This window comes from Ixodes scapularis, unplaced genomic scaffold (assembly GCF_016920785.2).
Source record: "Ixodes scapularis isolate PalLabHiFi unplaced genomic scaffold, ASM1692078v2 PGA_scaffold4__175_contigs__length_147842914, whole genome shotgun sequence".
Classification (NCBI taxonomy): Eukaryota; Metazoa; Arthropoda; class Arachnida; order Ixodida; family Ixodidae; genus Ixodes; species Ixodes scapularis.
This window is the reverse complement of record NW_024609879.1, coordinates 142185033-142326945: the sequence shown is the minus strand read 5'-3', so window position 1 is coordinate 142326945 and position 141913 is coordinate 142185033. Positions and strand designations below refer to the sequence as shown.

At 47.3% G+C, this 141913-nt stretch overlaps 7 protein-coding genes and 1 long non-coding RNA gene across 9 annotated transcripts in view; 5 read left to right on the top strand and 3 right to left on the bottom strand.

Annotated features, from left to right (window-relative positions):
• Positions 1–1372, top strand: part of LOC8027419 (atlastin-2) — a 17342-nt gene extending 15970 nt beyond the window's left edge. Inside the window, exon 10 of the mRNA XM_040207678.3 lies at positions 1031–1372. Coding sequence (XP_040063612.1) covers positions 1031–1144 — 114 coding nt within the window. The 3' untranslated portion in view covers positions 1145–1372. The remainder of the gene's footprint in view (positions 1–1030) is intronic.
• Positions 1373–6803: 5431 nt separating this feature from the next.
• LOC121046143 lies at positions 6804–17507 on the top strand. Its single transcript, XR_005798008.2, has 3 exons — positions 6804–7227; positions 14356–14508; positions 16792–17507. It is a non-coding gene; the product is annotated as an uncharacterized LOC121046143 (long non-coding RNA).
• A 3331-nt stretch (positions 17508–20838) lies between these two features.
• On the bottom strand, positions 20839–48129 carry LOC115313832 (F-box only protein 11). The gene is made up of 12 exons (XM_029972840.4): positions 47879–48129; positions 47139–47174; positions 43121–43345; positions 39313–39460; positions 37355–37517; positions 34200–34484; positions 31342–31560; positions 28999–29744; positions 24759–25198; positions 23987–24095; positions 23825–23923; positions 20839–21719 (listed from the first exon to the last, which is right to left on the bottom strand). The coding sequence occupies exons 1-12, from the start codon at positions 47976–47978 to the stop codon at positions 21590–21592; spliced, it is 2700 nt and encodes an 899-aa protein (XP_029828700.2). The 5' UTR covers positions 47979–48129; the 3' UTR covers positions 20839–21589.
• Positions 48130–48343: 214 nt separating this feature from the next.
• On the top strand, positions 48344–51496 carry LOC115313831 (BLOC-1-related complex subunit 8). 2 transcript variants are annotated; one of them, XM_040207677.2, is made up of 3 exons: positions 48378–48743; positions 48824–48892; positions 51252–51496. In XM_040207677.2, the coding sequence occupies exons 1-3, from the start codon at positions 48521–48523 to the stop codon at positions 51470–51472; spliced, it is 513 nt and encodes a 170-aa protein (XP_040063611.1). In that variant the 5' UTR covers positions 48378–48520; the 3' UTR covers positions 51473–51496. The 2 variants fall into 2 exon arrangements, with proteins under 2 accessions (XP_029828699.2, XP_040063611.1); XM_029972839.4 differs by having other exon boundaries at positions 48344–48892.
• Positions 51497–52681: 1185 nt separating this feature from the next.
• Positions 52682–70874, bottom strand: LOC8027415 (serine/threonine-protein phosphatase 2A 56 kDa regulatory subunit gamma isoform). Its single transcript, XM_029972838.3, has 11 exons — positions 70753–70874; positions 70505–70573; positions 68075–68356; positions 64161–64322; positions 63219–63533; positions 61606–61881; positions 60345–60482; positions 57784–58013; positions 55339–55411; positions 55050–55178; positions 52682–53765 (listed from the first exon to the last, which is right to left on the bottom strand). The coding sequence occupies exons 1-11, from the start codon at positions 70777–70779 to the stop codon at positions 53607–53609; spliced, it is 1860 nt and encodes a 619-aa protein (XP_029828698.1). The 5' UTR covers positions 70780–70874; the 3' UTR covers positions 52682–53606.
• A 432-nt stretch (positions 70875–71306) lies between these two features.
• LOC8027414 (transport and Golgi organization protein 1) lies at positions 71307–104498 on the bottom strand. The gene is given in 25 exon segments (XM_029978366.4): positions 71307–71593; positions 73723–73859; positions 74310–74455; positions 74457–74560; positions 77413–77447; positions 78348–78415; positions 80040–80136; positions 80300–80401; positions 83329–83467; positions 83854–83944; positions 87578–87615; positions 87738–87810; positions 88923–89013; positions 90152–90288; positions 91078–91137; positions 91213–91323; positions 93158–93235; positions 94180–94268; positions 94330–94357; positions 95168–95305; positions 95531–97779; positions 98357–98414; positions 98476–98556; positions 103757–103878; positions 104344–104498. Coding segments are annotated over 25 exon segments (4485 nt in total). The 5' UTR covers positions 104465–104498; the 3' UTR covers positions 71307–71501.
• Positions 104499–104656: 158 nt separating this feature from the next.
• Positions 104657–112840, top strand: LOC115321898 (NADH-ubiquinone oxidoreductase 75 kDa subunit, mitochondrial). Its single transcript, XM_029982183.3, has 4 exons — positions 104657–105450; positions 107059–108048; positions 111054–111299; positions 112456–112840. Exons 1-4 carry the CDS (start codon positions 104794–104796, stop codon positions 112750–112752), a joined length of 2190 nt encoding a protein of 729 aa, XP_029838043.1. The 5' UTR covers positions 104657–104793; the 3' UTR covers positions 112753–112840.
• A 281-nt stretch (positions 112841–113121) lies between these two features.
• LOC115321899 (DDB1- and CUL4-associated factor 5) lies at positions 113122–124563 on the top strand. The gene is made up of 9 exons (XM_040207675.2): positions 113122–113515; positions 113942–114085; positions 115062–115098; positions 115163–115302; positions 116282–116411; positions 116699–116912; positions 118758–118979; positions 120310–120516; positions 121175–124563. Exons 1-9 carry the CDS (start codon positions 113329–113331, stop codon positions 121706–121708), a joined length of 1815 nt encoding a protein of 604 aa, XP_040063609.1. The 5' UTR covers positions 113122–113328; the 3' UTR covers positions 121709–124563.
• Positions 124564–141913: the final 17350 nt, after the last annotated feature.

Sequence of the window (141913 nt, the reverse complement as noted above, 5' to 3'; positions counted from 1 at the left end):
GCCAAGAAAGGAAGGATAATGTGCGAGAGAAATAAAAAATATGCCGGACCGCCAAGTTTACACTGCTACCCACTAGATGGCACCAGTGTGTCCTCTCGTTTTAAGGAACCCAGTTTTAAGAAGTCGCAAGAGTGTGAACGGGCCTTTACAATACGGGCGCATGCGTGGTATTTTACGACAAGCAGATCGTGCACATCTCGACGCATAGGGGCACTTAAAAAAAATATGTAGGGCGTGGGTTCTGAAACTTTTTGGTCTCGAAGAACAGATGCCTGCTTTGATTGGCAGCTGAGGGGCTCTTGCCCTTCTCGGCATTGTTGCTTGTGAAACAGTTCTGAAGCCTTGAGACTTCAATAATAATAGTAATAAAAATACTGGGGAGTATCTGACTCATAGTCACACACTGATACGTGGCTCAGAGAAGCTAAAGCAATGCTTATATGGGCAGAGTAACGAATTTATTGTTGCAAAATCTACGCTTTACTTTTGTTTCGATGATCTTAGCACAAGTCAGAAAAGAAAAATGTCGCTTTGCCACGGAATATTGCTATTCCGTCGTGTACGGTAATCGCAAAGCATGAAAACAGACTGTTTCCCATCCTTCAGCTTCGTACGGCGGTCACGGGAACTATAACAGGACTTTATTTCTCTGCATATAAGCAACCAGCAGTGTAAGATGTGGCATAATCAGTAAAAAAAATGTTCCCTACTGAACATAATAAAAGGCGCATTTTGACAGATTTATTCGTGCTTACATATGACAAGATTTATACAACTTCTGAGGAGACAGTTTTAGAGTTACTAGTTCACCACAGCACACCCCACGAAGATGTTGCGCCGTAGTTCCCGTGGCCGCTGTATGTGGCTGCATGTTGGGAAATAGTCTTTATTTCTGCTTTGCGATTACACATGGTTATATTGTGATGTTTTGCGAAAAAGCAGTGTGATTCCTTCATTTGTGCCAAGGTGACTTTATGCTTTTGCCCGGCGTCTCATATCTTGACCCGTCTTGTTTGTCCCCTCCTTGCAGCTGCTCAAGCCCCTGTACAAACGGGTGATGCAGGACCGGGTGCTGCCCCCCCACCTGACGGGGGGCGCGGGGGAGGGCACCCGTGCCTCCAACGGGAGGCTCAAGGCCAACTAGGGGTGTCCCCACTCCGTCACCCAAGTGCCTCGGGCCGCGGAGATGCGCCCGGCGGAGGGGAGCCCTTCCCGCCGAGCGCGCCGCGGCGTGTACAGGAGAGGAGTGTACAGAAGGCTGCGTGTACATACCCGTCAGGGATGGCCCCCTTTGTTTTGCTCACTCCCCCTTCTTCCCCTCCTCCGGATTGTTTGTACCCTCTGGAGAATAAACGCTGCTCCTCTTTTTGCACCCGGCGGCTTCACTGGACACTACATGGCGAGCAAATGTCCCAAAATGCGTCTTTGGTGCGTCGGAACGTAAGGAGTGCCTCGCCGATCAAATGGCAACGCAGAGAGTGCGCGATGACGAGTCGAGTGCGCACCTCACTGGTTGAAAAGGGGGGGGGGGGGAAGCAAATGGATGCATTTGGTGCAGAAGAGGCAGGCCACTCATCACATCGAGAAAAAAAGGTTTTGTGGACCGTTTCATGCTGTGTGAAGTTGTGCCTTCAAGATTTGGTGGTTGAGAGAGGAAACAATGCTTTTGGCGTTTGAACTGCGAATGTTTCGATAAACCAAAGTATAGCCATCTAAAATGCACTGCATTTCACCTTGAGTCTGGCCACAAGGGATGCTACAAGCCATTAGAGCCGATCCAAGTTTGCGAGAGTGTTACGTGACCTTGGAAAGGGGCGCAGTGATGCACAGAGCGTATCGCTTACTGCATTCACGGAGCTGGATTGGCAAGGGTGGCACATGGTGTCCGCCACGATGGGACACGAGGTGAAACGGAGTGTAGTAACGCTTTACAAGCAGACTGGCTCTTTTTTTACTATGGTTCTTGAGGTGAATACGAGTATAGAGCCACTAAAGAAGCTTTGCTCAAAAGCATTGATGCTCCTTTTTCCAGTTATCTCGTGGGCACCGTCTTTTTGTTGCCTAATGCAGAGTGGGTGCAATAGACCTTTCTTCTAAATCACCAGTTTAGAAATAACTGTCACCACCTGGTGGAAAACTGTTACAGGATTTCCAGGATGAAACAATACAGTCTAAGCTCATTACAACAGACCTGGTCGCAACAGACATTTGGGTATAACATACTGATTTATGTAGTTTGGTTAGTTTTCCTCTATGTACCATTGACTCAACTTCATATCTGCATACAACATACTCCTTTTACAACAGACCAAAATTTTGGTCAAAATCAAGGTCTCTTATAACAAGGTTAGACTGTACAACTTCTCTTTTTACTTGGGTATTTTTTTGAAACAAATGCACCAGTTAGTCATACATTTGTGGTAAAGAACTGGGGATTGGAAAATCAGAAAGTTAGTTTAGGGCAGGGCTGGGCAGGGATACTCTAAAAAGTATTTGGGAATACAAATACTGAGATACATGTGTTTTATGGCCTAAAATGCAGATACTGAGATACCTTTGTCTTTTATGCAATGGGATATCCCTGAGATACTTCTGCAAAAACGGAGAAAAAGTATTCCGGAAAACAGATACAGATACTTACAGAAATACATTTGTTCGCGAACGGTACAATGTGGAGAGGGCCTGGCGAATGTAAATGGTAATTTAGGCGTGCGCTCCTCTTTTTGTCATTTTATGCACTTGCCCTTACCTCAAACTATTTATTGATCAAAAATGCCGCAAAAAAAGCGTGGCCCCCCCCACATGAACCACATAGTTACTGAACGGTAAAGACTGCGTACCATGCTTGACGAAAGGCGTCTGCTTGAAACGAACCCTGTTTTGCCGAGAGGGCGCACCTCAAACTGTTGTCTGGTATGCTTCTGAGTCGCCCATAGTATGGGGACATTGGACAACAGATGGGGGGGACCGGTGGCCGAGTGAGCTAGTGCACACTAAAGTCGCTGGATCCTGGAAAAGTAGCACCATTGTCTTCCCTACCTGCTAGCCAGACACAAACGGATACTAACGTACAGACGACCAAAACCTTGGAAGGAAATTGGCTAATCTGTCTACGTTGCCATGAAAATCGCTGTCTCTGTCCATTCAAATCCTCGAAACTTCCAGAGGGTCGTTCTAAACCAGTCGCGCCAAGATCATCATGGAGCATCATCGTACTGGAAGTGTTCCTCGCCAATGTAAGTGTCTTTGGCATTGTGTATGCAATCAGTTCTTATCAATCATGCCCATCTCTACGGATCTCTTGCAATTATATTGTTGTTCTTGCGTATTTCAAAACAGGCAAATTATTTTTCAGTGCATCCAAGCACCGACGCAGCATGTGGTGGTGGTATGAAGATGTACTCTTGTTTTGCCAGTGTGTGGATGGCAAAATGTCGATATACAAGAAACGTCCCCATAAAGCTACCCGTCACCAGCGAATTTAGATCAGCTCGCCAAGAACGTAGGGGTCTGGGAGAAATTGCTCATTTCACGGACCAAGAGGGCGACCATCGGTGTCACTTTCCCAGGATCCAGCAACTTTAGCGCACATCAGCTCGGAGCACGTGGCGCAAAAGCTCGCGCTGTGGAACCCAGGGATCCTGGGTTCAATCCCCACCCCTGCCCATTTCAATGTGGATGAGCAGGTACCGGTGTGCGGTCGTGTCTCATTACTGCGTGATGCACAATAAAGACCCCAGGCTAGCGGTTGTACTGCACTGGCTAAATTTCTCGTGTACAGCTGGGAGACAAGTCGCCCAATGAGGCAGGCTAAGTTCTAGGCTGTACAAACATACACACTCCCCAATTTTACAGCGTAGCTGTTAAGGACTAGTTTCCCCAGGATTGTGTCCATCTGCACAGAAATGTCGATTCAACACACTGGTTGGCACGCTGTCGCTCATAGATGGTGGCAGCTGTTCAGAGCGTTCTGTTTGCCGGTTGTCTGTTTGCCGCTGTCGCTCATAGATGGCGGCAACCTTTCCAGCCTTTCCACTCTGGCTTGCCGACTTTCGAATGGCCATCACTTCATTCCCACCATAGTACAGCTTCACTGGTCTTCCTTCTTCACCAAAGTGGAAAGGCTAGAAGTTTTTTACAGCAAAGCTGTTATGCACTAGGATCTGGGAAAAGAAGTGGAAAAGAACGAGCGGCTTGCATGCGAAAGCATGCAAGCCGCTCGTCCGCTTCCTTTTTCGTCTGCTGCGTACATTCGTCGCCTGTCGGCGCGTGTGCTCCCCTGGTGACCTTGGACGCTCCACGCTGATGGACGCGCAGCGCCATGGGGTGAGCAGTCGTGGAAACTGACAAGCGCAGCGGCCGACATGAGAGCCCCGTCGACGCGCCAGCCAGTGGAACCGAAGGAAACTGCCGTTTTCGCGCTTCAGACTAATGACGTCGGCTCGCTCCACGAGACAGTTAATACTTTCGCATTAAAAATAAAAAGAAAAAAAAGTGAAAGCCGTTTACAACTCCCTGTAACGCCGAATTTGAGCGCAGCTCTTGAGGAGGAGGAAGGAGGGGTACTGGGGGGGTGGGTCACGTGAAGATGCCGATGACGTCATCAGCGACGATAACGATGCGGATACCGATGACGTCATCAGTGATGACGATGACGATGCCGGTGACGTCACTGATGACGTCATCAGCGATGATGACGATGATGATGCGGATGCCGGTGACGTCATCAGTGATGATGACGATGCTTATGACGGTGACGTCATCAGTGACGATGACGTCATTGGGGGGTCACGTGACCTCGGGGGAGGGGGTCATGTGACCTCAGAGTGGTCACGTGACCTCGGGGGGGTCACGTGACCTCGAGGGGGGTCACATGACCGCGGGGGGTCACGTGACTTTGGGTGTCACGTGATCTTGGGGGTCACGTGGCCTTGGGGTGACCTTGGTTACGCCGACGCCGCTCAAGCCGGGAACGGGCCCCTAAGAGCTGCGCTCTAAAACAGTGTGAGTCAGCCTTCCTTGGCGTTATTAGATCGAGGTCGTCCAAGGCGTCGTCCGAGAGACCGTCCTAGGCGTTGTCCTAGAAGTCATCCTTGAGGTCGTCCTAGAAGCCGTCCTTGGAGTCATCCTCTAGGCGTCGCTCTTGAAGACGTCCTTGAGGTCGTCCTTTGCGTCCTCTAAGCGTCGTCCTCGAGGTCATCCTAGAAGTCGTCCTTGAGGTCATCCTCGAGGTCGTCCTAGACGCCGTCCTCTAGGCATCGTCCTATAGACATTGTAAAAATAACAGCTTCGCTGGTCCTCCATTTTCACGTGAAGTGGAAGGGCTCTACAATTTTTTAATTTTTTTTGGTCAACAGAGCCCCATACATTTTCCAACCAAGCCCTGCTAAATTGGAAAGAGTAAAGGGCTTTATGGGAGGAGTTTATTCTGTTATTCTTGCAAGTAACCTCCCTTAAACCAGTTCTTTTTTTTTCCCTCTCTTTTTTTTTTTTTTTTGAACGTTGGTGACTGGATTATAAGGCGGAACGTTCATATGGTATAAGTGGACCTTTTGGCGAATATGTGCTGCCACCTAGACACGCGACTGGGTCGACTGGGTTCGAGACTAAGTGGCCAGAAAAGAACGCCTCTCTCACTCGTTCGACACCCAAAACGTCAGCCACATCCTGTTCGCCCGTTGCGCCGCTGTGACCTAGCTAGATGAGTCCTAACCGAGCCGCTCTGGCCGTGCCTAGATACGGCTCCCCCAAACTTGCCTTTGTCCCCATCGTGGGTTGTCTTCTGCCTTGAAGTCGACAGAAAGGAACCATTTTTCCTCTCTGCTCGGCCAGAAGGAGGAGAGGACTCTCGAACCATCGATGTTTCTGCAAAAGGTCCATTCTGAAGCTTGCACCAAGCAGATGCTTCTACCTTTTAAATTGATTGTAAAAACGGCAAGAAATATAACAATATACTTAAGTCTGGCAAAGTATGCGATACCAGCGAAACACTGTAAATACATTGCATTTCACCACTGAGACAGATACATTTTTCAAATGTATCTTGATACATATAGGGAGTATTCACTGGCGGCCATATTTGTGTGCGCGGCTGCTGAGCGTGTGCTGACGGCGATCTTCCGCAGTCCTTTTGGAGCGTACATTTAGCACCATCAAGGTTGCCGGTCTTAGCAGGCTATTAATGTGAGCTCGTTCTGGACATGCGCTCTAAACATCGCCCTCAAATATGGCGTCCAGTGAATAAGGAGTATTCACTGGGCGCCATATTTGTGGGTGCTGTTTAGAGCGCATGCTCAGAATGAGCCCACATTAATAGGTTGCTAAGACCGGCAATCTTGAGGGTGCGAAATGCACGTTACAAAAGAACCCTGGAAGCTCGCCATCAGCACGCGCTCAGCAGTCGCGCACACAACTATGGCCGCCAGTGAATACTTCCTATACTCAAAAGTATTTCTAAGATATAATCGCGATGTATTTGAATCGTGACACTGCCCTGCCCAGCCTTGTTTGGGGTCCCATATCTTTGGGATTAAAAAAATAATAAAAACTAAAACGGTGCAAGTGAGTTGTAGCGGAAGTTACGATGTCAAATAACCATTTTGCCTCTCCTCTCCACTTTTTTTTACTTTTCTGGTTTTTTAATTTCGGGTTATTCAGAATCATGGCAAACATGCCTCTACACAACTCTTTAATTTGTAAAAAAAAGCTGAGCTTTTAAGAACAAAAAGGTAAAGACAAAAAAAAAATTTAAACTCCCGCGCATGTCGATGACGTTTTCTCTTGTAAATGCTGAATGGCTGAATTATTGGCAACGTTGATGATAGGTGAACTTTTTGCACGTTTTGAACCCAAAATCCCAGCTCGATCCGATCCAATCCACTGGCCCTGTTGATGCTTGATGGTGGATTCCGTGGATTTAGTCATGGGGTTTGTGCACGGTGTAAGTGGGTTTGGGCGTGGTTTAGGTCCATGCGTGATGTGCCTGATGTGCGGTGTATGAGTGCTCCTTGCTTTTCCGTGTTGTAGCACAAATGCCACCCGTGCGTTATCATGCACGGGTGTCGTTAAGCTGGTCAAGCCACCAATCGCATCACATGTGGTGCACGACCCTTTGTTCTATCGAAGTTCTATCCAGTTACAAGACCTCTTACTTAGAACAGACAGAAAATTAAATGTAGAAGTTTTCTCAACGAGTGCCAAAGGCTTTCGGAAGCAACAGCAACTAGGGTGAGCTTCATATTTGATTAGTTTTCAGTGCCTGTGTGTACTGTCGGGGCTTTTAGAGACGTGGAGACCGCCAAATTCGTATTGTCGAAAATTCTGAGTTTATTAGAGTTTATATTTGTTTAATTCCCGATCTTCAGAAATTCAGAGTTTAATTTCTTAGTGTTTTATATTAAAAATAAATAACCGGGTGTAAACCAGGGGCTTCCCATCAAAAAATGAAATTTGGGGGCGGGGAGGGAGGGAGGGGGAGGGGTGGCATTGAGGATAGGGGAGTTGTTGCGAATTAAATAGTGGGTGCCTTCAGAAAAACAGGAGGGGGTGTATAGGGAAATCAATGGTGTAAACGTATGGTAGATAAAAAAATAAAACACACTTGTATCAGTTAACATTTCTTCAGCTGGATTTGGCATTGGTGCCATTGCCATTTGCAGTACTAATTTGTCCCACGACATAAGTTTCACACAAGTGCTGCTTCGATAAATGTCAATACGTAATTAAAATCAATAAACTCATCGCCAGGAAGCTACCCCGCAGCCGCACAAGATGGGGGTGGTAAAGGATGTAATAGAGAAGTTTCAACTGCCCCTCTTCCCCATTTTATACAATCTTTATGATCCACAGCTTTCAATGTTACAGAAACAGAACCTTTCCTTCCTCTAAAGCACAAATACCGGGTGAAACAAGGAGACGGTAGGCTCTTTAAATCGACCGGAAAATTCGGTTTCTTAACCTATCGCGCTACGACTTTGTGCAGCGTCGCCCACAGATGGTGCATTTTTTTTTGTAAAATTTGCAAAGAGTGAACTTACCTGAGGAAAAAGTAAAGAAAGAAAAAGGCTTAGCTCCTATGGAAACGCAGCGACGCCACCGGTCTGCAATCAACACGGCGCCGTTTTGCACGGTAGACAAGAGATGGCGCAACGAACGCCGCCAACGAATGAGCATACGGCGCCGAGAGCCAGCGTTTTTAGCAGACGATCTTTTCGAATCGCGTTCCGCAAACGGCGACAGTTGCAGAAACAAAAACAGGCGCGGTAACAACAAGCAACTGCAGTTCCTTGTCTGCTAAAAACGCCGGTTCTCGGCGTCGTCTGCTCGTTCGTTGGCGGCAGTTGGCGTCGCGACCGCTTGCGCCATCTCTTGTCTACCGTGCGAAACGGCGCCGTGTTGTCTGCAGACCGGTGGCGTCGCTGCGTTTCCATAGGAGCTAAGCCTTTTTCTTTCTTTACTTTTTCCCCAGGTAAGTTCGCTCTTTGCAAATTTTAAGAAAAAAATGCACCATCTGTGGGCAACGCTGCACAAAGTCGTAGCGCGATAGGTTAAGAAACCGAATTTTCCGGTCAATTTAAAGAGCCTACCGTCTCCTTGTTTCACCCGGTAGTATGGCCCAAACTGGAAACCAAAACAGTGGCCTTTGTCAGGACCCGAAAGTAGTCAGTCTTGTACACGTTACTAAGAAAACGTAATTGATTACAATTACTATTACTCTTGGCTAAAAAGTATTCGATTAGATTACTTGATTACTCGACGGCAAAAGTAATTGGACATTACTTAAAGAAGTGTTCGTTACTTTTCCGATTACTTTATTGTGTGAAGACACATCTTTAGCACTTATAACAATGAAGTACTTCCAACCTATATTTCACATTTGCACAAGTATTGAAGAAGAAAAACTGGCTCCCTCTTTGTGGTCGTTGCACCTTCACAATGCGGACACAAGCATAGAATTTGTTTGAAGACGTTTAATGATTTGGGCGTTCGCCAGTGTGTGTGTGTGTCTGGGGGGGGAGCGGAGAGTGTTCTAGATCTTGTTAAGTTAGAGCAAGGGTTGTCGCTCAAAGTTTGCGTCGCTCATTTTATTATTCACATGTGGATGAGCTCGCATGTTATACAAAAGAGCAGCAGCTCCAGGATTTGAAACGGATCATGTGTAGTATCCTTTAGCGGAAAATATCGCCCCGACCACTTCTCAACTCGAAACATTGCTTGTCACAAAGACAATGTAGGGGAAATGAGGAAATATTTCAACTGTCTTTGTTATATTTTGCATTCGCTTTAGGCATTCTTCGGTTCTGGTTCTCCTACGGGCTGCGAGTAGGTACCCTAAGCAGGATTTTTTTATTTTTTTATTTCTGTGTGTGTGTGCGTGAGGGGGCTAGTTTGGACGAAGGACTCACAAAGCTACATTCTGCTTCCTCAAACTTCGCCCTGAATGGCCTTTGTCACGCACTGTGGCCTCCCTGGGGCTTCCCACTCCCAATCCCAGCTCAAAAAAAAAAAACAAAAAAAAAACGGACATTTTACAGAAACTGTACATAGAAAGAGATTGACCTCGTTTCCCACAGCTCCGCAAAAATCTTTTTTCCGTTCGGGAAAAAAGAAGCAAATATCATTTTTGTCATTTCATAAAAAAAAGGCGTGTGCGGGGGGGGGGGGGGGGGGGGGGGGTGTCCCGTGGACAAATAGAAACGGTTACAAGTAATTTTATTACTTCAAAAAGTAATCAGATTACTCTTGTGATTACTGCTTAATAAAAGTAATCAACTGATTACAAAATTACTCCAAAAAGTAATCGATTAGAAGTAATTTGATTACATGTAATGCGTACGGTACAAGTCTGAGTACAGTGGCCTGGGCCGGCTTCCTAGAAAATGCGTCTTAGCCTAGACTGGGCGAAAGAAATCCTGCCAAGCCTGGGGCGCACGAGTGCTTGAGCCTTGAGTTCAGATGCCACTCTGCTTGTGCGCTAGTTTTGGCAGTGCTTTCTTTCACCCTGTCTTAGCTAGGAGACGCTGCTTCCAGCCCCAGCCCAGTTGTCCTGAATGAACCTTAATGAGATAAGCGGTAAGACTTCTTTCGACAATGGTCCGAGATTTGAAAGATAACTGTGCTGGCATCTTCCCAGCTGAATGGACCCTGTGCGTTGATCGAACATAATTGAAAAATATTGTCCTTTTTTTTTTTTTTTGGAGGAGGGGGGGCGGGGTCAATGGCACGTAAGCATTGGGAGTTTACCGGCTAAATCTAAATCTACCAAAATTTTTACCGGCGGGAGTTTTTCTAAGTTTTTCGGATTTATTCAAAAACATGGAATGGTACTTATAGGTAGGGTTCCGCGTTTTCTGTTTCTATTTGATCGAAATTCGGCATACTTTTTTCGGTGTTTATTTTAAAAATCAATTTTCGTTTTTTTTTTCGGCGTATATCTATGCCTACAAAACTTTATCGGCTTTTTTCGGGGAATATAAAATAAACACCAACGGACACTGGATCCGATGATCCTTCTAGCTCTGATATTTGTGATCACTCAAAGAATAACAGCACAGATACACTGAAAAATAAATAGACACTTTATTTGGCAAATGTGTGCAACTGTAAAAGAAACAAGAAAAAAAAAACAACAGAAGTACTAACAAGTCAGATACGAAGCCTATGCCGAAAAAACGTGGAACTTCACCTTCTGTACGTCAGGATTACGTGATCTTATTATAGTGCACACACATGTACTTTCCCAGGTTCTCCTCATTAATCCGCCCTCTTTCTTTCCTGTTAATATGACCCTGAGCTTCGAGAATGTCCACTCAACGCTAACACTGGACACTGGCAGGCTGAGGACATGAAGCACTGCCTGAGCCAAAATCGGCCTATCAACCAATTGTGACTGCCAAAAGAGACACGGTGCGACATTTTGAAGCACAACACAACATGCAGAGCTTGCATCAAGTCAGTCTTCCTTACAACGAGTTTGAAAACACGCTCGTACATGGCGAAGTCATGGGGCATTTCGGACTTCATGTTCCGATCGATGATCGCATCAAACCAAAACGTCGTGATGGCATCCGTGTATCCCATACATTCGGACATGTTTCGATAGACACTGTCTTTCCACTTTTTCGCCACGGCTCTGCGGTACGACTGGAAGGTCAAAGTGACCTTTTCCGGTTAAAACTGAATTTTAGAAAATGGATTCGACGTACTTTTATCGGTTTAAACCGAAAATGCTGAACCTAAAAACTGACCTTTTTCGGTTAAAACCGAATTTACGAAAATGCATTCGGCGTACTTTTAACGGTTTAAACCGAAAACTCCGAACCCTACTTATAGGGCTCTCCTCTCAACCCTCCCCACCCCTTCCCTTTCCAAAAAAAAATATTCCTAGCTGTTCCACTGTCGGCATGAAGTCATGTAAACACAGCTGCGTGGAGCATGTTGAAGACTCCAGGTTAGCATTCTCTTGCCAGATTGGATTAATTTCCCCCTCCCAACACTTGAACCTTTGTCGCCATAGGGAGATTGACCTCTCGCTGTATAAACGTTTACAGGACTCAGTTTTATTTGCTTTGCCCAGTGAAGGGCGAAGAACAACACTTTTGTATGTATACGCCGTGTTCATAACAACAGACTCTTGAAAAGTCCGTCAAGCAACATTGGCGGTTGCCATTACTCGGGCACGAAGCGTGTGTTCGGATCCAAGCCCTTGCCGAACGCCGAAGCATCAGATAAAGGTGGTTGTGGACGGAGTAGCCGTTTTCAATACGAGCCGAGCTAGGTTCACGCCAAACACTAACGGAGCCCCCATGTCCTATACATCGGAGTAGGTGTCCAAGCAATGGCGGACCCAGAAAATGCTACTAGATGGCAAGCACTTTCGAAAAATTGCAGGGGTGTCCAGGCCGTCGTATGCAAAGAGCCATAAAAAATAACCATTTTAACTTGACAGCCGAGGCCACTAGGCCACCATCTCGGTTGGTGGCCTCGTGAATTTCATTCATAAGGCGGTTGCTCATTATGTCACAGACCACAATCTCATTTATTTGGTTGGTCCAATTGCATGGTGGCAGAAGGCCACCAAAAAGCAAGCTATTTTTCTATTATCCATCCTGATCCAAGCAGAGAGTAAAAAAGTGAAAGCCGTTTACAACTCCCTGTAACACCGAATTAGAGCGCAGCTCTTGAGGAGGAGGTGGAAAGGGTACTGGGGGGTGAAGTGACCTGGGGGGGGGGGGTCACGTGACCTTGGGGAGTCACGCGACCATGCCGATGATGTCATCAGTGACGTCACTGATGACGTCATCAGTGACGATGCGGACTCCGATGACGTCATCAGCGATGATGACGATGCAGATGTCGGTGATGTCACTGATGACGTCATCTGTGATGATGACGATGACAATGCGGATGCCCCCCCCGAAGTCACGTGACCCCCGCCGAGGTCACGTGACCTCCCCGATGACGTCATCGTCACTGATGACGTCACCGGCATCCGCATCGTCATCATCACTGATGACGTCATCAGTGACGTCACTGATGACCTCACCGGCATCCGCATCGTGATCGTCACTGATGACGTCACCGGCATCCGCATCGTCATCATCACTGATGACGTCATCAGTGACGTCACCGGCATCCGCATCGTCATCATCACTGATGACGTCATCAGTGATGATGCGGATGCCGGTGACGTCATCGGGGAGGTCACGGGACCTCGGGGGGGGGGGGGGGGGGGGGGGGGCGTGACCCTGGGGGGGGTCACGTGACCTCGGGGAAGTCACGTGACCTCGGGGGGTCACATGACCTTGGGATGACCTTGGGGGCCACGTGACCTTGGGATGACCTTGGTGACGCCGCTCAAGCCGGGAACGGGCCCCTAAGAGCTGCGCTCTAAAAAGAGGGGGGGGGGTATGCTTACGCACCGAGCTGCACTCTCGCAAAAAGCCGGCTTGTGTGCAGTAGTTTGGCCACCCGTGATCTTTGGCAATGTCCCGCCACTGTTGATGGACGCCTGAAGCGGAGAGGGCCAGTGATCATATTCCTTGCCGCTGCTCTGCGCCAGGGTGCAAGCACGGCTGTGTAACATATAAAGGCCGAAGGGGGGATAGTATTTTTTTGCTCTATCACAAAGGACAAAGATATCCTCGAACAACGATTTGAACAGCAGGTCATACTGTATAAGCATTTTAACAAAATTTTTATTTAGTGGGGGTATATACATGTTATTGGTGGAGCCACCATAAGGTTCCATGAGGGCGTCCTTTATTAAGAAGCGTGCCACCATGTCCCCATGTCCAACTGCTTAATTTGCATATTTATTCTATATGTGTTACGAGTCTCGTTAGGACCCAAGCAGCAATTGGGGCACGACATGCTTAAACGTCAGAATCCTTGCTTTAACATTTCAGCAGCGTGTCCTGCCCTTATTTTGTGGCAAATCAATTAATTTTTTTCATCTGACTGACAAGTAGTGAGGTTACCAATGAGAAAAAGCTTGACATAATTTAAAAAAAAAAAATGTGCTAGTTCCATGAGCCAGAAAATGCATGCCATGTTTATTAATATATGTTCATTGTGTCACCTTCACAGTGTATGAAGTTCAAAATCAAGGCAGCCTGAAGCCATGTAATAACCATGTCATTTGTATTTTGTGCAGTAGGTGAATGGTGTGTTGCCAATTCTCAACTGATCGATTTGTGTGACGAGGAACTTATTTCTCCAAGCTCTCTGCTTCACAGCGTGAGCTCAAAACTGACACATGTGAAATAAATCTTGTAGGACAGCTGTGAGTGCACAAAAGTACCTGCAGGCTCACAGAAGTTTAGTGCTGTGCTTTGGACATGCAGTCCACGAGAGAGAAATACAGATAACATTAGTAGTCATGAGAAAATGGCGGCCAACGAAGGCCACAGATGCGTGGAGATTAATGGAATCTGCCAGCAGGAAAGGACCCCCTTTTCCAGTGCTGAGTGCAAGTCGTCTGCCTCTTGCGCTGGAGTTACAGTGACGTCAGAACGATGCTGAGCTCTGATCGGCTTTGATTGAAAGTAGACCTCAATGCTAGATGCCTTGAGGTGTACCCACTATTTCTTTCAATCAGCCAATAGGAGCTCGGCGTTCAAAACCCCAAAGGCTAGCGCTACATTTTGTCAAAGTCGTAAACGTTCAATGAAGTAGAGTTTAATTTTACGGTCAGAAAAACTTTTGCCTTTTCTGAAACACCCGGTACTTTGTTCTGCTAGAGTTGGCCTTCACTGTGAGCTCTGGTCTGTGTCATAATGCTGCACTGCAAGCTTTCACTAGATTGTTTGCAGGAATCACCATTTTTGTTCATTCACTCTCTTCTAAACCTTGCAGGCCACATTCGGAGGGCAATGTCTCAGATGTGATTGACAACTCGTTACTGCTTTGGACAGGAGGTCACCCATCAGCCCAGTCAACTTTTGGCAGCTTGAGTGCTCTGCAGTGTCTCTGTCAACAGTGTGGTAGCAGCGGATCGGATTTGGCTTGGTCTGATTTCGCGCAATTTCTTGCAATCAAATATACCAGTTTGCCCATCCGTTCCGTTATATCTTGAGAGACTTCTCACCTCCAAAAGATAACCCACCCCTGTTTTTGCCATGATTCCTGTGTTTCGACAGATAATATTTTCATCCCAAATATTATTGACTGTATGTTAATTTGCTTGACTAGTGTGGTGTTGCGATTTCTCATTAGCAGGTAGTGACTGACCATTGTACTATCAATAGACACACATTACTGACCTGTAGAGAACCTCTCGACTGCTCTTTCTGTACTGGCTGATTGGTTGCATGTGGTGTACTGGTGTAAGCTGTTGTGGAGACACTAATTTACTTTCTTAATCTCATTTATGTGTTTTTATGTTTTGGAAGGGATATATGACGACACTAGCAGGTCCATATGTTGCGATGCCAGTTTTTGGAGAACTGCGTAGAGACTTAATCAATAGAGTACTCTTAAAGGGCCCCTGAAAAGAAAAAGAATTGTTTTTTTTTTAAAGTCTGGTTGGGACACGCATGCCAAAAGGATAACTTTACGCAAAAAAACTTATAGTGCAATATTGTTAGCACAAAATTTATTTTAAATTCCGCGACAAAGCTTATGACGTCACGGAATGGTCATGCACTCTCTCCACCTCTCCTCCACGCGCCCGAAATGCCTAGAGAAAAGTTGAAAGGAGGTGACTACCAACTAAATGGCATCTTGCGCCAACAAAAAATTTGCGCTAAAAATTTTTTTTTTCCATAAAATAATTTTTAACATGCATGTCTTACCCAGATTTAAAACAAACAAACATTTTTTTTCTTTTTAGGGGTCTTTTAATTTTTTTTTGGCCCTAATGCAATCTAGTCATGCAGATGCACGTGTGACAATTTACCAAAAATATTGAGAGAAGACTGTGGGCCTCTGCACGGGTCATTGGCCCTCTTGCTGCCCCAATACCTAGTGGTACCTTAGGCATTAGGCTTCTTATGCCGAGAGGTTTTACTGACGGCCTAATTGCTCTTTATATTTGTTATTTTCACTTCGCTTCGCAACAAAATGCTCTGTAGGTTCTGTTCTGTTTTCAACGTTCTGCAAGGTGCGAGTCCATGCAATAGACCAGGAGTGGCCAGGCTGACCCGGCAATCTATCTTGAGTCAAAAGCAGTCTAACTGTACGTAAGGTAGCACTAGCAGAAGACTACCAAACCACAACCTGTCTTTGATTTAAAACGCGTTGCATGTTTCTTTTTGGGGAAGTGCTCGTGTGACCGTGAGTGAGGTGGGGGAGTGGAGTGGGGGGGTTAGGGGAGTGTGCCGCGAGCCGCACTTTAACACGCAAAGAGCCGCAGCTTGGCCTCCCCTGCAATAGACCTTTGTTCAAGCCTGCCCGGCGCCCAAAAAACTTTCCGTACAGACCCGGCCCCTAAACTTCCCCACAAAATTGTGTGCTACTGAGCAGACGTAACTAAACCTGAGACCGGCAGAAGAAAAAGGAGAACACGAAAGAGAGGACGACACTCATGACGTCTCGAACACAGCTGAAGGTTTATTCTAAAACCGCACCCTTTTATAGGGGTACGCCCGCAGTCACCGCCAAGAACGTTAACACCAAGTCACTCGGCAAAGGCAATCAAAAAAACTGCCCTTGACACTTCCACGCTTGCCAAGCTGTGGAAGTGTAAAAGTATTACCAACAAGTAATAAAAAAAATAATTGCAAAAGGTTTGTCTATTATTATCGACGGGACACTTACTGTAAAATACTGGGCAAGCGCCCACTCAATCTTTGGAGAAAAAATGGGGGATGGGCGCTTGTCCGGTCATCAATTTTACCTATAAATGTACTGTGGCGTATTTTCTCATATCTTACAAATTTGGTAACGGGCGCTTAATGTGAAATGGGCGGGTGTGCGGTATTCTACGGTACACATTTCCAGTAGTACCACACTTGCCAAGGTCAACCAACTGGCTAACACACAAAAAATGAAAAAGATTACATTTGTAAAAAAGTTTGTGTCCGCTTGTCAATCACCACCGACGAAACACGGGACACTACTGAGCCCAGGCTTTTGGGTATAAGCCCGAGACTGTAGTACTGTACAAGCCTCAAAAATATCCTTAGTCACGCAAAGCAGCAGTATAGGCTGTGTGTGACCAGTTTGTTGCAGGTCAACTGGGGTACCATTGATGTGTGGGCAGTTACACTGCCCATACATTAATGGTGCACATTGTGCTTTAGTGGTTGGTGTTCCTGTCTTGAGCTTTGTTTTTACATGTTTTCCTGGCAGGACTGACGACTGCTTCCAATGATAGAGGGGGCGGCGCTGGCCACGAAGACAGCCAGAACTGGTTCTCTTCCTCAGGGATGCAGCCTGGCTGGGATGCACACCAGTGCCGCTTTTGCCCCTACTCCTCTTACAACAAGGGTGACATCGCCCATCACGAGAAGACTCACACAAAGGATCAACCCTTCAGCTGCTCACTCTGCCCAAAAGCGTTCACGCAGAAGAAAAATCTGCAGCGTCACGAAAGAGCTCACACCGGCGAAAAGCCGTTTCAGTGCCGGATTTGCAAGAGGGTGTTTGCACGGATGGCTCACTTGTCGGGTCACCTGAAGGTCCACCTGAAGGTCCACACGGGAGAAGGGGTGTTCAGCTGCGGCGTCTGTGGGATGACGTTTAAGTACCGTTGCAACCTGTTGTGCCACGAAAGAACCCACGCGGAAGAACGGCCTTTCAAGTGAGACGTCTGCGGGATGGCGTTTGTTCGTGTAAGCTCCTTAGCATTGGATCAGCCACTCACGGGAGAATACCGAAATCCTGTAAGCGACCGCTTCAAAAAAAGAATTGTTCAGTTTTGGGCAAGTTACTCGCAGTAAGTAAGTTGGTACAGTTACTTTCAGAGCTGGGGAGATTGGTGGCCAAGTGGGCTAGTGCACACCAGCTCGGAGCATGTGGAGTGAAAGCTCGCGCTGCAGAACCCAGGGATCCTGGGTTCAATCCCCACCCCTGCCCGTTTCGATCTGGATGAGCATCGTACCGGCGTGCGGTCGTGTATCGCTACTGCGTGGTGCACGTTAAAGGCCCCAGGCTAGCGGTTGTACTGCACTGGCAAAATTGCTCATCTACAGCAGGTGACTCGTCGAAACTTTAAAATGGCTGACCAACGACTCCCTGTATAAATATCCATACTACCCCAATTATTATTTCTTCTTAAAAGTAGTGACGTTAGTTACCACAACAAAAAAGTTAATACAGTTACAGTTCCTTTTAAAGAATAACATTACTTTTAAGTTACTTTTCCACAAAACTACAAAATAAAATAAAAAAAATGTAGAAAATGCCTCCCCACCTTCCAATGTTTAATAGAGGAAGTGCAAGTTGGTGCAGGGCAAACATGACACTCAAAATGTCAGGAAACATCTGAAAATTGTGCAAAGAATGACTAGATCGTGCTCAGTGAAAAGTAATGTCCAAAGTAATGTTATTACTTCAAGAAACATAATAGAACTAAAGTTACTTTTTATCAAAAAAGAAACTAAGGAGATGTGCGTTACTACCCAAGACTGGTCATTAAGAACTTTGTCATGGGTTCCACGCCAAGAGCCTACAGATTGTCCCTCCCCCTCCCCCCCCCCCTTTTTTTTTTATAATTGCAACGCTCAGTCTTTGCCAAATATAGTGCTAGCCAAAGGCGCTAGCGGTCGAAACAAGATGCCGAAGTCTTGGCACATACCGTTAACTGATTAAAAAGTTGGGAGCGATTTTCGGAAATTTTCAGTGGGAAAATGGTGGCCGACAAAGTCCACAAATCCATGGGGCTGAATGGTGCAAACCACTGGGTATGGGCCCCATTTTCCCATTGAAAGATTCCGAAATTTTTTTTCCCAACTTTTTAGGATAACGGTTAACTCCGAAACTTTGACATCTGGTCCGGGCTGCTGGCGGTGAAAGACAAAGATGCCATAAACTTCCTTCAGGGGTGCCATACATTTGTTGGCACTGCTTGGGAATAAGGATTAGGCGAATCTTGTTATTAGGCACCAAATTTTCAATTCAGCATAACTGTTCATTGCAGTGATTTTTGGGTACAAATCTTGCCCAGAATATGAAAAGGTGTATAGATGAATAAAACCTGGTTTTTGTTCAAACCTGCTTGGAGGTTTGTCTTGTCTAAAACTCGTTTGTAGATGCTTGTAACCGGTGAAAAAAAAGCTAGTCCGATATCTGTTCGCAGGAAAAATACAGCACTAATATTTTAGAGATGCATCCAGTTCCACTCAGATATATAACTTCTGTATGAATAAATCGAGCGAAATTGGTTTCTCTGGAGAAAACCGTGTAAAAATCTATTGCTTCATGTCATTTATTTGGCAGGAAATGCTAGATCAATGTGTAGGCCAATTAACTGTCGTAGTGCACTATCAAACAAAAAAAAAATTAATGAAGATTATTGCACCTTGAGTCACGGTATATTGTCTAAACAAGCCAAAAAATTGTGCATGTCAACACAGATTAGCGGCGATATACACAACCGGAGAAGGAGCGTCTCTCACTCCATCACAGCCACCAGCAGAAGTAATGACATACTTTCATACAAGTTGCAACGTCGTAAACTTGTTAGGTATAAAATTGTTCTATTTTAAATGAATCCTCTCAAAATGGCCTAAAAAAGAGACGTTGACTTTGTGGTGCGGTGGGTGATGAAATTTGTCATCGCACAAGAGCAGACATCAATGTCGAGACACGCTACACTTCAACGCTAATAGCTTTGGCCTCAAGTGTGAGCAAATCATTGCTGTAAGCACGAACATGTTGCCCAAAATCCTTTCACTGCACGAGTGCATGCTCCAAGCATGGCCCTAGCTCTTGTAGCTTTGCTTGGCTGGCACCCAACATAAAAAGGGCGTAAGGATAACTAGTGCTTGTAGCAAGCTGGGCTAGTCAAATTTTAGGGAGCAGGAGGAAGTCTCGCAGCACACCTAATCGTCGGGGAAGCAGGGGTCTTGTTCGGGTTCCTTCCTCTTCAAGCAAAAGAGAAGTCGACTGGAGAATTCAGAGGGGACAGTGTTTACAAAGCCTAGTGTGTGAAGCGCAATACGAGGTAACGGGGGTCGATGTAAAAGTCAAACTGGTAGCTGAACCACTCTCAAGTACAGGGTGCAAGATAGACAGGTGGGGAAACGAGAGCCAAATGAGCGACCGAATTGTGTCCCCCTCGGGTTTCTCTTTTTCTGTGGCGCCAACTATGTGGAGCACCGCGAACTCTCCCTCCGGTTGGGCGACCGGTGGCGACCGGCTAAACAGACGGAGATTGTTTCTCGTGGATTTTTTAATGGAGGACTGTCGTGCTCTCGGTTTATTTTGCGCACTCTCCCATAAAGTTCCATACAAATCCGATTCAGACTTTTTTTCCTCTCGCCGCAGCGCCATCTATCGCAAATTGGGGGTACCCGCAAGCAGACGAGTACACAATCCGGTCACGGCGCTGCAGTAGGCTTCTATGGGCCGTTTCCCCACCTGCCTATCTTACACCCTGCTCAAGTAGCAGCTGGACATACTGCAGAGTACCAAAACTCCCTACTACTTCCACTTGGTGGCACCAGATAGTGGCACCACTGTGCTGAATGCCATCAAGATGGCATCCATTCATACTTAACTGCCGTCAGTGGATCAGCCGAACTTGAGGGAAAGTGAACCGATGAGAAGTAAAATAATACGCCAGACGCACGAGACTGCAAGATGCAGCACATTCCTACAAGCAGTGCACCAGTCTTCTTTTTGCACATGGCGCTCTGGCAGTAACATCACGCTCGCCTACTGTGCAGGCACAGCGCACCCACCGCCCTCACGGCTTCCGTGACGAAGCATTTGCGTTGTTGTGCTTTTCTTTACGCTTTATTTCTGAGGCGCGCCCGCTTTGACCTTGAGCGGCGCATGCTTGACGACATATTGTTGCAACCATCTTTCGGGCACAACGCCGACGTCTTTTCTTGTAATGGGACATATCTTAATAAGTGGGCATTACCTTGCACCTGCAGTCACCTCGATTTCTCTGGTTCTAGTGTGGCTGACCTGCATGAAAACTTTAAGCAGCAGACGCCATGAAATGCAGTGTTGGACAAATGATTGTTGGTCCTAGTAATGCAACTCAAAGTCTCCAAACTTGTGATCAGTTGGCAAGCTAAACAGCGTCATGCTCTGGCAAGTGCCACGCCATCCAAGCGGCATGAACGACCTACGCATGTCCACGAGACATCCCAAGAGGACGTTCTCAGAACCATGTGTGGCACCACCTGTGGGGGGGAGAACCGCAAAACGGAGAGCGTAGCGAAGCCGTTGTGGCACCCGGAGGAGTTTTTATTGTGGCGGCCGGGCGCGTGGGTACACACGACGGTTGCACGAGATTCACATGCGCGCTAGGTACAGCATATTTATAACATGGATACAAAAAGGGGAGTTATCTCCCCGAGGTGGGGGGGCCACGGCTCCTACTGTTCGGGCCAGAAAAAGCGCACTGCATAGAAGCCACACTCCCCGCCGTCGTGCTTCGCACGGAGTCCCGCGCACGGCACCACATTCGTGGAGGCACCGGCCGTGGTGGCACCGGCTGTACTGGCAGGAGCCGAAGTTGCACCAGCCGTACTGGCATCGGCCGAATTGGCACACCGGCCGTACTGCCGTCGGCGCGACGTCGACTGTGGCGGTGTCGACCACGGTGGCACCGGTCGTGCAGGCAGCGTTTGCGGTGGTGCCACATCTCGCGACAATCATTCGTGGTGGCAGCGTCCGATTTCACTTCACGGCGACACCGTCCGGTGGCACCGTCCGTAGCTGCACAGTCCATTGTCCGTGGCGGCACCGTCTGCGACGGCACAGCCGCACCACCCGTGGCACCGTCCGCGGCGGTGGTGTCCGGCAGAGCCAGCTGCCGGGTGGCCGAATAAATAGGGGGCGGGCCGCCACCGGCAGACTAGGGGGGTGCCGGGTGGGGGGAAGGGGTGGGCTCCACCGGGGGGAGGGGAAGGGGGAGCGTCTTTTTGGCACTTGGTCCCCGCTGTGGGGGCGTCTGAGCAAGGGGTCCCTCCTAGTTGACCAGCAGGGTGTGCGATTCCATGGGTGCCGCCGAGTCGTACAGGGTGTCCGTGTCCTGGGTGGGCTCCCCCTGCAGCTGGCACTGGTTGCTCAGGGTGCCCGCACCACAGTCGCAGAAGAACCTTGGGGGACGGCAGAAGCGGCACGCCGTCAGGACTCAGCATCTCCATTAACTCTACTAAGCAGTTCTCTGGCTTTGATGAAACAAAATGCTTATAAGCTCCGTTTCATGTAAGGCCTCTTCACACATGTAGCACGGCGCTACCTCGGTGTTGACTGCGACATATCAGTCGTACAGTGCCGATACAGTGCTAAGCTGGGTTCAAGTCTGAATCGGCACTGTTCTTAGTGTCGACTTGGTGCCGCACTGCGTGTGTGAACCCGTCTTGTATAGTAGAATCTCAATGATATGAATCTCTCGAAGTCGCGGAAAACGTTTGTATCATCCAAAAATCATGCAATCCAAAACGGGCTCCAAAAAGTTCAGAAATATGCAATGGCTCTGGATGAGAAACTTGCTTTAATCGCTGGGGCAGTGCAATACCACCGGTGTTGCACAAATTCCAAGATTGGACCACTTTAAAAAAACTTAGTTTTTTTTTTTTACTTTCGTTATGGACGTGGCTAAAAAGCCTCAGCTAGGGCTAGCATGGAAGCATTAGCTCTCTCTCTAACCATGGCAACTGTGGCCCCACGGCAGTTGCAATTTCTCACGTCGCAGCGGGTGGCAGTGACGACCGCAGCAGCGCAGAAGGGGTCGTTCGTGGCTTAATAGAATGTGATCCGACATAGCAGAACGAAACATCAAGGTGTCGTTTCTTGAAATACCTTTACAACCGCCCGATTGGCGGGATGTGCCACAATGTTGCTTACCTCAACACCCCTCTATATTTTTAAAATCGAGGCACTTCACATCCTCAAGGTAGGCACTTCTGTTCGTATCATCCGCCGTGGCCAGAGACAGTATTCGCACTATCCTCAAATATGTAACGCATTATAGTGAAACCCGTTTAGAACAAACCCACATAAAGCAGATTATCGTCGATATTGAACTCACAGAAAATTGAAGCAAAAATGCATGTAAAAAGTACTTTTTATAATGAACAACATATTGGCATATCGAACTTTTCCCCTCGAAAAGGCTTCCAAAAAAGCGCAGTCATCTTCAAGCCTGTCCCTTTCCCCAAAAAAAGTGGGAAAGAAAGAAAATTTCAAGAGCTCAAGTTGTGAACAAAATTGAGCGAAGAGAAGTGATTCAAAAGGGGAGAAAACTAAGAAATACCCTCTGCCCGCACGCACAGGAAAAAAAAAAAAACTATTCATCCTAAAACGACTGCCTACGAAAACAAGCGATTCAAAGGGCAGATAAGCTAAACAAAAAAAAAACCTGTGCAAGCGTAAAAAAGAAAAAAGAAAATCCTTCTAGCGCACTGTTACAAGGCGGAAGCGAATAGATGAGAAAGACACTCTCGCCTTACAACGATTGCATCGTGCAAGTTTGTTGTAACTGGTTTCTGTTATATCGAATTACTTGCTGTATCGAACTGATCGTAGCGTTTCCTGCTCTTTGTTATAAAAGGGTTTGACTGTAAATAAAACTTTTGGGCTGGGTTTTTTTTTTTTTATAAAAAAATGTTTGTATCGTTCTGTATTTGGACTAACAGTGACTGCACCGTCGAGATTGTACCGTAGTGTACACCTCTGTCAAAGCTACAGGCACGAGTGTGTAACTTGATTTTGCAGTTCATTTGCCTGCGTCCTCACTCGCGCATGTAGTCGTGCGTTCGCACCCTCAACTTTAACAGCCATGTAAACCAAGTGTGAAATGGAGCCCAGTAGAACGCTTGGCCGACATTACATGCGCAAATGCAGTGCACACACCTGCCGACTTGTTTGCAAATGGGGTACTGGTTTATAACGTCAAAAGCTGTACATCTATGCGTCTAATTTTAAAGCCTGGCAAGCAGCCAGAGAGGAGGAAACCACTTGTCGATTCCTCCTTTCCACGCAAGAACGTCCGACAAGGTTTGAAAAAGACAAAAAATGGAGTAGGAAATTTCAGGAAAAACCGGAGGTCGTTGGGAAAGATAAAATATAGACCAAAACTATCGCTTGCAACACCTTTGATATAAAGGCGACGCTCGGGTAATTAACACCGAAGTCACGCGGGACCGACGGTCTGCTCTCGTTGTAATCGCCCAGTCTTGTAGACCAACGCAATGCATACCTGTCGTGCCGGATGAACTCTACGTCGTGGCCCGAGTGGCAAGTTTTGATGCAGTTGACGCAGATGGCGTTCCGATCCGTCGTGTTGCATGTCTTGCACCTGCGCGAGAATGGCACCATTGTCGGGCACGATTCGCTTTCCCTCGTCGCTTCCGAGACTCACCTGTAGAAGTCGTGCATGGGAAAGCTGGTGTAGCTCGAGATCTTGTACAGGCACTGTCCGCTGTTCACCGCCTTCTCTACCGCATTGTGGTTGTCAAAGATGCGATTCCCTGCGCCCCCACAAAAAGAAATGAGTGACTCGCTCGCACGCAATGGTCCATTCTGAGTGCATGATTTGGGGTCATCTCAACAGCACTAAAGTTTTTCAGCAACAAGTCTATCACAACCCTCACCAAGTGCACAGCTCAAAGTACCTTGGAAAAAGTTATAGTAATTTTTTATGTATGCCACACATAAACCAAATTTGTTGTTGAAGCTCTTGGGAGATGGCAAACCTCGTGGTTGTCGTGGGAAAGAGGAACGGGAGTTTGTAATATCGAAGGGGCCTATATTAATGGCTCAATTCGTCGCACACTCTCTCTTTGCCCTGGTCAACCACTCGAGTGAACAAACTGTTTTACAGGTCTATTGCATAATACATACACTGATAGTAGTACAAACAGATCATTACATATCCCGTCCTATTGTGGCCCGACTCGTTCGGTCCATGGGTCGAAATAGAGCCCCCCTAATGCTCCCACGGAAGCAGAGTAGTTAGTCACTAGCAGCCATCAGTCAACAGGCCCCCTGCCACGGTTGCCAGACCGTCCGCATCTTTAAAATACCACCGCATTCCCCCAGTACAAACTTACCCCATTTAGGCCACCTCCCGTGCCGCACCCCTCTAAACGAATTGCCGTCTGCGGGACACAAAGGGAGTTCGGCGAGCTCACCCTTGAGGATGGGTTGCACCCCGCTGGCCAGGCAGAGGCCCCCAAAGCGGTTGTTGAAGATCTGGTTGAACTCGAGGGTGGCCGTGGCGTTGTTGGTGATCTCCACGCCGGCGGCCAGCCCGTCAAAGATCCGGTTGCGCCGCAGCACGGGGTGGCTCTGCGTCGAGATGAGCACCCCGGCCTGGGCGTTGCGGAAGATGTCGTTCTCCTCCAGCACCCCCTTGCCGCCGTTGAAGATGCAGACGCCCCCGTCCCGGCCGTCGTAGATCTTGTTCCGCCGCAGCGTCGGGTTGCTGTCCGTCTTGATCCAGACGCCCGCCATGGCGTTGTCGAAGATCTCATTCTGCTCGAGCACCCCGAGGCCCCCGTTGTACACCAGGACGCCCCCGTTCTGGCCTCCCCAGATCTTGTTGCGCCGGATGATGGGGTTGCTGCCAGTCCTGGAGACACCGGAGAGAGCCGGTTCAATGTGCGGGGCAGCCCGCTTCGACGGGATCAAAAGTAAACGCTAACCAGATGGCCAATACGTGAACCAATTAACCGGAAAATGACGCTCGGTAACGCTCCGACAGTTGTCAGGAACTGCCCGGGCTGCGATGCGCCGGACGGCCCATTTCGGCCGGGTTGTGATTAGGAATTCTCTGAACTTTGGACTGCGGAGTGCCAATGTTCCAGATTGCATTACATTTAAACGGACTATCTGTGGTGGCACCAAAAGCGTAAGTGTCGGTTCGTTTTTATGTTTGGGTCCTTACGTAAACACCGCGCACAAATATATTGGCCGGTAAAGAAAACTTGGAGACGTCCCCAAATGTTGCCAGGAACACCAAGACTGCCTTTCTTCCCTCTCACAACAAAATATGTTTAGCTTGAACAGAACCAAAAGTACCCCATAAAACAAAAATTAAAAAAGAAAGCAGCGATGACAATTTTTTCTTTCTAAACCCCAAGCAAATGGTAGTCTCAAACCACCAACCGTAAAATGGAAAAAAAAAAAAAAAGTCTTAGTGAACTAAAAAACAAGCCTTCTACCTCAGTGGAGGATGTACGACCCTAATCCATTCTGGTCTGCCTAGTCAAATGCTCTGCTAATTGGTGGATACCATTCATCCTAGTCTGCACAGACTGCCAAATTTGATCCATAACAATACTTAAAAACAAAGCCAGATGTTGACCTTTTACACCCTGGAACTGAGGAACACATACCTTAAAGGGGCCCTGCAATCATATTTAAACGTCTACCTTTTATGCGGTTTCCACGTCTCTTGGGGTTCGGGCAAGCCAGCGGGCACGGAAAGAGTAGCTAAATATCAGTGCGCCATATTTTAAAAGGACGACACGGAAACCTCCTCCACCGACGAGGGCGACCCACAGTACCGAAAGCGCGCAAAATGTGACGTCTTTGGTCCTGGGCTTACTACTGGTCAGAGCCACTAAAAACTTCTTTTTGGTCGAAATACAAAATATAAGTGGTGCGAACCGTTTCAATTATGTATAAAAGTAGTTTTCGTTCACTATTATAGATGAAAAAAAGAAAGAAATGCAGTTTATAGAGTACGGAAACAAGAAATGACCCGTCAACATACCCGCCGCCAAGCGGTGGAAAAGGCGGCGCATAATAGAAAAGAGTAGTGGGATAAGGTGCCGACACGAAAAAATCCCGGATGTACGCGGTAGTGCTGCAGTTGTATGGACAGGAGGATCCGACCGGCTCTGAGCGTTTCAAAGGTCTTCTGCGAGAGGCTTTGTCTTGGGGTTTGGCCGTTTCGCGGTATGGAAGCGCGAAGTGGGCTCCCATTCTGAACTGATTGTTACCCCGTGTTTGCTGTAGTTTGTGGCCAATGAAGTGTCATGCCGAATTAGTGTTTAATCGCGCAGCAAACGCAATGAAAGCCGCTTTGGCTGCCCGCTGCATACAGCCTATCCAGAACATGCTTTAGTGGCGCCCTCTGGCGCCGTCGACACGGAGTGCGGCGGCCGTGAGTGCTTGATGAGCCCACTATTCCTCCTCTAGTTCACGGCCACTCAAGCCAGGACCTACGACGTCATGAAGGAGGTTATTTTTTGCTAGTTTTTGTAATTCTAAATTGCCTATAACTGTCAAAATAAAGCGAATTTCGCGAAAAGAAAAGTTTCACTAAGTTACTACGTTCAGTGCGCTCAGGTTCGTTGCAAATTAAAAAACAGTAAAAAGTCCTTGCAGGGCCCCTTTAATATCCCAATAGATGCACCACCCTTGAATGATAACCCACCCCTGTATTCAGCTTGATTTGCAATTTTCTTTTAAACACAGAAAGACAGCCCACTCCTAGTAATCATACTGCTCGGATCAAGGATGACCTCAGTGTAAATGAGGCTAGGTAACCATGGCAAGATATAAGCAAACAATGCTGACTGGCAAGTACAGTCACATTTGCTTCATTGTCCCTTGCCATGAAAACAAGATTGCAGACAAACATGATCTAAAAATGAAATTTGTTTTTCACCTTTTCTCGGCTATGCACCTAAAGTTAGCCCACTCCTAATTTTCAACAGATTTTCTCTCGATTTTAGGTTGCCTGTCTTTCGGGATATTAAGGTAGAAAAGGGGACAAACACAAACGCCGGGTGTTGGTTATCTGATCCATCGCGAAACAATACTGTACAACCTCGAAACAATACTGTACAGCAATCTGCTGGCAATACTATTACAGAAGGTACTTACAGTGCAAAAATGGCAATACAAAAAAAAGAAAGAGAGAAACACGTTCACAAATCTCTGTAATGCGAAATTAAAGTGCAGGTCTTGAGGCATTTTGATTTTGTGATATACCGTGCTAAACAATTTTTGAGAAACACACACACACATATATATATATATATACATACATACAAATGTAGACCTAATACTCCTACATACATAATATAAATTATATATATATATATATATATATACTGTAAACTACTTATTTTTTGCAGGCTCAATATTTTGCAATTTAGGTGAAAGCTGAAGTTTTGGAATAATTCGCAGGTTCTAATTTTCGCGGCAGAGTGGGAATCTCGATATAGATTCCGATGCGTTTACATTTTACCAAAACTGTTTGTGGGACCAAATTTTCGCAAATTGTAGGCGATTCGCCAAGTTTGCCAAAAATTAGTTTCGCGAATCGCCTACAACTCGCGAAAAATACGTCCCGCAAACAATTCGGGCAATATGTGAACGCTACGGAAGCTACATTCGATTCGCGAAAATTTGAGCCTGCGAAAATGTAGTCGTTTACAGTATATTATATTCATATATGCATAAATTAATTATTTATTATAATATCATTTACATGATGAGGAGGAGGGGAGGGTACAGAGGACCTCCCTCCTCCAGAGTACCCTCCCTTCCTCCTCCGGTTACGCCGATGCCGCAAAACACGGAAACCAGCGCCTAAGAGCTGCGCTCAAAAACCTAATTTATCATGCAGACATTTTACGGATGCCCGAGCGCATCTGTGATTGCATCTAAGGTGGACTCGGAAGTGGCAACTAATTATTTGTCACAGGAACTGGAGCCTCATGCCGTCTGGTGCCACAATCCCGGCAGTTGGTCACAGAAGCTCGCAAGGAGGCTGCGGCCTGGCGTCAAATACAGACAAATGCATACACACACTTAGCTAACCTACAAAAATTCTATCCAGCTAGATACTCTGATAAGTGCTCGCACCGTGGAGAGTATCCGACACTTTACCCTGTAACGTGGGCGTGCCTATCTAATCCCTCTCTCCCCTCCAAAACCCAACCTGGGAAGCTGTGCTGCTGCTCAGCTCATCCGTTCAAAGCCAGCGAGAGCCAATTGAGCGAGCGAAACTGGCAGCGAAAAACACTGCAGCCCTAGACTAGGGGCCCCACCTAGAACAAGTCTCTTTTCTCTCAAAAAAAGTTATTTCACTCCTCCTACCCGTAAAAAGCGAGAGAACCAAGAGTTAACGTCATTGCAGCGTCCCAACTCGTGGCTGTCAAACCTTCCGTGGACTTTCGAGCTGGAAAGCGACCCGTTTCTAGGCTGGGTGGCGCAAGCTACTGCCCCTTATAAAGGCCACAGTGGTAAGCTTCTATTTATCCATCTATCCGTCCGTGGCAGAAAGGGCATCTGGCGAGCAACGGCGATGCACTTCTGCCTCTAGGACGGGCTGAAACCGCGGGACTGCAAACAAGGTGCAACGAAGGCAAACGCACCGCTCGGAGACGCACTCCGCACCGCTCCAACACCCACCTGATCTGGACGCCCGAGTAGAGGTGGTTGAAGATGTCGTTCTCCTCGAGGCGCCCGTGTCCGTTGTCGTAGAAGTACACCCCGACCTGCTTGCCGCTGTGGATGCGGTTCCGCCGCAGCACCGGCGTGCTCCCCGTGGTGATCCACACCCCGGCCAGGGTGTTGGCGTACACCTCGTTCTCCTCGATCAACCCCTGGCCCTTCTCGTGCACGTAGATCCCGCCGTGCTGGCCGTGGTGGATCTTGTTGTAGCGCACGATCGGGTCGCTGTTGGTGCGGATCTGGATGCCCGCCAGGGCGTTGCCGTGGATGTTGTTGTGCTCGATGAGGCCGCGCCCCTCGCCGAAGATGTACACCCCGCCCTGGTGGCCGTTGTAGATGTCGTTGCGCCGAATCGTCGGGTTCGAGTGGGAGGTGATCCAGACGCCGGCAAAGTTGTTCGAGTGGATCTTGTTCTCGATGAACTGGCCCCGGCCGTTCTCGTGGACGTAGATGCCCCCCGTCTGGCCGTGGTGGATCTCACAGCGGACCACGGTGGGGTTGGCGCCAGCCTTCACCTCGAAGCCCGCGATGCGGTTGTTGTGGATGTCGTTGGCCTCGAAGTAGCCCAGGCCGTTGTCGAAGGTGAAGACGCCCACGTCGCGGCCGTGGTGGATGTGGTTGCGGCGCATGATCGGGTTTGCGTGGTTCTTCACCCACACCCCGGCCAGGGCGTTGCGGCTGATCTCATTCTCCTCGTAGATGCCCTGCGAATGAATTAAAACATTTTTTTAATCTCTGATTGTACCACGTAACCGCTGCACCGCATTCTGCCCTCGTTTAATCTTGGAAAAGAAAAGAGCTCTGAACTGATTTTAGAAAAATGAAACTGAGATCTTCGATACGCTCCTTTATGTGAAACTGCACTGTTATGCCCAACCCAAAAGTTAATTTTTTATTTTGTCTTTACACACATGTACACTGAAGCCATTTATGCAGAGCCATATATTGGGAAAGCATGGCCAGTGAGTGTGGCGACAAAGGCCTTGGAGACGTGAAAAGTGAAGGAAAGGGAGGAGAGCGCTGAAGGAGCGAGAGAGCAAGAAGGGAGCAAAGAGGAGACGACCACCATTTTGATGGAATGCGCCGTCGGTACAGAGCACTGCTGGCGCTATGCGTCGTCTGCTACAGGCTTATCTCTTTTTCGCCCAAATAAAAGCTTGCGTTCAAACGTGGAGAAACTTAATTCGTTAGCTTTGTAAGCCACCGAGGAATAACGCTTTATCATTTTCTTGCCAGAGCCCACCAAATAAAAGGAAAGAACCGAAATTCGGATGTCAATCCCACACATTCCATCGGGTGCATGAATGAAAACGGCGGCCCTCCTCGCTCGACCAAGATCAGCCGGGAGTTCTCGCGCATGCGCACACGCCTCTTGCCCCGTGTCGTGGGCTGATTTGCCTACTCGGGAGGGGGGTGTTATTGCAGATAGATCATAGACTGGCCCAACTCTCCCCATATACGGCTCTGCTCTTATGCAGTGGTATCCTAAGACAACTTTGAAACACAAATAAATGAATAGTGGTTGTATAATGCGTAACGATTCTCGAGAAAAAATAGAAGTGACAAGATTTGAACATGAAAAGAAACGGGAAAGTAGATTGGTTTAACATTCTCTAGATCAATTCTTATGAAACTAACAGGCGAGTTCACCTCACACAAAAACAATGTGTGTGCACGTAGGCACCACATGCTGTCGCTCGATGGGCAAGGAAAGAGAATTCTTAAGGTAGGGCAGACAAGGCTATGTGAAAAGAGGCCCTTGAGGAAGGGCAAGGAACAATGGTGCCCAAGACAAAAAGGAATGGAGCAAAAGATCTATGTTTAGGTGCAGTTTACGTCCGTCATGTTTTGTTCTGCATCCCAGCAAGCTGTTCTATTGAAACACAACGCACACTTTTCCTGGAGAAGCTTAAAGACCGTGAGCTCACCCAAAACATTTTTTTTAAATACCTAGATAAAACAGGCAGGTTCCAAAATAAACTTGTATTACAAAATAAAAAGTGACACAGCTTATTTTAATTATTTTGAACCAAGCTTCTATTTCGGGGTTAAACTTTTCCAGGCAGAGGTGTGCTGTAGAACCGCTCCTTACTCAAAAAGAATCTCAATACATAATAATTGCTCTATTTTTATTGCATCTTTTTTTCTTCGAGGGAACGCTTATTTGCTACCCTAAGTGTCCTACTGAAGTGCGTAAAAAGAAAACAGTTTCTTGGGGAGTTTAGCGTCCCTTAGAGGTTACGTCAAATTCTCCGCATCATCTCACAGTGGCTGCATCGAGACGCCCTCGCCAGGCCGTACCTGCGCATAGTCCGTGATGTACAGGCCCACGTTCTCGCAGTCGGAGATGTCGCAGCTGCGCAGGCAGGGCTCGGCCCCTGCCCCCGAGACGCAGACTGCGGCCCCGACCACGGAGGTGCTCCGGATGATGCAGTGGTCCACCGTCGGGGAGCAGTTCTCGTTGATCTCCAGGCAGTAGTGCTTGTGGTGGGGCACCGACGACGTGATGTCCGGCGTGAACTGCAGAGGTCACCGCGACGAGGGTGAAAACGGGAGTGCACTCGCAACGTCCTTGTACGGAATAAACCCTCGTAATAAAAGAGCTGCTCTCGTGTGAAACATTCTTGCATAAAGCGCTCGTGTGAAGCACACACTTTTGTGCGAAACTAACACCCTTGCGTAATATAAACACTCTCGAGCAATACACATTCTTATCCAAAGCAGTCAGAAAGCAAAGATTATCCTTTGGGTGGCAAAAGCAGTCGTGCAACTGGTTTGGTGCTCCATGAGATTATTTGTTCGAAGATTAGATCTCAACCTTAAACTAAAACTACAATCCCCCAGAGATAAAGATAGATAAACAAGCATATCCCAGAACTGCAGAGATAAACCAAACTCCTAAGTGTTTCAACAGCGACTATGAAACATATTCGGCTGCTCGGCTGTAGTTCCTACTCTCCTCAAACGAGAAATGCTGTAGGAACAGGAGAGCGAGCGTAAGCGGAGGTTCAAATACAATCACACCGTCCTAACTTCGGCTTTCACGACAGCATGTCGTGGCCTTCGCTCACAGAAGAAACGCCACACCATCAAAATCTATTTATGAATTTCGACTAGGGAGCCTCAAGGTTATTTTGTTAAGGGGGGAAACAAAAAAATGACAAAAAAATCACATTTTTGAAATTATGTTTTTTAATATCTACATGTATTTTCACATCTTTTCTCAAACTATTATCGCAAAATACGCCCTATTTATTTTGGGGTATTGATTTGAAGTATCTGAACGGAGATGCTTCCTCCGAAAAAAAGCAAAAAAAGGAGAAGGTACAATTTGACCGCCGGTAGCTCAAGAACAACGTGATAGAAAGGGGGCATCTTGGTCTCATTTGAAAGCTCTGCTCCCGCTCTTTCTTCTCCCGCCATTCACGATGCTAGACGGCGATTGGCCACCGAGAATGAAGCACAAATAAAAAACTAAATCTTGCCACACGGTTGGCTGTTTCGGATCACGTGTGCAAATGGCGCTTTCTCATTGGCCGTTAGGGTTACGCAGCGTCTGCTCGTTGTTTCCGATCCGCCATCTTGTTTGACTCTCGTGCGCGTCTCTAACCATGCCGATCACAACAACTCCACGAAAAAAGTTTCACACGGCCCACAAGTTCGGAAAAAAACGAAAAAAGGGCCCGAGGAAGCTAATCCACAGCGCAGTTCAACTTCCCGCGAGCCTGAACGTCTACCGACGAGGTGCGGGAGCCCAAACACGAAGATGTCGCATCGACGGCGCCGTCGATATCCGTGACTTCAAGCGAGCGAGTGCGGCTCGACACAGTGATGCTCAGCGCTTCCAAGATCGACGAGAAAAAAAAAAAAAAAAAAAAACGAGGAAAAACTTAAAGAACTTTTGTCGACGTCCACTACGATGTGGAAAGCTGCCCTGATGGCCGGCGTCTCGGGCGCCGATCAAGAAGCTCCCGGGAGTACAGAGAGTTTCATCGTCGTAAGCCTCGACGTCGTGAACTCGCTTCTTCAACTCGCGAAGTGTAAAGCTTGTTGTGGCGATGTTGAACTCATAAAATGCGATCGCGAGTATGAACTTGCAGAAAAACTCAAGCTATGCTGCACGATCTGCGGGGATGTCGCATCCGAGTGGAGTTCGCCGCGGGTAGCAGTAAAAATCTGTCCGTGAACGTTTTTTGCTGTTTTCTCGAAATGAACTTTTTGCGCAGTTTGCTATTTTGCGGAAGCCGTATCTCGGCCTGCACACAACCGATCTTCCCAATTCTTTTTTTCTTTGGTAGTGTATAAGTGGGGTATCCAATAAGGGGTCTAATTGCATCAACCTAGGCATCATTATTTTTTGTTAGCACCTCCAATATAGATTGTAAAAATTGATTTATAAACTGAAAATTTTAAAATGCCGTAAAAATGTTATAAATAATCATGGAGCCTTTATTTATACCTTATTGGATTCTGTAAACCTTCTAGTTTACAGAGATATATTCCTTTTTGAGTTTTGTCTTCATAATTTTTTAGAATCTCGCCCATAAAATGTTCAAATAAAATAGTTAATTTTATCAAAACTAAGCAAGCTATTTTAAAACAAAGTATGTATTTGTCATCAGAAAGGGAAGATGATTATGCTCTATAAATTTCATTTGGATTGGACCATAAATAAAGAAAAAAGCTCAAGAAGCAGTGTTTCCCCTTTATAATAAGGCCCCCCCCCCCCCCGTAGTACCTAATGCTGACGGCACGCACTCGCGGGGAAAACTGAAAGAAATAGCCGAAGACGAAATGCCACCGCGGCTCGGCAGAAGCCGAAAACTCGCGCCGAAAGCTGTTCTTTCACGCGCATCGCAGCAAAAAACAAATTTGGAAAGTTGCTTTGGGTGCCATTACTTAAAAGCGAAACTCACATAAAGGCACCCTAGATTTCTAACATTCACAAAAGTATCGAAGTGCTTCCTTCGGATGCCTTTTATAAAAGGGCGCTATAGTTGCTGACACGATGCAAATGAGCGTGTGGCGTTTCGGTTCACCCAACGTCTCCTGGGCCGTGAGCGTGCGTGCGCTGCCAAAGCCCTGTTGCTCTCTTCTCGTCGGCGAATACAGCCGCTCTCGTCCCAGACTCCCCGGGCGGCATCCGAGGGGGCTCTCACCTTGAGGGTCATGTAGCCCAGGTAGGCCCCCCGTGCCCCCTCCACGAAGGTGATGGTCGAGTCCGTGTCCCTCTCGAGCACCACGTGTTCTGCCACGTTGCCCGGCGCTGCGCCGATGAGCGCCACACCGGCGTCCACGATGAGGAATTCCCCCTTGTAGGTTCCCGTGTGCACGAAGATCACCGGCTGCTCCAGCTCTTCGCAGTAGTTGAAGGCCGTCTCGATCGTGTCGAAGTAGCTCAGGGAACGGCCCCGGTAGCGCTGGGGGTGGCCGTCGTACTGGGCCTGCCAAAAAAAAAAAAAAAAAAATGTTTAAGAAGGCGAGGTTGTTGGTGTAAATAGATCTTTTAGGATATACTTGGCACCTCCCCCCTTCTTTTCGACACACTAAAGTAGGCCACCAGAAATGATGCAACCCCAGACACACACTCCGGGACAAGGGGGTATGCTTGGTGGCAAACTCTGTATAACCGGACGTATTAACTCCAAACAGGTTCGATAGCTTTGCTAGGCAGAGTTCGCCAGTCAGGTGCCCTTAAACAGACGGGCCAAAGAATGCATTTGCAACAAACGGCTTTGTCAAGTTTTTTCGCCGGCCTCCCCGAATTTAAGTTTTGAAGACGACACGATCTCGCAGTGACCTCGATGGGAGTGTTCGCCTACAGCCCGCATACATCTGCGAACATACTTTTTCGAGATGAAGACAGTGATTTCAAAAGTTGGTTTTACGAATAAGAGATGAGCACTTCCAAAAAGTTTTACGACTTTCGGTTAATAGTTTTAATGCAATTGTCTGCATCGTGGCAATCGTTACTGAACACCCAAGGTCCTACCGAGAGGTTGCTCGGGCAATCTTACATTACATGGGCCTGAATCGAGAGAACATCTTTGCATAAAATTTTAGCACGTGGCACTTCTTTTTTTTATTTTCATTATTTATAGGATTATTCTCTACTACTACCCCCCCCCCCCATTTCCATTTCTCTAACCTACCCACTCCATCTCCGCTTTGCGGCGATCTGCCCCGTTGCAGCATAAGGTCGCCAACCCCTGTGCTATGTCAATCCGGCCCCCAGGAATACTCAAGAACAGAAGAAGTGGTTCGTGTTGGCTCAGCATTTTGTGCTTTGAGAACGGAGCACACATCAGAATGGCCCCGCAGTTTCCCCGCGTCGTCCGGTGCATTGTGGGATTCACGGCAGCCTTCTGGGACTTTCCAGAGGTCTGTTGCATGTTACCAAAAGGATAGACACAAGAACGGACATGACGGCGGATCTTTTGACTTTTAACGCATAGATAAATCTATATGAAGTGGCTAGTTTTATCCTGAGGGAAGGGGAAAGCAGGAAGAGAGTAAGGATGAAAGGGAAGGGAAAGCTGCTCGTGAGGGGTTCCAGTCGTTGAAGGCGGCGTTGCCATTTGTTGTCAAGAGGCGCACCGCACCCTTTCCCCTTCTCTGCGGTCCAAACTGCCCACTTCAAATAAATCCTCTGTGCATTACACTAACCCATTTGTCACACTAAATATAGGACGAAAACCTATTTGGCACATTAAACAGCTAAATTTTGTGGCAAAGCGCTTCCCGCTAAACTTGGAAAACCTTGTGAATAAAATCCCAGTGCTGCTCGAAACATGTCTTTTTGTGCCGCGTCTTGTCCATGTGACAAGGTACCTTGAAATTTTGATTTCTCATGGTAGAACTTTGACCAATAAAACAAAACAACAGAACCAACAAAACAATACAGAAAATGTTCTCCTTTCGTTCCGGAATGAAATTAAAGGAATACACAACCCTTTCCAGAGACAAAAACGTGAAGCCACAACTAGTAAAACTTCCCACAAGAAAGGCTTTCCCGCGGTGCTTTCTGGCAAGTGCTGACATCCCTTGTCGGCGGCATTTTTTATGTTTGTGCAGGTTCTAGAAACAACGTGGCAGTGCGCAGCGGCTTTCCAAGGGACCTCAACTCCTTGATCCCACCACCCCTCCCATTCCCCAAATAAAAAAAAATAAGACTATATTTTCTGGTATTATCATACTATTAGAGAGATACTACAAAGTTAGAAAATAGTATTATCATACTATTTTCAAACTTTATTCTTTCTTTATTCATTTTATACCTTATTTAATATTTAATTAATTTTATTATTTTCGTCCACTACTTGCCGCAACTGATGGCACTTTTGCATTAAAATAATTGTGAACACACTTCCACTTTATGTGAAGCTGCAGGACAAGCGAAGCTGTGATTTTTAAGTCTAGGATGATGCCTAGATGATGACGTCTAGGACGACCTCAAGGACAACGCCTAGGACGACCTTAAGAACAATGCCTAGGACAACCTCTCGGACGACCTCAAGGACGACATCTAGGACAACGTCAAGGACGACCACGAGGACGACACCTAGAAGACGACCTCAATGACGACATCTAGGACGACCTCGAGGACGACACCTAGAAGACGACCTCAAAGACGACATCTAGGACAACGTCAAGGACGACCTCGAGGACGACACCTAGAAGACGACCTCAAGGACGACATCTAGGACAACGTCAAGGACAACCTCGAGGACGACACCTAGAAGACGACCTCAAGGACGACATCTAGGACAACCTCGAGGACGACACCTAGAAGACGACCTCAAGGACGACATCTAGGACAACGTCAAGGACGACCTCGAGGACGACCACAAGGGTGACTTCTAGGACGACCTTAAAGACAACTTCTAGGACAACCTCTCAAACGACCTCGAGGACGATGTTTAGAGATGATAACAAAGGACCAGGACCTCACTATGTAATATTGCCAAAGAAGGCTGACTCACGCTGGTTGCCCTGTCTTTTTATTTATTCATACGTGCCACGACCAATGGGGAGTTTTCTGTCAACATCCGCGGACACATTTTTTCCCAGATCTTAGACCATAACGGCTTCAATGTAATAAACCCAATGGCCCATGCACACTGGCTGAGTCAGTAGCTCGGTGGCTCTTAGCATCCAACTGCAACCGTGCCAAGGTTCAAGCTGGGTGCTCGAACGTGCGTAATCTCAACGCCCGCAACGCCCCTAGCATGTAACTCTTCCAGGACGACTTCCTCGCAGAAAATGCCACACGAAACATGTTCCGCGTCGAAAAAAGGGAAAAGGGGAGAGCCACCTGAAAGTGCGGCCGCACGTGGATGCCCCGGTACAGCTGGCGGAAGCTCTCCTTCCAGGGGTTGGAGCAGTCCGCCTCTTCGGGGGCAACAAACTCAAACTTGCAGGGTGCCGGGTGGAACAGCGGCAGGTCGTACTCGTACACGCTCTGGTACAGGCTCTTCCTGTTTTGTTGGGGGAGAGACGGGAGGAGGCGTGAGAGACTCACACTCCCAAGAACGAATCCAATTGCTCAAAGGCCACAACCGCAGCTCCAGAATCAACCGCGGCAGTACGACGGTCGTTCGCCATCGAATCGAACCGGGCCGTCAAGCTTGGCCGAGACTGCCGGCAATGCAAATTTCTAGACTACATCCCGGGTTATTTGGTACGAAGAGTAAAGGTGTGCAAATATCGAATTTCTGACTGCAAGTTAGATATAAATTTTAAAATATTGCTACAGATCCAATTTGAATATTTTCGAATATGAATACTTCACATTAAATGTGATTTGGGCATTGAAACTCTTAAGAAATCAAGGATGCAAATATTTTTCTAAAAACATGTACCGTAGAGTACCGCATATCCACGCATTCAACCTTAAGTGTCCATATCAAAATTTCTAAGATATAAAAAAATATACACAGTTCATTTATATGTAAAATTGAAGACCGGACAAGCGCCCACCCCCATTTTTTCGTGACTAGTATCTCTAAATTTTGAGTGGGCACTTGCCCGGTATTTTACGGTAGTGTCAAGAGAATAAAAAAAAAATAAAGGCCCCGATGAGATGAGTCGCGTAAAACATATCGTAACATGGGAAGCAAACCATGGCTACCTTATTTATTTGAATATAGCTCGAGGTTTCCTTTCCTGGCGCTGTCCTTTGAAATCGGGGGTTCAGCTATAATTAGAACCAACTAAGGCTGACCTACAGAAGTGAACAATATTTTTGAGGCTACCAAGGTGCTTAGACCCGTCAGCCATTTCTCCTAACACACCGGTGAAATGTAGTGAAGCTTGACATGCACAAGCCGAGAAAAGTAGCGAAGCACCATTTTGACTGCTTGAATATAAAGTGGGAGATGTGGGACTTTGGGCTATCTAGTTTTTATAACTCCAATGTAATTATTTCAGGAAGAGTCATTACTTCCAAATAGGAGATGCATATCTGTTCTATGTATATTTTTGAAAACATAGTTTTCAAAAAACATAGCTCGCGCTTGTGCAAAACACTAAAGCTGAATGAGAGAAGCCGGAGAATTCTGGAGACATTCACAATTTCCGAATGCTTTACAATTTTTTCAAACAGTAAAGGCGTGTTGCAAATTAAATAAAATAGCAAACACTATTCATTAGTTACTCACATAAAGTAAGGAACAGGTAAAAAGACATATTCTACACTTTGCAAAAAAAAAAGTAAGTTAGGACTCAAAGTTGTCTTTGCTTAATTAACTACTTTAATCTATTAACAATGCATAGAATGTCGCCGCAAAAAGACTCTTTTCCTAATCTAACGGAGGAAGAGTTATTATCTCTAGGCGATCGACAATCCTTTCAGTTGGATGCTACAATGTGAACATAAAATCTCAAAACCATTAAGACAAAAAAAAAAAAAAGAAAATGCGTGACAGTATTGTAGCCATTTGACAAAATTGTTGTAGGCCTCCGTCATATTGCGGGCACCTTGTCAGAGTTTCAAACCCGCCAACTGGGGATCCGTAGGCCGGCGCTTTGCCTCGGAGCGCTGGGAGTGAGGCACCACCCGTGACGAAGCCCCGCTGCAGCAGTGACGCTACACATCGTCCTCTCGGATGCAACTCTGGCGACTCGCTCTTGCATCTCGTGTCTTCACCAAGTTACCCTAGCCAACGACACCTTCAATGCTAAAAAGAAAGGACTCCCCGCAGCACCGCAAGGACGTCGCCTCAGGAGCTAGAGAAAGACCGTGGCTTTCCCCCGTTGGGTTCTGCCCCTCACCAGAGCTCGGTGTCACTGGAGATGGTGTGGAAGCGCCGGCAGACCTGGGCGGCCCGGCACAGGTCCTGCTCCAGCAGGTAGGAGAAGATGGTGAGCAGCACCTCGTCCGGCACCTCGTACAGCAGGTAGTGGGCTCCGCCGCCCCCCTCTGCGGGTTGCAACAGGATGTTCTCATTTGTCAAGAGACAACACCGCAGTGGCAGGCGTGCAAATCAACTTGCAGACAGTGCTTGGGATTGAGCTAGTCGGTTGAGGTTTCTGTCTAAACATTATTGATTTACATAAAAAAATTAAGAACAAAGTAAAATTAAACTCTAAATTTGAAATAAACTGGGAATCTAACCAAAAACAGAAAAAGAAAAACTTATAAACTGAATTGTCAGCTAAAAATAGACGAGGGTAGAAAGTTGGTGATTCATAATGATTAAAAAGCGCAACAAGACGGACACAGAAGAAGACGCAGACACAGTGCTGTGTTTGTCCTCTTCTGTGTCCGTCGTCTTGTTGCGCTTTTTAATCATTAAAAAAAAAAAAGGAAATAAGGAATCTTAGATATAGCGTAAAAGGATCAAATTTTCGTGGCTTGAATAACATTGCAACAAATAGAACCTAGGAATTTGTTTCCCTATGGTAACAAATATATGGCATACCGGCCTTATCGCGAAATTTCGTGCCCGCCGAATGTTCCCCATATCCAAACTTCTCCAAATCTGAAAAATATTGAATTCGCAAATGTTCGATGGTGTGTGCACAGAACATGATCCCAAGCACTGAGCTTGCCTAATTTCCCTCGTATAAAAAATGCTTTCCTTCTCAGAATAAACGTAATTGACTCCGTATCGGCACTAATTATAGCCCCGATTCAGCGCGTCGGCCCTTAAGCATACAGAGCAAGATTTTATCTTTGTAATTGGCACAACACTGTGAATGCAAACAAGCAACTGCTTTTCTTTTGTGTTTAGCTCTTAAAAACAACAGGCTGTTCTGTCATCGAAATAGTGTGGTCGTGCCGAGCACTCGCTCATGCGGTAAACATTTGGCACCCGCCAAACGACTTTGAGAAGGTAAAATGCGAAAAAGCGCCAGTGTCGTGTTTGCACCAAGAGTATCACTCGGTGAACCAGAGAAGATAGGACAGAGTCTAAAAAGAACTAAGGAAGCAAACTTTACACAAGAAATAAGTCGAGTGCCTGCTCTGCTTTTATAAAAAGAAGCAATTAAAAATGCATCAGCTCTCTCTTGGCACTTGCACAGACAGATGTGGCAAGGTAGATGGGGTACGAGGAGGAACTTGCTCGGTTGAGGGTTGATGCACCGAAAATATATCCTTCACACTATATGACCCAAACATGCCATTCTAGGAGAGGTTCAACATCATGTGACTAAGGATCTTTAAGAACAAAATGGTGACATAGAAGAGAGAGATTATTTTTTATGTAGTCGACATAGCCCAGGGACTCAAACCGCAACCAAAACCCGACAAAAAGTATATTTTCGCTAACCCTAAGAAGGCACTAAACCACTTTCTGCAATAGTCAATTTATGTTCATAACACAATCTATGGAATTTAAGCATCTTAAAAACCCAAACATTACATTCACGCGTAGCCAATTTTTCTATTAAAATCTGTATCAAAAGATTAATTAACTCGGAGCTATCGCCGACACCAGATGGCGCTGTTGCACGAGAAAGGGCAGGGCTCTATCCTCCTCGTCCGATGGCGTTACCTGATGTCAGTCATTTAATACCGATCTTACTGGAGACACTGGCCACGCGTGAATGTGATGTTTTGGTTTTTTAGGATGCTTGGAGCCCATAGATTCCATAAATAGACTATAGCAGAAAGTGGTTTAGTGCCCCTTTCACTGAACGGGACCGAGCGGCATCACATTAGGCGATGAACCAGAACCTGAAAAAATTAACTGGCAAGCGATATGTGATAGTGGTGTAGTACTCACAACATACTTACAAACGAAAACAAAGAGAAAACGGGAAGATACCCAGAGGTGTGCTCTTCAAATGCCAAATATATTTCGCAAATTTTGCAGCTGTAGGCTATGCAAGCAATCTCGCAGCTGTAGGCTATGCAGGCAATCTTGTAGAAACGAGATTGTAATTTACTAATCCTGTGCAAATAATGGATTTTGAGTTCGAAGCAAATAGTGGTTTTGGCCGAATATTTTCGATTCGCACATCGAATAGTTTTTCCATGCCTTCCACTACTGTTGCATCATGCTTAGACGAAAACCCAGCTAAACTCGGGAAGCTTGTTCCACTTGTTCATTTATAAGCTAAGTTTAATCTGATGACTGATGTCTTGAGACGGCAAGTAAACCATAAATTTGATATAGAATGAATCCTATAGGGATGCAACAAGGCATGTAGTGGGGCTAGTTGGTGGTACATACTCTTTGGTGGGAACAGCACAAAAAAGACGGAGGACCAGGACATCATTTTGCACTGTTCCCACCAACAGCCTATAGGGATGAAGTGAATTTACCAATTGAGTGAATTTACGAATCTTGCTATATACAATATTCTTTCTTTAATCTTGAATTAAAAGAGAAAGAATCGCACATGATGAACACAGGTCGTAAAGGCATCTCTGCCTAACATATGCTCTTGCATAACAGTCGGTTTAATTTTGAAACTTTAACTACAATGTAGATATAAACATTCACAAAGCTTGCATCATCCCACTTTGAATGTATGCTTTTCTTCCAAGCACGCAATTCTGATATTCATACTTTTTCAAGTATTTTTCGCGGCGGGTTACCCCGTGAGTGCGCTTCTTACCGAGCACCGATGTAATGCAGGGAAGCAACACCCACAGAGCCCGCTAAGGTGCGCTCAACGAGGCTAACTTGCCACAATCAACACTTCAAAAAACGTGAATTAGTGCAGTTCTTCTCGAAGCAAATATTAAATAGTGTATTATTCAAAACTACTGTTCGGTATTTCAAATATTCGCACAGCCCTATAATTTACACAAAGCATGCAGCTTGGTGCTGTATTTGTAGCATGCTTCAAGGTTTTGCCTCAATAAAATTATATATTGTGAGCCAAGTAGATCAATCTGGTGCTTGTGATTTACAATTCCAGATGCACCATTCGTTAGGCCCTTACTCCACAGAACACATTTACTTTTCGAGTGAAGCAGATTAACGAACCACAGTAGTTTTAACTTTATTTTAATAGACATTACTTTTGTTGCTGCACTAAGTTTTCAACCGTCATTGTTTTTTTATTTTTTCCTTCAACCCAACAAACTGTTTTTTGGAGAATGCTGAACCAGCAACCAATCTTTTAAGAACCAGAATAAAAAGAAAAGAGAAAAAAAAAAAACGGCAACAAAACTGTTTCATTAAGTGCCATAACACTACTCGAAATATCTTTCTATACGAGTCTAATATAGACTGCCTCAGTCCATTTCCCACTCCATGAACACTGGTTTCAAGAAGGACCTGACAAGTGCGGTTGGGTTCAACATGGACCTTCAAACAATGACAGGTCACAAAGGAAACAGTCTCGAGCCCGACATCAAGTGATGTCGGGCTTGAGGCATAGACCTGTCGAACTGTTTTGGGTTGAACGCTACTGATCCACTGAATGGGGGGCGGGTTCAACATGAACTCGGCAAGTGGTGCCAGGCTCTCCAAAAATTGTCAAAACACTGTGTTAGGTGTATCAAGGCCCTATTAAAAGGTGCCGCGTTCGACACGACCCGTCAAGTGGCGTTGGGTCTAAAGCGAACCCGACACCCTTTTTAAGCCTCCCTCAGGTAGAAGTTAGGTCTCGGCCCACTTGCCTTCAGAAGAGGAGGACGAGGATGCCCCCTGGGAGGAGGATGGGGTGCGTCGTTGTCGCTTGCGGGGAAGGTGGCACGGCGGGCCCCCCGATCCGCCCCCGTCGTGGGGGAACTTGCGCCTCAAGTCATACGGGGGCTGGTGCGGGGCCAGGCCCCCTCCGCCCCCAACGCTCCCTACCCCACCCCCTAGCACCGACGCCATGTTCACCAGCGTCTGCTCCACCACTGCGATAGAGAGAGGTCCTGGTCACTAGGGGCAGGGGGACGGCGGAACCTCCGCCACCAAAAATTTACAAGAGTTGGGACACATCAGAGTCTAGTAAAAGACAGAGGGGGGGGGGGGGGGGGGGGGGGAGGGGGGGGGGGGGCGCACATTACACTTTAGGCACGATCTGCTCAAGGTTGGCAGTTCCTCTTTACAATTTACGTCTTTACGTAACATAAACTAGTCCTTGAGTGATACGAGACTTCAAACTTTTCCCTCCATTGTCTGTTTACGTTGTTTGTGCATTTTTTTATGTAAACTTATAAATGAAACCATGGGTGCAGACGAGTTGAAGGGCATGTTAGCACCCACAGAAGTTAAGAGTGAACAGGGAGTCACAAACATGAACATACACAAACACAAGAGGGCAAGTGGACAGATGTTAAAAAAATAAACAAGGTGAGCGGGTCAAAGTACTTTCCAACAGACAGCTAAAAGAAAGGTGCCAACACATCCTTTGTGTTTTAATCGTGTCTAAACAAACATTGTCTGACGAGAGTTGGGTGTTACCTTTTTTTTTACAAACTCTCCTGCGTCACGAATTTAGGCAGCCTTCGACAAGACGCTGCTGCTGCTGCCGTTTCCTAACAGATCCTGAATAGCAAAAGGTTAAAAAGGACTAACAGTGACTAAATTCTGCCTACGTTTTCTTCGGTTACATTTTGACACTTACTGCTGAAATGTAACCGATATTCGTATCTCTGGGCACTTCAAAACTACCGTAGAACATTGAGCAGACGCCCACGTTGTGATGAGCCCCCACCCCCTATTTCTAAAGCATTAAAAAAAAATCATAGAAAAACATACCGAACGCTCGCTCCCCTATTTAGAGCAAGTTCGGAAACGTGCAAAAGACGCGTCGAGCACCTAGCTGCCGCAAGTGGCCGCTATACCCGTGACCGGCAGACGGCACGGGTGAAGCAGCAAAGCAAGACAAGGGGGATAAGGGTTGCAGAGTCGAATGGAGGTAGAAACCGATAGGTATAAATAAGTTGCTCTTTTGTTCCAACTCACAAGAGTCTTTAGTGATAAAGCATAGACGGTACATAATCGACCGCTTATTTTTTTTTTCAATAAACTATTTACCCCATTTACTCGCATAATGACACCCCGCCCACAACAGTCATAAATACTGATTTTTCTTTTTACTCCCACGCAGTCGCCAAGTCAATCGGCCAGGCCGCGGTCGATAGTGAAAAGTTGTTAGTCTTCGGAATGGTCGCGTCGCTCTGTGCCGACTGCCGCTGGTGCAAAAACGGCATTGAGCGTAGTAGGACGCTTTTTCTTCTATGAAAATAATGCAGACATTTTGTTTTTACGCATAGCCATTTTGAATTCTGTGGTCAGACCAAGCGAGGGCTCACCCGACCGTATGCTTCTTCAGCATTTCCGCTCTTCAAACCTACCAAGCGCGCATCCCCATTTTTTTGTGATCATCTCCCAATTTTGAGCGGGCACAGGCTCGATGTTTTACAATATGCTTGCAAGATTTAACACTTGACAAGTCCCATGACATAACACCAAGGTCAATGATGCATATAATGGATGCAAAAAAAAAAAAAAAAAAAAATCTCCAAACATGAAAAAAAAAAACGCTGGAAAAAACATGTTTGTTGCAGATATCTTTGTGACGTCATTATTTGTGTATATACCTATTTGAAATGTACATAAAACAAGAATGCTTTTCCACCTAACCCCATTATTTTTTTTACGAAGGACATTTTCTATTTTTGTGCTATGCAATGTTATTTGAAGACTAAACTTGGCAAGAGATCTTGTGTAGTCTATTAACCCCCTTTCTTCCTGCAAAGTGCATTACCTCAATCTATACAGTATTTCTTTAATATGACGGACCAAACCCTCTTATATAAGTTACACTATGCCTGGTAGCTCCGGTGGTGCAATGTGCAAGTGCGTGAAGTATCCGGTGGCACTAGGCAAGCGTCAATATCTGTCATATGGCAAAAGTCATCCTTCATTTTACAGGAAGCCCGGAAGTCATTCATTGTCTAACTCATTGCAGGGCATTTAATAGTGATGGGCCAACCTTTAGCAGAATTGGAAATTCAGCACCGAATCTTGAGATTCAGCAAGTCGAAGTTTTCTAAAGATTCGGTGAAGATTCAGCAGAAGTACATTGTTGCCAGACATAGGAGTTGATATTTTGGTTTTCCGAGCGAAAAACATTTTTAGGTTGTTTTTAACTAATATTGATACAGGTGTTACTAAAAAGGGTGACATCAATGTCATTTTTGTGTGTTTACTGGCAATTTTACAGTGACTTCCTTGCAGGAGTGGTACGACAACAAGGTAGGGTAGTAGCAGGCGCAGTGGCGCAGCCACGATACGAGAGTTTTGGTTTTGCAAGGGTGTACATTGTTAAAATAAAGGCAGTAACACTGTGTTCTCAATTTTGCTGCGAGTCATCGTTTCATGTGCAAAAATGAATGCAACGGCTGCTGAGCCTCCATCAGAAGAGATAACAATGATAACAATATTATTGTAAATATGCATGTTCTTCCGATTTGAGTCACTTGACACCAGCTTTGCATGAAAGTGTGTTCCCCATATTCGCAACGTCTCGCTTTTTAACCTTTAAAATGCTGGTTCCTAATATCAGAACAGATGCGGACATTTGGGAAGATGGGAAGAGTTAGGAATGTTGGATGTGCTACGTCGAACATGATAGTTCTGTGCTTAGTTTTATGCCGATAAATGAAAACCACTAATTAATGCGAAAACAGGATTGCTACAATGGCGAGGGGTGCCTTAAAATACTTGTTCGTCAATGCTGCAACAAGGCGTTGCATCACTGGAAGGATAAAATGAAAATCACGTTGTCCGGAATGTACCGCATCATTTGTCACTTGCGTAGTGGATCGCGTCAATTACTGGTCCATCTGTTCTTGACGCAGAAAATATTGAAGAGAACCACACACACAAAAGCCAACAAACACACAGTTACCATGTCGCCTACTCCACACCCCGCCGTAACCGGTAGTACAACACTGTACGATGGTAACCGCACGATGTCCATCGCAATGGCCCTGTCGCGTTCTCCCGCGTGCGCAGACGCTTGCTGAATTTTCGCTAAAGTTTCGTTCAAAAGTTTGGCATGTGCCAAACTTTGCTGGATCTGAAGTTCGGCAGATTCAGACCATCACTGGTGTTTAACAAGCGTACTAACCACAACCGTAAGACAAAAAAAATATTTCATGGGCAGTTTTTGTAGCAACTGCTTTGACTCTATGCATGGCCAGCTGCACAGTAAATTGGCTCACTTCTGATATAGACACTGCATAGGGCTTAATCAATGACATCTAGCTGTCACAGTTGCTCCTTTGATGACAGTACGATTCAGTTTGACAGTGACAAAATAAAACTACAAGTTTGTGCTCAGCATACATACAACCAGCACAATGTGAGTAGAACAGCCCGACTTGCACGTGCGAAAGCACTCTGCCATAGTAAAGACAAGCCGACGTCGCCTAGGACACCATCCCCACATCAACCATACGCGCTCCAATTTCGTCATGATTCACGATCCAGTATTCTAAACCAGATTTGAACATCGAACGCTTTATGAAACGCGAACAAACGCCGCAAATCCCGACGAAAACTCAATGCGCACGCGAAACAACCTCAAAACATTGCGAAATCTTTTTTTCTTTTTTTTCTTTCTTTCTTTGGGCGTACGATTCTGTTCTCAAGACGCGCCGAGGCAAACGAATTCTTCGAGGGAAAGTCACTTACAGCACTCTTGAGAACCAGGGCCACCGTTCGCCTCATCTGCAAGCAAAGGAGAACCAGAGTTTAGTCGAAGGATAATTTTAAACAGCATCGGCGTCCCAATCAGAGGGCATTGTAAGGTCCCTACGCTACCGAGGATAGCGGCCGAGTCAAATACCGACGGGCAAACCGACGTTACCTCGAACCAATCGACGTTGCACGGGCGTGTGAAGGGAACCCCCGTAATATTTCCGCATGCGTGACGGCACGATCAGACCGGACATATCGGTTAGGGACAAGACGGACGCCGTGTGGAGCTATCGGGACAAAAACCGGACGCTCTTTTCGATCGCCTAGATCGATGATCCCTCCCGGGGGAGGGCGGGGGGCCCCAGACGAACCCTACACCGTACAATTACGGCAAGACTGCCGCGCAATGCACGAAAAAACAACGATTGCGAGATAGTACAGGGTTCAAAACGAAGAGAGTTAGCGAGCAAGATACGACCCATACGAGACCAAACAAGCTAGGGGTCCCAGGCGTCCGCCGCTACGACCAAAGCCGTCGTCGTCCGCGCTTGCGGTCGGTATCTCCCGTTCGATGCTCGTTTTAGTTGGAGCTCGGACGGGTCAGCGTCGGTTGCGAGCGAGGATTTCGAGGTTGGAGAGCCCGTGGCGGCGGCAGCGGGCCAAACGTGGGAAATATTGCTGGGGTACTAGGCCTAAACATGGCCAGATGCAGGCGAGCACAAAAGGCACTTTACCTTCGCCAAAGGCCCTCGATGTGATGACTCCGCGTTTGATACTCTTCTTACGGGTTTTCCGCACGGTTGTTCTGGTCGGCCTCGCGGTCGCACTGGACATCTTCGTCCGGATGGGGTTACGGAGAGGCCGATAAAAAAAAAAAGGGACGCACTCCCACACCTCTCAACAAAGAGCAATCTTGACAAGTACCCCCATCAACCTTGCTGCTGCTACTATGGGGCCATTTTCTTGTTCGATGTCGGGAAACATTATCCCAGCCAATGGCGTAACAGACGCGCGTCACGTGACCGCATTTTTTGCCCCGACTCGGGGAAAAGAAACGGATCGTCCGAAACTTTGCGACGTCTGAGGGCCGATTTTGAGACGAAATAAATTAGCGGCGAGCGTTGGGACTGCGGGAAAAAGCACGCGACTACAATAAACCGAACGTCGCGGCGACGACAGGGTGCGCTCGCGATCAAAACAAACACCAAAACAAACAGTCGGGCCGCCAGCTTCCACTGTGCTTGGAGCACGTGACTCACAAACGTGATGGGTGTTGATGGTGGACGTGATCCCCGTGGGCTTGTGATCGTGGCCACAGACCGTGGCGTCGTGGACGCGAGCTCGCTTAATTAAGTCAGTGGTCAGCGTATTGAATAATGTCGGAGCCCGTAGCGACGGCCGAGGAAGCTCGCCCCAACGTAGACTTGGAGCTAGAACAGCGAGTGAAAGGCAGCTGTGGCCGCATCTCGGAAAACGCCCACATCTTCGCGAACGAGCCCTCGCTGGCTTGCTACCGCCTCCAGGAACACGTGAGGCGGTCGCTGGGCGCCGCCGTGGAACGACGTCTTCAGCTGGCCGAGGCCCGACACGAGCTGAGGGGCAAGTGTTACGACCTAGACTACTCGATCGGGGCGCTGAAGGGCTTTCAGCAGAGCAAACAGCATCTTGACAACATCCAGGAACTGCTCAAGAACGCGGTGTTCGTCAAGCAGCAGCTGGCGCATGGGGAGGCGCGGCAGCTGGCCAAGGCAAGTAGTGCGGCTGCAAAGGGGGGAGTGAAAAGGATCCATTTTAGCAGGCTACCTCAGCAATCATTTCTACCCCCTCTCCCCCCACTGACACTCCTACATAAACTCCTGAACCTCTGTACAATCAGTAGACATCACCCAATAGAAGGAGAGGAAGACAGGAATTAATCGTTGCAGAAACAGAAAGCGAGTAGATTTAAGGAAGACAAAAAGGGTATGGATATAGCGCCTCAAATTCAGTAGCGTGTCAGTCTTAATTTGAATATTCCAGGGCATCTCAAAGCAGTTAGTATATGTATGGCTCAGTAATTGCTGTATGCTTTAGCTGTACCCCAGATGATTGACAGCTTCATATTTCAACTACTCAATGTTGCCTGCTTAGCTAGTTTGTTTGCCTGCACACGACGTTGCATCCTACCAACGGAGATATCCCACTTGATCTTTCTGAGAAAATCTAATTTGGTGGCACAAAATATATCTTGCAAAAAATACACATGCGGCTGCAAAGTCCTTCACAGCGGCCGCCGACGCTATGCGGAGGGCAAGTTCGTCTGCTTCTTGCGCAGGGGGTAGCGGTGACGTCAGAACGCCGAGCCCCGATTGGCTGATTGCGACCCACTATCTGAGCGTCGTCTGCTCGCAACGTCATCTGTGTCTGTCTTACCTTTCCTGCGGCTTTCGGAAGTGCAGAGGCCAGATTCACGAAACAATCTTACGCCAAAAATGTGCGCAAGACAAAACGTAAGAGCAAATTCGTATTCACGAAACGAAATTATCGTAAGTTTTGCGCAGGTTACGACGGAATCCTGCTAAAGCTCCGAAGCTATCTTATGCACTTCTTACGATCAAATCAGCAAGGCCGACAGCGTCGCTCAATTACTTGGTCGCGACGACCAACGGACGTTTATTTTTGTACGTGCTCTTCTCACGCATTCCGACTACAAGCAGCAAGAAAAAAAGGAAAAAGTACTTGAATTAAACCACAACAAACAAGAACGCTGGATCCACAAACACCCGGGAAATGCTCCAACGGCCACGATTCCACCGACCTCGACCAAGAGAGCTCGGCAGATAGGCCTTGCAGGCACTCCGACGGTCCTTGGCCAAGACCGTCTGCCCACGACCGGCTGGCGTGCTGAATGGAATATGCCCGCGCGACCCTTGTGAACCCTTCCCGTATTATGCTTTGATCGCTGACCTCTATTTTAGATCAAGAGGTCAATCTCTTTCTCTTGTCATCTCCTTGTTTTCCGATGCAGCAGAGACTCTCGTCGCTGAAAAAGCGGTGAATCCCCGACAGACGCAGGAAAGGCAAAGCGGCCATTGCTTCGACTTGCAGACGTAAAGCAGACGACGTTAACTGCGCCAACCTGCTGACGCCGTTAAAGAGTGAGGAGTCTCGCTGCACACGAAAGGAGGGAAAAAGTATTCGGGAGGGAACTTGCGGACACTAACACGCTCACTCTCGGTTCTTAGCAAACAAACTTCGGCGCCTCGGGACACCTCGCCAGTGAGTCCTTTGACTTCCCTCTTTGATGCGAGTCTGCTAGTTGTTAGACAAAAACAACAGACCGCTCGATTTATTTCGTCTGCCCTCTCTGAAAGGCGAAGTCGAGCTCGCTCGTAATGACCTGCACCTCCGAAAGTCGCAAGAAAGGTAAGACAGACGCAGACGACGTTGCAAAGGAGCAGGCGACGCTCAGATAGGGGGTCGCGATCAGCGAATCAGGGCTTGGCGTTCCGACGTCACCACTACCTCCTTTCTCATGCGCAGAAGACGAAAATGAGCCCACTTGCGAGGCCATATTGTTACATTCACCTTACCTACACTGGCACCGGTTGCATGCCACACACAGAAGTACGCTGCCCAACCCTTTTCTGCCAGAGGCTGGTGTGCAGGTATATCAATCGAGCCCACTGGCCACTGCAAGCCATGTACTCTCCTTGTCGAACCTTTGCAAACAATTACCTCTGCACTGGGTTCGTCCAATTGACCTGCATTAGCTGCACTCGGTGCACACTGCCATATTCAATTTACAAGTGCAGCCTGTATGACACAACCGGAAGTGCATTTTCCTGCACTTTTCTGCACCGGTGCAGGGAAAAAAAAAAAAGCTCCAGTTGCGCTCCCGATCAGAATTGTAGGTCATCAATGAGCTGGTGACGTTTGAACACTAGACTAAAATCCCCCCCAGGCTATGGAGACCAGTGGATGGCGCGACGTAGGAGTCTCGAGACTTTTGTGTCGTCTCTCGTTCTTACTGGTCTCGGTGTTTTAGACTCTCATGCTCCACATCAGATGCATTCCTAGGACGTGCTTTGCTGTAAAAACAAACAACCATGGTTTGGATTTCTGCAGAGGCCATCACGTCTGCAACGCCTGTCCGGCTCCTTCGACCTGGCTGCCGCTCAGCAGGGACCCGGTTTTGCAGGCGGCCTGAGCAGTTCGCCGTCCCTGGGATCGGACATGCGCACCTGCCACCCAGCAGCCACCCTGCGCTCGGCCAGTGCCTCCCCGAGGAGGCCGAGGGCTGCGTCAGTGTCATCAGACGCACCCTCCACGTGATCGGGCAGTCCTAGCTGAAGAACTGATTACACCCCGCATCAGCTGCTGTGTTCACTTTAGCCAATATTACTTGTTACTAGACCAACATAGGTCTGGAACTTGCATGCATGAGGGTAGCCCCCTTAGGCCCAGCCACCCGTCATTTCAAGTGCCACCTAGAAACTGCGCATTAAAACCGCATCTTCTCTGGAGTGCAGCGAGTGCTGCGCTTCGAAACCCGTGCATTTCATGAAGCATGCTGTAGTTAGTGCTACAGCCGTCTCCAAAATGGCGGTGCATCGAACGACGGTAGCTGGACCCTGGGGGAAGGAGCACTGCTTGTGGAGGGTGCTCCTCTTGCCCCAACAGAGTTGACCCAAACAATGTAGACTTTGGCCAATCACCACTTCAGAAAACCTAGTCAAGGACGAGGGGGTCAACTTTGCAACAAGCATCTTGGTTCTGTGTGCGACGGGCAGAGGAGCTTTTCAAACCTTAACAGCTTGCGTTGTGCTTGGAGGCTGGTGATGGTTCAACACGACAGTCACCAACAGGATGGAAATGACGGAGGTCCTTCAGTTGTACATACTCTAGGACAGCCTCCTTACCTTCGATAAGGCTTCAGCAGCTCAATGAGCCGAATGTGCACGTGCTGCTAGAGCACAATGGAACGCAACAACTGTGTGCTGGAGTCTGGTGCTTCGGAAAGAAACGCCCTCACGTCTGTTCGTTCTGCATCCAGCCCAAACAGGTGCAACCAATTGATTGCATTTGACCTCTTAAGTCATGCGAACTTTGCACATATCCGAAGCAACCAGCCTCTAAGCTGGAAGAGGTTTTAAAAATGTCAAGGTGGGGAGTTGAACTCCCAGGACGCATGTGCAAATGCCTGGAATGGTTTGTGCATGGTTTGCATATGTTGGCTAGCCCAATGTCTGTTGCTAATAAATTACAAGGTTAAAACAATTTTTTTTTGTTTAGAGTACTACTAGCACAGCTTCATAGTGGCTCTACAGGGTGCACTCATTCTAAACACACAGTTGGAGCCGTCAGAGACAACGGGAAACCATACCGCAGTCGGAGGTGCATCACACAATCTTCATCTGGGCAGGCTCAACTGGAACCACCACTACTGCAGCAACCAATCGAGAAGCTCTACTGCATGCTGAGGGACTCTGACTAAATGGTGCAGTGCACCCGAATCCACAAAGTTTTTAATAACGCGCTTACCATCCACCGAAGTGTTGCTAGGAAAATGTAACAGCTTTTGTCTTTGCTTTATTGTTTGCAAAATAAAATGGCAACCAAAAAAGAAAAACACTGACGGACCTAAAAAGAGCAGCCAGGTAATGACGCTGAATCAACGCCAACATTGCCGCACAGATGCTGAAGTGACTGCAGCTTTGCCTCGATGCACCGAAGTGGCCTATGAGCATGCCTCCTTTTCAACCTAGTATCATTTCATCCACGGCCGCTTTACGCAAGCGTCCTCCTCCCAAACAAAGGCACTGCTGTCGAAAGTATGTCTCTCTGTAGTCACATAAAGCCACGTCAGAGATTCCAGGTCTCGACTATTGCCTTACGTCTATCTTTACGTCCGCAACGACACAAACGCCCGACGACGAGGTCCCAGCAACGCGAAATTTGCAGACGCTCTCCGACAGTGACATTCGTTTTAATGGACACTAAACACCCCCAACAAATCCTGGCTACGCCACTGCCCCCTCCGGTCTCCCGGGCCAAAGACGACGAACGGCTTCGCCCGAGCTAAGCTGCGCAGACCACGACGAAGCCGACGCCTCTCTGCACACCCCATTGAGGTCGGTCGCGTCGACCGAGCGTCTGGGAAGCGCCTCCTCGCAATAAAAACGGCGCCGTCCCGCGAGCGCGTTTGGGCGCGCGGAGGGGAGGGTGACAGCGGCCACTTCTACTATCTGTAGTACGTCTTTACGCGCTGCAACAAGAAACACCAACAACAAGGGGGGGGGGAGGGGGTGTATTCCCGCTGGCCCTTCCCGGTGCCAGCGGGAGGCCACTGGTGATCCCGACCTGCCGACGGCAGCACAGCTGTGTCCTCTCTCTCTCCGGGGCCGCACTGGTACAAAAATAATGCCGGCAGAAGCAATTGTATAGGGCACCTAAGCGGTCTTCCAATAAATAGCTGGTCTCCTAGTTGGCTGCGGTGTCGGGAGGGGGCGTGCTCAGGAACTGGTCCGCCCGTTTGTGGTCGCTCAGGGCCTTCAGGGTCAGCGAGTCCAGGGGCAGCTCAGACTTGCGTCGCAGCAGCGGCTTCTCCTTCTTGGCTTGGGCCAGCTGCTGCCGAGAGGCCTGCGGGGAGGACCTTGAAGTTACTTCCCATCGTAGAACGTGCCGTGGTAACGACAAGGACATGGTGATCGCCAAAGTGGGTTGGCAGTAGTCGCATTTAACACTGACCAAACAACCGGTGTCTTCGAGACAAACCCATCAACCAGTGCCGGGCTCAACGCAGGCCCTACAAGAGGTTGGGTCCGCCATAACCCTTAGGAGGTCAGGTTTAACATGGACACACCGGAACAAAGCTCAACGTGAACCCTGGAAGGGGCATCCTGTCAGACCCCAAAACAGGTGTTGGGTTCTACATAGATTCTTCAAGAAGTGTTGGGTTCAACATGAACTCAACAGTGTCAAGTCGAGCATGAACCCACCAACTGGTGTCGGGTCAAACATGAACCGGACTACCAGTGTCTGGTTCAACATCCACCGGGCAACTGGAGTTGGTTGGGTGTAGCACTGACCCGAAAACCGGGGTTGGAACAAGGTGTAAAGTTGGGCGAGTTGGTTGATGGTCATATTGAATGGGTTAAAATAGCGCAAGAAAAAAAGAAAGACCAGGAAAAGGAAACACGCAGACACAGCGCTGTGTCTGAGCATTTCCTTTTACTGGTCCTTCATCTTTTTCCGCTGTTTTACCCATTCAATATGACCGGGGTTGGGTTCAGCATGGACCCAACAACCAGTGTTGGGTTCAACCTGGACCTTACGAGAGGTGTAGGGATTAACGTGGACCTAACATACGGTGTAGAATCCAGACATCTGTCGGCAGTTATGGAAACAACTTTTTACAGCCGCAACATTTTTTATGTAGTTAAGAAAAGGTAGATCTTTAAGTGCCACATCCATTATTGCTTTCTTCCCCTACCAGATGCCAGATTTGGTCACAGCACCGGATCATGTCCATTTGTTTTTGCCTTCTACAATATCAATTTGAAATGGCCGACTCAACATGCGGCATAAAGATAACCACAGAGCCAGAATCCAACCCCGCAAGATAGGTGCACAGCAGTGTCGGCAAGTTTGAAAGAGGGGGAGGATGTCTGTAAAACCAACGCCTAATACATACGAAGGCTGCAGTGCTGAATTTTCTCGTCACCTACCCGAGGTCGGCCCCACGCTTAAATTGTGCACGAGCGCCGAGCGAGCATTTGGCCGGGACTGGCGTTCAATCGGTGGAAGCACGAACCCCGGTCGAACGCTGACTCGGCACTGGTGTCCCATCCCTGCCCCAGCAGGCGACGCTCAAAATCCAGCACCACTGCCTCATTATCGAGGAGGCACCGGCAAAGCCCCCACCTCTCTGGCCTCTGTCTCGAGCCTGTTGTAGAGCATGTCGTCATCTTCGGGCGGACTGCAGGCGTCGGAGGCCGTGCTCCCGGCCATGCTACTGCTGTCCGAACTTAGCAGGGGGATCACCTCCTGAAACTGAGCGGGTTTTCACATTCAGGGGGTCGCTCACAGCCAAAGCGCACAGGGCTCGGCCCGGCCCGGCCCGGCCCGGCCCCGCCCCGCCCCCGGCCCGCCCCCGCCCCCGGCCCCGGCCACCTCCCTCCCCGCTCATTTCCCAGACGCAGCCATAGCTCACCTGAGGGTTCTTCTCGGCAAGGGACTCTATCCGGTTCCAGGCATCCTCCCGTTCCCTCAGTCGCAGCTTCTCGCTGTGACAATGACAAAAAGAACGCCAGGGTTACGGGCGGCGTCGGAGACACTAAAACAAGTTTCTGTGGGACATGGGTGTTCTTTAGGTTATGGAGTAGCTTAACAAAGTCATATGACTTCCTTTCTTTGCCAAACAAAAAGCATGCTTGTCAATCCTGAGACAGCTTGCAAGCTTGACAGTGCAGGCAGCACCATTAGAGCACTGCACGGGCCCGGGCCAGCCCGAAAGCCCGAGCCCGGCCCGGCCCGCGGGCCGGGCGCGGGCCGAGTAGCACGTATTTTCTCGGCCCGGGGCCGTGCCTGGGCAATCTTGTGCCGTAAATCATAAATTGTTGTTGATAGCAAGAAGTATGCTCATTAATCTTTTAGGTTCATTGAATACAAAAAAAGCAAACTGCAAATTCGCTACAGCGTCGTTAAAAATAATAACTAAAAGAAGTCTTGAAGCTAGAAAGGCTTCAAGCTTTTTCCATGCGAGCGAGGGTTCAGTGTTATAAATTGTAAACAAAATAAAGTCCCAGACATATGCTTGTCAACCTGTCCGATTCATCGCTCTCAATATCTAGTTCACTATTAGGGAGATTTAGAAAAACGTGCGCAAGCGCTTTGGGCACCGTAAAAATAGCGTCGCGATGTAAAACCTATGGCGATGCTAATTTTAGCTTGCCCAAAGTGCTTGAGTACGTTATGCTAGGACTCCCTTATTGCACAGAGCGCGACACTATATTTGCGCGAACAAGCGATCGTCGTGTTTTTGATGTTTATCTCATAGAATCAAAACGCTGTTTTCAAAACTATTAGTGTCGTTAAAGTGCTCATCTGGGCCACAGACCTAAGCGGTATACTTTGGTGCCTACTAACACCATTTCGAAGTAGAATTCGAAAAAAGAGCCAACGTCGTGTTCGCGGTATCAGTGTCGCGCAGTGTACATAGTCCGTTCCGCGCTTGCACGTTTTGGGAACCATCTTGAAAAAAACGTTTTAAGGGGTTAAGTAGGAATATATTAAACTCAAGCTTGCCTGAAAGGGTTGTTTATTTTAAAAACGTGTTGACATGTAAAGCTGCTTCAGAACATATTCTTAAACAGAAAAGGTGCGCAGACCAGGCTTAGAACGATGGAGACTTTTTTGCGAAGAGGTTGCGATGTGCAGGGCCTTATAAAAGTAGGTTGAAACGGGACGCGTTCAAACGCAAAGGGTGTTTCGGAAACTGGTTCAAATAAGAAGGGCGTTTAGGGAATGGGTCGAAACAGGACAAATTCAAACGAGAAGGGCGTTTAGGGAACTGGTCGAAACGCGACAGGTTCAAACGGGAATGGGTTGTTTCAGGCTACAGTCATCGGGCCGGGTTGGGCGGGGCCTAGAAATTAAAAATTCTGTCGGGCTCGGGCCGGGCCGTGTCTCTTCCGGGTCGGGCCGGGCCTAGAAATTAAAAATTCTGTCGGGCTCGGGCCGGGCCCGGGCCGTGTCGGGCCGGGCCTAGAAATTCCGGCCCGTGCAGTGCTCTAAGCACCATTGCCTGTGCCATCGGTTACAAAAATGCAGAGGCGAAGCACATTTGCTTGGAAGGACAAGGGGAGGAATCGGAGTGTTGGGGAATTTTCGTTTTCAAGGCTAGGTGGTGCAAGCTACCGCCCGTTATACAGGGTACAGCCATTAGCACCCATCCATCCAACCAGGTGGTTGCACATTTATAATCTTAGATCTTCCGGTTTTTGGTTCAAGATAAATACAAGTGTGGAGTTGTGCCGCATGACATCATGTGACCTGGCATTACAATGTTGAGTCACGGTGTCGTGTCAGGTAATGCGACACACCGTCAAGACGGGTCACCTGACATCCCTGCGACAAGTTGCGGTGTCATGTTATGTCGCATAATTGGCATTCAATGCTCGACACTGTTAGTGCAATGATGACATCGGTGATTTTTCGCATTTTACTGCTAAAAGGTATTGGTGGGAATCAAATATTACCGCTTAGGCTAGTGCTCTATGTGAGTGATTTCGACCGCATCAGCAGTCTTGACGACGGCCCTTTGATTCTAAGAAAAAGAAAGGAAACATCTATCATTGCTTGTTTGCACTAGTGTACGTACGTAGGTTTGATTTCACGCCACATTTATTGGGGAAATGCTTCCTGCCAAGTCAAGTCCACCAGTCAGAGAAGGAGCTTAGGTGCCATACCACGAACATGCTCTCCCTATGCCTATGTAGCACGGAAGAGAATAGAACAAACGGACGAAAGGGACGCTAGAGCCAATGCTACAGGCTACAGTCGTAAAAATACGGTTCAAGTCGTGGATGGCCCCCTTATTAAACTGCCGTGGACGCGGAGGCACACGAAGTCTGGCCGGCTGCCCCGGCCCTCGTACCTGTGCCGCTCCTGGCGGTAGCTCTGGACGCAGTCGTCGAAGAGCTTTTGGTTCATCTCCATGAAGAGCTTGAGGGCATTGTAGACCAGGCCATAGATGGTCTTGTTCCAATGGGCCTTGGAGTTGCGATACAGGGCGGGGAATACCACGGGCAGCAGCTGTGCCGCGTTGTCGCTCACCAGGCTCATGATGTACTCGTTGTTCCAGTAGTACAGCGCACGCTCGGCCACCTGGGTGCATCAATCGGACGAGAAGAGAGTCTTGTGGAACATGGGATCTAAAACTGGGTTCCTAGGAACCATGAGTACACCCCAGTGTTCCTCAGAATACCCCCTGGGGTTCTCCAAAGTAACCCCAGTATTCCCTCCATGGTTTCCCCAGAAAACCCCCAGGTGTTCCCCAGAGTACTTTCAGGTGTTCCCCGGGATACCCACAAGGTTCCTCCAGGATACCCCTAGGTTTTCTCAGAACACCCCCAGGCTTTCTCAGAATACACCCAGGGATTCTTCAGAATATCCACAGGGGTACCCTTAAGGGCGCTCACGAGATTTCCCCAACCATACCTCCCCTAAAGGGGTATTCACACGAAGGAGAAATCTGCCACTTTGCTCCGCGGACCGTGCATCACTTGAGACATAAGCCATCCTTTCTTGACGTCCTGCTGAACCGTCCTCCTTGGCGGAGGCGTGGAGGGTTCGTTCTGTTAGCACGAACGCTCTGCAAGTGGCCAGCAAAGTATTTAGCTTTTTGCTGCTTTTAGCGATATGCCTCGTCTGGCCATGGAGGCCTCCACACCCCCGTTAAATGGCAAAGTTAAATGACGATGCCACATTATTTTTTTATTTCCCCCGTTGAGAAGTTCCTGGCATTGTGTGACACAAGCAGCAATCTCTAGACGAAGACAAACATCAAAGCGTCGATATGGGAAACAATAACCGGAGAAATGCTAGCGCAGTTTCCGCAATGTGCACCGTACACAGTGGGTGAGTGACGTCTTTGTTCAATGCATACATTCGCTCTGCGGCTGCTGATATTAAAAACACTATAAGAACCTCATAGGACTCTTCATGTTTGTTGTTTGCTTCTGTATATGCGGACGGACGCAGGCCTGTAGTCGAACGAAGACATCATTGGGCACCCAAAAGAGTCTTAGATATTCGGCGGTGTCACTTTCGAGACGCTCTTCGTATAACTGGTTCTGTATCCCAACATCTTTGTTCTGCATCCAACTTTTCACCCAGCACCTTCTTTTAGCCAGTAGGATGTCGTCGCCATCCGGTTCTAGCAGCGCTGCTGCCCTAACGGCATGCCACCGTGTTGTCGAGAAAGCGGCCGCTTAATTCGTCTGGTAACATTTATATCCCTCACGGCTCCCCGCTGTCCATGTGACGGCTAGAGCTGAGGACAGAGTTTCGCGGGTTATTGACTTCACGACATCTGTCCGCGGAGTTCTCCTTTGCGTAAATACCCCTTAAGCAGGTTTCTTCTTAATTTTTTTTATTTTGCTCACTATTTTAGCAGCCTTGAGCCACCCATTGATGCATAACCACGGGCCAAACGTTCCTCCGCATACGCATTACTGTTTACGAAGTCGGTAAGCTTCCCTACAGCTTTACCGCCTCCATGCCAAAACCGGGAGGGGTTCCTCGAGTGCTCCTCGAAATTAAAAGGTCCCAGGACCCCTGTTGCATAAAATTGCACTGCCGGATCCACAACGTCCGCGAAATCACCAGACGTACTAAGACAACAAATTACTTGCCGTTTCGAAAGGGGAAGCAGTGGCTAGGTTTGGTGACACTGATAACCCCTTTGGCAGAAGGCAGTGGGTATTGCTCTACCGTCCCCACCTTGGTGCAAGCTTTCACCGAGAGAATCTGGACGCACGAAATGTACCCTACAAACGAGCACGAGAAACGCTTTGGGAGAGAAGCGCAGATTCGTCGAGACCACTAGCAGAACTTTAAGGAGCCAGCAAAATGTCTGATCCGCTTTCATTGGCTTGCAGTGCAAATGAAGAATGTGTACTTGTTGGGTCGATCGAGGATGTGGGCAATAAAAGATTAAATTCATCACTGCTCCGCCGACAATCAGCACTTTGAGATACCTTGCTCCCCAAACGACCGACACGCATGAAATATAGGGGACAAAGAGGGTCGATGAAAGAAAAACATCTCCCCGTGGTGAATGATGTTGATTGGGGCGAAGCTCTGGTGGTGCTGATGATACTGATTTTGTTCATAGGTAGTGCTCATGGTGCCGATTTTTTTTATTGCTCGTTTCATGCAACGTTTCATCCATGACATCCCCAGCTCTTGAGTTACTACCACAACTCGGAGCCCCCTACTCGTCCCGCAGTTGTGACCGAGTGGTTAAGGCGATGGACTAGAAATCCGTTGGGGTCTCCCCGCACAGGTTCGAATCCTGTCGACTGCGCAAACATTTTTTCTTTTTATAAGAAGACAGATGGGATGGCAATCGATGTGAGCACGGATGCCGGACGGACAAGGCTAGACCCTAAGGAGCTTCGCCCCTAAAAAACAAACATTGATTGATTGACTCACCTGAAAGTGTGGGGAGGCCACGCAGCGTGCTAGCTGTCGAAACAGCGGTAGCATCACCTTGGCAAACTCAGCCGGCTCAATCACGTCCAGAATCTCCTCCAGCTCGTTCAGGAACATCACCTCTTTTGGAGAGTGAACCTGGGGCGAGAGAAAGACGGCACCACATCAACCCTACACCCAAGTGGACTCTTGTTTCATGTTTTAAATCAAACTTGAGAGAAGCCCAATGCTTTTAAAATTCCCAAACACATTCCCTTAAAAAAAAAAAATTGAGCTGGCGTTAATTTGAAATTTAGGCATAATCTCGACGAGAGCAGAAATGCAGAGGGGGGCACAGCATGGGAGTGGTCTTCACTGCCTTGCACGAATGTCCATGCATCATGCTTCATTGTTTTGCACCTGCGTGCTCAAAGGAGCATCTTAGTTAGATAAGCGGACTCAAGTTTTGGGTGGGCGCTTGATATGTCCTTTGCTTATTTTTCAAGGGCATCCAAAAGGGCACATATTGCAATACGGATGCATACTTGCTATATTAGAGAATTAAAGTACCTCTTCTTCAAATGAATAAGCACGTTTTGTGAATAGTTCATCGCTTTGTAAAGAAGTTCTCACAAGATTTGGGTGTCACACGAAAACAACTGCATTTTGAATCAACCATGCAGGCTTTGATAAAATAACAAATGACTGATAAAAGGCACATGAAAGCATTAACCACCTACAGCGGGAGAACTAGCAATCCTCCTTCAGGAGTCGAACGTTTGAACTGCGGGAATGAGGTGAAGACAAGTACAAGAAACATGCCCATGAAACATTGGGAACATTGCAGGCATGCTCTTTAAAGACTTGGGAATGCACCAGGGATGTTCCCTAAGAATCTAGAGAATCAACCAGGGACATTCCTTAATGCAGTGGTTCTTCAATGGGGGTCTGCAAAGCCCTGCCTCATCAATCAAACCCAACAATACAATTTTTTTTTTTTTCTTTCAAATTGAGAAGAAACATTCCAATTTTGGGGTGAGTTTTTCTGTCTGCATGCCAATGAGAGAAGTCTGCTTCACACAGCCCTTGGTTACATCCATTCATTATATCATTATCATAATTCACCGATGCCTTTCCCTTCCCGTCACCACAAACAGGGTCCTCCATCATCTCCGCCAATCCACAAGGGGTCCGCAAACGGTTGAGAACCACTGCCCAAGGGACTTGGGCTACGCTCCAGGGACGTTCCCTGGGGCCCATGGAGCAGACAAACATTCCCCACCTTGGGCCAGAACTTGAGCAGGGCGAGGATGACCGGCTCGGTAAGGCTGGGCTCCTTCTCGAGGAACTGTACCACGCAGTAGGCCAGCTGCGGGTGGTACACGCTAAGGGACTTGACCTTGTGCAGGGGCATCAGCACTCGCAGCAGGAACAGCTTGTGCTCTTCCTTCAGGGGCAGCGCAAAACCGTTGATGATCGACCCTAAAATCTCTAGCAGCTCCGCCACCCCGTTGTGGTGCTCCGTCTCGTAGATGAAGCGGTAGAACATGTGGTTCACCTGAAACACCGCCGTCAAACAGGAACGTCAACACTTTCCCGCTTGTTGAGACAGATTTGCTCAGAAGCTTGCCCTCTTACATCACCACAAAAAAAGTCAGATTTGGAGTTTTTATAATGTGCAGTCAAAATCTCGGTTATACAGCACCTCCTCTGCAACAATTAAGCCTCCATCAGACGGAGGGCATCTCCGGCGGGGGTCAAACCTGTCCTTTACATCACCGTTTGCCCTACCATATGGCAGAAGACTGGTTTTTCTCAAGAAACGGATGATGAGAGAAGAGAGCATCATTTATCAGGCGCTTCTCGCAGTTTGGCCCATTTTCTTGGTTGCGCCAAGCAACCCAGTCAGCAGATGTTCAGCTGCACTAGTCTCAAAGCATCTGCACCTAAATAGGCCGTTTGGTTTGCCTGCTCCAGCCCACATCAATGAAGAAAAGTGGAGGACGGCGTACCTCTACCTCGTGATTTAAGGAAGCTGCAACTACAGACCTGCAGCTAGAGGCCCATGCATCAGCAAATGGCTCAGATCTAAAACAGTGTTTAAACTGGAAGAACGCTTTACTAGGGGACTTGACGACAGGGACCCTATGCCTTTAGCAGATGACCGAGATAGTAGCGACATCCTCATAACAGACAGCAACATATCATCAGCATATGACATGTCTTTAGCAGACATATCCTTAGCAGACGACAATATAGCTTTAGCAGATATTAGCAGATGACAAGATGCATTCAACAAACATAACCTTAACAGAAGACAAGATGCTTTTAGCAAACATATCCTCAGCGGACGACAAGATGCCTTCAGCAGACATGTACTTGACAGATGACAAGATGTCTTGAGCAGACATATCCTTCGGAGATAACAAGATGTCTTTAGCAGACAAGTCCTTAGCAGATTACAATATGTCTTTAGCAGACACTCATAGCAGATGACAAGCTGTCTTTAGCAGACATATCCTTGGCAGATGACAAGATGCCTTTAGCAGGTTACAAGATATCTTTAGCAGACATATCCTTCGCAAATGACACAATGCTTTTAGCAAATATATGCTTAGCAGACTACAAGATGTCTTTCGAAGATGTATCCTTAGCAGACGACAAGATGCCTTTAAAAGACGTATTCTTAGCAGATGACATGTCTTTAGCGGACATCCTTAGCGAATGACAAGACATCCTTAGCAGACATCCTCACTAGATGACAAGATGCCTTTAGCAGAGGACAATGTACCGTTAGCAGATGACAATGTAGGGTGAGCCGACGACAATGCATTGTTAGCAGACGACGCACATTCCAGCCCCGAGAAGGAAGGCTGGGGAGACCCCCTTCCTCACCTGCTTGCGAACATACGCCCGGAGCCCCAGGAACTTGCCGTAGATGCGGTGCAGGGTGGTCTTGAGGAAGTCCCGCTCCCGGGGGTCCTCAGAGTCGAAGAGCTCCAGCAGCTGGAGCACAAAGCGCTGGTCCAGGTGGCGCTTGGCAAGGGCTGGCTGGAAGTCTGGGCTCTCCAGGAAGCGCAGGAACAGCTCGTACACCAGCTGCAGGTGGGGCCAGGCCGCCTCCAGCGTCGGCTCGTCTTCCTCCGGGTCAAACTCGGCCCCGTTGGGGTTCGATGACGGGGGCAGGGTGCGAAACACGTTGGCCCCAAACTGTGATGCCAGGGCAAGTGCGGTCAATGGTATAAAACAAGCCATAACACAGTGCGATCCGGTTACAATGGAAACTCTCGATCGTCAAACAGCGACGATAAACAAAAAAAATGTGGTGCAATCTAACTACAGTGAAATTTCGCCGCAATAAAGACAAATAGAGTGAAGCAAAGTTAATGCCCGGGCTACTCATACAGGCATTCCAGCTACTGAAATAGTTAAGATTTTTTGAAACAAGGCCACCTTTCTCTCCCACCCTGCCCCAACCTCTCTATCCAATCACACCACCTTAGCAAGATGTCGAAGTATTAATTACATAAAGCCATTTTTTCTAAGGTTTGCCAAACTGATATGAATAAAACACAACTTCGAAATCCTAACTCGGGGGGCAACAATCCCTGTCCGATTACAACATTGAGTGTGGCAACAGATCTGCCAAGGACATCGTCACAGCACTAGCAAGGTTCCAAGCACACACGTCGCCAATCGAGCCCTCCTCCATTGAGAATGAGCCATTGAGATTACAAGTGCCAGAACACTTTCTAGCCATGGTGCCACACGTCATAGCTCCGGTACCTACTGGCACCGAAAGATTTCGTCACCAACGAGGAGGGCACGGGCACCCACCATGTGTATGATCTCGGGGTAGATGGGTTCCGTCAGCACGCCCCGCTGAGATGTGATGTACTCCACCATCTCGTGCAGTGCGGCCCGCTTCACCTCCTTCCATTTGAGGTCCGACAGCGGGTCCGACACAAAGTCGAACAGGACGCAGCACTGGCGAATCTTCTGCAAGGCGGCAGAGCGCGTCGCGGAACGTCAGGCTCCGAACACTTCAAACTCACTAAGTGTGAAACAAGAATGAGTTTTTGCTTGTGGATGTTTTTCTTGCGAAATAACGAACCTGATGACACTCTAACCACTTCTTTTCTTTCTCAAACATTTTTTTTTAAAACACAACGGCTGGTTCCTTTATTTTGTTTACCTCCTGAGCTGACAGTGCAGTGGGAGCTAGCTACGGGCTCACCAGACCAGTCGAATGCCTCCCTCTCATCAACTGACCCCCGCTTTCTGACCAAGGGTAAGGGCATGAGCGTCATCACGTGACAAAAGGTAGTAGTGTGGCTTCTGCAACGAGCGCATAGCTTTTACAACTTTTTCAGCTTGGGGATGAACGGAGTATGGCAGACTCATGTAATGCATCCCCATAATATGAGTGTTGCACGAAAAATTATTAGTATAATAAACTACTGAAGAAAGCGTGAAAGGACTCGCTTCCGAAACGAGGTTCCTACAACTGCGAATGAAGTGCTGAACCAATTGGGCCAACAGGGTAGCGAGTCAAATGTCGTCGCAATGTAGCAAGCACACTTGCACACATCGCGGGAGGGTGCGCGGAAAGCAAGGGGGAGAAGAGAATAAACACAAGCTTTGGAGGACAGCGGGCGATGCAATATAGCGGGGTCAAAGCCGGGGCTGTACGACCACAGGAGACACAGACTTTGCGTTCCACCCCCACAAAAGCGCTAGCTTTGCCAGGGCTGTCTTTAAGGCCCGCTTCAGACGGGGCAATTTCGCCCAGCAACTTGACGTCGCAACTCCAGCAACACGGGCCGCCCGCGTTCACACGCAGCAACCGAATTGCTACGACTTGCTATCATCATCATTCACTTTGAATTTTCTTACACCATTTAGACGCCCAGCTACGCGCTAAAAGCGTGTTTTTATACCTTTGAATGGCGTTGAGAATACCACTCATCTTTCTGAAAAGGTTTATTTCCAAAAACGATAGATTTCAAACCAGAACCAAGTCTTTAGCTGTCATCATCACCACCACGGGGGTGTCATGTGAAAATATTGCGTCCCTGATTGGCTGCTGCCGCTTCAAACGGCTCCGAGTTGTTCGAGTTGCTCGTCCTGTTCGAGCCGGACCCGATCTCAGCAATTCGTGTCGATCTAGGGAAAGCTAGGGAACAACCCGCCAGCAACTTTAAAATTGCTGGAAAAGTTGCCCCGTCTGAAGCGGGCCTAAGACACGCCATGCACGACAAGTCCGTGCCGTCGAAACGCAAATTGTATATTAAGTATTTCATTTCATTTATTAGCCACGTTGAAGCGGGACGGCAGGGACAAAAGGTGAATAATAGCACCTGACCAAGGTCCTGTGCCTCAAACAGGTTTCAGAGTGGCACAGCAGATACAAAGCACACACAAGTTAGTTAACAAGAAAAAAAGAAAGATTGTCTTACATTTCTATGCAACATGTTATTCATGCTCAAGAATATAATTTCTTCTTTTTTTGAGTGTCTCTATGAACTTTACCCTTTTACCTGTATCCAGAATTTGAGGATGCATGTTTAGGAGTTGGGAAATTTGCTGTGTTTGTTCACTGTGGCTCATACACATTTGTCTTTTAGCATATTTCACAAATCATGTTTTAGGGAGTATTTCATTAAAGGAAATTAGGTTACCGTTGCCCTCGTTCCTACAGTGCACAGAAGTGGAAAAAAATATTTTACTAATACAAAAAACTTGGGATGAAAATTCAAACATGGTGTGCCATTATCAAAGGACTTTGATGGCTCTTCTAATCTACTTTTTGCCTTTTCTCTTCCATATGACGTAACGGTAGGTAGCTTTGGAGGGCCTTCATTCGGAAACCCAACAAAAGCAGGGCTCCCTCTTTCCGTCCTCCTAATGGATTATCCGTTTAGCCGACTCTCGGGCAACAAATAACAAAGAAGTTATACCAGTTGCCAAGCGTCCAAAGTAACAAACAAACAAAACCCTCTGCAACTAATAAATTCCCGAAGCACACAGGGTGTCGTCATAGAAATGCGACGGCGATGTAATCCACGCGGAAGAGAGGCTCAAATCCGGTTTTCACAGTCAACATCTGTGGCACAGCTCCTTCAAGGTTCACAATTTGTTGTTTGAACGAGCGACGAGACAACGCAAATCCCTGCGGCCAGAAGCCGTTGTATCAAGGCCAAGCACAATGTTGAAAAAGGAGAGGTACTCACAATTGTGAATGCGGAGTTACTTTTTAGAACTTATTACAGGTATGAGTTGTGTTCAGCCTTCGTCGTGAGACGACAGCAAGGCCTTATTTCATTCCTGGAGCAAGAATGTCTGGAACCAGCAAGGGCTACAGACGGTTTGCCGGGACTCTCTTCTTTTTTTTTTTTTTGTTGGCCAACACATACAACTTTCTTGATATTCAAACAGACATTGATCCGTCACTTCTCCGGATTTTTCGAACCCCGGTCGGCTACTGGTGAGGTTCACCGTTGCTGCCCAGTCAATACTCCCAACAGTATTACGGAAACAAACACGCAGTTCACAACAAGGGGTAAAGCAGTTAGCAAATTTTGGGGGGCTTAGGTGCTCAACCCACAAAAGGTATCTGGCACGCCCCAGCAAAGAACTGGGGATCAATTTACACCGTATGGGAATTGACAAGCCGTCAAAATCTCCGTTGGGTGGAATGGCGCCTTCCCCCCAACAAGCTTCGGTCATTTGGGCCACGAAGCCCTGACCCTACATCTCTGTTGCAAAAAAACAAAAAGTTGCGACTAATGGCTAAAGCATTCTTTGCTAATGCATTCTTTCCTTAAGACATGCATTATTTTACAAGTTTCAATATCTAGTTTGCCACTGTTCATGGTGTCGGTAGAATGTCTAAGTCCCGTGTGTTACTCCAGTTGAACAAGCTATTCAAAGAAACAAACTTTTATGAAATCTCCCAGCAAAACTCCATAGTGTCCAGTGCATTCAGCCAAGTGAACTTCATTTAAGCAAACTTTTTCTTGAAGCTCCTTGAAGTTTGTTCGTGTTATTTCACAGCAATAGCGCTACATATAGTATTTTCCCGCTTGGGTTAATGCTCATCACACAGTCTTTAAAATCTGCTGGCTGCTTAATGGTACAATTCTATCTTTGTCCCCAATTAACACGGTTTTTAGTTACGCATTTGGAAGTGCCTGCCTAACCCCGAAACCACGTGCACCGCAGGAGGTGTTGCTATTTGATACGTCTTTGGAAAACTATAAACATTATATTGGCATTGTGTTTTGCTTTGCTGGGGCTATTTATAGTTTTCAAATGAGATGCTCCAACTTTTAATGCATACCAGAATTGAAATCGGCAAGGAAAGCTTACCATTCAACGAAGCTCCGTAAAGTACCTCCAGATTGCAATCTGGAACTGTGAATATTGCGGAAGCGGATGCGCCAAAATAAAACCGAATGGAGAAAAGGTGTAGACTTTTTAATTGTAACATTTCCATAGGATGCTTCAAAGTGTGAACAGATTGCAAGCACTGCAACTGCTCTTGCAAGATACCAAGGGAAAAAACCTGTGCACTGACCCGTGAAAGGGTCAAAGGCATGCATTTACCTACAAGTTTCAACAGAAAGTCCGCCACTGTTCGTGGCGTTGGTAGAATGCCCGATCCCGCATGTTGCAGTCTATGTTTGTCTAAAACTCCTAGAAGATGCTGCTCTAACAGCCACTACAATACAGTCACTACAACAACTCGCCTGGATGAGCAGGTCCTCCCGCTCGGCGGGGGGCGCGTCCTTGAGGGCGGGCAGCTTCTGGAGCTCCCGGTTGCGGCTCACGTTGAACCGCGACGAGTTCTGGCGCTTGTCCTTGCGCAGGGCCGCTCCCGGCGGCGCCGCACCACCCGTCAGCTTCGACTTGGCCAGCAGGTTGGCTGGGGGGGGCGCCGGGCCCCCCTTGGGGCCGGGAGGGACCCGGGCCGCACCGCCCCCCCCGCCGACGCCACCACCACCGCCGCTGTTGTTGTTGCACTTGTTCATCTGGCAACAAAGATAAAATCCGATTTGAGGGACTTCGAGCCAAACCAGTAAAGGGCATCAGCACGCCCCAGCGGAGGATCGAGGATTCATTTCGACTCCCTGGGGATCTTCCACGTGCAACCGTAAGCTCCGCCAGAGTGCGGGCACCTCGGCCGGGGCTCGAACCCGCCACCTGGGGATCCGTAGGCTGGAACTTAGCCAGAAAAGATCCAGCCAATTAGCTTGAAAGGTAAAAGTGTCTTAGCCGAGTGGGGTGGGGACAAAGACGGGAGAGTGTAAGCAAAATAATTGTAAATGTTGAGATCGACGGCTTCGAGAGAACGAACAAAATACCGACCAGAAGGAAGCAGACGAGACGTTAGGTGTGTTCGTGTTGCCATGATGCATTTCAAGTTGTTTGACTGCTTGTCAACTTTAGATTTTCTTTATAGCATTCATTACAAAGAGATATTTTTCATTTTGCAAAAAGCAGCCAAAAAAGCTGTGTTCATTAACGGCCCAAAGTCAATTTAGGCTTACTGGGACAACCAATGTTTGCATCTGTGCCACACCGTTCTGCGGTAGCAGAAACACATGGGAAAATGGCGGACCTTTTCCTCTAGATTTATTATGTGAACTCATCTTAGCATGGTGACACGGGGTCACTTTGTGTCACGGTACTTCTCTTCTTTACTTTGACACATGTGAAGGAGCGTCTTTCAACTCGAGCCTTGATCTCCGACCTGTACAACAATGCCATTTTGGTTTGAGCTGAACCTGTCATTTTCCCTGAGTTTGTGTAATGTAGGTTTTAGTACTACGAAGAGATGCATCACTCTAGGAAGAACAATAATGATGACTCGTAGTACAAGCTTGTGTTCAATCGATGCCAGGAATGTTTGGTTTGCCTAGATTGCCCTGTAGTGGCAGAGAAAGAGTTTCACTGAAGTATGGCAGACTAATGAATCCGTTGTGTGAAAGACCCATTCGAAATGCCTCGTGACAGGAATTCGCCATTCACATTGCTAGGGGCCGTTTCCAGCACCCTTCGAGGGGCAGCCTGACCTTGGTTGGGTTACCAATGCATTTCTGGCACACGCTAAAGGAAAGGCCACACTTTAAAAACCCATAGTGCGGGTCTATGCTTCCTGCACTGGTGACGAGCGCTCTATGAACGAATTGGGTAAACCTATCGTTCATTACACTTTATGTGCGAGTGAAGCCGAAGCTACGAGTCTGAGCGGGTTGCCCTGAACGATGCTTGCACCGCAGAAGTGCTTGGCAGGAATACTAAAAGCTCAGAACTCAATCTTGTAGCTTCTCCTACGCTTGCACTCAAAGTGAAACGGAGCTGAGAAACTGAAATAATAGAAATATAAACAAGGAGAAATGCACAAACAAGGTACCACATTATATTGCCAAGGAAAATGAGAATTCAAAGCAAAAGGACTGCCTCCCATGCGCTCATTTTTCTTTTCCTGGAGGGGAGAGGCTTTTACGAGGCTGTGTTCATTCATTATTTCATTCTCTCGTTGCAAGGTGCATTAGATCCGCATAGAAACATATGCGAGATGTGAAAATGTTTCTACCCTGCTAAAGGGCACTTCACATTCAAACGTAGCATGGCTATGTGCTGACAAATGCTAGTAAGCTGAGTGCGCAGTGGCTAGGGGTACGGCTAAACCAATGAGGTACAAGACAGAGTGAAGTTAGCCCGAAATAATCAGCGCTACGTCGACGGCATGAATGACCCCTGCCAAGAGGCTGCTCATGACATTTCAACGCAGCTTCGACGAGCACGAGTCAGCGGTCTGCCCGTACACCTCGGACATCGCACGAGAAAAATACGGACGCCTGCGTAGCCGGTTAAAGGGTCGCGAGCCGTACGTTCGCCAGATTCCTCGGCAGGACTTTTGAAGTTTGACATTCAGGGCCGTCTTCGCGCCGACGGACGCCTAACTCGAACCCGCGCTCGCCATACGGAGACACGACGCGTCTGTCGAGGGCCCTTCGTGGGTACAGGCCCCGGTCAAAAACTGGCCCGGTGTCCAAGCGCTCGACGCTGGCAGGCGCCATGTTGAGGGCTCCGACCGAGTCGACGGAACACACGGACAAACGTCCCAGCGGCGGCGGACGCTCGGACGGCAAAACGAAGACAAAGCGGCTCACCTCTTCCGCGTTTTCCTGCGCCTCCTTGCCATTCTTGGATGCCGTGCCGGCGTTCGTTTTCACGGGCACCTGCGTTACAGAGCCGACTACGTTACGGGGAAAATGGGCCTAGGCCTAACGCCAAAATAAACACACTGGCACCGCTGCGGAGCGCAGGGGCTGCTGCGTGCACGTTTGACGTTACCGGCGCAGCGTACAAACGGCGCCGTGCGCGTCGGCGACGGGCCACCGCACTCGCGGACACCCACCTTCTCTTTGTCAGTCCGATTAGGCATTATTTTATTGAAAGTACGCACGCCATCGGCGAAAAACAACTGCTCCGGATCGGACGTACGACAGCTAACCACTGACGCGATGGGTTCTCGAGGAGACACGTGACCCGTGACGTTACAGTCCGTCGCTGTACGTCATCAGAGGAGTTGGGAGTGGTCGACCCAGGTCGACCTACGTGACTCGCGGAGACTCCTCGTTCAAAAAGCGCCGTTCCCGCTCAAATGTGTCGGCGGTCAGCCGGTCAGCGTCGACGCGGTTAGCGTGTTGACAAACCGAAACCACGCTCAGCGTGGACGCGTTTATGTATGAAACCCACCTGAAATTGGATCGTAGCAAAACTGTATCCGCGGCGGCGTGTCTTGGTACCTTATTGCGCGCTTATCAGCGGCCTCGGTAACTGTTCGCACACTTGCAAGACATTTTGGTAAGAGGGAGTGGAGTGCAGCAGAGCAAGAAATTGCTGACAGTGATGGATGGCAGACAGCTCCATTGATGGCCGCCTGCCATCGACAAGACATTACACGGAGCATAGACAAAGCCGGCATCATCTTTCATCTTTATTTACACATAACAGCCTCACAAGGGTAGGCGTAGTCTCCACGAGTGCAGCGGCGGAGACCCATCCAAGGTGCCGCAAGCGTCGTTTCGCGCTCGTAAGGTGGAGTAACAGCTCTTCTAGATTGTTCCTCGGCAGAATGCGGTTGAGATCCTAGGCTCGGGACCATCAGACTGCCGTGGAGGAGTTACCACCTGTGCCGTTGCGTCTGCTGTCTGCCCCGGACGAATGTGGACTGGATCGGTGGGGCCTTCCATCTCCTGAGCAAATCAAGAATAGACACGTCTGGTTGGAGGTTGTCGCACTACGCGGAGCGCAACTTCGTCTGCTTCTTTTGCAGGGGTTTGGGGTGACGTCAGAATGCTGTGCTCTGATTGGTTCTGGTTGAAGAATAGTGGGAAGACCTCAAAGCAGCTTGGCTTTGAAGTCTATCCACTATCCTTCAATCAGCCAATCAGAGCTTGGCATGCTGACGTCACTATAACCCCTGCAAAAGAAGCAGATGAACTTGCGCTCCACATAGCTAGGGTCGTTGCTAAATATGAAAGACACTCGGCAATAAAAGTTTCGTTAATTGAAATCACAACAGAAAAAAAAAAGAAAGTTGGAAAAGATTTTATAGCATCACACTTGTCGCTTTTCTAGCTTTAGACGATAATGAAAGAAGGGCTTAATGTTGATGTCAGTTCAGGACAAGGGGTCAGTGTTACTATATTTCTCCAACATAAGGAGATTAAATCCATGGTGAAGGATGTGAAGGAGTTAGCCGAAGTTCCGGTTTCAAGATTAAACTATATGGTAGTATTTTACCTTCTTATTGGAAGGAAAAGCCAGTGCTTTTATAACAGCGGACGCCATGATTCCAGAGTATAAATACTGCTCATAATTATAATGGCTTGCTGTGTCTTTCTATTAATAAGTGAAAACTTAAATGACAAACGCCGAATTTGCAATACAAATTAACTCCGAAAAACACCCTCCGATTTTTACCAAAAATAAACTCAGAAAACACAGATTTCTTCTTGGTAGAAGAGCGTGTTGGTTTAAGTCATGGATGAAGAAAGAATAAACAATTAAAACAGGGACAACACAACCACATCTTTCAAAAAAGAAAGAAAAAAGGAAAGATGTGGTTGTGCTGTCCCCGTTTTAATTGTTTATTCTTTCTTCATCCATGGCAGATTTCTTACTGTACAATCCGCACAAACTACTGGATGTCTAATTTTAGCACATGGACTGGCGCAGCCTGTTTTAGTTTTGGACAAAGAACTAATTAATTGTGCGACAAACGTGTACTTTAACAAATTTTGAACTCCCGTATGCCAAGCGACTAAAACTATTTTCCACCTTACAGAGGTCCAATTTTCAAGCTCGTTCAGTTAGTTCAGCACAACTGACAAGACAAGAGAATTCATCCATGTAAAAAAATGCCCCCCCCCCCCCCCCCTCCTTCACAACCCCCCAGGAAAACTCCCCATCGGCCTGGACTCTTCCCACTTGTGTGTCGAATGCATCACAACCACTAGAGTAAATCAATTCAGCTTTTCCCTACTTCCAGGTCCTTTCCAGTGAGTGAGTAGAGCAATCGCTCGCAACACCCCCTCCCAGCTGCAACACAAAGCGGGCCTGACAAGATGCCGAGGGCAGACAGAAAGCTTCGTTTCCAGAGGGGGTTCTGCCTAAGGTCCAGCTGTAAGATATCCCAAAACATGTGTCAGCCTCTCTGCGAGAAAGAATAGCCTCAATCACTGAGGAACCAATTTACATCGTCCACTTACTAGAGAGACACTGAAATTACCATTTCCCAGAAAATTATCCACCTTAAAGAGAATGGTGAACGGCAAGCCAGTATATTGGGGAGTCTTAGCAGACTGTCGTTGCATTTCGACGGCAACACCCAACGCTCCACCAATGCCTTAATGCACGCATCACATCATTATTGGGTGCTGTTGTCGTAGCACAAAAACAATCTACTACAACTAAAATTTTCCGCGACACATATTCCAAACGCATATACTTGCGCTAAAAAAAAGTGGTCCCTCGATTTCCGCCTGATGATGTCCTAAAAGTGTCACGCTGTCACAGGCCGCGATCCTGGCTGCGCCGCAGCAGCCGTGGCGGACGTAGCAGACGCCCGTTCCGCCACGGGTTGCTTTCTGGCTTGGCAGTACACGGAAGTTTTGGCAGCCGGGCCAGTTGGGGCGCCACGACAACGGCGAATCTCGCATTCTCTCGTGCTTTTTATGCACAACTGCCAGCATCTCGACATCCGACGGCGTGACACTCTGGCCTTTGCGACGCCGTTTGTTGCCATTCCAGGACCGCCTTCAATGCGCGGGTGGAATGGGACGCACTGCACGTGCATTTACAGTAGGGTGCGGGGACCCACCCGAGCCGGTGGAAGACGCCTGGTGGCTGCGCACTGGCCGCGGCAGAAAGGGCGGTCCGCCCCGGGGGTCCAGGAAGTGGGGAAGGGGGGGAGGGGAGCCCCTGGAGTCCCTTGACCGTGGAGACGGAGAGTCCTCCCTGCAGGTAGACACGCACTCCGGAACCGTGCAAAACTAATGGTCCCACATTTCTCCCCAATGGGGGAAAAGGGGCGTTATAGCATTCCAGGGAATAAGCTTCCCTGAACCATGCTCCCACCAAGAAAGGATGTCGTAGCATTCCTAATTTGAAATCAGCTTCCCCAGGTTATAGTGCCCAACTAGGCAAAAACGGTGCCATAGCATTCACTAACAGGGAATAATTTATTCCAGGTCATGATGCCAACTAGTCAATTCCCTAACAGGAAATAATTCCCCCCAGGTCAAGGCAAAAAATATGCCACAACGTTCCCGAACAAAGAATGATTTCCCAAAGGGGAAACATGGGTCATACTTCCCAATAGAAACTAAAAGACTGCTATTTCATTCCCTAACAGGGAAAGACCTTCCCCATGACTGTACTCCCAGCAAGTCCATCGCTTTTTCTCACCTGAAGGAGCCCGGGCTGGGCCTGAGCCTCTTGAGCAGTTCTGGGGGCGGCGGGGGGAACGGGGGAAACATGGGGGGCCCCATCATGGGGTGCAGGGGGGGTGGAGGAAGGGGGGGACCCCCCAGCCTCCCCAGGGGCGGGGGGGGGCGGCAGCAGGCCGTGGGGTAGCGGCGGCTGGGTCAGCCCCTCCGGCATAGTGTCCCCATGCACGTGCTCAATGTCCCCGGGTGGCGGCGGCGGCGGCCCAAAACCTGCCGGCATCGAAGGCCGCACGTCAGTGATAAGACACTTCACACACAAAGGAAAGTTGTTCAAAACCTCCCCAACACACCCCTAAAAAAAGTTATTTTTCTTTCTGTGTGAAATATTCCAATGGACAAGACACCGACCGCACAAAACGATTTCTGCAGTCATTTTGTGAGAAAAGCGAAACCAAGTCGTAATGAAGCTTGGGGACCGGCTAGAAGGAATGTGTCTTCCGAAACTCTCAAGGTCACTTCCGTCGTTTCGTTAGCTGCGACTAAGCGTTCGACATTCCTTTAGATCGATGTACTACAGGTGTTTTGGTGTACCTAGAAATAATGTTTATCAAATGTGTTTATGTTTATTGAATTCTGTAAACAATCGCCAGGAACTATAACAACTGTATAAGTACACCATCTTTACACCTGACAGAAAAAGAGAAAACATTTTTAAGCACCTAGGAGATCGGTGCGCGTGATTTGGGAAATTCGGTGGTGCTAGAGGTTGAAGAAGACAAAGTTATATAAAAAGAGTTGTCAGTCAGCGCGGTTTGTTTGAATTTTGCTTTATTTTTCGTGTGTAAGGTGGGAGTGTTGTTTGCTATAGTGCGCTGTGGTGTGTGTAATCTGTAAACAAGTTTATTTTCGAGGGCTCAACATATTGCAAATTGTGCGTTTTGGAAATATTTCGCAGACACAAAATTTCGCAATTCGAAGAGGTATATTATGAATTCGTCAACCCAGAGTAAAGGCCCATTCACGCACTAGCGACTGCTTACGACCAAAGAGGCTAAAAGCTGCTTTTAAGCTTTTCGTGATGGCTTACGACGGGCTCCGCAGCGGCGCAGCCAGTCGTCGGCCGTCACAGGAGACTGAAAAACCGGTCTCTCAGTTGGTCGTAGTCAAATGCAAGTTAATGAACGGCCTCTAAAGGGGCACTCAAGTACTTTTTGCGGAAGCTCGTATTTAATGGCATATTGTTTGTTGCACTGTATTCAACAAAAACAACCAGTTCTAGATGGCAAAGACGTCCGAGTAAACTCGCAGCAATGCAGAGTGCAAGTTCGTCTGCTTCTTTTGCAAGGGTTGTGGTGACAACAGTGCACCGACCTCTGATTTCCTGTGATAGTGTGTAGACCTCAAAGCAAGCTGCCTTGAGGTCTACCCACTATCTTCCTAATTAGAGCCAGTAAGAGCTCTGCATGCTGCCCCATAGAAATACACGGGCACCATTTTCTCTTAGGGGGATCATCCTGGGTCCCCACCACATCCATAAAAATTTGACCAATGAAAATAGTTAACTGCCTGGAGATTTCAAACATTAGTATTATTACTCTTTTTAGGCACGTTGTGCATTATAATTTGACAAAAACGTCAAATCTTTGGGCGTAGGAGACGTCGTGCAGTAACCATTGTTTGAAAAGGCCGTCCGACAGCGCCCCCTGGGTGGAAAAAGGGTTGCGTCACACACTTCAATTAGATTTTCAATAGAGAAATCGGTTGCCCATGAGTTTAATTTTTGGTTTTCTGAGGTGCTTGGAGCCCGTAGATTGTGTTATCTCTATAAACAGAAAATCTAAAAATCTGCTTGTTAATATATTCGTGTGATCTGTTTTCCGCAATTATTTTCAAGTCGTGAAATTTAGGTATTTGGCGATAATTAAGTTGTTTACAGTATGTTCCTCAGACAGCATATTACTCCTAAAATATTTATTAGAGGTTCGTGCTTATCGTATATGGCTGAAAAAAAAAAAAAAAAAAAGAGCACCACAAGGCAACCGACAGTCAAGAATCAAAAGGTTTTCAAACAACCTTTTTATTAAATGTATGTCTTCTCGGTTGTCTGGTTCTCTAAATATCTAGTCATGAGGAAATGCCTTGTCAGAGGTCCTTTAAAGGGATACTAAACCGAAACTTCAAGCCCACAAAACAAGGCTGGACGGACAGGCGGGGCGCTGCAGAACCCCAAAACATCGCTCATACAGCGATATCTCTAATGGATTGTCGTATTTTCGGAAAAGAAGTGCGCGATTGAACACTGCCGAAGAGGCCGACGAGACATGTCACGTTACAATTCTCATTTTCTCTTCTCTTCGCTACGTCCCGTCGAGCTGGTGAACCGAAGCGAGGAGGAGAGAAGCGAGGCCGCTTCCTCTCATTCTTTAATTCTCCCAGAGAACAATGACGTCAAAGAACTCGCCTGATGGTGCCCTTCTTTTCCAAAAGTATGGCCATCCGTTTGAGATATCGATGTACGAGTGATGTTTTGGAGTTTGTAGCACCCCGTTCAATGCTTCTGTGGCCTTGTTTTGTGAAATCTAAATTTCGGGTCAGTATCCCTTGAAGGCCCACTCATACAGTGGTGTGCGGCTACCTTGCAGGGACCTACATAGAACTATGGCCGCGAGTTACCACGGCAACAAAGCATGACACTCGGTTGCCGCGACGACTCGGCATCGTATCTCAACGTAGGACCCCGTAGGGTAGTCCAATAGTACCGTGGAAGTGGGCCTTAAATCTTTGAGGACCTTTTTATTGGGAGGTAAACATCAGCACTTTGTGGGCATTACTGAAAGGAGACTATTCCCTTTCCATCTCATAAACTGGACCACAATAAACTTTCTGTACTGTCTGACTGCTCCTCTGCTGCAAACATGTTCATAATAAAAAAAAAAAGTTTTGTATTTGACGTTTAGGATTATAAATACCAAGCACCTTACCCCCTAAGATGCAGATTAAGCACGAAAACATATTCAAGATATTCCTGAAATCCTCGAACTGATGTATAATCACAACCCCCATTCCCGGGGCTCGCAGCTCACTTATGTCGCTCGTTCACCAACAGGTCGGGTCATACTCACTGTTCATCATCTGCTCCCTCTCGAGCAAGGTTAGCCTGGAACAAAAACAATGACGCACAATTTCACAAACTAGTAGTGCACAGTTTGACTCCAAATTGAGCCCAGACAGACAGAAGTGTCCATTGATACCGCCATGCTATGTCTTCTTATAATGTCCTATGCAACACATAAAGGCCCGTTCATACTCTTGCGACCTCTTAAAACTGGGTTCCTTGAAACCTCTTACAAGAGGACACACTGGCGCCATCTATTGGGTAGCAGTGTAAACTTGGCGGTCCGGCATATTTTTTATTTCTCTCGCACATTATCCTTTCTTTCTTGGCTCGAAAAACTTTTGTCAACGTCATAACGAGCCTTTCTCATAGGTACTACGCACATTTGACCTCGGAAATCCCGCAAGACCTTCGCTCTAGAGAAACGCAGTTCCAGGGTCACTGCATAGATGGTGCCAGTGTGCGAGTGTGTTCTCTTGTCTTAAGAAATTTTTAAGAGGTTTCAACAAGTCTCGTCTCTCTTGGCCGTACTCGGTTGCAAGAGTGTAAACGGGCCTTAAGGAGCCAATAACATCCAATTTTTCTGTACCGCCAGAATATTTATAGTAATCGCGGCACAATTATGTCGTCACAGTCAAATCCTGCTAGAGCTAACGGCGTTTCAACGAAATTTCTGCAACAATGAACTGCTTTCAATTCCCCGTCACTCGTCCATAAAAGATAGTGTTAAAAATTCTCTCCACAACGAATGACTTTTCGAACGTCGCCTCACTTCAACAAAGTTTTCGTAAAGAAAAGCTAAACTCAATCATTTACTTATAAAAAAAAATATATATATATTGTTTTTGCTGGCATTTAAACGCATCTCTGGGAAACACGCGTGGTGTGAAATGGCATTTTCCCCGTGCATCGGCTCGTCCCGCAACGAGCCGAGTCCCTTACCTCTGTCGCAGATTTGCAGTCTCCCTGTTGGCGTCCTCTAACTTGCGCTCAGCTGCCCTCGCTGCCAGCTGGAAACGGCAAGAAGAGTCTCAGGCGGTGCGGCCCAAGTTCACGCCGAAAGAGCCACACAAATTTTAACTTGCAATGCCAAGGTTTGTTTCGGACAGAGGCGTCCTCGCTAGCACCACCCTCTGCCAGAATTCTCGACGCACCCGACTTCATTCCCCGAATCTCCTACCCCGTCTCGTTTTCGAACCTCCCCAACCTTGTACGCGAGTCTAAAATTCCAAAGAGTGGAAGCAGGCGTCATGGAAGGGTGGCACCTCAAGCGTAACCAGACATATCAAGGAAAAAGCACCGAACGAGCACGTGCACGTGTACTATTATCGCCGCCACGAGCCGGAAAATGATCGTGTGAAAGGCACAAACAGCAACGAATGGAGCCCAAGACGCTTTCATCGGAGGTCTAGACATGCTTGCAGGTACGGCTTCAAGGTGCCGCTGTCTTGCTCAGTTGCGCTTGGGTGCGTCATGAGCCGATTATGACGCCTTAGCAAGGCACTCGTAGTCGGATCACAACTTGCCCAGGCGCGCCCAAACTGAGCAAGATGGCGGCACCCCCAGGCCATGCTTGCAAACGTGTATAGTTCGAAGGCATTATTATTGAAGGCATTATTACGTTGTTAGTCGGGCGGGCCGATTGTTAATCGACATAGTACAGTAGACTCTCATTAATTGAGACATCAGGAAGACGAGAGTTTTGTTTGAATTATCAGAAATTGATCTGATTATGAGGTAGGATACAATTATAATTGATTATATGGATGGCTATGCATACAACACAGATATCCAATGATTTTTTCCTCTACGCAGGCCTACTAATCATAAGCAGGCATACTGCACACAAAATATTGGTGAAATGTAAGACATAAGTTTATTCATCCCTCATAAATGTTGTTCATCGTAGAGTGTTCAGACAGCACATGACACCTCAAAACAAAATTAAGTTTGTTCATCCAGCAAAAGAAGTTCTCTATTGTGGCCTATTAAGCAAGAGAGAGATGAGCAATAAAAACGGGTGCCGTACGGCAGTTTCCATAGAAACTTGTGCAGACGCAGTGACATGGACTTATGCCGTGCCGCCACGTCACGGCGTCCGCGCAAGATGCTACATAAACTGCCGCATGGCACTCGTTTTTATTACTTATGTGTCCCCTGCTTTAGCCCCGATGAGTGCGCTTCTTTTCGAGCACGGGTGCATTGCGGAGAAGCAACACCCGCGAAAGAGAGCCCCGCGGGCGTTGCTTCTCCGCAGTGCACCGGTGCTCGGAAAGAAGCGCGCTCAACCGGGCCGCGAGAACGAAAAAGCAGGAATTACCCGAAAACGCCTTTCGAATTAAGTGGCTTATAAATACATTAAAAACACAGCGAGGCAACCCAAATCTTGAAATTGGTTTGAATTAACCAGAAGATTGAAATATCCGAGTCTTAATTATCGCGAGCCTATCAATGAAGGCAAAAAAAGAACAAACAGCCTCAATCACGCCAGAGAGCTATCTAATCATTCTCTTCCTTATCAAATGCTGTGAAGGCCAGCACTCCAGACGGCGTGGAATAGGGCACAGTTAGCAGTTCCAGAGAGGTCAACGCCAAGAACGTGCTGCGTCTCAGACGGCGTCGCCGACGACTCACCCAGTTCTCGTGGGCCCTCTTCTCCTGCTCCGTCAGCTGGTTCTTGTAGTTCCGCTCCGACACCTCCATCTCCTGCTTCAGACTCGCCAGCTGGGAGCTGCGTGGGCCATGTGGGACACCTGAGCTCCCTCGACAGCTTACTCTGCCTTCACCCGAATGCACCGGATCCTTCTGACATCCACTCCACTAAGGCAATCGCTCGGCAGGAGGGCAAAAACCATCTGCAGTACTACTTTAATAAAAATATGAAAGATACTCACCGGTAAGATGCATTCTGCTGCTCGAGCATTGCAAGGCGCTGCGTGGCAGAGCCCACGTCCGCTTCCTTCTGCTGGCGCTGCACTTCCTGCACCCCTATCTCCCTGCATGGCCGTGGCATCAGATCAACGCGCTTGCGTCGGTACACATTAATGTTGCATAAAAGAAGTGTGGGGTAAAGTGCTTGTAAAGACATTTTGACGTAAAGCACAAAGTGGCAAGTAGACTAGAAAAAAAAAAATTTGTTTGCCAAAGAAAAAAAAAGGATAACTTTTGGAGAAATTATAGGATATACTGAGTAACCAAAAAGTAACATAAAAAGGCAATGAAGCTGTTCACCTCTATTTGTAGTTAAAGCAAAAAAATTGCCCGGTGAAAACCTACATAAACCTACATAATGTTTACCAAAAGTAGAACATGACCTCCCAGTAGCGAGAACTTATATTGTGCAAAGGTTATAATAAAGCAAAAAGAGTTTTAAGTCTGCTTGCGGAACTAATAAAAGCAGTTGAGGTACTGGTGCTATAGGAAAGAGTGTTTCTGAAAACAATGGGGCAGTCAAGTCTCGTAAATATGGACTCATCTAATGCCCAAGATATTGTCCTCATTTCGAGTCGTTCGCAATAGCGAGATGAAAATGCGTGAATTCCCCTGGTTTGTCTCCGAAAGTTTTGTTTAAGTTGCGGGGAATTCATATTAACAAGACAGACTGCATAAGGATTCTACCGTAATACACAAGAACTATGGATACCGAGTTGGCTGTGGACACCAGACCAGTGCGTAACGAGTTACAAGTGACGCGCGACTTCCATCTAGTAGTTACTTTTTTTGGTAACAACGTAGTTACCAAGTTACTTTTCGAGTGAAACAATGAGCAAGGTGTTTTCGCTACCTTTTGAAGGAGTAACGAGTGATGGTATTCAGTTACTCCTGAAGAGGGGTATGAAAGAAGTTACCCTATTCAGTTTTCACCTCAGCCCACGTCTGTGACTTTCAGAACCAAGAAAACAAAAAAGATGCCTGCGAATACGTTCAGAAGCTAGGCATTCTTAACGACACAAAATCTTGGAAGACAGCTAGAGCTTCATAAAAACGACAGACCCACAGAAACGATCGAGAAGCTAGCCCAATACTTTTCAGCAGGAGTAACGTATTCCTTTTGAATCTTGCTAAAAAAATAAGACGTTTACAATTCCCTGTAAAAAATAAGACGTTTACAATTCCCAGCGAATTTCTTAACCACTTGTCTGATTTAAATGACATTTACAGGGCTTGTTTCTATTGATGTTTAGAACATTCGTGCCAAATTTTGTTAACTTAGGTGAAGTACAATAAGAATTGCAAACATTCAAAAACGGAAGTAGGCGAGTCTGCATAGGAAAACTATCGTTTTAAAATTACTTATAACTTTGTCGTTTTCATGTGTTATATTGCTTTAGAACAGTTCAGAGCAGATAGCTATGGAGCTATTTTTTTATATTATACCATCTTTCATGACAAAAGAGCCACTAAACACAAATGCTGTTTTTTTAGATTTCCATTCTTTGTCCAAAATGCTAGTTTTTGAGCATAATGACAAAAATAAAAAAATTCAAGCTCATAGCTATCTTCCCCTCAAAATTTCACTCTAGAAGAACTCATAAAAATTAATCAAAGTTACGTAATAACAAAACAATAGTTTTCCTAAAGGGAAATTTATGCCAAAAAGTGGAATGGAGAAAAATGTGTTCAAAGTGCTCTAACCCCTGCCTTTTCTCTAGCATCGGTGAACCAAAAATAATTCATAAAAAATGAACTATGCAGTGTAAACTTATGAAAATTTCTGGGAATACTCTCTAGATGTTGGTGGATGTAAATATGACATTTTTCAAAATCAACTTCTTTTGCAGAAATTGTTTTTTCTGGGTAGTGTCCCCCCTTAAAGGACACATGCAAAGGAAAAAAACATTTTTTTTTAACAGCTTAGATGGAAAAAGGATGTCATAAAACAATACTACAACGAAGAAAAAAAATTTTAGAGCTATATTTACGGCGCTATAAGAATTTGTAGTTGGCGCCCGCCGGCGCCGCGGAAAAGTGGCCCTTATTTATCACGTGACTGGCCCTCATTTATCATGTGGTGCTTGCGCTCTTTCGGAAGCTTCGTATGCCATCTAAAAGTAACTTATTCATCTTTGTTTGAAGTATAACAAAAAACTAAGATTAATTGGTAACTTTTAGAGCCCAAAGGAAACTCCTGAAAAAGCGAAAGCAGACGTGATAGACCTGTGCGCCGGTCAGACGACGGCGGCGGCGCCCCGAAGCAGACGAACTTGTGCGGCGGCGGCGACGGCGGCGTGGAGAAACGCGTTGAAGCGGCGTTCGCACAACGCTCAGCGTGCGGCGGCAGCACGACTTTGCGGCGGCGGCGACGCAGCGCGGCGGAGCGCAGGCCTACCATGTGATCAGCGGCGGCTCCCGCGGTGCCAACTACAAATTCGTATAGCGCCGTAAATATAGCTATAAAGTTATTTTCTTCGTTGTAAAATCGTTTTATGACATCCTTTTTCCATCTAAGCTGTTAAAAAAAAAAAAAGTTTTTTCCTTTGCATGTGTTTTTTAAGGAGGAGGGGAGGGTACGGAGAGGAGGGTACGCCCCTCCTCCTCCCCCTCCCTCCCTCCCTCCTCGTGACATTACTTGTGACGTCATTCGTAAAGGACTCATGTAGGTCGTGACATTCAAAGGTAAAGGTCACTTGAAGGTCATGACTTTCAATTTGAAGGATGTGACCTTCACGGGTGACCTTTGTAACGTCACTCGTGACATCATGTGCGTCATCATTATGGAAAACGTCCCATAATGCAATGCGCAGTTACGCCGACCTTGCTCAAGTTGGAAACAGCGCCTAAGAGCTGCGCTTTAAAAGCAACTTTATTAGTTTTAGAGTGGGTAACGAGTGAAGGTATAGTTACTTTCTTTTCAGTTACGCACACGTGTCTGGTGGCCACGCAGGACGCGGCCCACGACAGAGGACCCGTGTGCCCCGCTCACCTCTGCAGCTTCAGCTCCCTCTCCTTGAAGTAGGAGGAGAGAACCTCCAGCTTCGTCACGGCCTCCCTGCTCTCCTGTTGCGCCTCGTCGCGTGCACGCACGCTCTCCACTAGTTCCGCACGCAGGTAAGTCAGCTCCGCTGCAAGCAGGACACGGGTCGAGGGCGTGCATCAGTCGGGAGGTAACGAGCCTTAATCCGACGACTTTGTTACTGCAACGTCAATTTCTTTGCTTCATGCGTCGAGAATTAGCAAAGGCCACCGGTTAGCACGATTACTCGAATGAGTCACAAAAAATGATAAAGACATCTTAAAGCGTGCTAATGTTGCAAGCACCAAGATGGCGGCGCCCACAAGCCGCCATTTTGGTCTCGAATAGATGGCCGAAACGGACAAATTGCAGTCTTGGCGGCAGCGAACGAAGGGGTGAAAAGAGTGCAGATACACTGAGCGTAGGTTTCTGGTGACTTCGGTGCCAGCAAGTATATCGCCAGTATTAGTGGGAAGCGTGACAGATGCCACCCACCTTCCTTGGCGTCCAAGTGCCGCTTCTGAGCCTCCAGACGAGCTTCCAAGTCCTGCTGAAGTTCTCTCGCCTGCTCCCGATCCTGCCGCACCTGAACAAAGTCCACGGGCACCGATAAAGACTGGACCAGACTAATTGGGCTTTCCTCTGCACGTCGGCCACTTTCGAAGAGCCCTCTTGCCACAACTAGAGTCGGTAGAACGGATCATTTGGCTTTTATATGAACTTCACAAGTATGCTACAAACAGTGATGTGATTGGCCTAAGCCGTTTTGGAGCACCTTTTGGAGCAGCCAAAACAGTGTTTTGGAGCAGCAAAAGTGGCCTTTGGAGCAGCCAAAACAGTGTTTTGGAGCAGCAAAAGTGGCTTTTGGAGCAGATTTTTTTATAAAAATAAAAAATATTTTTTTTTAAGTGCTAGACAAAGGAAGGGCACTTTGCTCGCCACAATAAACAAATTATGGTAAGTTAGACGACCTGGGAGTCTTTCAAGTTGTTAACTGAAATCCCAATGACACAACATATTTTGCAACGCTTCAGTTAAATGACATATATATGTACCCGCTATAGATAAATAAAAACCAAATTGCACATATTAAATTTATTTGAAAATGACCAGCTTACCAGTAAATATGAAAGCATAAACTTCACTACTTATATAATATAATAAATTGAAGCTGTATCTAACTGATGAAACACGTAACTACTGCAATGCAATTCGAAACTGTACACATGAAAAAGGTGCAGTACGACTGGTGGGTGCTTTTCCTTCTGCTTGTTGAAACTTTCTGCAAGGCTGCTGCAAGCCTCGCTTAGCTTTCGGCAAGTAATGAATGTCCACTTTCAATGTCTCCAAAGAGACCTCGAGACATCCCACAAGTGTACAGTGCTGTAGGCATTGCCGAGCAATTCCAAAACGTCTCCCACCGTTTTACTGGTTCCTGACATGCCAGATTTTCGTCAGAAGCAAGCAAATGTAACGCAATGGATTGCAAGCGTCTCGGCTGGTACCTCTGTCGTGCAATCATGTTCGCATGCACATGAGGGCAACTTCGGCAGCTTGCAGTTGCACGCGCTTCGTTATGCGAGCGGAGACGGCTGTTCGATCGAAACCGAAACTCTGTCACTCCGCTCCGTCGCCATCTGGTCCCCAAAATTGTATGCAAAATGTAACAATCCAGCATAAAAAAAAAAAAACAGTCCAGCGGCGCATGCTTGCCAGGCCAGTATGCAAGGTACAAGCTAATTTAAAAGGTTAAACAGCACAAACAAAACAAGGACAATAAAACTAATAAAAAAGAACCTGAGCGCATCAATGCAAGACATCGCGAGTCAGGGTCAAAAAGTTCTTGGAGCGCTTTGTGCAACAACTGAACTCAAGATAAACAAGCGCGCTGTGCGGGTTCAGCATGCAGACATTGCCTTTTTTGTTTTAGCTAACTTGTCTTAAACTTTCTTTTGCGACAGACTTTTCACGTACCGGGGTTCCTCTCAGAAGAAATCCCACCGAGGGAAACATAGGTAAACAGTACTTCGACACAACAGTCTTTGAGCTACACGGATTTTTGTAGTAGAGTTTAATTTAAACAAGGACAGGATTGCTGATTACCCTGCAGCGGGCCTTACGTTTCATATTAGAAAGTGCCATATCTGTGGCAATGTGTGGACGGGAACACCCGACGTCATAACTACGGTGACTGGTAGGCAGGGACCAAAAATAATTTTGGCACAGCCGTTTCTTTCAGAAGCAAGTGCTTCAGATCACAAGTAACTCCCAATGCACAAAAACGTGGTTTCGTTTTACAACATGACGGCATGGTTGGTACCCGGCAAGAAATATTTTTAAGAGGATGCGAGACGAGACCCACGAGAGCGCGAAATGAGGAACGGCGGGAAAAACCATGCGAGACCGGATGGACGATTGATGCAGCATACTTTCTGTCGGGCGGTCGCTTGCGCCACCTAGCTCACGCATGCTCAATTACGATACTCAGTTTAGTTTAGGTTTTGAAAGGCGACCGAAATTGGTCCTTTGGCGCAGGCTTGGCGCAGATTACACATATTTCGGCGAAATGTAGCAGGATGTAGCAGGGTTAGCCCCTTGGCGCAGTTCGGCGCAATTGGTGCAGCAATCACATCACTGTACAAATGGTCTGGCATAACTTCGATATTGTCTACAAACAGTGCCTGCAAGTTATTTTCCTACAGACCAAGTAGACGGCCAATCACTGCATCTCCGGAGAAAGAGCCCAACACATGAAAAGGTGTGGACAACTTGCTCGCACAGAAATGACATCCGTTTCACGACGCTCGTCGTAATATTTGATGTGTCGAGAGCTCAGCGTGCAAAAACGTTCTTATCCGTACGAAACACTTCAATCACCAACCAATCATCAATCACCAAGCACTTTTAGAAGTTGTCATCTGTACAGTAGGCGCACAATAATTCAAACTCTGATATTTCATGCTTCTGGTTAATTCAAACAAATTCCAAAATTCTAGATGTCCCGCCATGTTTTTCATATATTCATAAGATGCTTATTCGAACGGCATTTTTGTGTAATTCATACTTTTTGTTCCCGAGGCCCCGTTGAGTGTGCTTCCTTCCATGCACTGGTGCACTGCAGAGAGGCAACACCCGCAGAGCTTGCTTCCGCGGGTGTTGCTTTTCCGCAGCGCGCCGGTGCTCGGTGAGGGGTGCACTCAACAGGGTTCAGGCAGGGCACCATGAACAATGAAAACGGGCACCATGCAAACATTTCCATAGCAACTTGCGCAGACGCTGTGACGTGGCTGCAGGGCATAGGTCCACTTCACAGCGTCCACGCAAGCTGCTATGATAACTGCCGTGCGGTGCCCGTTTTCATTGCTCACGTGTCCCCGCTTAATGGTTTACATAAGACAACTTTTTGGCCTGATGAACAAAATTGAGACGTCGTCGTGTTTCTTCCACCCAGTCTCAGGTGGTCTAAAAAATGGTAAACTTACACCAGCTTGCCTGCGCACTAACTGTTTTTTTCAAAAAATTTTGAGTTTTCATGTTCTGTCCAAACAGCCCACGATAAACATTTGTGAGGGATAAACTTATGTCATGCATTTCACAAATGTTTCTTGCGTGGCATACCTGCTTATGATAAGTAGGCCTATGTAGAGGAAATCATCATATATCTGCTTTGTACATGTAGCCATTCATATGTCAAATCAGAATTTTATCTTTCATCATATTTAGGTGAATTTCTGATAATTCAAACTTCCGATGATTCAAACAAAATTCGTAGCTTCCTGGAGTTTGAATTAATGAGTCTACCGTACATATGCTCAGTGCAAAAGGCAGGCAGGGAGGGGAGGCTACTTTATATCAAGTGAGTAGCACTATGGTGCAATGCCAAAATGCAAAGGTGCATGGACTCCTATACATAAATAAACTTGCAACTAATACTCACAAATGAAATGGGGTTCTTAACAAAGAAACATTTCCAGCAGAGTCGACCACCCAGGTGCAGACGACATGCAGTGCTGCTATTTGTGCACTCAAAAGTAGTGAAAATAACAAAATGGCTATTAAAGGGCCAGTGGGGAAAAACTGAAGAGAGGGAAGCCATGGGAATCATGCTAAAGCTTCTCGTAAATTTTCCCTTCTTTTAGGGGGAGGTGGGTTGGATTTGGTTTTTTACACTGCTGTCGCCCTACACAAAAGGTAAGCCACCGAAATCCAATCCACCCACCTGGGCCAGGTCCATGAGCTCCTTGAGGCGTTCCTCCACTGCAAACAGAGATGCTGTGAGTATCAGGTCGAATCAAGGCCAGGAAAGGCACAGGGGGGGTGGGGCAGGGTCACAACAGAGGGAGGCAGGGTAGGGACAGACGTGGCAGAGGCGTCCTCACCCTGCGTCTTGTCGTCCTGGGACTCCCAGTGGTGCTGCAGGATTCGGATCTGCTCCACCGTCCTCAGGAGGGCCTGTACAATGGGACGGGATGGTGGTCACACCCTTCCACCCGTGCCGGACCGAAGTTTACAATAACTTGTGCATAAAGCTCGTGTTTGCGACGTCGGAAGCCAGTTGGATCTTAAACGTGGGTAGAGGTACTGCAGTCACCAACAGGACGAGAACAGCAAGCAGGTTTCTCGCTTGTCCCGCCTTGCTTCCAGAGGGAGCTTAAAGAAGCCGTGCAGCGATATTCGCTTAAAATGTTTTTCCCTTTACACGAGCTTACTGGCTCTAGTGCGACCCAAGTACACTCGCACGCAATGCCGCTGATCAAGAAACTTCTTTGTTGCAGTGTAATTTCAAAGACAAAAGCGAGTGTTTTTTTTCAATCTCTCCTTCACAAAACTTGATGATGTAACTGGGGCATTGCAGCACCCCAATGACGATATTTGAATGCAGCTTATAGATTGGACTTAAGCTCGATTTGGGCTCGTTACAATCAATTGCTCGGCAAGCATTCGTGTAGTGGCCCGTTTCCAATCACGGCAATGACGACAATTGCCGAATCATAACAATGTCTGGAACTCGGCGCGTGTCCTGTGCTTTGCCAACCCCAGTGCGCAGCTATGATCAACATAGGTAGGCGGGATATAGTCGGCTCTAGATCATGTGGCCCCTCGTGCTGACTGCAAGTTGAAAGAATAAACGCTGTTTGTTTTTTTTTAATTTCTTTTTTGGCAACCTTAATAAAACAAATTTGTGTTTCATAGGTCATTAACGTCAGAGATTCATCCTAAGCGATATTTGCGCAAAGTACAAAAATCGTTGCATCGCCGCTTCAATGCCCTCCATAACGCTTCCGCATCTTGTGAGCCTCAAGTGTGCACGAGCAGACAAAGAATGGCTGTGTGCACGAGCAGACGAAGAATGGCTGAAGGCGACGAGACCATGTTTGAGGAAACACCCTGTAGTTCTCATGCTGTTAGTGATTATAGTAAGCAATGTTTTATACTCTTACATTACAGTCTCGCCACTTCTGGCTCAGCATCACCACTGAGGACAGGAGGCATGTTGGAATTTTTTCGTTTCACGTCAAGAACGTTTACGCCGGTACGTGGTGCAACCTGTTCCGCGTTCTCACCTGGAGTTCGGCCTCCTTGTCCGACACTTGCTGTGCAATCTTGGCGGCGTCTTGGGTGATCGCTTCTAGATCAGCAGATAGTGACTGCTCCCTGCAGGGTGGAAATCGTCCTCGGATCAATCGCTGCGACCGCACCTCGCCCCGCTTTCTCAACGGCAATATTACGCAAAGCGTAATATTGCTATTTACAATGTATGCTGTGTCCGGTGCTCTCCAAACTTAACACGCCGTAAGACGACCAGTTTTCGGCACTTTTTGGAGCTATTTTTGGGCCTGTTGGTTGAACTACATGGTGAAGTTCTGGCCACCTGATCGCAGCCCAGCCCGGGGAAGACATTGCAGCTGCTGCAGTGACCAATTTAGCCTCCAGTAGCCAGTAGCGGGGGCTGTCGGTTGCTGCTGTTGCGGTTGTTTTCGTGCACCAAAAGCTTTTTGAAACAAGTAGCGGCTCGGCTTCTATGGCAACGCCGGCTCGATGATTCGATAGCTTTATGCCCTCGGTAGGGTCGCAAAATTTGGTCGCGAATGTACGTCGAAATTCTTAGGTCACTATTATAGGTCGACCCTTAATTTTTGACAACATTTCCGAAAAGAAAAGGTAGACTTATATTCGAATAAATACGGTAGCCCAACTTGCAGTCTTAAGGCAACAGATCCAATATTTGGGTAACCGAGCGGCAGCGCTTCGAGTTTGAGGAGTAGCATGGCAATGTCCAAGCCTACGGCGAGAGTTTGCACTTTGCATGCCGTCGAGCTGCTGTAACTGGAGGCACCCATCCAAAAAGGTGGTCACTCGATTTCCAGATGACAACGTCGCAGAAGCGTCATGCTGACACCGGCCACGACCCTGGTGGTGTCACAGAAGCGGTGGAGGGCGTGCAAGATGCCTGTTCTGTTTCTCCAACCTGACAGTTCACGGAAGCTTCGGCGGCCACGAGTCGGGAAGCTGCGGCGCAACACTAGCCTTTCGCGCTTTTTCGCAACTTCTACGCCCAACCTCCAGGATCACGACGCCCGACAGCATAGCACCTTTGTGATGTCATCCGCCGATACTTCGTGACCGCTTTCGACGCATGGGTGGAATGGGATGCCAAGCGCACCGGTCGTGGACACGTTCCGTGTACCACACCGACATGCTCGGACGCAATGCCCCCCTCTCCCTTCACCGTAAATCCACCGAAATGGATGGAGACAGAAAACGAGAGTGAGAATGAAAGAGCGTCCCTGACCGTTGCTTGACGGCGTCCAGCTCCTTCCAGAGGTGGTCTCCCGTAAGCGTGGCCTCGGCGAGACGCGTCTCCAGCTGCTTCTCCGACGCCCGGGCCTCCTCCGCCCTCTCCTCCCAGGCCAAGCGCTCCTCCGTCGCCTGAAATGCGCTTTGCGTCACAGAGACGACCTCCTTCCCCGACGAATCGAATCAGTTTGAAAGGACAGTGCCATCTGGTGTCGATCTTTTGATACCGATTTTAATAGAAAGAATGGCCAAGCGTGAAAGTAATGTTTGGCTTTTTAGGATGCTTAGAGCCCATAGATTTAGTTATAACCACAGACAAATCCAGGAAAGGGTTTAGAGCTCCTTTAACATTTTATTGATGAGATATACAAAAAATTGCTTAAAATATTTAATTTTAAGATATTAATGTTTATCCATATCAAATAAAAGAAAAAAAAGGTAAGGTAAACTTGCAAGTTTTAGCTTTGTTGCCTTGGGCAACACCAGGTCAAAGTCCAAAGGTGGCTGGCTCCCTTGCATAACCTCTACAGATCACTATGAAATATCAATAATATCTGCGCATACGATAGCCTCAAGTAAACCAATCATCTATAGCTAAATAATGGTGACTAGAGACAAAACACTCTTCCATATTTCTTGCCCCAAAATATGGGGAAACGTCGTACTCCGTCGCCGCGTAGTTGTGCGCCAAACTTATTTTCCTCGTCAATTATTTGCACATCTTTTCACCAGATGGCGCCGTCGTTTCGATCATCAAGACTGTTGCCAGACTACTGGGTAAGAAAAAACGTGATGAAACTATTGAACAAAAAAAAAAAATTAATACGCGGTGTGTTGTCTGGAGGCAACGCTCTTCAACAAAGGTTAACTCAACAAGGGTTAACAACAATTTAACAAATAAAACACCGAATTATAACTCACCTCTCTCAGCTTCTCCTCGAGGGAGGCCTGCCACTCTGCATCAACCTCTAGCTCTGTGATCTGCAGAAGGGGGAGGGGCATGAGCGACCCGGCCACGCCCACTGTAGGGCTCCGCCCACTTTATGACACACCCACCAGACACTCCTTTTCAGCCAGCAGCTTCTGAGTGGCCTCGAGCTGCTCCGTCCGTTCCGACAGCGTGGCCCTCAGCTCGCGCACGACCTTGTCACGCTCGCGCTGGCACGACTGGGCAGAACAACAGAATGTCTCGCAACAACAGAACATCTCACAATTACTGGGTTGGGAGATCCACATGAAAATGAAAGCTCCATATGCGCACTGACATATAATAGAAGTAGGATCCTGTGCTTTCGGAGTTTATTTTCCTCCCTAAATTCGGAAGGCGTCTTCCGGAGTTGTTTTTTTTTCGCTGGAAATTCGGGGTTTGTCGGAGTCTATATTTGTAAGATTCCCAATTCTCTGAAATTCAATATGTTTTACTGCGTTCCTAATTTTTTAAAATTCAAAAACAAAATAAGTGAAATCCGGGTACCATGACCCGGATTTTATTTTGTTGGAAATGTTGGTTGTCCCTAATGTTTTTCGTGCATTCATGAGCCGCTTAATTCGAACGGTGTTTCCGTGTAATTCATACTTTTTGTTCTCGCGGCCCGTTGAGTGCGCTTCTTTCCGTATACAGTAGAAAAGCAACACCTGAGAAGCTTGCTTTAGCGGGTGTGGCTTCTCTGCAGTGCATCGGTGTTCGGTGAGAAGTGCACTCAACGGGGCACATGCAGGACACGCAGGAGTGATGAAACCGGGCACCACGCAGAAATTGCCATAGCAACTTGCGAGGACGCTGTGACGTGGCGTCATGGCGTCCTCGCATCCATGTCACAGCATCCACGCAAGTTGCTATGAAAACTGCTGCGCGGTGTCCGTTTTCATCGCTCATGTGCAGTCAACAGTCCACGATAAACAACATTTTTTAGGGATAAACTTATGCCACACATTTCACAAATGTCTGGTATACCTGATTATCATCAGTAGTAGGCCTATGTAGAAGAAATCCTCAAATATCTGCTTTGCATGTGTAGCCAACCATCTGCTTTGCATGTGTAGCCAATCACATGGCAAATTATAATTTTATCTTGCATCATAATTTGATGAATTTCTGATAATTCAAAAATTTATGACTTCCTAAAGCTTGAATTACCGAGAGTCTACTGCATTAATAATTTCCTGAAACTTTCAATGGGGCAATGGTGCCCGTTCTCAAAACTTTTCACCATTCAGTTCCACGTATTTGTGGGCTTTGTCGGCCTCCTATTTTCCCACCAAAACGTTCACAAAAATGGCGTATAACTTTTGAATAAGATAATGACTTGTCCCGAAACTTGGCATCTGATTCAGAACGCTGGCACTGTATTTGAGTGGACTGGAAGTTATGAGTCAAACGATGCATAGCTTTTTTCTTTTGTTTTTTGTGATTACAGAAACAATTTTTTTTTTTTTTGGAGGGGGGGGGACACTTTGTAGAACATTTAGAGCAGTGGTGGCCAAGCTGCCGCATGCAGCTCTTCGCGTGTTAAAGTGCGACTCGCGGCTCCCTCCCCTATGCCCCCCGCCTCCCACCCGGTCACACGAGCACTTCGAAACAAAGAGAAATGAAACAGGTTTTAAATCGAAAGACAGGTTATGACTCGAATAGATTGAAACTAGTTTGAATTTCGTTTACTGCTCTGAACAAAAGTTTGCCCCCGCCCCGCGCGGCTCTTTGAAGTTTTGTGGTTTTGTTTTGCGGCTCTTAGGGCCGGGTAAACCTAGCCACCCTTGACTTAGAGTAAACGTCACCAGACCCTAAGACCCCGATGATCCGCAGTCGTCAGTTTACAGATGTTCTCAAGCAAAAAGACTCCGAACTTTGATTCGGAGAAAGTCCAACTGCGATGCAGCCGGCACTTTCCACGGAAGAAGATGGCACGGGACAGCAGGCCCATCCAACGAGGCTGCTCGCAGAGAAACGCCCGAAACGGCACGGTACGACAGACCCCGTCTTCTCCGCGCTTCTGAAGCTCACCTCCAGTTCCTCTCCCTCTTCCTGGAGGGTCTTCACTCGCCGCTCCCGTTCCTGCAACTCGCTGCGAGCCGTCTCCGCCTGCGGACAGAAGTCTCCCGGTCATTTCTGTCGGCGCCCTGGCTCTCCGATTGGGCGTCGATCGACGAAGGGGCAGGCGCAAAGTTGAAGCGTTCCGAGAGGAGGCACTTCCCTTTTGGCAACCACTGCTAGCTACAGCTATTTCTAAGAGTGAATGCACCTTCAACAGTTCCCTGATCACTCAGTTCTACTAGTGCTTGTGTGTGCTTTCTTGTTTGTTTTTTTTGGGGGGGGGGGGGGGGGGGTGTTTTTGAGTGTAACGGTACGTAGGCCACAGCTGTTTCCAGACACAAATATAGGTCTCCGTTTCACCTTATGATGTACTGCGACAGATGTTAGTAGTCGTGCCAGTCAACCCGATGTGCTCCACGCGTACCACGTGACTTCATGCTAGTGCATCACCCCCCCCTCAAACTGGAAGTCATATCTGACAAATTTTGAGCTCTGGATTGGTTCCAGTGACTTACAGAGATTGCTGCAGAACGTTGCAAGATAAAACAATGCACAGAAGCCACCAATCGTGATTAGGAAACTGTTACTCTTCACAAGTGCCGTTTCAGGATAAAAGGCTGTACAACTATCTATAAGTCACAACTCAAAAATGAAGTTGAGTGTAGATAAATATACAACTGGCTTTCAAAGGACGCTTTTTAATGCCACAAGACAGGTGTACCTTGTTCACGGCATGCCACTCAGAAAGGTTTCAGTTTGATCTATAAGCAAATAACTGTCAAACAGTAGGCTAAAAAAAAAAATTTCTACTGTGGCAAAACAAAACCTTGTCTTGGAACAATCCGAGATTGCCATCACGATTGGTCAACCCTGTCATGTTCACCACTTGCGGTGGTGCGCGACAAATCATGTGTGAAACCTCTGCCTCTCCGTACCACCAAAAACAATTGTGAGGCAATTGAAACAAAACAATTCAAGAACGAGTCACCCACCTGTGAGCGTGCTTGCTCCAGCTGCTCCGTGAGCACCTGCTTCTCGGTGACAAGGGTGAAGAGCCTCTGCTCCAGGCTGGAGATTTTGCCTGCACCACTTTCACCATGAGCACCACCACCCTGCCACCCCATCACCCGGTCACCACTTACCTGTCAGAGACGACTCCTTCCTGCGGTGCTGTGGGGAGGCAAGAAAAAAGCCGATCACAAACCGCTCATTCTCGGCTATAAATCGTTATAGATTTCGATGACACGAGTTGGCGTCGTTCATCTCGCCGAAATCAGATGGGCGTCTTCCGGTATGAGACAACAGTATGCTTTCTTTTGAGTTCGCAAAGATAAGCAATATTGAAGCAGCTACCGTCGAGGTCTCACAGAAGCGTTAAGATGTTCTGGGATTCGTGGCAGAACATGCTTTTCAAGTGGGCATTCACTGCCACTTCTGCCTTACTTTATTTTTAATGTGATATTGATTGAGCCCACGTGTAATCCTATGTGGTCCTATGAATGTGTGCTCTTTCACATTATACTGAAGGTGAACAAAATGAGCGTCTCAATAGTGCGTCCAAAAAAGTTGACATTTCGGCCGGTCTGCTCGTGTGACCAATTTTTCGCGTGTGTGAGTATACAGAAATTAGGTCTTCGTAAAAATTAGGTTGTATTCGGTATTGATAACTACAAACATGGGTGGACTAAGAGATTCATTCCAGCTGAGTAAGACTATGATGTCCAAAGATGCATCAATGTCATCAATACATACATACATACATTTATACATTAATACATCAATACGTCAATGTTGAATTAAGGTGGCAGTCCCATAAAAGTGATCCTCTTTTTCTTTACTTCGCAACACTCATCTGCAAAAACAACCACTAGCAAAGAAACAGACCCCCAAAGGATGTGCAAGCATCCTTATACTTTTAAAGGCGAGTTTCGGCAACTTAACGACGTAAAGAACAACTCGCGTAAAGCCTGGCCCACTCACCACATAGCATGCGTGCATGTAAAGCGTCAACACGCTGAATCCCAGCAGGCCGCACAGCAGGATCAAGGTCAGGGATCCAGGCTGGGAGGATGACGTTGGAAGCAATCCTTCCACCGCTGCCTGAAGAGGCTCGGGAATCTGCGCGGAAGTTGGTGGTAAGCATAGAAATAGCAACCATACACCTTCCCAATCGAAGACGAGTGAACAAACAGAATGGCTGTGGCTGGTGATGAAAAGAAACAAGACTAGCAATGACTCAGAAAGCTGGCACATAGAGAGAATCAAGACTGTCTTGTAAGACATGCTGATGACCCTTAAAATGGAGGAATTGGGATCCAAAGTAAACAAGTGTGGAACACTCACCAGTGCAAGCATCCAAAAGACATACTCCCTGGCCATGGCCCAGTAGAGGTCCAAGGCTGGCTTTTGGTCCTCTTGGGACTCCACAGGCACTTTCTCGGCACTGGAAGCATCCCTCAAAGCTCCAGGAGCAGATGTCTCCGGAGCAGATGCTTTCAAAGCGGCTGCTTCTGGAACAGACGACTCTGTAGCAGTCGACCCTGGAGCCGGCAGGTCCAGGGCAGACGAGTCAACGGCAGACAGCTCTGGAGCAGACGATTCTGCAGCAGACGACCCTGAAGCAGATGACCCTGAAGCGGATGACCCCGGAGCAGATGACCCCAGAGCAGACAGATCTGGAGCAGATGGCTCTGGAGTAGGCACTTCTGCAAATATACTTCCGATTGTGGTTGAAGGCAAAGTCACTGATGCCGTCTGCTCCTCCTTGTTGCTTAAGGAAGCTTGCTTCTCTAAGCTTTCAGTTGAAGGCACTCGTCCTGTAGTTTGAGTCAAGCCAGGACTGGAAGACCCCAGGTTGAGAGGTGGCATAGCCGCTGGCTGTGAGCCAGGTTCTTGCAGGAGCACTCTCTTTTGAGGTGTCATCGTGTGGGCCTCATTGACAGAACTTGGAGTTGACATAGCAGCTCCTGATAATGAGCTCTGAGTAGTGACCTTATCTACAGCACTTGGCACAACACTCTCTGTGACTGAACTGACCAAACCAGCATCACCCTCAGAAATGGGGCCCTTCAGGCCACTCGGCGGAATGTTACTGCTTTTCCCAAGCACAGCAGAAACGGCCTCTTGATTGGCTCCTTCTGTACCCACAGTAACGGAAGATTGAAGCTGCACCTCATCCACTGCAGCAGCCGATTCCAAGGAAGCGTTTAAGACCTTGGTGGACTGTCCCCAGGTCCCAGTGGAAGACGATGCACTGGAAGCAGAAGGGCTCTGCGTCTCTCCCAAGGCATCCGAGTGCAATGTGGATTCCTGGATGGCGGCTTGTGTGCTCTCGGTAACTTCCGGTACAGGAGTATCTCTCTGGGAGATCTCTCTGAGAGTACCTCCCTGGGAGATAAAGGAAGGGGACCCAAACAATTCGGTCAGTCCCAGGGATGTGTCCTTCATCAGCTCTGACCGGCTGGAAGATGTCACGCTGGACTCCGGTGGAGATTCGTCCGAACTATGCAGCGGGGTCGAATGAGCCGTTGATAAGACAGCGGTTGACGATGAAACTGCCAAATCATCCAGGGGCTCTTGAGCTTCCTTTTCTGGAAGAGTCACATCTGCAACAGAAGCCTTGGGAGTCGTGGAATCTAAAGCAAGCGATTCAAAACTGGCAGATGCAACTGACACGGTACGTGATATGGACTGGACAGGGGCGCCCAGAGATTCGGTTGTCTGGTCCTCAGGAGCAAGGAGGGCTGCCTCCTGCGGCAGGTCAGAAGCCCCAGCCCGCAGTTGATTGTTTGGGGCGATGGTGAGGTCAGATTCCACGTCACCGAGTGCTAAACTGGAGACATTGTTTCCCTTTCCTGTGTCTTCAACCCCTGAGGAACTTGCCTTGAGCCCTTCGCCTTCTGCCGAGTCTTCAGCATCATCAGTCTCCACATCTTCATCATCTTCTCGAGGTTCTCCTGGAATCGGCTTGGTGCTGGTACCTTCTCCATCCTCATCCTCCACCTCCACTGCCACCTCCTCCTCTTCCGATGCAGTCTGATCTTGTGACTTTGGATCAGTCTCCAACTGGGGCTGCTCTTGTGGCTCTGACTGCACTGTGTTTGCCTGTTTATCCAGTGATTGTGATCGTTCCTGTGGCTCTGGCTCCGTCTTCACCTCCGACTTTTTCTGCAACTGTTGCTCTGACTCTGTCTTTTGATTTAGTGTTGAGTCAACGACTAGATTCTCGCTGACGTCTCCTGCTGTGAAGTTTGCGAACTGGGTGTCGTTGCTGAGCTGCTCAGAGCCCATAGCAGGAGTCATCACTTTGCCCATGGGAAGTTCCGAGGACTGAGGAGGCACGGCAAGACCTGGCAATGCTGTAGAGGTACTTTGCCAGGTGGACGTTGTCGTGGAAACGGGCTGTTCTGTTGTGGATGCGGAGACAGTGCCGTGATTAGAGTCAAACAATGAGCTTGTGGTGGGGGAGAGCGGAGTAGCGTCCTTATCGTCACATATTTCACCAAACATGGTTGTCCTATAGAAGAGGCAGCTTTTCTCGGCAGGTACCACCAGTGGTGTAGCAACAGGTTGGTCAGCCGCAGCAGTGGTGCCTGTAAAAACACAGAGAGGCAAGGAAAAACTGATCGTTGGTATACTGAGCCAATATTAAAAGGATATGGCGATGTCGATAATACGATGGGATCGGCTACACAAATAATTTTTGGAAGCAGCAAGCTCTGAGGTGTGAAATAAATACAGAAGTGCAGTAGACTGTCTCATTCATACGCAGAGCAATGAGTTATACGTATTGCAGTCACAAGCATCTCCATGCATTTTTAACCACATTCCTAACTATGCAGATTTGAACACACCCCCCTGCATTAGAGGACAAAACCAGAAAAAACAAGCTACGACCACCACATAGCATGGCTGTCAAGGGTACGAGGTAACATCACTGCTCCTCTGCTGGACCTGTTTCAGATTTTTATACGGCAGTACTGAAAATGTGCTACTGCAAAGTTCACAAAAAAGAAACAGGTCAAGCAAAAGGAAGGTTGCTACATAGCCCTATGCAGCCAGATGCCCCACACTTTCATGGGCCAATCAAAACAGTGTGACTAACGCAAGTTAGGCAAGCAATGACTATTTAAGAAATGAAAGAAATGTGATGCCAAAAGGCAAACCCACCATAGATGTCCGACTCGACCAATGATGAGACCACATTGCCGACCTTCTCGACCTGCACCTGCATCCGAGAAAGAGACCTTGTTGAAACAGGGTCGTGTGTGGCGGTCGGTTGCCCTTACCTTCACAAGATCTTTCTTGTACTTGGTCTGCTTCTGTATCTTGATGACATGCTTGGGAACAAAGCCACGCTTTGCAAGGTACTGCAGAGAAAAGACCGCCATTGAATGAATAGAAGGACGGAGGACTGCTCCAACATTTTAAACAATGATTAACATGGTCTTTATTATGCTTATTATCCACGAAGGGAAGGGTCGATATAGGCTCGGAGGGTGTTAAATGGAATGAAGTTAAATGAAATTATGGAGCCTTTTTGTGCTGTGGAGTGCCCCTGAGATGGATTTATTCATCCTGCATCGCGAGTGGTCGACAGAGGGAACCTACCGAGGGCTTTGTCCCTGTGAGGACGGAGGCCCTGGCAGTCCCAAATCATTCAAATCAAACCAAATTAACACCAAATCAAAATATGTGCTCCACCATCTTTGAAACTGGCACGCTGAAAAAACTCTTCTAATAGATTAACGAGACTCGTTGTTTTACTAGTTGGTGCGCGGCGCCGAGGAAACTTGTATGAGCAAAACGAAAACAGCTTTTTCTGCGGCTACGAATAAACTACCCAGATAACAGATAGTCAACCCAGGGACATCTCAAAAAGATCCCCACGTGACGTCACCCTCGTAACGTCACCAAGTGCACGCCAAAATTTTCCGGTCCCATAGAGTCCTATGCCGAATGTTCAGCAACACGAGCTCCTAAATGCTATAACATTAAAAATATAGGCATATCTTTTTTTTTTTAAGGGGATTGTTTTCTTGAGGGGTGCATACGTACCACCCTCCAAATGAGGATCCTGAAAATGGTGTATTTCCAAGAGGAAAAGATACTGAGTAAAATCAAAATCAAATCTCCCATGTGTAGGCAAGTGGTGTACACCGGTACACGTTGCCCACACCCCACCGCCTTCACCCCCCCAAATAATCAAACACGGTGCATGTCACCGCACATGACAAGATGAAAGACGAGAGAGGAACACCAGATCGGGCTAATGAGCCAAGTTCGATATGCGGTTTTCGTACAGAAAGGGTTTAATTTCATGTTTTCCGGTATTTTATATATATTTGGGAATGATAGAGGAAAAAACGTCAGGAGGCTCAAATACTGTTTCAGGGGCTTTTTAAATTGATCTACTCAGAATATAAATTTCAGGAGTCATGACATCTAAAAATGTATCCACTCAATATTACCAAAAAAGAGAAAAAAACACCATTCTTTCTTCTCATGGACACCACAAGAGACATTTTGGAATATTTAAGTAAAAAATTGTTCACATCCTTTTATACTCTTGAAATATTTGTTCAAATTATTGTTTAATACTTGGAACCGTTCAGTCATACATTATCAAATGTTCTCCTGTATGTTGCTTTCCTTGGGTTAATTATTTTAGTGTTCATCCCTTTTCAAGGTATTATTTAAATGATTTTGTGACAAGCTTGATATGTTCACTCCACCATATTGTTTTGAGACAATAAGGCACCATGTACTTATTTTTTTTTAATATTCCAACTTTAATTTTTTTTTTTTTTTCTCCTGATAACATGAATGACTTTAGACAGAAACTATATTGTTTGGATTGGGACGATGTCCTTCATGAAATGAACACAAATAAAGCATATAATTTGTTCGTAAACAAATTTAAAAAAAAAAAAAAACAAAGAAAAACTATGTGTAAGTTGCTTTCCATACAAAAAAATTGCCACTCATAGAAAAAGCCAGAAACCATGGGTTACAAAAGAATGATAAAAATTTGTACGAAAAATATGTTATATCCAAAATTTTTGAAAACAAAATCAATCAAACTAACAGTTTTCAAACATTATTGAAACCAATTAAACAAAAAAAAACTCCGAAATGTTAAGGAAATCTAATTTGATTTTTTTTCTTTCATGTCATAACAGAGTCGACGTTGTGCGGAAAAAACTAAACACTGTCTTAGGTCGTTTGTGCGCCACGAAACAAGTTTTAAAGATCAACCACAATGGTCAAGAGCTGTCAAGACAAGCATTGTCAAATGCATTTAATGAGTATTTTGTAAGTCTAGTTAATGTCCTGAGTCAGATGCTTGCAAGTCTACCAATGCTCTAAATCATCAATTCATGTTTCTTATGCCTGTTACTGCTTCAGATGCAGTATCTGTCTTTAATGTACTAAAAAATAGTAAAAGCTGTGACTCAAATAGTTTGCAGATCAAACCAGTTAAATATGTAATTGATCTTATTTCTCTTCCCTTAGCACACATATTCAATCTCTGTATCAAAAATGACAAGTTCCCCCATCAAATGCAACTAGCGAAGGTAACAGTTTTCTATAGAAAAGGAAATAAAAACTAACTCGGCAATTATCGACCTGTTTCAATTTTTTGTGTTTTTCCTAAAAGTTTAGAAAAAGTTCTACTACTCTGAATGACAACATTTGCTGATAATCCTGACTTAACGAGCTTATCACAGTTTGGTTTTCGCAAAAAACGATCCACAGAACTGGCTCTCCTTGCACCAGAAAAGAACATATACTTCGTTAAGACGCCGTTAACCCCTTAACTGGGGACTTTTTGACCAAAAATATTTGTAAAATGGTGATTTTTTTTTTTAAGCGTTTCTAGCTTTCGAAGGTATAACAATCTCCAAACCTAAAACCAAATTATTTATATCGAGTTGAATGTGCACCCCGGCGCATCCTACAATCCGGAATGTATCCTTCATCGTGCCGGCGTCTTGCCAGGTTGCAGCAGAACCCAAAGTTGATGGTGTTGCCATAAACAATTGTTCCACTGTGTCATCTTCAATTTCTGTGTCAGATGCTGAGGAGCGTTTACTTGGACTCGAGAAATCAACACTGTAGTCGGAGCCCTTGTGAGTATTTTGCAGCAGCTCAGTGATTTCTTCCTCGGTCAAGAAACGCTGGTGTTTGCTGGACGCCATTTTCTGACAAACGATCAAAGGTGTCATACAGGAGTCTTCAACCTTTTTTAGCGCTGCCATGTATGCATTGTTTTCAAAACTAAAAATGTTTCCAATGTACATGGATAGATGGCGCATCGTCCCACACACTAAAATGAGCGAGCGTTTACAGACACACTTCCCAACAGCAAAGAAAGTGCAGCGTGTCTCTAGACACGCCCCCCAAGCTGCGGCCAAAATTGATGCGCATTTAAAGACGCACTCCCCAGTTAAGGGGTTAAGACAAAGGCAGCTATATTCTGACCGAAGAGTAAACATATCAATATTACCGAGGATATTTTTATAAATTCTTCTCAAATTGAAATTGTTCCCACGTTTAACACTTTGGGTGTTCATTTTCAAGAAAGCACATCATGGGACAACCCATATCATATTGAAATCATCATATCAAATTATATCACATTGAAATTATCTAGCATCATTGGTATTCTATACCATCAAACACATTTTACCACTTACAACAAAGTTAATTCATGTTTCTTATGCCTGTTAATGCATTATTTTTTTCATTTAAATTATGGTCAACTTATATGGGGCACTACTACCTATACCAAACTCCAAAAAATCCTCCTGTTACAAAAATGGATATTAAGAAGCGCCTCTATATGTTCACTAAAACATCCAATTGATGATCTTTTTAGTCAGATTGGTATGATAAAAATTTTTGATTTATATAAATATTGTTTATGAACAAGATATAAAATAGGAACCCCAACATCATTTTAAAAACTTCAAGTTAACACATAACATATATTGATATCCAGCACGAATTAAAGAACCTTGGGAAGTACCCTTTTTATTTTTGGAATATACTCTGCCGACTATCCTTAACCAGCTTAGTAGGCAGGAGATTGAACTTAGCAATATATCGGTGAGAATCTTGCGGGAAATGTTTATTTCGATCCAAATTGTTCGCGATAAGTGCTAAAATCTGCTGAGTTGGTGTTTTTTTTTCGGGTTTATTTCAGTGTGGCTCTAACTTTTTGTATATGCTTTCACTATTGTGTAAATTGCATCAATATGCTATTTATGACGTCTTGTAAAGCGTTAGTTCTCTTTTGTGATTTGTTTTTAACACATGTAGTGCACATGTCATGTTTTACTTTCGTATAATTTATTTTGGTGCCTGCATCGTGGCTGCTGGTTTAGGTGGCTTGGGGCTCGTCAAGCTGTTTTTCATAGCTTTTTTTTAGTTGTCACCTTTTCAAAATTGATTTTGTTGGGAAAAATATAATTAAGAATTTTACTGCTTAGAAATACTGAAGACCCTAACGTTCCTATTGTATCACGGTTGTGTTTATTCTCGCCAAGTCATTTTTAGCTGAAGTTGTGTTCTAGTGTTGCAATGTTAAGCAACATTGTCACATTTGCAATTTTTTTGGAAGGCCTGTGAATTGTCTATTGTACTTTATGAAGCGATCAGTTATAATTAATGGGGATCTTATTTGAATGACTTTGCTTGTGTAGCATAGCTTCGATCCCTTGAAACTACAAAACGCTTGGCACAACTGCTAGTGTGGCCGTAGAACCTTTAACGGCAAAAGCCGGATCTAAAACGTGCATGTTTTTGCTGAGTCTAGCAGCATTAAAGCAGGTACCCGCACCGGATACGACGTCCGAGAACGTCCTATTGAAATCCCAAAAAGCTACCGTGAGATATCCCTGGGAGCTCCTCAAGACACACTTGGGTGTTTAAAAGAGGACGTAGTTGGGGGAGAACAGGAACATGTTTGCGATGCCCAAGGTACATCCCATACATCCTGAAAGGATGTCCTAAGGATGTCACAGGGATGACTCTGTGTTATCTGGGTATACTCCGTTTCACCATAACTTAAAAAGAGCAAACGCTGCGGCCCCTTCCAGCCAATCAGAGCGACGGAGATGAGGCATGTGACAGCCCTTACCAAAGACACAGGCGAGAAGGTGTAACATAGGATGGAGAAGAAGGCAAGGAGGAACTCCCGTCCAACCCGGACCGTCTTATGTTTGTCCCAGACGTCGCTTTTTTCCCCCCACGAAGATTAGCTCGTCACTCAAAATTCGTACAAAAGTGGCTTTCCTCTCTTTCTCTTCCTTGTGGCTTTGACAGCACTGCGCGTAACTAGAGTGATAGAGTACAGTCACATGTCTCCCTACGATGCACTGATTGGCTCGCTGCAGGACAGTAGCCTTTGCCGTTTGCCAAGTTACGGCAAGACGGAGTGTATGGAACGTAGCACTCATCCGTGTCCCGTTCTTCGTATTCGTCACTGTTTGCGCGCACAAATTTCCTCAGCACTCCTAATGGAGTAGCCATCGCATTGTCGACAGCCTCAACCTGCGCACTTACCTCGACTTCCCAGAGTTCATCGAGTTCGGCGTAGACGTGCACCTCTGCGTTTGTGGGCAGTGCGATGCGCGACTCATCGCCGGGAGTGTAGTTCTGCACCGACAATCCAACGCCGAGCTTACCTGCAATACAATCCGATCGAGTTGACAGTTTACAACGACGTCATGCTGAGTCGATCGGCATACCCAGCTCGTCCACGCTCAGCGCGGCATATCCGACGCGCGAGGTTAACAACACAGAGACATTCAATTCGTGACACTTGACGTGTTCTTAATGAAACGAGCGCCTGATAGACTACCGGTCATGTATCAATACGAGCGGGTCGAGCACTGCAGAGGTGCAGTGCACTTCCGGCAAGGGGGGTCCAATGTTTGGTAGCCTAACCGCTGTCGGTACACCCGAACTCCGATTTTCCGTCCTGACACGATGAGCGAGACTCTCGGGTGACGATACGTAAAGGTTTATGACCCATAAGAGGTGAAGGTGGCGGATGTCCTTTGGCAGTAGGCACGGTCGTATACTCCCCGGGTTGTCATGTGCAGTATGGTTGCTAGTTAGAACACGGACAAAAAAAAGCGTCGGCTTACTTTTGCAGTCGGGGTCGACGCACCATTTGTGACTGGGAGACGCGAATGCGACGCTAATATTATCTAGGATGAGTGTTGAGACTAGAAATACTGAGCAACGTATACTACGACCCAGCGCCATGCTCGCATTGCGTACACGTCAGTGGCAAGAGCAGTAGCAGCTGGAGCGCCGGAGTTGCTCGGAGGCTTCCTTCGAACAAAAAAGAAATTAAATAGTCAAAACAGCTATCTTCAGTTCCACTCGAAATTAAAAAAAAATTTATAGTGAAGACAAGGGAAAATTAAGATAACAATGACTCGAGAAAAAAAAAATAAAACTAAATGGTGGCAGAGCCACTGAGATACGGGAACTGTTTTGCCAGGGGGCGCGGGGTTGAAAGTGACCTCCATCTTCCCGTTCTTCGGTGAGAATTTTCTTGCCGCTGAGCATCGGTCGTTTTTGCGACAAAAATGCTTCGGTTTCCCCTGAGCCAGGGGCTGAAGGGGTCCCTCAGACCCCTGGTGCAAACCGCGGGTCTGCGAACCGGCTCCGCGCAAACGCAACAGCAGCAACAGCAACGCCAGCCAGAGAAGATAGAGGTCTTCATTGACGACCAGCCTGTCCTGGTCGAACCGGGTACCACGGTGCTGCAGGCCGCCGCTATGGTCGGGGTCGAGATCCCACGTTTCTGTTATCACGAGCGGCTTTCGGTGGCCGGTAACTGCCGCATGTGCCTCGTCGAGGTCGAGAAGTCCCCCAAACCGGTGGCAGCGTGCGCCATGCCCGTCATGAAGGGCTGGCGAGTGCGCACCGACTCGCCGATGACCCGCAAGGCCCGCGAGGGCGTCATGGAGTTCCTCCTGATGAACCATCCACTGGACTGCCCCATCTGCGACCAGGGTGGCGAGTGCGACCTGCAAGACCAGTCGATGGCGTTTGGCAGCGATCGGAGCCGTTTCACGGACGTGACGCACTCCGGTAAGCGCGCCGTCGAAGACAAGGATGTGGGCCCGCTTATCAAGACCATCATGACCCGGTGCATCCAGTGCACGCGCTGCATCCGCTTCGCTTCTGAGGTGGCCGGCGTGGACGACCTGGGCACGACCGGCAGGGGAAGCGACATGCAGGTATGCTGTGCCCTAGTGAATTGTTTGATGGTGTGGAATGAAAAAGGTTATCTGGCTATGTTGGCCAGGACAGGGTCTGTGAAGCCAAAGACCGTGGCTCTGCTGCCATTACTGTGAGACTTTCCCGAGACATTTGTGGTGTAGGTTTCACCAGTTATGTGTCGACGGAAAGTATTGACTGGGCGACACTTGTTGACGACTGGGGGTGTGTTTATCTTAGCAGTTGCCAACAAGCTATACTTCATATAGATGGCTTGCTTTGAGGTCATATCAGTTGCTACTGTGGTAGTTTTATTGGCAGGTGCATTTCTTCTGCAGCACACACTTTGCACCACCAAATGCGGAACTCAGGTTTGTCTGCTTCTTGCACGGGGTTGCAATGATTTCAGTACACCGGAAAAAAATAGTGGGTAGACCTCAAGACATCTAGGATTGAGGTCTACCCATTATCATTTCAAAGTCAATCAGAGCTCAGCATCCTTCTGACGCCACCACAACTGCGCAAAAAGCAGACGACTTGCTCTCCGCATATGTTATTCTCATTAAGAATAAATAAAATGACTGCTGCATGGTGTTGTGCCTTGACGTGCAAACTGGGTATGCATAGCTTGCACGTGACGTCATTTGCTGCCATGCCAGTATTTTATGTGCCACGAGCATTCAATTCGCTGTGTTAGTTTCACACCGCAAAAGGTAGTTCGAAGAAACCAGTAAGGTAGAAATAACTGTCAGTACCCAGCAATGGAAACTCTTACAGGCTATGTATACTCCGTAAAGCCGAGAGAGAAGAGGAGATCAGAACGCCAAGCTCTAGTTCGAATGGTTAGCGGGAAGACCTAAACCTAGCTGCCTTTGTCTCCGCTGCACTCGTTGAATGCATTAGAATGCATAACGCCGGTGTCTGGCTCTTGCATTCGAATGCGGTCGACGAGTCCATTGGAGACGAAGCCAGCTAGCTTTAGGTCTACCGAGAGTCACTGAATGTTCCCTGAGTACCGAATTCCATTGTCACTTACAGGAATTCAATCCTGCAAAATCCAGTTCTGATTGGCTAGTTCAGCCCGTGGTGGAGGTTACCAGTCAGTCATTTTGCGGACCGGCCCATAACGACAAAAAACATGCAAAATGTTTTTGCGTTACGGCTACGGTGGGTACGCATGGTTGGAAGCTCTGGGCATTGACGAGTAAGGACCGAACGGTCCTTACTTGTCTTCAGCTGCAATCTATGGTAGGGTGGGTAGATTCATTTTGAGTTACTTTAAAGAGATGATGAGACATTGTGTAATTTATTAGGCTATTTCGTTACTGATTTAAGACAACCCTAAGACTGGGAAAAACAAGGACAAACACGACAAAATCTCAAAATTTTATATTTCCTCGTGTTTGTCCTTCTTGTTTTCCCCAGTCTCAGGGTTGTCTTAAATCATGAACGTAAACTAGCTCGCCCGCGCCCTATCACTCATTTCAGTATTTTGTTACCTTGCTGATTTGGTGTTTTGAGGCCACAGGGACAGGTGTTTTTAGCAGTGGCCCTGCATCAAGAAAGACCAGAGATTTGTTGTTGTTTGCTGAAACCTCATTCTGATAAAACTTATTTCGGTTACACAGGTAGGCACCTATGTGGAGAAGATGTTCATGTCCGAGCTGTCTGGCAATGTCATCGACCTGTGCCCCGTCGGCGCCCTCACCTCCAAGCCGTACTCGTTCGCAGCCCGGCCCTGGGAGACGCGCAAGGTGGAGAGCGTGGACGTACTCGATGCGGTCGGCAGTAACGTGGTGCTGAGCACACGCACGGGTGACCTACTGCGGGTTCTTCCCCGCCCCAATGACGACATCAACGAGGAATGGATCTCGGACAAGACGCGCTTCGCCTGCGATGGCCTGCGTCGGCAGCGACTCACTACGCCGATGCTTCGGGACGAGAAGGGACTTCTGCAGCCGTGCGGCTGGAAGGAAGCCCTGCTGGCTGTTGCCTCCAAGCTTCAGTCGGCCGGCCCCGGCAAGGTGGCGGCCATCGCGGGAGCCCTAGCCGACGCAGAAGCCCTGGTCGCCCTCAAGGACCTGGTGACCTCGCTGGGCGGCGAGGCGCTCTGCACCGAGGAACGGTTTCCGACCAGTGGCGCTGCCGACCTGCGCTCCAACTACATCCTCAACGCTGGCATTGCGGCCATTGACGAAGCTGACTTGCTGATCCTCTTGGCTACGAATCCGCGTTGGGAAGCGGCCACCCTGAACGCCCGTATCCGGAGGGCCTGGCTTCACAACGAGCTGCGGGTGGCCCTGCTGGGTCCGAAGCTGGATTTGACGTACGAGTACGAGCATCTCGGCGACAGCGCCTCGACGCTGGAGCAGTTGGCGCAGGGAAAGCATCCGTTGTCTGCCGCTCTGGCTGCGGCCAAGAGGCCAATGGTGGTCGTTGGCAGCGTGGCGCTGCAGAGGCCAGACGGGGCGGCCCTGCTCGGTCTGGCACAGGCCCTGGCGGCACAGGCACGGGGTTCCGACCAGGGTTGGAAGGTGCTCAACGTGCTGCACAGGGTGGCGAGCCAGGTGGCAGCACTGGACGTCGGGTACACAGGAGGAGTCGATGCCGCCAAGGAGGTAACAGCTGTCGTCTCAACTCACACACGCACAGGGGGTAACATTCATTGGTAAACTTTCATCAATTCGGACTTACTGCTGTGTGTGCTCAGAAACCAGGTTTGGGAGAAGTGAAGCGTCCATGCATGCGCAGCGCCGAGAGCAGTGCCACCGCAGTGGCGTGACGTCAGACAGTATGAGTTGGTCACAGCCTGTTGGAGGTGTGTGAGTCAAAGGTTGCTTGCAATATCCTTTTCATGCAAAGACATTCAAGACCAGTTGAATCTCGAAGTGAGTCTTGATGAAGGTTGAATATGAAACCGATAGGAGGCCCAAATGTATATGTTAAATGTGCATGTAAAATTATATAACTCAGTGATGTGATTGCTGCGCCAATTGCGCCAAACTGCGCCGAGGGGCTAACCCTGCTACATCCTGCTACATTTTGCCAAAATATGGGTAATCTGCGCCAAGCCTGCGCCAAAGGAGCAATTTTAGTCGCCTTTCCACACCAAAACTAAGCTGAGTACCATAATTGAGCATGCGTGAGCTAGGTGGCGCAAGCGGCCGCCCGACACAAAGTACCCTGCATCAATGGTCCATCCGGTCTTGCATGATTTTTCCCACCGTCTCTCGTTTCTCGCGCTCGTAAAGGCCCGTTCACACTCTTGCGACTGCTTGCGACCTCTTAAACCTGGGTTCCTTAAAACTTCTTAAACCAGAGAACACACTGGCGCCATCTATTGGTAAGCAGTGTAAACTCGGAGGTCCGGCATATTTTTTTTTATTTCTCGCGCAATATCCTTTCTTTTTTGGCTCGAAAAACTTTTGTCAATGTTATAAACGAGCCTTTCTATGGGTATTACGCACATTTGACCTCGGAAATCCCGCAAAACCTTCGCTTTTGTGAAATGCAGTTCTAGGGTCACCGCATAGATGGCGCCACAATGTCAGTGTGTCCCCTCATTCTAGAAACATTTAAGAAGTTGTAAGAGATCTCGTCTCTCTCAGTCGTACTCGGTCGCAAGAGTGTGAACGGGCCTTTAGTCTCGTCTCGCGTCTTTTTAAATTTTTTTTTTTCAAACATAGACGCGGGCATGTGTGGATGCTCCGACAGTAGCGTACCGGGTACCAGGCCAGCCATGCCGTCATTCTGTGAAACGAAACCGCGTTTTTGCGCGGCGGGAGTTACTTTGTGAGCTGAAGCACTCGCTCCTGAAAACAACGGACGTAGGAAAACTATATTTGGTCTATGGCTGTCAGTCACCATGGTCGCGCAACGTCGGGTGTTGCTGCCTCCACGTCGCTGCAGATGTGGCGCTTTCTAAACTGAAATGTAAGGGCTGCCGCATGTTCATGAACATTCCTGTTGTTGCTTAAATCATACGCTACTGCAAGAATCCCTCTTTACCTGCGTTTGCTGTGTCAAAGTATTGATTACCTAGGCTCCTCTCAGTAGGCTTCCTTTCGAGAGGGACCCCGGTACGCGAAAAATCTCCCGCGAAAGAGAGTTGGTGAAGAGAAGTGATCTAAAACAAAGAAGGCAATATATGCACGCTGAACCCGCAATACGCGCTTGTTTTTCTCGAGTTCAGTCGTTGCACAAAGCGCTCCAAGAACTTTTTGCCCCTGGCTCGCGATGTCTTGCGTCGATGCGCTCAGGTTCCGTTTTTTGTGTGTGTTTAACGTGTACCCTGTTTGAACGCCTTGCAAGCACGTTCCGCTGGACTTTTTTGTCGTATGCTGGGGACTTACATTTTGTTTACAGTTTTGGGAACCAGTTGGCAAAGGAGCGGAGTGACATGGTTTCGGTTTCGGTCGAACAGCCATCTCCGCTCGCGCGACGAAGCATGTGTAACTGCAAGCCTGCCGAAGTTGCCCTCATGTGCATGCGAACGTGATGGCACGACAGAGGCACCAGCCGAAACGCTTGCAATCCATTGTGTTACGTTTGCTTACTCTTGACGGAAATCTGGCACGTCAGGAACCAGTAAAACGGCGGCAAGCGGTTTTTCGGAATTCCTCGGCAACGCCTACAGCACTGTACACTTCTGGGATGTTTCAATGTTTCTTTGAAGACATTGAAAGTTGACATTCATTCCGAAGGCAAAGAAAAGCGAGGCTTGGAGCAGCCTTGTCGAAAGTTTCGAAAAGCGAAAAGAAAAGCACCCGCTAAGACTCGTAATGCACCTTTATCTTGTGTACAATTTCGCATTGCTCTGCAGTAGTTGCGTGTTTCATCAGTCGGAGACCTGCTTCCATTATATTATATAACTAGTCAACCTACTGCTGTGATATTTACTACTAAGCTGATCATTTTCAAATAAGTTTTTGTATGTGCAGTTTGGTTCTCATTTATCTATGAGCGATATGAAGGTGAACAGCCCTCTTCTTGTTTTTGTCGCTCCTGCAAGTTTTGGAACAAGCTCTGTTCCAGAAGAGGGCTAGAACGGAAAGTTTAGACCCCAAGCCACGTACCATTTGAAATGTTGAGAGTTAATATAGCTTTAAAGAGCCGTAAAACAGGCAAGAAACCAGGTAAGGTGTTCACCTTCATATTGCCGGCGGGTGTACATATATATGTATCATTTAACTGAAGCATTGCAAAATGTGTCATGCCATTGGCATTTCAGTTACATATTGAAAGACTCCCAGGTGGTCTAACCTGACCATAATTTATTCATTGCGGCGAGCAAAGTGCCCTTCGTTTATCCACCACTTAAAACAAATATTTTTATTTTTCTAAGAATATCTGCTCCAAAAGCCACTTTTGGTGCTCCGACACACCGTTCTGGCTGCTCCAAAAGCCACTTTTGGTGCTCCGACACACTGTTTTGGCTGCTCCAAAGGCCACTTTTGCTGCTCCAAAACACCGTTTTGGCTGCTCCGAAAGGTGCTCCAATACGGCTTAGGTCAATCACATCACTGATAACTTCATGGACTTTACACGCAGGAGGGCTCCATGGATGCTTTTTGTTTTCTAAGACTGTTTTTAGAATTATTGGCATGTCCCGGTGACGTCGCAGGCTCAGCCGTCGGTGCTGTACCTCCTGGGTGCTGACGAGGGCCTGGTGTCGCGTGCTGACCTCCCGGAGGACTGCTTTGTGGTGTACCAGGGGCATCACGGGGACCGGGGAGCGGAGCTGGCCGACGCTATTCTGCCAGGTGCTGCCTACACAGAGAAGCAGGCCACCTACGTCAACACGGAGGGACGCCCCCAGCAGACGCTTCCTGCTGTGGGGCCGCCGGGACTGGCTAGGGAGGACTGGAAGGTAGGTGAAACCTCCCTTAACTCGGGCCCCATTGGACAACAGTCGCACAAAGATGGCCATAGCAAAACACATGAGGAGGAGCCGCTTCAAGAATGCTCTCTCCGAAGTCCTTGCTTTAGTTATCGAGTGACCAGGACAAGAATGCATTTTTTGTCATCTTTGTCGTGGTCATTGAATGGCCACAATGTGGGTGCTTTTTCGGGAATCCTTACATGGTCATCGAGTAACCGTGGCAAGGACTCTGGAAGATGTGTCCTTGTTGTGGTCATTGTTACCACAAAAAGATGTCCTTTCCAGCATCCTTGTTGTGGTCATTCTTACTATAGTAAGAATTCTTTTCCGCCATTTTTGCAGTGGCCATTGAGGGTCCACGTTCAAGGATGCTTTCTTGTTACCCTTTTTGCGGTCATCTGGTAGCCCCAATGAGGATGCTTTTCCTAAAATCCTTGTTGTGGTCATTGTTACCACAATGCCCTTACCGTGGTCATTGAGTGACCACAACACAGATCTTTTTTTTTTTGTCATCTTTGTTGCAGTCGTCAAGTAGCCACTATGTGGATGCTTTTTCTGGCGTCCTTGTTGGGATCTTTGTTACAAAATAAGGAATCTTCTCCACCATCCTTGCGGTGGTCATTGAGTGACCACAACAAGGATGCTTTTTTTTTTTTTTGTCATCTTTGATGCAGTCATTAAGTAGCCACAATGTGGATGTTCTTTCTGGAATCCTTGTTGAGGTCATTGTTACAAAAATATAAATTCTTTTCCACCATTCTTGCAGTGGTCATTGAGCGACCACAACAAGGCTGTTATTTGTCATCCTTGTTGCAGTCATCAAGTGCCACAATGTCAATGCTTTTTTGGTCATTCTTGCTGTTGTCATTGTTGAGTGACCAAAACAAGGATGCTTTTTCTGGCATCCTTGCTGTTGTCATAGAGTGACCACAACAAAGATGATTTTACTGGCATTCTTGTTGCGGTTATGAATTGAACACTGCGCGGTTGCTCCTTTCGGTAATTATTACACTGTATTGTAGAACCACAAAAAGTTTAAGGATGCTACATGGGGACATTGATCTTCTGGTCAATTGTTTGCAGAGGAAACAACCAAGTAGTACTTTATGCAGAACCCTTTCTAAGAGTTGTCCGTGATATGCAGGTGGTCCGTGCCCTCTCCGAGGTCGCTGGAGTTCACCTTCCTTACGAGAGCCTGAGCGAGATCCGTGGTCGCATGACAGAGCTTGCCCCACACCTGACCCGTTACGGAGAACGTGAGGAGGCCAGCTCATTCATGGCACCTCCCAAAGACCTGCCGGCCCTGTCCAGCCAGCAGCCTTTGCACCCGAGGCTACTGACGCTGAGGGATTTCTACATGACAGATGCCATCAGTAGGGCCTCCCCCACCATGGCCCGGTGTATGCAGGCGGTAGACCAGCAGGCCAGCAGGCCCTACTAGCGAGAGTTGTTTAACTGTATATACCTCTAGGGAAGCTGTGGGCCATGAGTGTCTTTAGTCTGCCAATAAATACTTATGAAAAACCCCAGTTTGTTGGACCCTGTGCAATTATTAAATGTTTGTTTTAGAAGTTCTCACAAATCATGATTGGGAAGTGTTCTACACATTCTTCTCGTGGATAGTTGTAGAACATATTGGAGCTTTTTGTGGTTAGCCTTTTATTTGCATCAATGTTAATTTTTGATTCAATATAAATAATAATAAAAAGAAAACTGCGAGCCATTTTTTTGTTTTGTTTTCCTTTTGGTTTGACCAACTTTACTGTCTCGGCGGAATGCCTGTAAACAAAAAAGTCAACCAGTCAACATTGGGTCTGACGTCACAAATTGTCCGTAATGGTGGCGTCGTTGAGTGTTGAGTTTTGCAGAGTGTGTACTTGAGCTCGAGTTCGGACTGTAGGATGCTTCCGCATATCTGCGTTCGTCCCTGATTCTCGTGCACGGCTCGTACCGTCGCGGCGACAGTTGGTCGTTCGATCGCGGAATCTTGTCGCCGACCGACGCCACCGCGGTCGACATGGCGAAAGGTAGTGTGGTGCAGTTCGCCTTTGAGCGTCAGTACGACACCAGCAGCCGGCTCCGGAACAGGTTGTTCCACGACAGATACTGCTCCGCCAGCGACTTGTACAGGAAAGACCTGTACGCTCACTTCGGGTGCGTCAACGCCATCGAGTTTTCCGCCGACGGAAATTGGCTGGTGTCCGGTAAGAGCTCGCGTCTGGTCGGTGTCTCCAAGGCTGTCAGCTGATCAGCTGATTGATCAAATCGGGCGCTTTCGTGTGTTTACATAAACTCTTAATCTTAATGAGAGTTGTTCGGCTCTTGGATTCGCTGTTGAATGTCGGCCAAACTGAACGGGACAGACATTCTTGAAAGCGGCGTGAGCGCTAATAGTTGTAACAGCCCAAGAAAGAAACTAAACACGGGACAGAAGACGGACAGCGCATCTTTCGTTTTGTCCTTCTATGTTAATTTTTTTTAAAGGTTTTTACACTATACCAGCACGCTCACCTCAAAACAGTATGCTAATTCGTGGCGTCACCACTTTTGCAGTCGAGCTTAACTCGCTGCACGGGTGTTCGTTCCGTTTGATGGATTCGCATGCTCGAGAAACTATATTGGATGCGCAGGTGGGGACGACAAGCGGGTGTTGGTATGGAACGTGCCCGAAGCCCTATCGGATCTCAAGACGCCCCGTGCTATGAAGGGCAAGCACAACAGCAACATCTTCTGCCTCTGCCTCGATTCATGCAACCGGACTGTGTTCTCCGCAGGTGGGTGCACGTCCTCAGTTTGAGACGCCGTCGTTAGGGTCGTCAATGGCTCTGAAACTATGTCTTGCAGATGTCAGATTTAATGAGTGTGATTTTGAATGACGCCACTCAAACCCTCACGAGAGACTGTACCTGGTATTATCTGCTCAACGTCAGAATTGATATTTCTATATAAGTACCACGTACACGCACAATGTATTGGAAACAGGCCTTTATAACTCTAATGCAGAGCGCAAGTTCGTCGGCTTCTTGCACAGGGGTTGCGATGATGTCAGAACGCCGAGCTCTTATTGGCCGCTTGAAAAAAATAGTCGGTAGACCTGAAGGTATCTAGCGTCGAGGTGTTCCCAGCATCCTTTCACTCAAAGCCAATCAGAGCTCAGCATCTTTCTGACATCACCGCAACTCCTGCGCAAGAAGCAGACGACTTGCTCTCAGCATTGATTGCTTTTGTACGTCGACGTTCAGAGATAACTAGCTACTAAACACGAAGTGATGTCCGTTTTAATAATGTATCTTTGTTTCCTATCTCAAAGCCCTTTTGTGCGTTCTCAAGCCACGGGCTTTACGCCATCACGCGGCTCCGACGTCGCACCGTTGCAGCAATGCGGTTAGGGTGCGTTCGCCGAAGCTCTGTTTGGTACGAATCTGGTTTCTGCTCAGACGCAGTGTCCGCACTCAATGCGGGCAAACACCGTCTTGTTTGTAAACAGCATGTCACTCTATACTCTGTTTCACCTTACGACGAGCAGCAGAGGATGCCACGACCCATCAAAGCCAATGCGATGGCATGGGACTGTCGTGTGACCTTCTGTTGGGGTGCCGCGACTTACAGGGTGCTCAGTCATGTGATACATACACGGTGCCGAACTGGCCGGCATGGCTCGTAGCATCTGCCGCGGTGTATCGCAAGGTGAAACGGAGTATAGTCTGTGGAGTTGGCCATGTTTAGTATTGTTCCTTTCTGTCTCCGCAGGCAACGACGAGCAAGTAATAGTGCACGACATGGAGACGTAAGTGGTGCATTTCTGCCGTCACGCGGCAATGGGACGTGCGGCAGATGCGCTGTGGTTGCAGGGGCCGGACCACGGACGTGTTCCTGCACCAGGAGGCGGTATACGGACTTTCCGTGGAACCGACCAATGACAGCGTCTTTGCGAGCGCCTGCGACGACGGCTGCATCCTCATCTACGACGTACGAGAACCCAGCTCCACCGGTGAGGTGATGGACGGATGGATCCTTTATGATGGGCAGTAGCTTGCACCGCCTAGCCACGGATAGATAGATGGATAGATGGATGGATGCAGACGGCTGTACTCTTTATAATGGGCGTAGGTGCAACCTAACCTGGAAACTAAAAACCAAAAGTATGATTCCTCCCCCCGCCCTTCCAAGCCAATTTGCTTCCCCTTTTCAATTATGTATTTATCACCAGGCGGTGTGGGTTATCACCAGGATGACCTTTGGGGGATCGGACAAAAAAAAAAGTTAAAAACCATCCCCGCCCAACCTCCTCCTGGCGAAGAAGTCGCCAATTTTCCTCTGGTCAAACCTAGTTGGCGTTGCCCCAACACCGAACCCACAGGGAGACAGGGTCGACACTTTGGGCCAGAGCCACGTGGGAGGGAGTCTCAATTTTTTCCTTTCCCGCCTAGGTCCCCAGCCGTGTTAGTGTTAGTTAGTTGTAAACCATTCAATTCTCCCTAGATAATTTGCACCAGTCTTCCAATCTCCTCTTTGTTATGGAATTGCACTTATCATCCATCCTTCCATTCTCGTCAACAATACCCGGTGCTCCAGCCCAATCCATCGGCCCCTCCGGGAGGGCGGGAGCACCATTCCACAAAGCTCATGGTGGCCAACACACCTAAAACAGGAGAAGAACCAGAGTGCCTAAAATGCGTGTTCGACTGGTGTGTTTAGCGTATAATCCCACCTGTGCATCATAAGTTGTCCCAAACTGACAACAAATTACATCGCGGGAGCCAGCATGTCATGCCGTCAAACATTGTAATCCTGGCGATTGGTCGTAGAGGCTCGGGCAAAAAGTATGCGCAAGCGTTAGTGTTGTTGTCATCGGGAGTTCCCGACTACTGGCTGCCGAACCTTCCGTGGACTGCGAAGCAGGAGGGCATCCCGCTGCAGAACGGGCTTCTTCCATGTCCACCATCACTACCATGCTGTTTTTTTTGCAGACCCCTTGCTTCTGGTGACGTCTTCCTCTGCCTTCCATTCGGTGGCCTACAATCCCGTCGAACCACGCCTGGTGGCCACCGCCAATTCCAAGGAAGGCGTTGCCCTTTGGGACGTCCGGAGGCCACGTTGGTACGTGTGTGCATTCTCTTCCTGCTCGAAGCGGCGTATTTCAAAGCGTGCTGGTGTTGCAACCGACAATGTAATGTAAGACATTTTGCGGAGCGCAAGTTCGTCCGCCTATTACACGGGGGCTGCGATGACGTCAGGACGCCGAGCTCTTATTGGTCGATTCAATATGGCCCCCGTGACATTACAGAACCAGGTGTTCTTGTGACTTACAATGCAATGTAAGAAAATGTAAGCAAACGTTCATGCATGAATTGGCCTTTACATTACGGAATGTACGACGTGTCCAGCTGCTTGCTCCGGTACGACAGCCAGCTGGTGCCCCAGGGCGCGATGAGCGTGCGCTTCAACGGCGACGGGAGCCTGCTGCTGGCGCTGCGGAGGCGCCAGCCACCGGCGCTCTACCGCCTAGATGCGTCGCACCCCGTAGCTCAGTTCGACCACTGGGGCTACTACAACTCCTGCACCATGAAGAGCTGCTGCTTCGCCGGGGAGCGTGACGAGGTGGGAGCTGGCGTTTGTCGGTGCAGTCTTGTGCGTGTTGCTGAAGAAAAGTAACCGATTACAATTACGTTACTTTATTGAAAAATGTAACCGACTGCTGTAATCAATTACTATATCACAAAAGTAACCGAAGAATTACCAGAAAGTAAATGATTACTTTTCACGTGACCTTTTTTTAACTCTTTATTATGAAATAAGAAAATCTGTAAGCATGTCCAAAATGGTTCCATTTTGTTTCTTTTTATCATTCACATCTTGTCGAGCTTCGACAGCGGTTGCCGCTCAGAAACGAGGCGCTGTCGACAGCTCGACGGTCAAAACGTCGCTGAGCACGTTGACATGCTAATCCTTCTGGCTTTTATGTAAAAAGACTCGACTCAATCTCTTATGTAATTGATATTACTTGTAAATGATTACAGAAAAATAGCAATTGAACTGCAGCGATTGTTACCGCAGAAAAAAAAGTAATTGAAGCGTTAGAAAGTTACAATGGAATGTAATTGGTTACAAGTAATCAGTTACTTGTAACTCGTTACATACAAGTCTGGTCGGTCAGGTTGGTCGGAGCGGCATCGGTCGCTTTACAAAAAGACGGAGAACCAACTGTGGAACGATGAGATGGCTTCAACGGCACTCTCTTTGCTCACCGTCCATTCCTTCTGCGTTCGCTTTTCGGGTGCCAGTTGATGTCAGGCTCGTTCGATTTGCTCGAACCAGCCTGCACGGTTGCAGGAAAATGCGGGGCAATGCACTTTCGGTTGTGTTGCGAGATACCGTGATGTCCCGAGAGATAGCCCATTTAAAATCGAAAGCTAACCTGGCAAAACCAAGGAGTGGGCTAACTTTCGGTGTGCAACAAAAAATAAAGTTGAAAAAAGGCCAGTTTTAGATCTTTTTACCTGCAAAACACGTAATCACAGGGAGGGGCGGCGAACTAACAGCGACCGTCCTCTCCAGTCGGCAATGGTTGTTCTCCCGTCGTGGTCAAGTAGCACCATTTCTGCTGAGTCACAAAAGGCCAGGGCCCTGCAATTACTATAAGTGGGCCATCCTTTGGTGTGATGTATCCGTGAATGGGCCTTCAAGGGACGACTCCGGCCGAAAATGAAATTGGAATAAATGACTGGTATTGCTTTAGCGGCACGAAATGTGATCGTGGCCGAAATATTGCGTCAGGGTGAAACTGCCTACTCCGCTGAAACCGGTCCTAAAGATGCGACCAGCTGCTCTTTCGTGCGTGGCAGGTGGGTTTGGTTTTGGTCTAGCAGCACTTACCAACACTTACCGCTGTGACGTCAGGTCGCGGCTGTACGGCTGACATCAGTGTTGCCATCCCTCTCAACCAGATGGTTTCGGTATTGCCGTAGGCACCCGAAACCAAACTTTGAGCCGTGATGTTTACTAAAGTATGCGCAATATAGAGGAAAAAAAAAATTATACCTTGTAATTTAGGGACGCTGACTGAGCTGAAAAGAGTTGTAATCCTAGATTAAAAAATATTGACTGGAGTTGCTTTTTAAAGCGTCAGTCTCGCCGTAAAAAAATCGGTGTTGTGGTTTTTGCAGAGTGAAAAAATTTGCACAAGTGCAGTCGCGTCAACCTAAATCCCCCAAAAAACGACGGCAAAATAACCTGTGAAACGTCCTCGGAATCCTGGAGTTCCGCCAATCCTGTTTTTGGTGCCAGTGGTTCTCGGTCGTGCTATCTTTTTGCATGCGCCCTTTTTTTTATAATCGCTACGCGCGTTGCATTTGCGCCGTCAAGGGAGACAAAAATATGCCCCGTCTGTGTATGCCGTGCACATGGCGACACGGGGTGATTGACCGCTCAATGGATTTCCACCAGTTCATTCTGTCGGGGTCGGACGACTTCAAGCTGTACTCCTGGAAGTTGCCCCAAGAAGTGACCAGCGGCCAGCGCATCACCTCCCCTCGGGGCGTGCCCAGCTGCACTTGGGTGCGTCAGGCCCACCTGGTTCTGACCGACCACCGGTCCATCGTAAACCAGGTGCGCTTCAACCGGGCCAGCATGGTCCTGGCATCCTCCGGCGTGGAGAAGATCATCAAGGTGAGCCAGACGTATAGACCTGCATGGCTGTCCGCGCCCCTACGACTTGTGTATACTCTGTTTCACGATAACTTGGCGGACTGTGGAGGCTAGGGCCCCGCGACCCGTTAAGAGCGTCGAAGCGAGGCACGTGACCCGACGTCATGGGAGGATTTGTGTCACCATGCCAAATGCGAAGCGCGAGGCCTGTAGGAACCAGCTGTCGTCTGCTAGCCGAGAGTCGTCTGCTCCGAAGCCAACCGACTTCAAATGGAAGTCCATCGCAGCAACATTTCCGTCTACTAGAATAACAAGCACTTCGGGAACAGTTCACGAGACAACCATACGCTCAATTTAGCCGCGAAACTGTGACGAGTGCTAATGCCAGGGCAGAGTGCGATCTTTGGTGACGATAGGGCGAACTACACGGCTGCGATTGCCGGCAATCACCAACAGCCACGGCGCTACAAGGCGAAAAAAATCAAGCGGATACGGATGTGGCGTCACTTTTTTGGTTTAAATATAACTGAAACTCATAAATTTGTGATTATTTATTCTTTAATGTTCGTATCTTCTCGTTATAGATGGAATTGCGCGAGTTCAGTTGTCGTTGAAAGAAAGAGAAGCCTAGAACTACATTTGTCGCTGAGGGCTCTGTTGCTGTGGCGGTAATGAGGCCCCGGTGGCCGCGACCATGGAGTGTTATCACGTGCCTTGCTTCAGCACACTTATTGGGTTGCGGGGGCCGTAGCCTCCACAGTTCACCAAGTTATCATGAAATAGAGTATAGTGCTCGCATTGTTGCAACGAATGTTACTGCGGGGTGTGTCCCAGAAGAAAAAGTTTACTGTTTTCTTTTTTCACCGCAGACGTAAACTATGCGTCTCCAAAGGCTCATTTCCTGCCTGAACATAAGATAACGGTTTGTTCTGAAACTTTGGCATCTAGTTCAGACCGCTGGGGCTTCGTTTGGGCGGCGAACAAGCTGTCGGCGACCCCGTGTTAATTTTTGCTGCTAAGAATACCGCTTAAATCTGGGGGGGGGGGGGTTTGCGTCATAGATTATTTTGGTTGTGGAACTTCTCAGTTTGCACTCATCAGAGGTGAACTGCATGACAGAAGCATGTTTCGGGAAGCGAATGACTGCGCACATCAGCAGTATGAACCGGAGGATGTCATTTTGTTTCTGCAGAGTGTGCTTTGCCGTTCGTGTTGGTTGTTGTTTTCCTAAGGCCTGTTCGCAGCTTTGCATTTCGGTGTGATTGAGTACACTGTGCCGGCTTGTGGCTTCTCGTGATGAGGACTTTGGTTCGAGGTCAAGACCAGTCCTTCTCGTTTGACCCCGACCCAGCTGTGGAGCAGCCTGCCCCTCCCGGGCGGGGCGGGCGGCCTGAGGCGCGAGCGTCCCCCCGAGGAACAGGCGGAAGAGCGTCGCAAGCGCTACACGTACGAGGAGTACATCGACCTGGTGATGGAGAGTGGGCAGTTCATGAGCCACGACTACAGCCACCAGTCGGTCAGGGAGGACCCCCGCATGATGGCCTTCTTCGACTCCCTGGTGAGGACCGCTCTGCCCCCCCTTGCGGGCAGGCACCGTTTGCGAGGAACGCAGTGTCCTCTTTGGCCTTGACCCTTTGACTGCCAGATTTCTCTTCCCGCACGCCGAACGCAAATTTTGGTCTCGGGGTAACGCTGTAGCATGCCCCAGAAATAATATATGTTTATGAAAGACAGGCTATTCTATGGGCGAAAAGTTAATCTATGTCTGCGTGGCTCCTGTCTATTTCTTGTACTGTACTTTCCGAGACGAGGTACTATGCGGTGTCACCTCGACTCCACTCCCTTTGAGCGGCCTCACTCAGCCCTTGTTTATTCGGAATTGAAACTTCCTTGTTTTCACAGTCGTCGAATACCGAGTGCAGTGGTATTTTCTAGATCTCGGTGTTCTAAATGGCGCGCGAGGTTGAACAATATAGATTTGCCGTTTTGTAACGACGAAGGAGTGTGCCAAAATGGAAGTGACTTAAACAAAAATGATGCGTCGTCAAAAAGCGACAGCACAAGATGAAACATTCTTTTCATCGCCTTCTCATGCGTACCGCCACTCATAAAAAAATTTATATAACAGCCCAGTTGGGAAAGGCAAGGGGCAACTCGAAACCCCGCTGGAATGTGCCCACTGTGTGACACGGGCCTGAAGACCTGTCTCCTTCCAGGTGCAACGCGACGAAGAAGGTTGGTCGACGGACTGCAGCCAGGACAGCGCGTCGTCGGTGACGGTCATTCCCCGGGCCTCGGTGACGTCCTCTTCCTCGGACGAACTGCCGGAGCCGGAGCCGAGACCGGTCCGCATTCCCACGTCGCAGGAGAGACGCGTGCAGAGGCTCCGCCAGCTCCGTGCCCGGCTGACCTCCCGCGGCGGCCAGTCTTCGGACAGTGACGACGACTGGGTGCCGAGTCCCTCTCCTTCCGCAAGCTCTGCGGCGTCGGTACGAGTGTCGGAGCGAGCCTCGCACGACGCGGAAGATCGTGCGTGGCACGCAGCGCAGAGAGAGCCCAGCTTCGAGGACGCGAGGTCAGCCCCGAAAGGAGACTGCGAGGAGCCTACAAGCAATGGCGTCGCAGGCTCCTCCAACGGGGCCGAAGGCGAGCAACAGCAGGCAAGCACGAGCCGCTTCAAGCGGCCTCGCCTGGGCGGCCTCCGCAGCCAGAGGTCCTACCGGAGGCATAACGGCAGCGCAGACACGTGACGCAGTTGCCGGACGTTTTAGTTGTACAGTTGAAAATGGAGTCTGCATTGAGGGAGGGGAAGCCGGAACGAACTCGGACGTGGAGTCTCGGCCAAGTGAAAGGAGCCTGGAAAGACCTACAGTTGGTGACAGGTCAAGAACGAAGTGGAAGCTCCTCCCACCCACTTTAGCAGCACGAACGCCGGGGAGGAGACGACCTCCTCTCCAGCATCTGCTTTGCTAATGTGGAAAAAGGTGGGAGGAGCTTCAACTTCGTTCTTGACCTGTCACCGACTATAGAGTTACAGTGTTGCCGTCGGATCACTTGTGATGCAGTCCCGCGTGTGTGTCACTGAAGCTCATGATGAGCTTTATGAACCGACATAGGGTTCGTGATAGGCCTATGAATCGCAGAGTACACGATTTACTCTGAACCACATAGATCACATGATGAACTCTGAAGTAAATAGAGTACATGATAAACTTTATGAGCATCAGAGTACATGATGAGCTCTGTGTGGTCCATAGGGTTCACAATGAACTCTATGAACCAGATAAAGTTAACCATGTACTCTATGAACCACATGGAGGTCTCAATGAACATTATGCAGGCCATGGGACAAACTGTGATTCATAAAGTTAATTCTGCAGGTCTTGTCGAGTTAGGTGGGTCATAGATTCCATGAACTTTATGAATCATGGCTTTCATGATGAACTCTATGAGCCCCATAGAGTTTATAATAAACTCTATGAGCCACAGAGTTGGCAGTGGACTTTATTAACCACACAGAGTTAATGATGAGCTCTTCATGGTTCGTAGAGTTCACGATGCAGGTCATGTGCAGTCATCTGGTCTATGTGGTTGATAGAGCTCATGAACTTTAGAAACTGCATAGAGTCTATGATGGACTCCATGTGGTTCATAAAATTTATCATGCTGGTCAGGTGTGGCTATGGCAAGAGTGCAGGTGCAAAACCCCTTCAGTAAAACAGTACACTATGCCTTCTATGGGACAGCACATGATTAGGCAGATGGAATATGCAAGCGGGCTCCAGCAACACCTGTGACAATGGAAGTTGATAAAGTCGGAGGTGTGCCTCCAGACTTGCTTCGCTCTGCAAGGTGCACTGTTCTGCATCGGTCCATCTGGGCTTGTCACTAACCTCGAGAGATATATCGTTTGCATTGTACTTTATGCAGCAGTGCTTCTCTAAGGACTTTGACGTGTCAAGAATGACCGTGGTGTGGCGAAGATAGTATGTTAATATTAGCGTAGACATAGCTAGGACAGTCTGATTTATTTGCCCCAGCTTTGTTGTTTGTACCGGTGCCTCCTTGGGGACTTCTGTCGCGGGTGTCAGGGGAAGTTTGTGGGACTCGCTGTTAGAGATTGTGTGATTGACGGCGGATGAAATGGCGCTGAAATGTGCCGGGTGTTTTGGAGGGAAAAGAACCGGGTTTCTTTGGGAATGTGTAAATAAACTATACAGTACACACTGCAAGAGGCTGACACTATGAAAATGTGATGCTAGCAGTTGGTATAGAACACAAAAATTTAAGAGCATGACGTTACCTGGATTAAAAGATAGAAGAGAAACACCAGATTTCTATATGAACCGACATCTGCCTAAGCCTAATATTGTGACAACAAGGAATGACATTGTGGACGCATGTAGGATTTACTTTGGTAAACAACCTGTCGGCGAGAAAGAAAATATTCTCTTTCTTGCTGCCAAGCATTTTAGAGCGCAGCTCTTAGGCGCCTGTTTCCGGGTTTTGCGGCGTCGGCATAACCGCGCTAAATTTAGCGGGAAAATTGACATTACGTGATCTCAACACCTGTTCAATTCCCCACTAAATATAGCGGGGAATTGAATTAGTATTGAGGTCACGTGACATCAATTTTTCCTCCAAATCTAGCGGAGAAACTGAATTTGTTCATAGGTGACGTTACACCAAGTCATGTAACGTCATTCTCTCCGCTAAATTTAGCGGGGAAACTGAATGGGTGTTGAGGTCACGTGGCGTCAATTTTTCAGCTAAATTTAGAGGGGGAATCTAGGAGGAGGGGAGGGTACGGAGGGGGAAAGGTGGAGAGGGTACGGAGGAGGAGGGGCATACCTTCGCTTCTATACCCTCCCCTTCTCCTCCTCAAGAGCTGCACTCTAATTTCGCATTACAGAGATTTGTAAACATCTTTCATTTTTTTTCACTGATAGAAGTGCCAGATGCGTCACAACGTCGGTTCTTGTTTTGAGGTTATTAGGCTTAGGTGGTTGTCGGCTCGTAGACATATTTTGTCTTTCTATCATCCTTTGATCCAGGTAAATTCACGATTTCCAATTATCGTGTTCAACTGCTAGTGTCACATTCTTCCGGAATTTAAATGTCCCACGATGCGCAGTATCCAGATAGGCCAGAAAACACGGTTCTTTTTTCTTAAATACACTCGGTACAAGCGCCAACTGGGTCTCGCTTCCTGCGGCAGTGTTGGGACTATGAAACCTGTTTGCAAAGACTTCTCTTTAGCGTTTACAAGAAAGTCTGCTTCCAGAGAAAAGATATTCTTCCAGCCTGATGCATCGAGCGAAGGGCTTGCTTAAATTAGGAGACCGGGGGCCCTAATCTGGACGCTCGGCGAAAAAGTCGGCGAGAAATCTGGCGGCCGTGATTGGCCAACGCCAAACTTGACCTTGGAGCCGGCCAATCATTGCCGCAGGATTTCTCGCTGACTTTTTTGCCAAGTATCCAGATTAGGGCTCCAGTTCTACGATGATGCACCCAGGCTCGAGGTGGTTTCTGTTTGTAAGTTATTATTCAAGATTGAGTGTGTTCATATCTGTGAAGCGTTCCAATAAATTCCAGGTGAATTGCAGTTTTCTGCCACATTTAATCATGCACTGCAGCAGCGGCACATTGGCTGCTATATTCCCCCCCCCCCCTTTCATGGGCGTACCAACCGGGGGGGCAAGGGGGGCACTTGCCCCCCCAGTTCTCAGAGTGGGGGGGGCAAGGCATGCGTTTTGCACCCCCTGAAACGGCCGCCACTGGGCAGAGCAGACACAGGCCGGCGGCGCCCAAGGAATACCAAGGGCACTGCCCCCCGACCCGCGCGGGCATATTTTTAACGCGCAGGCGATACAAACCCTAGCAACGGTGCTCACGCAAGCCGGATTGGCTGGTTCGTAAAGCCTTGCTCCACGAACAAGGCTACACGGTAACCTTACGGAATCCATCCGCGAGACATGGGCCGGACGGGCCGTCCAGACCAGGACGTAGGCCCTTACACAAAATAAAGTTTTGCTTGCTTGCTTGGAGATAGGCGCTGCCGCCGTCAACAGAGGCAGCGGATGCAATGCGAGTTTTCGAAGAGGTAGCGTAACTTAGTGGTGAGATGCCTGCCTCATACGTGTCAGACCCGGATTCTATTTATGGTGTGGGCCGGCTTACTTCTTTTTATTTTTTTTCTCGAACATTTTATTTTGTCGAGGCATTTGGCGATATTTACATTTCTTTTTTTACCATTAACACTAAAAAAAAAAACGAATGTTGTTGACGAAACATCGCTAAACTAAATCGTATCGACTCTATTTACGGAAGTGCATGGGGGGCAGCGGGGCTTGGGTTGCCGACCGGACGCCGCAAAGCGGCGTGTACGGGGGGTGGGGGGGCTAGGTGGGTTAATAGATTTGTAATTAGCAGCCGCACACCGTCACCGCGAAGCGGCGTGAACGCAGGCGCGGGGGTGGGTTAACGCGCTTCGAGTGATACACGAGCAGCCCATCCGGCGTGAGCGTCGTTGTTAGGGGTTCTATCGCCTGCACCGTAAAAGGAGCAGTGTGTGCACCTCCTGTAGTGGGAAAGAATTCCTACATTGGAGAGAAGCAGTGTTGCCAGATGGTCCCACCAAAAAACCGCCAAACGGCTGGGAGGTGTAGCCCAAATATAGCCAAAGCCATAAAATAAATATAGCCCAAAATAGCCAAGACTAAAAACGATTTTTAAGCCTTTTATTGACAATTTTTCATACGCGTAAAAACAACACGTTACTTTCTCTTTTTCAACCCTTAGATGCGCCAGTTTCTGTGTACATTAAGTCCCCTGACAAAAAAAAAAAGCTTCAGAAGGATGAAAGTTTGTGAAAAATGACCCATCCTTCGTAGGTTTTCAGAAGTAGAAAACATACATGGACAGCTGTATTGTGAAGCCCGGGAGATATGATCATACACTAAAAGAACAGAATGCAGAAGCAGTACACCCAGAACAAGAATATGAGCATCCCCCGTTCTGGTTCACGCTATTTTTGATTGTGTTTCTTTCCTTAAAAGCCGGTTCTCACATGCAGCGAAGCGCTGATGTAGCGCTGCTCACATGTCTTCAGCTACTTATCGACTGCCATGAGCAACAGTTTTGACGGTGCGATACAAAGCTGGTGAACGCTTCCGTCGGCATGCGCTTAGCGCGAGGTCAGCGCTACGCTTGTAACGCTCCGCTGCATGTGTGAACAGGCCTTAAAGTGGGTGATGCCTAAGAATTTTTACAATGAGCACCAAAGCTGCGCTTGGAGAGTTCAGTCTAAGTCCGGGTAAAAGACGCGCTACCGGGCCTGTGGTAATAGTGCAATATGTTTGTTTGATTTGTTCCTTTGCGCTGTGGGGAGACCGCTTGAACTCTGCTAGCACTGCTTCTCTGCGCATTGTGAAAACCCCGAAGTTTGTAGAAGTTTGAAGCCATTCTCCTTCCTCTCTCTCCTCTCGACTAGCCAAAAGAGAAACAATTTTGTTCTCGAAACTGATTAGAAGTTCGAAAATTAACTAGTCGAACCTCAAAGTTCGACGTCGAACCTGAGGTTCGACAAGAGTTCGCCGCACCCTTAGGAATAGCCCAAAAATAGCCACATAGCCAACCACGAAATTTTGACGCCAATTAAAAAACAAATGTAGCCCAATTTGGCTATATATAGCCCAATCTGGCAACACTGGAGAGAAGCGGGGACAAGCCCTTTCTTCAAATGCGTCAAGTCTCCTTGAGCTTCGGAATACAAAGAAACGCCACTATTCGGAGCTAATCCCACAGTTACTCGACCTCTCTTGCGTCGTGTCTGTTCGCTCCCCGCGCCTCGTAGCAGTGTTGTTGCGGGGGGGGGGGGGGGGGGGGGGGGGGCGGCTCGTTAAAATTTTGGGGTTTTTTGGACTATCTAAATCACTTTCTTCCTTCCCATCCCCCCCCTTTTCTAATCCGCATGCTTCCCCCTCTGCAAATATCAGCTGACCTTCCGACCTCTGTTTTCTGTTGATAGGCAAAACAACCACTAAAATTAGAAAGTAATTTGTAATTTGAGTGGAAGTCACTCGGAAAAGTAGTTAAAGTAAACTACTGATTACTAGAATAGAAATGTAATTAAAAGTTACTAAACTACCCAGAAAAGTAGTTAAACTACAGTAACTTGAGTAAAGTAGTTGAACTACGTAAAAGTCTGGCCTGGCAAGCGCTCTGCGTAAGTGTTTTCACTGATCTGCCTAGCCCCGCAAACCATCACATGGGCCAAGAAAGGTGTAGTTTTACTGCAGAGGAGAAATCAGCAGGGTCCAAGATGGTGACAATGGAGGATGGGGGACTGTTCCAGTGGCTGATGGCCAATTGAGAAAGGAATGACCAATTGAAAGCGTTCGTAGAGCCAGAAGTGTGTTTGATGGTGCAGGCGTTGAGGCGAGAAGATGTTCGGTCGAGGGGTAATAACAAAGTGGTTTTGAGGTCGGGAATGTGGTAGTAGATTTTGTGAATAAGGCACAGCTGAGAGACTTTCCTGCGAAGCTGCAAAGAGGACATGGTTAGTTCAGTTTTTAGCGCCGAGACACTGAAAGAAAAGTCATAAGTGGATGAAATGAAGCGAGCAGCTCTGTTCTGAACTGCCTCTACAGCGTATTGATGAGGTACAGTCGATGGGTATTCCAGATGGTTGAAGCATATTCTATTTTTGGTCTGACGTACGTGTTAAAGGTTAGCTTAGGGACAAAGGGTGGAGCGATTTTTTAAGTTACGTCTGCTTAGTCCAAGAGTTCCAGATGAATCGGCGGTAATGACTTCAATGTGGTTATTCCTCCAAGGTATTTATACACAGTAGCGGTCTCAATCAGATCGGAGTCCAAGAAGTAATTAAATGACAGAGTGGTTTTTTTCTTGGTGAAGTGGATTAGTTTGCGTTTATACTTGTTTGGTGACATAATCCACTCTTTGCACCAATTGTTAATTTTATCTAGATCTTCCTGAAGCTGGTTATTATTTTGCACACAAGTTACTTTGTTATGGATGACGCAGTCGTCGGCGAAAAAGCGTTTTTTTGAAGAAATCCCAATGGGAATGTCATTAATAAATATTAAAAAGAGTAAGGGCCCAAGTACGAACCCCAGGGGAACACCAGGAGATACATTTATTAAGGAAGATTCATGATCATCATGGACGTGACCTGTACACGGGAAAAAAGAAAGTCACGAATCCATGCAAACGGTTATTGGTCGAGGCAAAAAGATGATAGCTTAGAAAGAAGGCGTTGATGGAGGACACGGCCGAACGCTTTGGAAAAAAAAAAACCAAAAAAACTGCGTCAGTTTGGACGTGACATTCAAGGTTAGTGTGCAAGTCATGGATGAAGTCGCAGAGTTGCGTCTCGCAGGAAAGTACCTTTTGAAAACCGTGCTGCTGTTTAAAGAAAAGAAATGGGATGATAGGTGCCTCATGATATTGGAGTAGAGGATATGCTCAAGTGGTTTGCAAGAAATTGAAGTCAATGAATTAGGGCGATAATTAGATGCGGAAGAGCGGCTGCCCTGCTTAAAGACTGGGAATTACCCTTCCCACCTTTTGGTCAGATGGAAGGCAGCTTTGAGATGAGGACTGAATGAAGATGAGTTTCAAATACTCACTAGAAATAACACGGGTGTTTCTTTTAAATTTTAGGGTTGATGTTATCGGTTCCAGCGGACGAAGTAAGTTTTAGTTTATCAATCAATGTTTTAATACCAGCGGAGTTAACGTTAATAGGATGCATGCGCTCGTAAAGCTCTTCAGGGAGAGTGGGGACGAAGTCCAAGCACTCGTTAGTAAACACTGATGAAAAGTATTCGTTAAACACAGAACTATCATGCTCGACGTTGCACATCCGACATTCCTAACTCTCCCCATCTTCCTAAACGTCCGTGTGTGTCCTAACACCAGAAACCGGAATTTTAAAGGTTAAAAACGGCACGTTGCGAATATATGGAACGCGCACTTTCATGCAAAGCTGACGTCAAGTGACTCAAATCGAAAAACATGCATATTTACAGTATTGTTATCTCTTCTGGTGAAGGCTAAACAACCGTTGCATCCGTTTTCGCGCACGAAACGGTGACTCACAGAGAAAGTAAGAACGCAGTGATTATCTTTATTTTAACAATGTAAACACACTTGTAGGCGTACGCTGATGAAGCCTCAAAATCAAAACTCTTGTAGTGTGATTGTGACTGCTCCGGCTACTACCCAACCTCGTTGTCACGCCTCTTTCTGCAAGCAAACACTAAAATTGCCAGTAAACACACAAAAGCGACATCGATACAATTATCTTGTAGAATATCACCTTATTTAATCATAACTGTTTCAATAGGCACTACAAGTTGTATTTATTTTAAGAAGAAGCAAAATTTTTTTTCGTGAGAAAAAACAAAATATTAATGTTAAGTCTGGTAACGTTGTAATTTTGCCGAATCATTGCCACATCTTTAGAAAACTTCGACAAAAGTTGCGCCGAATTTTCGATTAAGGGGGGGGGGGGGGGGGGGGGGGGGGAAGAGGGTCGGGTTTGCCCAACGTTTGCCCCCCCCCCCACTCAAAAACAAGTTGGTACGCCACTGCCCCCTTTATTACCTCTGCATTTAGCCTTCAGCGAGCTCAATTAAACGGACTACCTGTAGCCGAGAGATAATCCCACTTAGTTTCTTTAAATCTGGTTTGGCGAAAAAATGGGGAGGCCTCAAAAGTGCACTTTTTTTTTTTTGCAAAACCTTGCGCACATAAAAAGGGAAGCTGATTGTTCCATGTTTTATGCATGTGAAATGTTTATCCCAAGAACTGCTGTAAGCTAAAAAAAAGAGCAAAAAGAAAATGGAGTCATGCTATTTTTTTTAATTTGACTTAAAAATTTAATTTAGTCACTTGGGCTCCACTACTCTGCCATGTCGTAACGGTATAGTACTGTGCGAATTTTCGAACCCTTCGATTTCGACTACAAAATCGTACAATGTACAAAATGTAAAAGAAAACAAATTGTAAAGACAGAAGTAATCTATTGCCGAGTGCTTATTCTTCGCCCAGATGTAGCGGTAGTGGTTCGAACCAGATGCCAAAGTTTGCTGCTTACCTGTAGGAATGCGAAAGCATTCCTACACGCAGCACATTCCTAGAAGCAGTGCGCAACATCTTTTTCACACGGCGCTATGGCGGTTACATCGCGTTCCCCCACTGTGCAGGTGCGGCGAACCCCGCCGGCTCCACGGCTTCCTTGACGATGCATCTGCGTTGCTGCGCTTTTTTTGCGTTTTATTTCTGAGGCGCGTCCTCTTTGACCTCGAGCGGCTTCGCCGGCGTCCGTGACGAAGCATCTTATATGACGCGTCGCAGCCAATGGGATTTTAGGTGCTGTTTCGCTCAGCCAATGGAAACATGGGAATTTAGGTGCCGTTCTTCGCTGCTACACACACCACCGACTTCACTTAATGGGACAGTTAATGCGTTCGCGTTAAAACTAATAAGTGAAAAAAAAAAAAGGGGGAAAATGGGGCCCGGTTTTGACGTCATTCAACTTCGTGTATTCGAGAGCTCTGTCGGCCATTGAAAATCTTAGAAAGTTGTAACTTTTGAATAAGATAACGGTTCGTTCTGAAACTTTGGCATCTGGTTTGGACCACTAGCGCTACATTTAGACGGAGAATGAGAGTGTTCGACTATACGGTCATTCAATTCTGCAGTAAAAAAAATCGTGTAAATTTGTTTTTTTTTGTTTTTTTGAGGCGGTGGGGGAATTTTTGGGTTATTCCGTTAACAGTAGCAGCCGATCTGACGGAGTCAATAAAGTAAAGCCACAAATTCATCATCACGGCGCTTGTTGTCTTTACGCGTCCGCTGTTACCGGCTCAACCAGTCGTGCACAGTAAATGCGCTTTGGTCCTGCGCTTTTTTTTTCTGTGCACGTGATAGGTTTGGTCGCAAAAAGATCAAGGTACACCTAAGCACTTCTTATGAGTTGTGAATGCGAAAGCATGTACATTATGATTATAATGCAATTAAATGCAAATGTGCAAGGGAGCTGGACAGGAATAACGAAAATAATCCCTGGAGAAGCCATGATGTGGCCGGTCGTTTGACACACGGGCGCTGCGTGTTTGGCGAATGGGATCCTGGTCGACGCACGCTACCCAGTGGGATCGAAGCAGTGTAAAAGGTGCCGTGGCTAGCTGGCGAATGGGAGCTGGCTTGACTGGGAGAAGGATTTAAGAGCCGTTTGCTGTGGTTTCAAAGCTGATGATGTCGGCTCGCTTCATGAGACAGTTAACAGGGAGTTTTCGTAGACCGGGCGTTTCCCCCGCCAAGCCCTCCGCAACGAAGCAGTCGCTATACTGCGCCGGCGCGCCGATGGCCTTGACTGTGGAGTTCCAGCTAGCGTAGTTGGTTGCGGAGAGCATTGCGGGACAGCGGAAACGATCTACAAAAACTCCCTAATGCTTTCGCATTAAAACAGCGAACGCCGTGGCGATCGAGGCCTGTCTGGGGTGAGTCAGTTAGCTCCGCGCTGCTGAGTGTGCTTCTTACTGGACAGTCGATGCACACCGGAGAAGCGACACCCGCGAAGTTGACACAGCGATCGCGTCTAGCTCGCTTCGCCACGGCGCAACCGTGTGGTTAGGGGAAAAGCACTCCTCTAGGGCGGGATATGGTGCACACGCGTACGCCAGCTCTGGCTGCACCACGGCCTTGATGTGTTTGCTTCCATTGGATCATAGGTTCGACTGCTTCCGCACTTGCCAGGAAACGCACCACCGCCCTGTGAGCTATCACACCCAACTTACAATTTTATTTCTCTTTCGGAAAAAAAAAAAAAAAAAAAAAAAAAACGAACAAAATTGAAGGAGAAACGGGCGCGTTTTCAGTCGCTGGGGGCTTGGCTGCTCCGATGATGCTGGTGCTCTGGCAGATCAACGAGTCAAGGACCAAGGGTATCTGCCTTGTCAGTCTGCAACGTCTCGGTTGTTGTGGTGACGTCACCCGAGGCCTTCTCGTCTCCGCCTGCAGGGGTCGTTCCGCGTGTGGTGCTGCTGGCCGATCGGGGCTGTTCGGTGGTCGTGTGGTTGCCCGGGTGCCTGCTCCCGCAGGCGCAGAGCGGCGTGGCGTACGTGACGTCCTCGATGCGCCTGAGCAGGGCCGTCTCGTGGGTGACGTTGTTGAGGTTGCAACTGCTGTCGAGGAGCGCGTAGTCCACGGACCGGCAGCCGGGCACCCGTAGGCAGAGTCGGGAGCACTCGTCCAGACTGCTCACGTAGCGCTCGTCGTGCGGGATGTTGTGGCCGTGGATGCCGGAGTGCTCTTGCACCCAGATGTTCACTGCATCCGGAGGAGAAGTCCTCGTTAAACTCTCGCCAGAAGAAAAGAAGAAAAAAAGAAATCGCCTGGATCAGATTTTGTCAAACACAATGAAGCCCCTCGTGGAGTTTTTATCGAGCAGCACTTTGGGAAATTTAGAGGGAAAATTGTGACGTCACGTCCCGTGACACTGCCCTCACGTGACTCTGGCGTGAAGTTACAGACTGACCTCACGTGACACTGGCGTCACATAACAATGACCTCACGTGACGTTGTGACATTATGTAACACCTTAACGTCACGTACCAAGGGCTATGACGTTAAACCAACAGCTTCGCTCCGTTGCAGAAACTATCTTTCATGGCCTCGCCACCTGCAGTGCGAGCAGGCAAGATCCGTGGAGGGTTGCCATGTAAAGATATGGCTTTAAAACGGGACAGTAGACAAGAGGTAAGCGGAAATTGAGCGCATAATTGTTCTAAAAGCCGGGACTCGGTGATACAAAACAAACTACACCGATACGAAATCATTAATAATTTAATCGGAGCGTTTTGTCTCTAATTGAGAAGACAGCAGAGAGCCAGTTATTTTTCTTCCCCCCCCCCCCCCCCTTTTTTTATAGTAGCTTCAAGTGCAGCCTACCTTTCACGCAGGCTATGTGAAATACAGCATGCGTGAAACGTAATCATGGCATCTTTACAACATGCTCCCCGCATACCTTTTCTCTTTCGGAATCGAGACGTGAAGGGATACAGTGAAACTCGGTTAAACCGAACCCACGTATAACAAACTATTATCGATATATCGAACACACTGAAAATTTAAATAAGAATGCATGTAAAATGTACTTTTGATAACAAACAACATATTGGCTAAATCGAACTTCCCCCGGGAAGGCTTCCAAAAACGAGCAAACAGTCGTCTTCTCGCCTTTTTTTTTAAAGCCTGTTCCTTTTCTTCCCCCTTCAAAAAAAAAAAAAAAATAAATAAATAAACTGGGAAAGAAAGGAGCTCTAGTTGCGAACAAATTTGAGCGAAGAGAAGCGATTCAGAAGGGGGAGAAAGCTAAACAATACCCTCTGCACGCAAGCATACACTCGCACAAAACTCTTTTTATCTTAAAATGGTTGCCCACGAAGAGAAGCAATTCAGAAGGGAAGATAATTAAAAAAAAAAAAAACTTTTTAGCGCGTTGTTAGAAGGCGGAAGCGAAGAGTTGACAAGGAAAGAGTAGCGATAGCCTTTCAACGAAGGCATTGTGGAGGTTCGTTGTAAATGGTTTTTGCTATATCGAATTACTATATCGAACTCATCGTAGCGTTTTCTGCTGTTCGTTATGAACGGGTTTAACTGAATTCGTATTTTAGAACTGTGGTAACCCCCCCCCCCCCCCCCCCCCCCTTACAGCACCCCCCACGATAATAGTTCGCTTCAAATACTATGTGTGGCTCTCTGCAGGTACGCATAGAACCCCTTTGAAAGTACCGGGACGGGCTCGTGTGTTTCGGTAGATGAGAACCCACTACAAAATGGCAGTACAGTGCACTTAGACATTTATAGGAACATTCACAAGGAGGACGGCGCAATTATGTGCAGTTTTGTCGGCATTACACAGCAGGATCTTAGAGAAACTCCGACGGATATTCCGACACATTCCAAAGCAGTCTAAATAGCGCCATACAGCCACGATCACACTGCTTAGTGCTGTCAGAGTCGTGCTTGTTCCTTGTATGAGGGCCCTCTCACATTGGTCGTACAAAAACATTCTACAGAGAGGTTAAGCAAACCCGCTTAATTCGAACAAAATCCGCTTAATTCGAAGATGGCGTGCTTCCGCAGTTAATGACATTTCATCATGCGTGTCAGCAGCGAACGCAGTATCTTTTGCATGACGTATGAGTGGGGCTTTGTATTTTGAGGGCTTATTATTTCGCTCCGAATTCGGAGGGTGGTTTTTCGGGGATTGTTTTTTTCTCCCGCAGCTTCGGCGCTTTTCGGTGTCAAAGTTTGGTGTCGGGCGAAAATTTGGGGTTGTGCAAAACGAGATAGGGACATGGGCATGGGAGATTTCCCTTCCTCCGTGTACTACATGACCCGAATACTTGGAAAGTATCCCCGGGTTCGTACTGACAAGAAAGGGAACAAGATAAGATGTTTGGATTCTGGGGCAAGGAGCTTGGTGAGCTGTTTCCGGATCAGCAGGAATTGGAAACTTGGGTTCGGTTTTGGGGATTTTGATAAAATCGAATCGGTGAATAATTTTCGGAATTTTATCGGTATTTACGGAAAACACGGAACCCTTTGTATGCGCAGTGACTGCCGCTTAAGAGTCTGATGCCACGTACAATTTTCGCAGTGTGTGCCACAGTATCCGCAGGGACACCGGCAGCTGTAGGCTTGCAGACGGTCGTGACCTCCTCCGGGCTCGTCCGAGCACGTACCGCCGTTTAGGCATGGCCAATCCTTGCACGTGCGCACCTTCGCCTGCGATCGGTCAATAGTAGTTCATCCATTTACTCTTTGAGTCATCTCAATAGTAATAATTCATTTTTATTACCATCAACTTCACATTAACTAAGAAGGCCAAGGTAAAGAAAGAGCTGTGTCGAGGCAGCTTGACAGGCCCTTGGCCCCCTTTCTGAAGACACGCAGCTTGTTGTGAAGAACTGTACATGCCGCGACATGTACTCCAAACATAACATATAGTTCCACGGACTGTCGCATACATCATCATGACTTCAGGGGGGCTATGCTAGACGGCGCGACAAAGGTACAGAGACATCGCCGCCTGCTACGATTGGTCAGCGGCGTGGCGTTGACCCATCACAGCAGGCGGCGCGCGATGTCCCGGTATCGCCTCCTCCCACCGTCTTGCATAGCCCCCCTGGAGTCATCCACAAAAAAACACATGTGTGCTGTCAGGGACGGGAGCGTTTACGCTTACGAACCCACGAGGGAAGAAAAACTATGTTTCAGGTGGTACAGATGTTTCTGTGGTCACCCACAGGATATTCATCGGACATTATGACGTCCTGGTGTCGTCAGCAGAACCACATCAATGCTGACAGGGACGTTTACACATCTATGAGGGAGGGAAAATGTACCATGCGCCAGGTGGAATAGATGGTCCTATGGACGTCCACGAGACATTCATCGGCTATGTAAACGTTCTGAGGTCTTCCACAGAACTCCGTGTGATGTCAAAAATGGGAGCGTGCACATGTAACGATCTTTGTGGACGTTAAAATTAACTATGGCCCCAGGGGGAACAAATGGCCCTATGGAAGCCCACAGGACGTTCAACCTGGGTTAATTTTCCTACTGTTTCTTTGCTAAATGTAACGGGAAAAATGGAATTAGTGTATACCGATCTAGAGGATGGCACGGCAGCAATGCAGGGAGTACGATGCCTAAAAATCTCTCCCTCATTCCGCAGATTCTGCTGCTGCTGCAACTACCGGCTCGTAAAACCGGACCGATGAACCTACTCGTGCCATCGTTCGGGGATGACAAGAGCATCGACGTCTGCGCATGGATGAAACAATGGCACCACGGGACTGTGACGTCACCATGGGAGGATATGAAATCGCAACACGTGGAGCACGATGCCTAAAACCCTCTTCCTCATCCCGCAGATTCTGCTGCTGCTGCAACTACCGGCTCGTGAAACCGGACCGAAGCGCATCGGCATGACAATTTAAGAGCATCGACATCTGTGCATGGATGAAACAACGACAAAACGGGACTGTGAAGTTACCATGGGAGGATATAAACCGCAACACTCGGCAACTTGGCTCAGTGGGCGGCACGGCAGCAACGCTTGGAGCACGATGTCTAAAAACCTCCTCCTCATTCCGCAGGTTAGTCACGACTCATGTATTAAATGCTTTAAATCAAGTTCATACTGTTTAGTTGTGCAGCCGTGCCCCAGCTGATGTGTGAGGTGTTTTAACGAGTGTTGGTTGATGGGCCTGTTACTCGGCGGTGATATTGAGAGCAACCCTAGTCCTGACAGCCTAAAGGAATTGGTAAAGAGCATGCTAAGCGAGCAGGGTAAACTTTTTAAAGAAGTCCTTGAAATGAGGAAAAACAGCATACGTGTACAGGACGAACAATTTAATAAAATAAACTGCAAACTGGACTAATTAGATGAGGTCACCAAAACGACCACGGAAACTGGGGAAAGACGCACGGTTTTGGAGGGTAGAGTGAAAGAACTTCAAAAGGCGCTGCACGAGCAAAACAAAAAGCTTGTAGATTACGAAGCCCGAACTCGACGTTACTGTTTTTGGGCTCCCCGAACAACGAGGTGAAACACGGAACGACCTAGAGCAGAAGGTAATTCACGAAACGTTTTCCACAAAGTGTAACCGTGTCTTCTGGGGAGCGTATTCACAGGCTCGGTACACTATGAAAGAAAATCAAGGCCCGTTATACTGCGGTCGTTTAATTTAAACGAGAAACAGGAAGTTTTAAATACCTAAAAAGCTGTAAGAGTATAATGATTACTCCCAAAGCACTCTTTCGAAAAAAAAAAAAAAGCTGTGGTCATCTGTACAGGGCGATAGGCGCGATGATGGTAGGGTAAAACTGGTGCAGGATAAACCTTTTGTAAATTGAAGTTTACGCGTGGTACGATGAACCTGATAGTATAATGAGGCTCAATACTCAATACAGCTGGGAATGATGCAATTATGATTGTCAATTAGCCATATCCAATGAACAGCTTCGTTTGATTTGTATTAACGTGCAAAGTGTTACGAATAAAAAAAACAGCGAACATGTTTTACTGTTGTGTGACTCGCATGTCGCTGTGATCAGTGAAACATGACTTAGCCGAGATATGCCTGATGGTGATATCTTCCCTCCCTTCAACAACAGTTTCAGACGGGACCGCGTTTCTGGAGGAGGTGGAGTAGCCATATGAGTTAAAAATACTATCTCATGTGTCATTCATGAGCACATAGAAATCCACGAAAGTCTTTGTTGCAAACTAAATTTATGGAAGTTTCTGTTAAGCTATTTGATCACCTTAACTACTTTAAAAATCAGAACTTAATAATCGTTGGAGTTTTCTATCCCAGATATCGATTGGGCGACTTTCAGTTGTGGCCGCACTAATTACACAAAGTTCTGAGATTTTTCTTGACAATATCCTCGGGTATAATCTCGCCCAAATGGTAAATGAATCCACGATAGTGACTAGCTTGTGCATTTCATTTTCGACTTGGTTCTTCATAACACTTGTTTTGAAACTACACCATCTCTGTCAATTAAGATTTTTTTTTTTCCGACCACAAGATTGTCTTTCTTTGCTGCACTCTTCATAAAGTGTCGTCTGCATCAACTTATAATTTTGTGTGCGTCAAAGAATACAACCAAGCTGACGATGTTGCAGCTTTAGACTACATTCATTCAGGGTTTGAAATGTTTTCTGGTGATGATGTGAATATTTCATGGAACTTATTTAAGGCACATGTCAACTATTGCATACAACACTTTATACCCGTCAAAAAGAAGCGCATTCGGGATAACAACCCGTGGATAACTAGTGAAATTTTACAGTTAAAGCGTAGTATTAAACGACAAAGGAAGCGACGAAACCCAGATTCGGGTGTCATGTTACAGCTAAGTAACACGTTAAAAGAAAAACTGCAAGATTCAAGATAATTTTATTTCACGAACACGCTTCCAAACTTTGAGAAAGCCCTCGAAAAATTCTGGCAATATCTGTCTGGCGCGAACAGGAAAGTTGAGCGGCTTAAGGAAAATAACACGATAATTGCAGATGCCGTTAGTTATTGCCGACACGTTCAATAATTATTTTCAGGGAGTTTTTACACCGAGCAGTGAAATTCTCTTGCCTGATGTGGATGACGAAAGCGACATAACTTTTGAAATTTCATATCACAAAGTGGTATCTCTGCTTTTAAACATTGATGCAAAAAAAAAAAAAAAAGGCGTCAGGGCTTGTTAACATATATACCGAGTGCCTTTTTCTAACGGTATGCTGAAGCACTCGCTCACTTCCTAACAGTCATTTCTCAAGTCTCATTTTCAACAAGTTCTGTACCCATGACTGGCTCATAGCACGAGTTGTAGCCGTTCATAAGAAAGGTGATTACATGTCAGTCACTAACTTTTGTCCAATATCTCTAACCTGTGGATCATGGAAGCTGATGGAGCATATAGTTGCAAAGTATCTTAAGACTTTCATAGGACAAAAAAAAAATCATTTCTGATCAGCAGCATAGGTTTAGACAAGCGTCTTCTACTGCCACGCAGCTGGTAACTTCGGTACACTGGTTTAGTGCAGTTCTTGGTCATGCCAGTCAGATGGACATAATATTTCTTGATTACTCGAAAGCCTTCGATAAAATACCACACGATCAATTGGTATTTAAACTCCATTACTTTAATATCCCCGATAATATACTTAGGTGGGTCGCTACTTACTTGCGAAATCGATCCCAATTCGTAGGCGTTAACGGATATTATTCTCATTTTTCAAAGGTCACGTCGGGTGTGCCGCAGAGTTCCATGCTGGGGCCATTGTTATTTTTAATACATATAAATGATCTAGCCTCTCTTGGGCGCGGACTGTCCAGTCCACATAGGGGAGCAGATATTTATGTTTTTAACCCAAATTTGGTAGCTTTTAAGACTTTCGTAACTAACCTGTGAACATTTTGTTGTGCATCATTACCAAGGCGTCAAGCTGTTCATGAGCACAGAAAATAAACAAATGAATAAACAAATGAATGAATGAATATTCTCCGACGACTCTGTTATCTTTTCAGTAATCACGTCTACCATGGATCAAGTTCTGAACGATAAACTTAATCGTTTGGCCGGTTGGTGTGAGCAATGGAAAATGTTAATTTATGACAAAACTGTTCACCTTTTTATGACAAATGAGAAACACTCTTTAAAATTTCAATATGCCATCTGAGAAACGCCCATCAATGAAGTGTTTGAATACAAATACTTAGGCGTAACATTAACTAGTAAGTTAAAGTGGTCTAAGCGTATATATAACATATATTCAAACGCTCGCCGAAAGCTGGGCTTACTAAGAAGAAAACTCTACGATTCACCAAATGAACTAAGAAAACTTGCTCATTTGAGAATTGTCCGACCCGCTGTAGAATGTGCTAGCATAGTATGGGATCCCTACACAAAGAAAGGTACACGACATCTCGACATGATAAAAAAAAAACGAACACAACAACTTAGTATTGAGATATATTTACAGACGGTTTAATAGATTCCGTTCCCCGACAGACATGTTAAGGCTGTCCAACCTTCCCACTCTTACTCAACGACAAAAAATATCTCGGCTAAAATTTCTTTACTTCCTTTATTTCCATACACTGGGCATTCAACCGCAAAGTTATATGTCTCAAGTTGACACGGTGCTCGACAAGCCATCTTCATTCACTCGCCTTAACCACCATATTCGCAAGAACTAATCTGTACAATCATTTCTTTTTTTTTTTTTTTAAACCATCGAAAATTGGAACAAATTACCAAACGAGGCCTTCGAAACTGAGATCGCTTTTCTATCGTGTCTTTCAAACTAGCACTGTCATCACATATCACCCTATTAGCTCTTGCCGCTGTTGTTGATTCCCCCCCCCCCCCCCCCCCAAGTTGTTTGAAGTTTAATTATCGTGTTTTTCTGTGTGTATTTTTTCTCCCTGGAAGACAGTGGTCCCTTACTGCACTTTTTTGTTTTTTATGTGCACATTTGCATAACCCCGGTTACAAAGTGTGACTTTTGTTGTATGATAAATTGTATTAGGCAGACTTGTATACGTACGCGTTGTGTGCCTGTATTTTGCTGTGTGTATTATAATCGTATTTAGTATGCGTTCTATCCCTTCTCCTAGGAGCTGTGGGGGACCTGATAAATAAGATAAATACTTATACACCGATTTAACGTAGGAAGAATTAGCGCGCAAACGACGCCGCACTGAGGCAGACTGAGAGCGCCAAACTCCAAAAGATACCCAAATGCTATCGCATTACATTTCCTTTGGAATCAGCCAGAGGGAAGGCGTAACATGATGAACAGAACAGCACACAAAAAGACGAGGACAGGGAAAAGACAAAGACAGAGAAGACACGCAGGTCACGCAGCGCCCTGCGTGTCCTTCAGAACGTTCTCTTCTTCTTCCTCAGTTGCGAGTCAGCGCTTGTGTTTCGTGCATGTTCCTTTTCTCTGTCCTTGCCTTTGTGTGCGCTGTTCTGTTCACCACGTCATATTACCAACTCGCCCAACTTACAACACTTCTGCGAGAAGGAGTAATTTGTAATTACGTTTTTACCGTGTTCACGATGAACTGAGCTCCTTTCTCCTCGGCGACTTGCTTGAGCTGCCCGATGGCGAAGAGTAGCTCGCAGGGTCTCCTGTGCGGTGCCAAGTGGTTTGTCAGCACTTAAATCTGCGTCATCATAATGCTCAGGTACACGTTATAGGTTTTCAACGCGTCGGTACGCACCAACGGGGTAAAAGGAAAAATAATGATTTTCTTAAAAATTTAGAAAATCATATTCATTTTATTTACATCAGATTCAGTTGATTTAAATCACTAGCAACACATATAGTTATTGTTCACACGTAGATGTATTTTAAACATGGTAGATTGATTCATCAAACCGTTCGGTACTGAAAACAACGCGGTAGATTTACTCAAGATCTAAGAGTTGAATTAAAAACTTATTCATGCAAATCCCGCTACACAAGAAAAGCATGCCCCATTTTTAATATATAAAAGCTGTATTTTTTTATTTACTTCCAATGTGACATCACTGTTCTTTTTTAAATATTTTTCTTTCGTGTTCTGATTTGTCTTTAATAGGACATTACGTAGCTTACGAAATGGGAGGTGGAAGGAAACTTCAACGTTCTGATTTGATCAGAATAAGAGCGCAGCTCTGTGCTTCTGCTCAGCTTCATATAAACATTTCATGCTTGAAGACTTTTTAAAATTTAAATTAAAAACTAAAAGACGTTTACAATTCTTCGTTATGCGAAATTAGAGCGCAGCTCTTGAGAAGGAGGAGGGAAAGGTACGGAGGGGGAAAAGGACCTACCCTTCCCTTCTCCTCTCCTCCTCCCCTCCCATTTAGCGGGAAATTTTCGCTAGATTTCGCGCTAAATTTACCGAAAATTTAACGAGAAAAATTTCCTGCTAAATTTAGCGAAACTTTTCCCGCTAAATTTAGCGGTACATTTAAAGGTTAAGTTTCCCCGCTAAATTTAGCAGGGAAATTGACGACACTTTACCTCAACACCAATTCAATTTCTCCGCTAAATTTAGTGGGGAAACAGTGACGTCCTATAATGCTGCACGCTCGGTTACGCCGACGCCGCTCAACCCGGAAACAGGCGCCTAAGAGCTGCGCTCTAAGACATATGCACATGAACAGCATCATATTATACGAACGGCAAATAGGTTAGAGATAGAGCCCCTGAAAATAAATGTTCATTTTTTTAACAATCTGGTTGGGACACGCGTGTCAAAAAATAAATTTTACATGAAAAAAAAAAAAAATTAGAGCAATATTGACGGCGCGAGACGCGATTTAGTCGGCAATCACCTCCTTTC

Bases quoted from the DNA above. Each gene is read 5' to 3' on its own strand.
- LOC115313831 (XM_029972839.4), top strand. From the start codon at position 48,521: ATGTCGGAGCCCGTAGCGACGGCCGAGGAAGCTCGCCCCAACGTAGAC. The intron at 48,893-51,251 runs GCAAGTAGTGCG...GGATTTCTGCAG, and splicing joins AGGCGCGGCAGCTGGCCAAG to AGGCCATCACGTCTGCAACG.
- LOC115321899 (XM_040207675.2), top strand. From the start codon at position 113,329: ATGGCGAAAGGTAGTGTGGTGCAGTTCGCCTTTGAGCGTCAGTACGAC. The intron at 114,086-115,061 runs GTGGGTGCACGT...CTGTCTCCGCAG, and splicing joins CCGGACTGTGTTCTCCGCAG to GCAACGACGAGCAAGTAATA. The intron at 115,099-115,162 runs GTAAGTGGTGCA...CTGTGGTTGCAG, and splicing joins ATAGTGCACGACATGGAGAC to GGGCCGGACCACGGACGTGT.
- LOC115313832 (XM_029972840.4), bottom strand. From the start codon at position 47,978: ATGTCCAGTGCGACCGCGAGGCCGACCAGAACAACCGTGCGGAAAACC. The intron at 47,175-47,878 runs GTAAAGTGCCTT...CTTTGCTTGCAG, and splicing joins ATCGAGGGCCTTTGGCGAAG to ATGAGGCGAACGGTGGCCCT. The intron at 31,561-34,199 runs GTGAGAGCCCCC...TGACCTCTGCAG, and splicing joins TGGGCTACATGACCCTCAAG to TTCACGCCGGACATCACGTC.
- LOC115321898 (XM_029982183.3), top strand. From the start codon at position 104,794: ATGCTTCGGTTTCCCCTGAGCCAGGGGCTGAAGGGGTCCCTCAGACCC. The intron at 108,049-111,053 runs GTAACAGCTGTC...GTGACGTCGCAG, and splicing joins GAGTCGATGCCGCCAAGGAG to GCTCAGCCGTCGGTGCTGTA. The intron at 111,300-112,455 runs GTAGGTGAAACC...CGTGATATGCAG, and splicing joins TGGCTAGGGAGGACTGGAAG to GTGGTCCGTGCCCTCTCCGA.
- LOC8027415 (XM_029972838.3), bottom strand. From the start codon at position 70,779: ATGCCTAATCGGACTGACAAAGAGAAG. The intron at 63,534-64,160 runs GTGGGTGCCCGT...CTGGCATCACAG, and splicing joins ACCCCGAGATCATACACATG to TTTGGGGCCAACGTGTTTCG. The intron at 53,766-55,049 runs GTGGGGGCTTTG...TCCTCCCCGCAG, and splicing joins TCGAGACAGAGGCCAGAGAG to GCCTCTCGGCAGCAGCTGGC.